This window comes from Podarcis filfolensis (assembly GCF_964270895.1).
Source record: "Podarcis filfolensis genome assembly, chromosome: 13".
Classification (NCBI taxonomy): Eukaryota; Metazoa; Chordata; class Lepidosauria; order Squamata; family Lacertidae; genus Podarcis; species Podarcis filfolensis.
Window position 1 is genome coordinate 1308830 of NC_139615.1, and position 123650 is coordinate 1432479.

The 123650-nt window shown below is 52.3% G+C and overlaps 4 protein-coding genes and 2 long non-coding RNA genes across 13 annotated transcripts; 3 read left to right on the top strand and 3 right to left on the bottom strand.

Annotated features, from left to right (window-relative positions):
• Positions 1-1192: 1192 nt before the first annotated feature.
• Positions 1193-6003, bottom strand: LOC310747049. Its single transcript, XR_014540873.1, has 2 exons — positions 5702-6003; positions 1193-2303 (listed from the first exon to the last, which is right to left on the bottom strand). It is a non-coding gene; the product is annotated as an uncharacterized lncRNA (long non-coding RNA).
• Positions 6004-6155: 152 nt separating this feature from the next.
• LOC310747012 lies at positions 6156-12615 on the top strand. Its single transcript, XR_014540831.1, has 4 exons — positions 6156-6275; positions 8805-8903; positions 11508-11563; positions 12296-12615. It is a non-coding gene; the product is annotated as an uncharacterized lncRNA (long non-coding RNA).
• A 1153-nt stretch (positions 12616-13768) lies between these two features.
• ENO3 (enolase 3) lies at positions 13769-23598 on the top strand. Its single transcript, XM_083581075.1, has 12 exons — positions 13769-13901; positions 15193-15279; positions 15415-15510; positions 16099-16157; positions 17262-17331; positions 17423-17556; positions 19288-19510; positions 20734-20931; positions 22164-22365; positions 22468-22576; positions 22824-22882; positions 23273-23598. Exons 2-12 carry the CDS (start codon positions 15195-15197, stop codon positions 23340-23342), a joined length of 1305 nt encoding a protein of 434 aa, XP_083437201.1. The 5' UTR covers positions 13769-13901; positions 15193-15194; the 3' UTR covers positions 23343-23598.
• Positions 23599-25702: 2104 nt separating this feature from the next.
• SPAG7 (sperm associated antigen 7) lies at positions 25703-38538 on the bottom strand. The gene is made up of 7 exons (XM_083581232.1): positions 38263-38538; positions 34953-35020; positions 34743-34831; positions 32536-32620; positions 32324-32413; positions 28995-29151; positions 25703-26859 (listed from the first exon to the last, which is right to left on the bottom strand). Exons 1-7 carry the CDS (start codon positions 38348-38350, stop codon positions 26735-26737), a joined length of 702 nt encoding a protein of 233 aa, XP_083437358.1. The 5' UTR covers positions 38351-38538; the 3' UTR covers positions 25703-26734.
• A 2529-nt stretch (positions 38539-41067) lies between these two features.
• On the bottom strand, positions 41068-107831 carry LRCH4 (leucine rich repeats and calponin homology domain containing 4). Of its 3 annotated transcripts, none has more exons than XM_083580950.1 (18): positions 104644-104874; positions 58807-58951; positions 57434-57560; positions 56194-56299; positions 55911-56047; positions 55519-55637; positions 55223-55319; positions 54100-54187; positions 53850-53971; positions 53199-53275; positions 51913-52047; positions 50411-50468; positions 48976-49024; positions 48253-48360; positions 46843-46949; positions 45720-45857; positions 44407-44484; positions 41068-41495 (listed from the first exon to the last, which is right to left on the bottom strand). In XM_083580950.1, the coding sequence occupies exons 1-18, from the start codon at positions 104834-104836 to the stop codon at positions 41373-41375; spliced, it is 2007 nt and encodes a 668-aa protein (XP_083437076.1). In that variant the 5' UTR covers positions 104837-104874; the 3' UTR covers positions 41068-41372. The 3 variants fall into 3 exon arrangements, with proteins under 3 accessions (XP_083437076.1, XP_083437077.1, XP_083437078.1); XM_083580951.1 differs by lacking the exons at positions 41068-41495; positions 104644-104874 and adding exons at positions 41978-43729; positions 107653-107831; XM_083580952.1 differs by lacking the exon at positions 41068-41495 and adding an exon at positions 41978-43729 and having other exon boundaries at positions 104644-104885.
• Positions 106918-120189, top strand: FBXO24 (F-box protein 24). 6 transcript variants are annotated; one of them, XM_083580990.1, is made up of 10 exons: positions 106918-107246; positions 109379-109477; positions 110419-110605; positions 110838-111076; positions 112618-112879; positions 115104-115262; positions 116694-116815; positions 117870-118001; positions 118444-118614; positions 119721-120189. In XM_083580990.1, exons 1-10 carry the CDS (start codon positions 107232-107234, stop codon positions 120048-120050), a joined length of 1716 nt encoding a protein of 571 aa, XP_083437116.1. In that variant the 5' UTR covers positions 106918-107231; the 3' UTR covers positions 120051-120189. The 6 variants fall into 6 exon arrangements, with proteins under 6 accessions (XP_083437116.1, XP_083437117.1, XP_083437113.1 ...); XM_083580991.1 differs by having other exon boundaries at positions 109382-109477; XM_083580987.1 differs by lacking the exon at positions 106918-107246 and adding an exon at positions 107965-108211 and having other exon boundaries at positions 109382-109477.
• Positions 120190-123650: the final 3461 nt, after the last annotated feature.

The window sequence follows — 123650 nt, forward strand, 5'->3', positions numbered from 1 at the left end:
GGGATTACCGGGTTTGGACACCTCTGAGGTTAAGTCCCATCCTTGCTAATCAACTTAAACCCCCGGGATAAGACGCCGGACTTGTTTCTTATTTCCTCCGAAAGCTTGTTTTAGCCTTTATTGTACAAATAATTCCATATTAGCAGAAATTGAGTGATGTTTGTAAAGAAAACAATTAGAGGAATACAAAGTAGAAAGAAATGATATACAATACAAATCTGTGTTAAAAAAGAATGTTTCTATTACAGTATAATGAGAAGGATGGAAAGGATTTGTTGTGTAAATAATGCTGTCTTTTCTTTTCCTCTTTTGGTTTTTTTTTTTTACTTCGTATCTTTGTTATTTCTTTATTATTTTTTTCCTTTTCCTCTTTTTGGTTCCTTTAAAAATTTTCTGTTCTCTACATCATTTTCTTTTTCTTCATATGTAAAGAGATAGCATGTAGGACGCGGGTGGCGCTGTGGGTTAAACCACAGAGCCTAGGACTTGCCGATCAGAAGGTTGGCGGTTCGAATCCCCGCGACGGAGTGAGCGCCCGTTGCTCGGTCCCTGCTCCTGCCCACCTAGCATTTCGAAAGCACGTCACAGTGCAAGTAGATAAATAGGTACCACTCCGGCGGGAAGGTAAACGGTGTTTCCGTGCGCTGCTCTGGTTCCCCAGAAGCGGCTCAGTCATGCTGGCCACATGACCCGGAAGCTGTACGCCGGCTCCCTCGGCCAATAAAGCGAGCTGAGCGCTGCAACCCGAGTCGGCCACAACCGGACCAATCGGCCAGGGGTCCCTTTAAAGGTAAAGGTAAAGGTACCCCTGCCCGTACGGGCCAGTCGTGTCCAACTCTAGGGTTGTGCGCCCATCTCACTTAAGAGGCCGGGGGCCAGCGCTGTCCGGAGACACTTCCGGGTCACGTGGCCAGCGTGACGAAGCTGCTCTGGCGAGCCAGCACCAGCGCAGCACACGGAAACGCCGTTTACCTTCCCGCTAGTAAGCGGTCCCTATTTATCTACTTGCACCCGGGGGTGCTTTCAAACTGCTAGGTGGGCAGGTGCTGGGACCGAGTGATGGGAGCGCACCCCGCCGCGGGGATTCGAACCGCCGACCTTTCGATCGGCAAGTCCTAGGCACTGAGGCTTTAACCCACAGCGCCACCCGCGTCCCTTAGGGGTCCCTTTACTTTAAAGAGATAGCATATAATGTTTGTATGGATATGGAAATTTTTAATCAATAAAGAATTAAAAAAGAAAGCTTGTTTTAGCATTTTGTTTTATCGTGCGTAGAAAAGAGACGGAACGATGACAGCGATGGACAAAAAGGAAGAGAGGGAAAAGAAAGCTAGAGAACAGGAGTCCAGTTGCAAATGGGTTGAAATAACCGAGTCCAAGGTCAGAAAACCACCGTGATTTGATGGGAAAGTTCCCTTCCAGATTTGCTAGGATTGTCCTGAAAGAAATGATGGCTCTGTTGTCCCAAAAGAGTGCCAAATCCTAAAAAAAAGGCACGTTTAGGATCCAGTCCGGGGTTGTCTTCGGACTACAGTTCCCATCATCCCTGACCACTGGGCCTGCTAGCTACGGATGATGGGATCTGTTTCCCATTGAGTTGCAACAATTTTATTTTGTTTGTTCCGTGGATGGTAAGGGGAAAAAATCTCAAAGTGGTTTACAGGAAGATAGAACGAGAAAATCTAGAAAGATTCTCAACCATCCTTTAAAATGTACACAAGTTTAAATACAAAAACGGAGGGTGTTGCCTCGACTTCCTATAAGCATCTGGTTAGAAGAGAGGGAAGGCACCTCCTTGATCTCAAGTGGCAGGGAGTTCCACAGGGCAAAGATCCAGTTCCTGCAAATGTGGAACGGGTATCGTGAGGCATTTGTAGGGGTGCCAATTCCCCTGACTGAAGTGCTCAAGCGGACACGTGGGGTCAGGCGACCTTTCAGGTAAACTGGTCCCAAGTTGTTAAGGGCTTTGTATACTAATAGCAACACCTCGAACTCGGCCCCGGAGCAAATTGGCTGCCAGCGCAGGTCTCTGTTAGATGCTAACCAGGCCACCCTCCTGTCAGCAGTCGTAAAAATAGAGCCCCAGACGCCTGCTGGGCGGCTCAGTCGGTGAGAGCCTGGAGCTGAGAACGCCAAGGTTGCAGGTTCGAAGCCCATAAGGGGCAGCTGCCTTGTAGGGGGTTGGACTAGATGACCCTCGGGTCCCTTCCGGCTCTAGGGTTCCATGAGCTTCCCTGGCCTGATCCTGACCGTGTCCTGGACGGCATCCTGATCTCCGAAAAAGGCCGCTCAGTTTCCACCTCCTGCAAGAAGACGGGTTCCTACCCAGACGAGAACGAGATGCACTTGGGAAACAAACAAAGGCCGATTCTTGCTGGGATTATATTCTTTCAACTCCCAATTAAGCAGAATAAACAGGGAACGGAAGAGGCGAACAATGGAACAATGGGATATCTTGGTCTTGTGACGTTTACTCCCCTCTCCGTTGAGATACGTTGGCTCCAAACTGTTCCTGCCCCCCAGATTTGCCATGGTCCCCCAGCCCCAAAACTGGACTCCCTTTTCAGTCCAGGTGGAGAATGGGATGGTTGATTGACGCCCTTTTGACATGTTTTTTGGGGGGCGCAGGTGGGGATCTTGGGTGGTTGCTGCTGTTATTTTGATTCTGCATCTTGTGGTTTTGCGTTCTGGTTTTGTTCCGTGAACAGACCTGAGAACCCTGCAGGTATCGGGCGGTCTAGAAATTCAATAAATAAGAAGTCTGGAAAGACCAGTCTGGAAAGTTAGCCTTGGTGAAGACTTGACGTTTTCATCCCCAAAAAAGTTTTTGATTTGAGTTTCCATTGAAATGAGGCTGTGTTTTAATGTTTTATTTTACTTTTGTTTTTAAGTAGTATTTCAATCCATTTGTTTTTATATTGGGTATTAGCCACCCTGAGCCCAGTCTTGGCTGGGGAGGGCAGGGTATAAATAAAAATTATTATTATTATTATTATTATTATTATTATTATTATTATTATTATTATTAAAAGGCTCCTCGGCTATGTGGCCACGACAGTTCTGCTTGTGAAACATGGACCACTTATAAAAATGCCATCTCCAACTCCTTGAAATATCCCATCAACGGTGTCTCCAAAATTTTTTACACATCACTTGGGAAGACAGGCGAACTAATGCCAGGGGACTGGAAGAAGCACAGATCACCAGTGTCAAAGCAATGATTCTTCAACATCAACTTTGTTGGACTGGTCATGTTGTGCGGATGCCAGATTATCGTATTCCAAAGCAACTACTCTATTCTGAACTTAAAGCGTAACGTTGGTGGTCAACAAAAGAGGTTTAAAGCCTCTCTCAAGGCAAATTGTTAAAAATGTAGTATAAACACTGACAACTGGGAAACACTGGCCTGCGAGGGCTCCAGTTGGAGAGCAGCCTTTACCAAAGGGGTCATGGGCTTTGAAGACACTCGAACTCAGGACGCAAGGGAGAAACGTGCTGAGAGGAAGCCATGCTTGCCAAATCCACACCGTGATCAACTCTCACCCGGAAACCTATGTCCCCACAGTGGAAGGATGTGTGGATCCAGAATTGGCCTCCACAGTCACGGACTCACTGTTAAGGCCAGGGGTATGCAACCTAAGGCCCATGAGCCACTAGCAGCCCACAGGGGTTGTTTAACCGGCCCACGATCTGCCCCCAAACCGAGCCACCCACTCGGCGAGTCCCTGTGCGCTGCACTAAACCCATAAATTGCGTCTGCGCATGCTCAGACGCCGAAAATCGCATCTGTGCAGACACAGACGCCGGAAATTGTTTCTGCGAAGACGCCGGAGTGAACCAGCCCAGGCGATGCAAACCTTGCTGACCCCTGGTTAAGACCGTGTTCCTGGAAGACAATCTTACTCAGCTATGAGGGATCGCCAAAGAAGAAGACGAAGAGCTGCTTCTGAACATTGATTGCCAGAAACTGCAAGAGATCTGCCTTGAGCTGCGATTCCTGCGTCGGGTCAGACTAGATGAGCTGTGGGGTCCCTCCAACTCGACCGTTCCAACCATCTGAACCGGCTGCGGTCGTCCAAGAAAGCTGGGAGGTTTTCTGCCGCAGGAGGCAGAGATGGGCACCAGCGTGGCAGCCTTGAAAAGAGTATTTGATGAAGTCCTGGCAGGAGAGGACGGGGGTCTTTTGAATTTCCACAGCACCCTGTGCCCAGGCTGAAATTTGGCACCCCAAACCGCCCCTCTCCTTCCATTCTTCTCAATTCACGGCGTCATGCAATGCCCTGCGACACCCCCTTGGCTCAGCCCTGCTGCCCAAAATTTGCCTTTGCTCATGGAAGGAGAGAGGATTATGAAGGTATCTGTTCCCCTTCCCCTGTCTCTGAATATCAGTTTCTGGAAATCCCAAGTGAAGAGTGGGGGCATTCTTCCCTTTGTAGCAGGAGACCCCCCCTTCATTAATCGTAATGCACAAGCACCACACACACACCTCCCACCTTCCCGACCCTGGAGATGCCCCTTCTAGAGGGGCATCCCCTAAAAAGCCTTCCGTAAATAAGGAAGCGCTAGCTCGACAGCTCCTCACAAAACCCCTTTATTTTCATATATTTCCCCGTAACGCTCCACATCGCTCTATCTTTATTACGGGGCTCCGGCCAGGTGCCAGGATACTCCGATTACCTGTGCAGCCCCTCCTCGACTCCTCCTATTTTTAATATAGTCCTGATGTAAAAAATGATGTATTTCTAGGGGTGTAGTTTAGGGGATTAGGAGCTAATAAAAGTTGGGGTCTTCCTTTGTTCTGGGCTTCCATCTTGCTTCACCTTGTGGACGGTGGGAGTCCTGTCGCGACAGTCTTTTCTTCAATAAAGACCGGGCCTACAGGCTGCTGATTTGCTTCGAAGTTGCTCTGGTTGGTGTCTTGATTTATCCAAGGGAGCCCTCGGATTTTTCCGGTAACAACTTTGGGGTGCCTGGCTGCCCCTGGGAAAACAGGATGCCCCCCCTTGGGCTGACCCTGCAGACTCTTCTCCTGCTCTGATGGCAGCAAGCTCAGTCTGTGACAGTTGATTTCACAGAGTCATAGACTGGGTTTGGGACCCCGAGGGTCATCCAGCCCAACCCTCCGCAAGGCAGGAATCTTTTGCCCAGTGCGGCACTTGAACCCACAACCCAGAGGTGAAGCCTCTCAGGCTCTGCCGACTGAGCTGCAGAAACGTCTCAATTCGATTTATTTTATTTCCGCGCAGCTTTTCAGTCCAGTGAATCCCGAAGCAGCTGACAAGCGATATGTACAACAGGAGCAGGATAGAACGTCGCCAGTGAAGCATAAAGAACACAGAAAAATTAACCAATTGCCGGAGGAACAATTAGAATCAAGGAAACACTGTGTGGATCTATACAAAGGAAAAAACCCGCTATAAATAAGTCAGAAATCCAATTGCTGGAACAAAAGAGAAAAAACACAATGGAAAATTGCTTAGATTTTTCTTGGCTCTCACCAGCACCATCTGGTGTTGCATGTTTCTAATGCATAACGCAGGTTTTTTTACTAATGAGTCAGATGTCGCAGGAAAACCCATTATTATACGATTAACAAATCGAGGCGGCGTTTATAATCTATAAAACAATATTAACACCGTAAGCTAATAGCAATAAAGAACTCAGCCCTGTTCCTACACAGACTCCACACCCCATGACTCACAATCTTTCCACAGTGTCAAGTTGGTGTATGCCTGCCGTTTAAAGCTCATTTCTCGCCTGGCCCCGAAGATGCCGGCAACTGCAGTTTGCTGTGGGTGCTGGGAGCTGTAGCTCTGTGCAAACTGCCATTTCCGGGATTCTTGGATGGGTGTGTTGGTCGGAGGCCTTAGATTCTAAGCGTATCATCCTTCCTTGCAGAAGACCCCAGATCTGAGTTCAAAGGATCTCCCTGAGCGCCTGGGCGGATTACAAGCCACTCAGCCAATGGGAGATGTGATTCCTGCAGGGGTTGGGCTAGATGACCCCTGGGTCCCATTCTATGCTTCTCTGAATATTTGAGCTTTCATGAATTGCTCCAAGCAGAGTAATATCCCAGAGTCACTTTCCCCCTGCCTCCCTCCTGGCAACCAGGGGACAATGGAGAGGGGACCCCATTATTTGTGTCACAATGCTGAGCCAGGGCAGGGGGGTCCCCAAGACCTGTGCAGGTTGCTCACAGGGCCTTAAAGGAAAGGGGGAAATATGGCGGGACACACCTCTGCAGCCCTCCAGCCACAGATTCCCCAGGACACGAGGTGAGGGGAGGAATCAGGGTGGGTGAAACGTAGCGTCCAAGGGAATGGCAGGGGGTCAGAATGGATGACCGTGGGGGTCCCCTCCAGGTGATTTTTGGCAAGCCACCCTCAGCCTCCAACCCCTCCTCTGCTGATGGGACACAATACAGCTTGCAAGGTTGTATCATCATCATCATCATTTTCATTATTATGTTTGTGGGAGGGCGTAATTGGTCCATTTTTGTTTTCATTGTGGATTTTGTTTTTTTTTATCTTGCCTTTTATTTTTCGTGAACCGGCCTGAGATCTACGCACCAATTTAATAAGTGATAACAACAGCAATAATTTACCATATTTTTCTGTGTATAAGACTAGGATTTTTTTTTACTCTAAAATAATGTTAAAAAACAGAGGTCGTCTTATACACGGATAGTCTCTCCCCCCCCCCCATTTTCTTAAATTTGAGTCCCCCAAAATAGGGGTAGTCCTATACACAGGGGCGTGTTATACACGGAAAAATATGGTATATGCACATTGGACTCGGCCCAGAAGCAGATCTCATCCCTTTGCAGGTTTCTCTCTTAATGAAAACAGGGATGATGATGATGATGATGATGATGGAAACTGCGAATGATAGGAACATAGCAGAGGGTAAATCCTATTGAACTCAATGGGACTTCTTTCTGAGTAGACCTTGTGAGGCTCCCTTGAACATTATATATATATATATATATATATATATATATATATATATATATATATATGGTTTTTACACATATTTCCAGACATAACATCCCATTTTTAAACAACATAACAAACCTTTGGCTATCCTAGCCTAAGACTTCCATCAACCTTGACAGATGGTTTTCTAACCTCCTTTCTAACGTTGCGTTTTGTCTTTATAGTTATTGCTATTAAATCCATATCCTAAATAAACAACTTCTTCATCCTCTTTCCACACTCCATGCTTTTCCTAAAGGACCTCCCTTTTTTTGCACCAGCGACTTTTAATTGTTCTCTGAGGAAAAGGAAAAGCGGGACAATCAGAAATGGAGACGGCTTCTATAATTCCAGGAAAATCGGGACCCTGGGAGGGTCTGCAGATCCCTGAGCCTGGATGTTGTTGTTGTTATTTATTAAATTTGAATCCTGCCCTGACTATTAAATTTGCATCCTGCAGCCCCGACTGGGCTTCTGCCTTGAGCCCAAGGGAAGCCCCACAGGGAGGGTCTGGCAGTAGTCCAGCACACCAAAAAGACGCTCCTTCCGGCCCATTCTGGATTCTATTCCGACAAGGGCATAAATGTATATTTTCCTTTAGGATGCTGGTTGGCTGCCCAGAGTGTCTGGGGAAACCCAGCCAGATGGGCAGGCTCTAAAAAATAAAATTATGGCGCTGATTATTAACTCTCGATGAGGGCGACAGTGCAAAACACGGCTATATACAGTGCTTTTTTTTCTTTTAAAAAATGTTTAGCGGTACTCTCATTTTGACACAAGAAAAATCACCATTTTATAGTTCAAATCGGGGAAAATAAAGACAGCAAACGGACAAAAGATTCACAAAATGTTTAGGGGTACGCGCAGGAAAAAACCACACTGCCAATATGTATAGATAGAGAGATGTAAAACCATAGTGGGCTTTTTTAAAGAAATAAAATTTGGGGTAGGGTTTTTTCTGGGGGGGGGGGGGATGGAGACTATGGAGGGCGGTTGCCACGGCAACGGGGCCTTGCGGCCGAGGCGAAGCCTGCCTCGAGTGAGAGCTGTGGTTCCTTTGCCCCCGGGGGATTGTGGGTAATTGGTTGCAGGCGAGGCAAGGGAGGGGAAGGGGATTAATGCTATGGCTTTTATATATTTTATATATTTCTATATATATATATATATATATAAATTAATATATATATTTATGTATATCCCAGCAGGAGGTTTTAATATGAAAAAAAAAAGCAGATTGGCATTTGAGGCCCAGGGGATTGTGGGTAATCCTGGTAGGGGCAGAGGGATCAGGGTTCGAATTCCCCCATTGAGGGGCCGCTGTGGGGATTCAGGGAGGAGAAATAATAATAATAATAATAATAATAATAATAATAATAATAATAATAATAATAATTTATTTATTTATTTATACCCCGCCAAGGCTGGACTCAGGGCGGCTAACAACCAATAATAAAAACGAGTTGAATGAGTACAACTTAAAAACAAGAAAGGCGGGGGGAACCAGGTACCTGCCACCCGGAGCTCCTCGGAATAAGAGAAAAATTGGGGTGTCAATGCCATCGATCCGTCAGTCCATCATTCACCCCCAAGTGACTGGCGCCCCATTTGAATGGCGGCTGGAGAGGGAGAAATCCAACAGATGCAGTTCTCCCCCCCCCATAATCTCCTCTGCGTGTTAATGATGGGAGAGGGGGACACACCTGCATTTCTTAAAAGAGACCCCCTTTTTCCTCCTCACAAAGTGTAGTAGTCGTAATAACAATAATAATTTTATTATTTATACCCTACCCATAATAACCTCACCTTTCTCTCTCTCTCTCTCTCTGTCAGCTGCACCATAAACCCTGCATCTCTTCAGTGATTACCATATATATATATATAAATACAGATATATATATATTTGTGGAGGAGACCATATTTCAGGAAAAGGTGAGCAGATTTTTCTGTATTGGGTTAAAAACATTTATAGGTTTGCCCTTCCTCAAACTGGACTGCAGTTACTACTGGTCGTTTAAAATGTGTCCACATTTAAAAAGGACCCAAAAAAATTCTGATTTTTTTTTTAAATAGCAAGTCGAACAGTTGCAAGCTAAGCCACACAAAAGGCTGGGGTGAATCTTATTTTTTATATATTTTTGCCTGGAATAGCCACATTGGGACCGCTCTTACAACCAAAAATTCCCACATACATACATTAAAACCCACCCACTTCTAAAAAGCCATAGATAGTTAAAAGTCAAATGCCTGGTTAAAAAGGAATATTTCTATTTATTTAATTTTATTTATTAGATTTCTATATTGCCCTCCATCTAAAGATCTCTGGGCGGTTCACCAGATTTGCCTGGCGCCTAAAGATATGTAATGAATGTGCCACAAAGAGGGAGCCACCACAGAGAAGGCCCCGCTGTCCTCTTGGCCCCACCCCAGACACAAAGAAGAGCCCCAGATGAGGGTCTCTGGGGCCGGGGCGCTTCATATGGGGGGAGGCAGTCCTGGCACCAAGGATTAGCCCCAAACAGCAAATAATTCCGCAGTGGCGTGGAATTCACTTATCAAACCCTGTCTGCTTGTACATCCATATCCACACACAGGTATGCTGGCCCTGTCACAGGGACCACATAATACCCATTCCCACTTTTGTCAAAATTCAATATTTTAGTGTGGCGGCCCCTGCACTCTGGAACTCCCCGCCTCTTGAGACCAGGAATACGCCTTCACGGCTCTAAAAATATTCATTTAGACAAGCCTGTCCTGATATTTTGGAAGCTGATGGGAGTTTCCCTCGCTTTTTATTTTTTCAAAATTTTTTAATTGATTTTACAGATTTTTCAAACAGAAAAAAGAAGAAACAAACATGGCAAAACACACAACAAAGACATTAAACTAAACACATAAGAAAATTATTACTTCAAATACCTAAATCTCTTAACATTGGTAACTGTCTTCCTCGAATCCCCTCTATCTGAATTTCATTATATCACCTGTATAGCAGTTCTCCAATTTCTGTCCCTTTTTAGCCTATTGCTATTTTAACTTTTCAAAAGTCTTCCATAGTTTGTCCCGTCTTCTTATTGATAATTTTATGGCTTTATCCTTTTTTCGTAAACCGCTTCGGGGAGTTTTTATTCCCCAGTGCATAATTTTTAGGAAATAAACAATTCCATAAATACCATAAAGACAGCTAATGATTTAAGAGTAACGGGCATTACGAGAGCAACAGCTTAAAATGAAAGCAGCGCTTGATGCCCTGTCCAGATATTTAAAAACATTAAGCAAGAAGGCTGAAATGGCCGTAATTTATAAAAATGTTATCAGTTATATATATTTCTCTCTTTTAGAAGACATCTGAAGGCAGCCCTGTTTAGGGAAGCTTTTAATGTTTAATAGATTATTGTATTTTAATATTCTGTTGGAAGCTGCCCAGAGTGGCTGGGGAAACCCAGCCAGATGGGCGGCGTATAAATAATAATAATAATAATCATCATCATCATCATCAACTTTCCATCTCTCTCCCACCTTCATGTGCAGAGTAACAAACTCTCCTTCCTTGGAGGCTTTTAAGCAGAGGTCAGATGGCCATCTATCACAGATGCTTTAGTTGGGATTCCTGCATTGCAGCGGGTTGGGCTGGATGACCCCTGGGGGTCCCTTCGAACTCTGCATTTCCCTGACTCCATGCTTCCCTGAAACACCCTGCGTGTCTAAGTCAGGTCCGCTAGATGGCACCGCAGCTGCCCTTCAGCATGCCCACCCACCCACCCTCACTCCATATCTGGGCTCCTTGCAACCCGTGAAACCCCATGCCGGCAGTCCTGAGACACACCAGGAAACCTCACCCTGGTGACCTTTGCCTGACGGAGCTTCCCAGACCCGCTTGGAGGCCGTGCCAAGGTCAGAGAAATCTGCGCGCACACAGAGTCCCGCTTCCCAGCTGCCCGTTGGTCTGGGGTCCCCAGGAAGCTCATCGTCCACCAGGGCAACTCTGGAACACAGACCCACCACCCAGCCAGGCTAGGAAGACTATTCATTCATTTCGGAAAAGGCTTGGTTGCAAAAAAAAAAGGGGGGGGGGAATAAATAACAGCACCCAAACCCTCAAAGCGGTTTACAAAAGAGTTAAATTTACCAGTAGGAGAAACTCGCAGAAATAATGTCTACAGACTTTCAAAAGTGGACCAAAAACAGATTAGAGCTTTTCTTTCTAAACATCTGGGTTAGTCTAAAACAATTTGGTTTTGTTCTGCAAACCGCCCTGGGATCTCGTGATGGAAGGGAGGCATCTAAATTTCATAGCTAAATTAAAAAACGATTTTAGCAGGCGCTGGAAAGAGGACGGGGAAGGCGCCTGCCCCATCTCAAGAGGCGGGGAGTTCCAAAGGGCAGACGGGTTCTTACAAACGTGGACTGGGTGTAGCAGGATGGCGATCTTTTCGACATATTTATTGTCGTTATTCTTGAAATAACCTGCTGTCCTCTTAGAGCAGGGCCCTGGCTCCTGTTTCCTGACCATCCCTTGGTTTTCTTTTCCTTAAGCCGCGCTTCTCGAACCCTCCGCTCTCGTCCATCGGAGCTTCTGTGCCTTTCGCCCGGTGAGTCCCCAGCCCTTCCCAGATCCCCCCTTCTCCCCCTGGATCCGAAGAAGGGATCCCCCCACCCCAAGGCAGGCCTGTGAAAGGTGAGCGGCAGCTAAAGTTTCACCTCGTCCTTTAAGCCGCTGCTTGGAATGGACCCTTTGACCTTTAGCAGCCTCTAAATTTAGGCCAAGACTTTAGAGGGAGCTGGGCTAAGGGAGCGTCTGCAAGTGGCGGGCACAAAACGTGCCCTCAAGCACCCCATGCCGCTGGGGGAGCGGAGCTCTGGAGCCCCCCGCCTCTCGGAGGCAGTGGAGCTCAGGGGTTAGAGCAACCAAGCAGCCTCCAGATTCATAGACTTGGAAGGGACCCTGGCGGCCATCTAGTCCAACCCCTTGCAATGCAGGAATCTCAACCCCCCCATCCATGTTGAAACCAGACTGGGTCCTGCTGGGCTTTGCATGTTGTGAACTACAAGTCCTGGAAGACACGAGATTTGCGAAGGCTGGGCTTTAGCAGCAATCAGGGAAACGCCATTCTCTCCCTGCCTCGGTTCCCCCTCCGTTGAAACGGAAAGGGGTGCAAATGATTTATTCTTCGGTTTAGGCCGTAAGGTCGGCCGACCGTAGGAAGAAAGGCCTCAGAGCGGTTGGCAGAAAAGAGGGAGCAGCCAGTTCAAAACCAGAATAGAGTAAAACAAACCAAAGCGCCCTGCAAATTAATCAAACTGGCTTTTTTGGGGCTGAACAGGAGGGCGGGGGAACTGCAAGCCACTGCGATCCACGTTGCTGCTCAGAGATCCGGCGAAAAGCGAGGGGCAGCTGATTCGGGATGGAGGACAGTGATGTGAACAGCGATTCGGAGGAGTGCACCATCAACACGGTGCAGTTCTCCTCGAGGACGAGCGAGGGGGGCCGCCGCCAGGTCTTCAGCAGGGTGTTCCACCAGTGCAACCAGTGCGACCAGTGCTCAGGAAAGGCGGAAAGGGCGATCATGGGAGGAGAAGGAGCACGAGCAGGACAAGGAGGAAGAGAAGGAGGAGGAGGAGGAGGTGAGCTGGAGAGGTGCAAGGAAGCCCCAGGGTCATCTAGTCCAACCCCCTGAATGGCAGGATTGAAACAAGGGGTGCTTTGAGTCCAGCCTTCCAGATAAGCCCCAAAGTGTGTGTGGAGGGGAGGGTGTTAATATTGTTTGTTGTTCAATTTCCTGCTCAGAACTGGGTCTGTTATTACTCTTCTCCCTTGTCAAATTCATATGCTGCTTCCTCCAAGGATCACAGGGTGGTCTGTAGTATGAAAGCACAAAATATACATCCCATAATAAGGAACGAAGCAGTAGCACCCTTCTCATGTAAAAGGCCATAGATGGGAGAAGAGGAACATTTTTGCCTGGTGCCTCAAGTATGTATATACTCCCCAGGGAGAGCATCCCACAAATGGGGAGCCACTGCAGAGAAGGCCCTGTTCTCATGGGAAGGGCCTCAGCGGATGATCTCAGTGGGTTCATATCGGGAGAGGCGATCCTTGAGGTACTGTGGTCCTGAGCAGGCATGGCCAAACTTGGCCCTCCAGCTGTTTTGGGACTACAGCTCCCATCATCCCTAGCTAACAGGACCAGCGGTCAGGGATGATGGGAGTTGTAGTCCCCAAACAGCTGGAGGGCCAAGTTTGGCCTTGCCTGGTTTAAGGCTTTTAAGGTCGAAACCAGCACTTTGAACGGGGAGCCAGTGCAGGCGGGCCAGTAATCTAACCTGGACATTACCAGAGCATAGGCAGAAGTTAGGCTGCCCCTGTCCAGTTAGGGGCACAGCTGGGCCCCCAGACGAAGCCCGCCAGGCCCCAGCGCCATTCCATCCTGCTGCCTAGAGAAAGCAGCATCCCGGGAGTCTTTCTGGGGACACCTGGCCCCGTCCTTGCTGCCCAGTCTGGACCTGTGAGATTGGTCCCAGCCCCACAGCTGCTGGATGCGCAAAGGGGCCAGGATGAGCCAGGGGGTGCCAGGGGACGGCCAGGAGAGGAGAATCGTTCCCTCTGGCTGTGCATCGCTTGCCGGGCTCATAGCACCACAGAGCTGGAAGGGACCCCGGGGGTCATCCAGTCCAACCCCCTGCAAAGCAGGAACCTGGCCCCCAACGTGGGGCTCACACCTGACCCTGAGATCCAGAGATTTCATCCTCTCCCGACTGAGCCGCAGACTTTCGCTCTGTCCAGCCTGCTTTTGCTGACAGTCCCTAACTGGGCCCTGGGGGGCGGAGCTGCGCAACCTCCGGGTATAAAGTCAGGGGGTCAGCCCCCAGCCTGGGCACTGTCAGCAGCTCCCAGCGACAGCCAAGGACCCCCAAGCCAGCCCTACGCAAGTGAGCGAGTGGGGGCCCCTTCTGGAGCAGGGTGGGGGGAAGGAGCCGCGGGTGGGGGGACCCCCAGGCAAGCAAGCGGGTGTCCTGGTCACCTTGGGTGTCCCACTAGGGGAGGGGGGCACCCAAGCCACCCTCTGTTGCCTCTCACGGTCTCTCTGCGGAGGAATGGGGCCAGCCCTCCTTTGCGCAGAATTTCTGACCCCCCCCCAAAAAAAACCCCTCTCTCCGCGTTTGGGGTTATTAGCAGTGTGGATCAAGGAAATGCTGCCTTCCTGGGGAGGGTGGGTGGGGGGCACCACTTTGGAGGTCCCTGGAGGAGGCTGGAAGGCGAGCGTGTCTCTTGGGTGGCGCAGAAAGGGTCCCCCATCTCCCCAGGCCTCTAGCCCTAAGGCGCCAGCTGCTCTCCTTTTCTGCCTTGAGCCAGAGGCCCGGGTGACATTTCCCTGCGACCAGAAGAGACGGGGGGGGGCACTTCTATTTTTAATCCTGGCAGCTGCTCCGTCTTTCCCTTCCCCCTCTCTGCCAGCGCTGGGTCCCTGGGTGGAGGAAGAGGGTCCCAGGCCGGTGGGCTTGGCGCTCTCCGCTGAAGCATTGCTGGTTTTGCAATTAATGCAGTTATGGCACCGATACGCCTCCTGGTCCTGCAAGGAGCTCATTTAATCCCAACACCCCTGCGAGGTGGAGCGACTTGCCCCAGGACACCCACGGATGAGAATTGGACTTAGTCTCTCCCCGGTCGCAGTCTGGCCCTCTAACCACTGCCCCACGCTGCTTGGGAGAGGCCTCCCTGCACACTCTCCGCCGTCGGAGGCAGAGATGCTTCTGGAAACCCCAGGAGGGGAGAATGTTCCTCTTGCACCCGGATCCTGGTTTTGGGTTTCCCATAATGTGCATCTGGTTGGCCCCTGTGATTCTGGACCGAACTGGGTCCCTTTTGACCCAGGTCCGTCTGCTGTTCTTGTGGAACCTCCAGCTCCAGAGGCAGTCTATCTCGATTCCTTGCTTCTTAGGGGGATTTGGACCCTTTGCGGACAGGGTGCTGGGCCAGATCCTTTGGGCCTGATCCAGCAGGCCCTCCTTCCCCTTCTTAGTGTGAGACAAGTCTCCTGGTTCACAGACTTGTGCAATCGTAGAATTGAAAGGGACCGCAAAGGACATCTAGTCCAATCACAATTAAAGCATCCCTGTGGCAGTTGAGCCCCCCAACCTTTGCCAGGGCGAAGCGGGTGCTGGGAGGCAGGAGGCCTGGCTGACCCTCACTGACCCCCTCCCTCTGACCCCCCCCCTTCAGGCATGTCTATCCAGAAGATCCACGCTCGCGAGATCCTCGACTCCCGGGGGAACCCCACGGTAGAAGTCGACTTGGAGACAGCCAAGGGTGAGTCGTGTGGGCAGGGGAGCCCCTGCGGGCAAGAGCAGGGCATGTTCTCTTGTGGGGAGGGAGCCAAGGAGGGCAGGGAGGGTGCTGGGCATATGGCGCCCGACTGACCCTCCTTTCTGACCTCCTCTCCAGGCCACTTCCGGGCTGCCGTGCCCAGCGGTGCCTCCACCGGCATCTACGAGGCCCTGGAACTCCGCGATGGGGACAAGAGCAGGTACCTGGGCAAAGGTGAGGGGTCACCAGGACGTGGCGGCTCACGGAGCAGGGGGTGTGAGTCGGTGCCCCAGGGGACATCAAGATTAGGAGGAAGGGAAGCGGGGCCAAGTGGGAATGACACCTAAGTTCTTCTCTGCGCGCAAGATGTGCTGTGGATCTGCGGAACTCCCTGCCACTGGCTTGATGACCATGAGGGACTTTGGGAGGCTGCTGCCTGCAAGGGCTGGAAGAACCAGGGTTCAGGGATGGAGTGGGTGCTTTCTGCCTCCAGATAGGGGCAGGCCATCTCTCTGTGCCCCCTTGCTTGGGGTGGCGGCCTTCCTTGAGGCAACTGGCCAGATGTGGAGTTGGAGGGAGTGCTGGCCAGACCCAAGAGCCCAGTTCCCGGCTCCTCTCTTCCATTGCACCCTCTCCAGACGCACCACCGTAGAACTACCCGCCTGCTCCAAGCCCCAGAAGCCTCTTCTCTTCGTATTTCCTTTCCTCCTCTGCCCCATTGGCCCTGATTCTGCCCCATGTTTAGGGTAGTGTGGGTGGGAGTGTGCTTGCTCCCCTGCGGGGTCACCCCTCCATCCCCTCACCCGTCCGTTCTGCCCGCAGGGGTGTTGAAAGCCGTGGATCACATCAACAAGACCATCGCCCCCGCCCTGATTGAGAAGGTGAGAGGGAGAGGGTGGGACCTGGGCAGGGCTTTGTGGGGGGACGGTCACCCTGAGCAGCGCTGGGCTCTGGGGTCACCAAACTGTGCCGTAGGAAGGGACCCCCAAGGGCCATCTAGCCCAACCCCCCACAAGGCAGGCAAAATAGCAGGAATCAGAGACATAAAGAGAAAGAGAGAGAGAAGCTGGGTTCTGGGGTGGGGGGCAGAAGCCCTTTCCTACAGCCCCACAGAAAACCCTCAAAGCCCCGCCCCCGGGACCAGGACCTTGCAGGGTCAAAGAGCCCCCAGGGAGTCCCCAGGCAGCCAGGATACCCGCCCCCCCCCCGTTAACTGAGCAAGGAATCCTTTTAAAATTATTTTTATTATTTTATTTTTAAACTTTTTTTCTTAACATCTTTATTGAAAGTTCAAAAAGCACATAACTATACGTGCACCAAACGTGGTGAGACACAAACGAAAAGGAGAAACAGAACCTGAACCCTTGTCCCAAAGGCATTTTATGGCACGCAGTTCCCCCCCGCACCCCCATTTATTCCCAGTTTCATGGGGTTCTTACTGGTTGGTGGGTGGGAAGGAGAGGCCAGCTGGGCAGAAAGGAACAGGGGAAGGAAAACCCAAGGGAAGGGAGGGGGGTCTCTCAGGGTTGGGCTAGATGGCTGGGGGGGGTGTCACTCCCAACTCTATTATTCTATATGCTCTGAGTTTAAAATTTTGTGCTGCAGCCTCCCCTTTGCAGCCCTGCTTTTTGTTTCTCAGGTGAGGGGAGTGGAGAGTGGAGAGACTCCGTAGGGTGTGAGACTTTTCATCTCAGGGTTGCGGGTTTGAGTTATGCATCAGGCAAAAGATAGATAGATAGATAGATAGATAGATAGATAGATAGATAGATAGATAGCCCTGGGGTAGGGGTCCCCCTCCTTCCAAACCTACGATTCTATCTGGCCTGCTAACCTTTGGCTCCTTTTAACTTTTGGCCCACACGCCTTAAGACTCTCTGAGTTTCCCTATCAGACTTCCAACCTCCGTGCAGGAAAGGTGCCAGGCCGGGATTCGAACCCAGGTTCCCGGGAAACAAACGGATTCCCCTTTCTCTCTCCTCTCTTAGAAGCTGAGTGTTGTGGATCAGGAGAAAATCGACAAGCTGATGCTGGAGATGGACGGGACAGAGAACAAATGTAAGTGGGGGCCTCTTCTACCTCGCCCCCTCCTGCCCCACTGACTTCTCCCGCAGCCCCTCACCCAGCACCCCGTCTTTCCTCCCCACAGCCAAGTTTGGGGCCAACGCCATCCTGGGCGTCTCCCTCGCCGTCTGCAAGGCGGGCGCCGCTGAGAAGGGCATCCCCCTCTACCGACACATCGCAGACCTGGCTGGCAACAAGGACCTCATCCTGCCCGTGCCAGTGAGTGTCCGGGGCGGGGCGGGGCGGGGGGGTCTGGAGCCAAGGCCCCTCTCTTTTGGGGGTGCAGGGCAGGCTCCCCAGAGGACTGGATCGGATTAATATATCAGCAACACCAAAGGGGAAACGTAGCAAAAAGGACCAAAAATATCAGCTGTAAAGCTGTAGACTGCCCTGTGATGCTTGGATGAAGTGTGGCAAATAATAATAATAATAATAATAATAATAATAATAATAATAATAGTGCAAAGATGCATTGCGGCTCCAAATGGATTATCGGCTTTCAGCTGATACAAAGGTTCCCTTTGCAAATCATAAGATATTTATTTATTTTTTAACGAGTCCACACACCCCCTGTTTTTGAGAAGGAAGAGTCTCTCTCAGGGTGGCCCAACTTCTCATACCAAGGGGGTGGCAAGAGATCTTCGACCAGCCAGGAACCTGCCCCCCCGCCTTCTTGTGCGGAGTGGGGGGAGCGAAGCCCAAATTTGACACCCCCAGCACCTGTGCCTTCTCCCCAAAAACGGAGAAGGGAGGTTCTGGGCTTTGGCAAGGAGGCATAAGGCTCTGCCAGGCGGGGGGTGGTTCTACAGCCCCCCACCTCCACCCCCAAAGCCCAGCGCCTCCCTTCTCTGTCTTTGGGGAGGGGGCTGGCAGGGTGGGGGGTGTCAAAAGATGGTTGAGGGCCCTGATCTCAAGAGTCTCTCTAGGGTCAGGGTTCGAGATGAGACAGTTGCGACCCTTTGCTGGAAACAGGAAGGGAGAGTTGCTCTCGCCTTTGAATCTTGCTTGGGGGGCTTCCCAGTGAGAAGAGGGGGCTGGACTAGCCCCCCCCCCCGGCCTGATCCCGCAGGCTCTTCTGATGTTCTTAAAGGAGCTGGACATTTGCATACATGCTAACGGCACTAAGATTTGCAGGAGGACAGACTAATTGCCGCACGCAAGGAGAGAATTTGAACGCTTCACCTGTAGGTGTATAAATCATGTGTGTCAATACGAATGGAATTCGTCAAAACTGCAGTTGTGATATAAGAGGTTGTTATTTTGACTGGAGCGCAATTGGAATTTACAAGATTTTGGAGCGCAGGAATAAAGTAAATCATGAAACCATCAATTATTGCATTGGGGCAGGGACCTAAACTGTATACCTTATTGGCCTGAATATAAGCTGCACCTGCAAATTAAAATTCGGGGGGGGGGGGAGAGAATACCCGAATATAAGCCATTCCCCTAAAATTCCACAGGCACTCAGACCCGTTCCGTTTTACCGTCTGTCTGTTTCAGCAGCGATATTGTAAGGTCGCGAATTTTTGTAAGTTTGCGAATTAAAGCCACACTTTAACTTTCCACGGTCGGAATTTGGGGGGGAAAGTACGGCTTATATTCAGGCCAATACAATAATTTGCCATCTGAATTATTGGTATTGCAAATTGCATTATAATTTGGCATTGTTATAAAGAGGCTATTATTGGCTTGTTGTAATTGAAAACTAATAAAAATGATTGCATAAAAAAATAAGATTTGCAGGAGAAATGAAATTATGCCATATCTATCTTATCTAGATAGATAGATAGATATTGATATATTGATATATATTGATATATATATTGAGAGAGAGTCCTTCAGGCTCTGCCCTTTAGCTTGTGAGATGTCTCTGGGAGGCCACCCGTCCCGATCTGGCAGTCTTTGGGACGCATCCTGACCCCTTCCTCCTGCCCCCCCTGCCCCCGCCAGGCCTTCAACGTGATCAACGGAGGCTCCCACGCCGGGAACAAGCTGGCCATGCAGGAGTTCATGATCCTGCCCGTGGGCGCCAGCAACTTCAAGGAGGCCATGCGGATCGGGGCCGAGGTCTACCACAACCTGAAGGCCGTCATCAAGAGCAAGTACGGGAAGGATGCCACCAACGTGGGCGACGAGGGCGGCTTTGCTCCCAACATCCTGGAGAACAACGAAGGTAGCTCCTTGGGCGAGGAGGCAGGCTACTTTTAGCAGGTGGCAGGCAGCAGGGTTAGGGTTTCACGCCACCCTCGCCCTTTAAACGCCGCTGCCATGGCCGGAATTAGCTCGGCGGCTGTAACCGGAGCTTCGGGGAAAGGGCAGCAGGGAGATGCCGCTGGGCTCACCCTCAAGGGTCAGCATCCTGCGGGAAGGAGCCCGCGGCTGAAGGCCCAGGCAGACGAATTCAGAATACTGTGGGCGGTTCTGGTTGCCTCGCCTCAAAAAGGACATGGAAAAAAAGGCAGCCCGAAAGGTCAAGGAAGGCAGGGCGGAGATTCCCCTGTGAAGGAAGGGGGCAGATTTGGGGGCTTTTCAGTCTAGAGGAAAGGCAAGGAAGAGGCCACAAGATGATTTGATTTATTGTGTTTCTTTATGCTGCTTTTCATTCAAATGAATCCCATTTCCAACAGGAAATAACCATAACATAATAGCGCATCGCGAATGCATCACATAAAATCATTAACAAATTATTGATAAGACAGTTGCAATCTATAAAAAAATTAACGAAACAGCAATGAGTCAAATCTCACAATTGCAGCAAGTTGTGTGGTTGACAAATCAACGCGGCATTTAGAATCTATAAAACAATATTTTAAAAAGATGAACAAAATTGCAACTAAAAATATAAGATGGAATTATGCAGAGAGAATCATTTTACTCCTCCTCTCGTGGGCATCCGAGGAAGGTGAATGTGGGGAGAAAAGAAAGCTCTCCTGTTGCGGAGTAAAACTGCCGGAGGCAGGGATGGATTTCCAAGAGGAGGGAACCAATTCCTGGAGGAGAGGGCGATTGAGGGCTTCCCAGCCACCATGGCTCTGTCTAAAAAGCCAGAGGAAGCCCTGATTTTGAATCCCCGTTTCTGGAAAGCGCAGGAGGGGAGAGGGTGCTCAAAGAGAGAGGCTCTTGTGTTCAAATCCTCCTTGTGGGTTTCCTGTAACGGGCGCCTGTTTGGCCCCTGTGAGAACAGGAGGCTGGACCGGATGGGCCTCCTTCGGCCTGATCCTGCCGGCTCTCCTTATGTTCTCAAGGCTTCTGTATCTCGGTTGCTGGGAGCCCCCCGAAGCGAAGGGCTCTTGGGCTTGGCTTCTGCTCTTGGGCTTTCTCCCCTGGGCAGAGATGCTCTTTGTACTGGGGCGCCCCCAGTTTCTCACTCACTCTCTCCTCCCATTCCCCCGCCAGCCCTGGAGCTCCTCAAGAGCGCCATCGAGAAGGCCGGCTACACCGACAAAGTGGTCATCGGCATGGACGTGGCGGCCTCCGAGTTCTTCCGCAAGGGCAAATACGACCTGGATTTCAAGTCCCCCGACGACCCCAACCGCTACATCTCCGGCGACAAGCTAGGGGAGCTTTACCAGAGTTTCATCAAGAACTACCCTGGTGAGAGAGATGGCCAAGTTGCTTCTGGGTGACACAGAACCCAGGGGGCCTAATTCCGCTGAAATATCTCTCTTTTTTTAAATTTTCAAATAATTTTTATTATTAAAATAATTCAACATTAATACATACATGTTACGAATATACAGACATACATTTCATACAGTCCTTAAGAATATTCAGACATACCCACACTCAATCCCACAGATACTTCCTTTTCCCATCCCTCACCCCTCACCCCACCCTTGTGGTAAACTTCCAATCTACTCAATTGCAATTTCTTTCCACTTCTATTACTTTCTTTCAAACCAATTTTCTGCTTCTTTTCCTGTTTCACATTGTTATCCATCTTATTTAGTATTTCAGTATTTATAACGGAACTTGTTTATTCTAATAGGAGTTCTGATTTTTCAATACAATTTTGCAAGTATCCTTTAAACACCTTCCAGTCTTTGTCCATTTTCTCTTTTGAAATATCTCATTTTGTAACTCTGCGGAACTCCCCGCTTAGGATTGCGCTCCTAGAGGCCGTCCTAGCTCCTTCCCTGGACCGCTTCCCACATCCGTGGCGAGGGACAGGCTCTCTGTGCGTGCCCAGGGGCTCTCTCTTCACTCCTCCAGCCCCACTGGGTTGACTGGGAGCAGCTGCCAAGACCATATAACACTGGGAAAGACCTACACTGGCTCCCAGGACGTTTCTGAGCACAATTCAAAGTGTTGGTGCTGACCTTTAAAGCCCTAAACTGCCTCGGCCCAGTATACCTGAAGGAGTATCTCCACCCCCAACGTTCTGCTCGGACACTGAGGTCCAGCGCCGAGGGACTTCTGGTGGTTCCCTCCATGTGTGAAGTGAAGTTACAGGGAACCAGGCAGAGGACCTTCTCGGTGGTGGCGCCTGCCCTGTGGAACGCCCTCCCACCAGATGTCAAAGAGAAAAATAACTTACCAAACTTTTAGAAGACCTCTAAAGGCAGCCCTGTTTAGGGAAGCTTTTAATGTTTAATAGGTTATCGTATTTTAGTGTTTTGTTGGAAGCTGCCCAGAGTGGCTGGGGAAACCCAGCCCGATGGGCGGGGTATAAATAATAAATTATTATTATTATAATTATTATTGTCTATCCGGGAGGTGAGCCTGAGGGCTCTGGGCAGGAGGTGTGGGGCAGAGCGGGGAGAGAGATGCCTGGGGGCGTGCCGGCCTGTAACGCCATCCCTTCCCTCCCCACCTCGCTGCCCCAGTTGTCTCCATCGAGGACCCCTTTGACCAGGACGACTGGGAGACGTGGTCCAAGTTCCTGACGCAGGTGCAAATCCAGATTGTGGGCGACGACTTGACCGTCACCAACCCCAAGCGAATCCAGCAGGCAGTGGAGAAGAAGGCTTGCAACTGTCTCTTGCTCAAGGTCAACCAAATCGGCTCCGTCACCGAGTCCATCCAGGCGTGAGTGTCCGGGGAGGCAGGGCATCCTGTGGGGAGGGCGGATTGCGGCAGGGGCAGGATCTCCTGGGACACCCCCCAAACCTTCTCCTCTTTACTTCCCAGCTGCAAGCTGGCCCAGAGCAACGGCTGGGGCGTCATGGTGAGCCACCGCTCCGGGGAAACCGAGGACACCTTCATCGCCGACTTGGTCGTGGGTCTCTGCACAGGGCAGGTGAGAGGACCAGGGTGGGGCTCAGCCAATGCAGAGGGGGCGCATGTATCCCCCCCCCAACTCCCCATTTTAGGACGCTTTCCCCTGCTCGGCCTGTTTCCCCTTTCAGGGCTCCTTCATGTATTTGGGGGGGGGGCGGGGACTGTGTGGGTTTTAAACTTCACAAGGCATCCCGAGCGATGCGCCGATAGGGCACAGTGCATGTTTTGCCAATCGATACTTCAGTATCTTTGGTGCTGTTTTGCAGATCAAGACCGGTGCTCCCTGCCGCTCCGAGCGTCTGGCCAAGTACAACCAGCTGATGAGGTGAGGAATTGGAAAGGGTCCCCCAGGGGTCATTCAGCCCAACCCAGAACCACAGCTCCAGAATCCATGACAAGCTCTCCTTAAACACCTCCAAGGGAGGAGAGTCCATCATCTTCCAAGGGGCTCCATTCTACGGTCAAATAGCTTTTACTGTCAGAAAGCTTTTCCTGATGTTTAGTCAGAATCTCCTTTCTCCTAACTTGATGCCATGAGTTCGAGTCCTCCCTTATGGAGCTGCAGAAAACAAGCTTGCTCCACCTCGCAAGCAGCAGCCCTTGAGGTATCTGAGATGGGCCCTGTATCTTCTCCAAGCTAAGCATCCCTGTTCCTCCCAGAGTCTTGCTTTCCAGACCCGGCACTGATCTTGCTTCCCGTCTCCCTTCCTTGCAGGATCGAGGAGCAGCTGGGAGACAAAGCGGTGTTTGCCGGCCGCAAATTCCGCCACCCTCTGGCCAAGTAGAAGCAGCGCCTGGCCTGCAGCCCCACCCCAGGGGGGCAAGGGAACCCCAGGGAGAAAGAGACCCCCCCCACCAGCTCTCCTCTCCTTGGAAGGCGGCTCCACAACACCGCCCCCCACTGGCCAGGGCTGGCTGGATCCCCTCCGCGTTTTCCCCCTCCGGGTCCTGGGCAAAGGCCCTGGTGGCGCAGCTGAGGAGCCTCTGCCCCACCATCCCATCTCGGGGCAGCGAATAAACAAGGCCGTTGTGCCAGAGCAAGCGGCGTCAGGGTCCTTCTTTGCGTCTTCTGGGAAACGGGGCAGGGTGCGTGTGCGTTAGCCAGGCAGAGGTGGATTTAGGGGTGCGCAGCCGGTTCAGCCGCACTGGGAGCCACACTGGGAGGGTGGTGCAACAATAGAATGGAAGGCGGGTGCGCCAGTTTGGTGCCAGTGAATTTGGGAAGCACCAAGTCTGCCCCTGAGCCAAGTTCCCCTTTGTGCTTCAGGCGGGCTCCTCTCGCTTCCCTCCGTCTCTCTGCCAGGGCTGGGCAATGTTGGGATACATCACCTGCTAAACATCAAGGTATATCGAGATATCATGATGTCTGAAATAAGCAGAGGCATTGGCTGGCTTCACGGTTTTCCCCGCATCAAATTCTTGCATAGCACACAAGCACACATTATGATTTGCAATATATTCCCAGGTCAAAAACTATGAAACCAGCATACAATATGGGCTTCAAACTGGTTTGGGACCGTATATTATCTCCCCGTCCTACTCTCTGAATGAAGGCTTTGCAGGAAATGGTTGAAGTTGGGGCTCCAAGTTTCTAGGTCTCAGTAACTTTGCACACACAAATGAAATTACTTGTCGGCTACTTATGGTAGCCGACTCTTGACGCATATGGACTGGGATTAGCAGAGGCTACGGAGGGTCGTTCTTGCATCACAATGGGGCTCACATAAGCCAACGAGGCCCACAGAGATGGGGGCGATTTAATGTCAAGCAGAGTCCTGCGGCAGCATCCATTATGGCAAAGAGCTCTTGGGGAAGGAGGGCTGCTAGAACACCTGCCTGGCATGCAGAAGGCTGCCTGAAACCCTGGGGAGTTGCTGCTTCCAGTCACTGTAAGCCGTACTGAGTGAGACGGACCACAGGCAAGATTCCAGTGTTCCTGTTTAAGGAAGCATCAGGACTAGCACCTTGGCTTCGTTTTAAGGAACCGCAGCTTGGTGGGAGAGCTGCTGCCCTGCATGCAGAAGATCCTGGGTTCAATCCCCCATTGGCATCTCCAGGCAGGGCTGCGAGAGACTTCCTGCTTGAACCCCGGGAGAGCCAGAGCTGCCGTCAGTGTGGACAATATGGAGCTAGGTAGATTCCTCACCCTTGCCAACTCCCTGTGAAGGCCACCTGAGCCAGGGAGGGGGCAATCTCTGACTCTCCCCACAGCCAGCGAGGTGCAATGGTTAGAGTGCCAGATGGTATTCTGGGAGAGACCTGGGTTTGAATCCCCCCTTGGCAATGAACCTCACAGGGTGTGACCTTTGGCACTCCCTGCCTAAACTACCTCGCAGAGCTGTTGTGGGGATTAAATGAGGGTGGGAGAACTGGATATGAATCTCATGCCTTGTGCTCTTTGGGGGAAAGGCGGTCTAGAAAAGGACAAAATGGTGAGGTGCACAGGGCATGGGACTGGTGGGGGTCCCACATTTGGATAAGGGCCACAGATGACATCCCCACCCCACCCCCAATCTCAGCCGGGGGATTTCCTTGCATCTTGCACCAGCAAAGTCCCTAAATTCCCAATTACACTTATCCATTTGTTCTTGTGATCCACCCTGAGGTCTTGTGACGAATATAAATCAGGGGTCAGCAAACTTTTTCAGCAGGGGGCCGGTCCACTGTCCCTTGTGGGGGGCCAGACTATATTTTGGAAAAAAATATTCCTATGCCCCACAAATAACCCAGAGATGCATTTTAAATAAAAGCAAACATTCTACTCATGTAAAAACACCAGGCGGGCCCCACAAATAACCCAGAGATATATTTTAAATAAAAGGACACATTCTACTCATGTAAAAAACTTCTGATTCTTGGACCGTCTGCAGGCCGGATTTAGAAGGCGACTGGGCCGGATCCGGCCCCCGGGCCTTAGGTTGGTACCCATGATATAAATCTAACAAATCATCATCACCATAAATAATACTTCTGCCCTTGCCCGTTGCCCACGAACTTCACTGAACAGCCCTGAGTTCGAGTGGTCGTATACACTTTTAAGTGCTTATTTATCTCCCCTCTAAACTTGCCCCCCCAAATGTCAAAAGCTTCCATGGGGCTGTGAAGAAGTTCTTGCTCTCGACACGGAGAAAAGGCAGAGGCAAGACAGCGTCCAAAACAAGCATTTAATGTTGTCCACACACATATACAGCCCTCTGCCCAAACACCACCGATGGCGTCTCCCCGGCTCCAGCATCCACACGGCCAGGCCCCCTTGGGAGCCTGTGACACATGGGAGCAGGGGTGGGGGTGCAACGGGGGCATCGGCTCCCCATAGCGGGAAGACAGGCAAACAGAATTTCTTAAATATTTACACACTGAATAAAAACTCCAGACCTGGCAGGGACGTTAGGAGAAGATCCAAAGGGAAGACAGTTATGCTTCAGCCTCGACACCCCAAAGACGGAAGGGACCCTCTTGTCAAACGCAGCAAGGACCCCTCCCCGCAATGCGGACACGGTGGCAATCGGGCCCCTTTGCCCTCCCACCCCACGGCGGGGTAAAGGGGGCTCCGCTGTGCTGCACCCCGTTAAAGTCTTCCAGTTGGCCGTGGCACTGCAACTCGGTTGCTCCCCCTGGCGGGATGCAGGGAGTACTGCAGCTCAGAGGGATGCCCTCTCTGGTGGGTGAGAGTGGTACTACAGCGGTAATACAAATTGGGGTGCAGGGGAGTTTTAAGATGGGGGAGAGGTAAGGGTGGGGGGCTTCAGTGCAAGGTGGGGGGAAGCACAATACAGGATTAAAAGGGGCAACTTCAGTTGTGGAGGTCTGAACAGCACACAAAAAGGGAACTGTGGTGGAGGTTTTTTTTGGGGGGGGGGATATATTATTTATTCTCTTAACACCCTCCCACCTTGCTAGAATTGTCTCAGCCCCTTTTCTCACACGCAGAAGATAAAAACTTTTACAAACCCTCCTCCTCCTTGCTCGCTGGCATGCTAGCGCCACCCTAGGCTAGGGGTCAACTACTCAAAAGGGCTGGGGTACACCTAGGGAGGAGGGGGAGGGATGTTTTGTGGGCGTCCCCCTCCTAATCCGCTCCAGGGAGCCCCCAGGTGGGTTCCACAGAAGCAGCAGCTCCGGAGGTGAGTCCCTGAAATCACCCAGCGGGGAGCAAGCCCGGCCGCTGCCCTGATCCCTACGAGCTGCTAGCGGGCGGAGCGGGGCCCTCGTCCTCGGTCTGGCGGAGGCGCTGCTTCTTGGCCCGGATCTCGTTCATGGCCTCCTCGATGGAGCGCGTGTCTCTCTTGTTGGCGACGGGAACTGCGAGGGGAGAGGGATGGGGGAACGTCAAGAATTTGCCAGCCTGGCAAAGATTGACCTCCGAGAGAGGACTCTGCATTTATTCAGGTGGGTCTTTTTTGTATTGAATATGAAAAAGCCTTAATAAAAGGCAGAGAATCGCCCAGCCCAAACACGAAGGCCCAATTCAGCCCACTCTGAAGCACACAGGAGCCTCTCAGAGCAGGCATTGAGAAAGTGGAGAGGCTTGCTGGTGTTCTGGACTACATTTCCCAACACCTGGAAGGCGCACCATGTTCTCAATGCCCCGTGGAGGACCTTAAGGTCCATAAATAGCAACACCCTAGAGGTCCCTAAGGAAGTCAGCTTAGCCTCAACCAGAGCCAGGGCCTTTTCAACACTGGCCCCGGCCTGGTGGAACGCTCTGTCTCATGAGACCAGGGCCCTGCAGGATCTGATTTCTTTCCGCAGGGCCTGTAAGACAGAGTTGTTCCGCCCGGCCTTTGGCTTAGAATCAACTTGATTCCCTCCCCCTCTTTCCTTTCTCCTTTCTCCTCCTGTGATGGAACTCCTATCTGGGGACTTCCCTGGCTTTTTTCTGGCCCACATAGGACCAGTCTGGATAGTTGGCCTTGGTGAAGACTTGACGTTTTCGTCTCCAAAAAGTTTTTGATTTGAGTTTCTACTGAAATGAGGCTGCATTTTAATGTTGTATTTTAACCCTGTTTTCAAGTTGTATTGTAATCAATCGTTTTTATACTTGGTGTTAGCCGCCCTGAGCCCGGTCTTGGCTGGGGAGGGCGGGGTATAAATAAATTTATTATTATTATTATTATTATTATTATTATTATTATTATTATTATCTGCTCTAAAGCTCCGTCTGCAACACTTTCCCTCTTCTTTCCATGCTTTAAGAACAGGCCCAAGGGGGCCCATCGACCCCCAGAATCTTGTTCTCACAGTGGCCAACCTGCTGCCCCAAAGAGAAACCCGCAAGCAGGATTCGAGCACATGAATCTTCCCTCCTGGTTTCCAGCAACTGGTACTGTACATGGAAGCATCCCTGCCTCTGACTATACAGACAGAGCAATAGCTATTGCAGCTAGCAGCCATCAATAGCTCTCTCCTCCTCCATGAATCTGTCTAAGCCTCTTTTAAAGCGCTCCAAGTTGGGGAGTTCCACAGTTCAGCTGTGTGATGTGTAAAGACATTTCTTCTTCTTCTATTAATATTAATAATAATAATAATAATAATAATAATAATAATAATAATAATTCTTAAATACGTATACTGCCCCATATCTGTAGATCTCAGGGCGGTTCTATATCCCCCCCCATTAATCCCCCCTACACTACCCCCTTTGCTGTTTTTTCTATCACAAATCTGTATTCTTATTTTCTGGTTGTTACAAGGGATATAGCTCAGCCGACTAGAAGTCGGTGCCGTTTAATAATAATAATAATAATAATAATAATAATAATAATTCATTATTTATACCCCGCCCATCTGGTTGGGCTTCCCCAGCCACTCTGGGCGGCTTCCAACAAAATATTAAAATACAGTAATGCGTCAAACATTAAAAACTTCCCTGAACAGGGCTGCCCTCAGATGTCTTCTAAAAATCTGGTACTTGTTTATCTCTTTGACATCTGGTGGGAGGAAGTTCCACAGGGCGGGCGCCACCACTGAGAAGGCCCTCTGCCTGGTTCCCTGTAACCTGGCTTCTCGCAGTGAGGGAACCGCCAGAAGGCCCTCGGAGCTGGACCTCAGCGTCCAGGCAGAACGACGGGGGTGGAGACGCTCCTTCAGGTATACTGAAGGATATTGGACCGTGCATCTTGGACCCCCTTACATGACAGCTGCCTTCAAGGGGGCTGGACTTGATGACCCCATGCGGTCCCTTCCAACTCTACGATTCAGAGAAATCCACACTGGAGCAAGAAAGAAGGAACCCGTGCTCTGAAACGCAGGGGGATGCCCAGAGACTGTTTCCCACGGGTGCCGTGGACCCAAGGATTCTTGAGGGATAGCACCCTGTGCACAGCTGGGGGTGCCCTGGAGGGGCGAGGGGCCAGTCCAGGCTGCTCTTGCCGAGGATGTCCCTCTGGGTCTGGGGGAGCCAACCAGGAGAATCAACCCACCCCCGGCCGACTCACCGCAGCCGTAGGCCTTGTTGGCCTCCATGGTGTGCGCGGCGTCCTTGGCAGCCACCTTCCCAATCAGGTGGCTGTACTTGTCCTTGTAGTCGGTGTTGGGATTGACCACCGTGGGGCCTTTCAGGGCTTCCTCTTCCGCCTGCCGCTGAGCCAGTTCCTGCGGGGCAGAAGCCATGAAGGGGCGAGAGACAGAAGGGAAGAATCAATAAAATAAAATTTTATTTATATCCCGACCTCCCTAGCCAAAGCCGGACTCAGAGCGGCTAACAACAATAAAAGTAACACAGCATTCTAAAATCAATTCATTCTAAAATCAATTCAAAATCAAATTAAGTTAATGGAAGCAGCTCCCAGCCCCACACCTGCCCACCCCACAGTGCTTGGAGGGGGCAAGTGATTCGTCCCCATAGCCAAATTTATGGGGCCTGCGTGGTGTGTTTGACACAGCGGCTGCTTCATCCTGGACCCCTCCATCCTTCTTTTCACATGCCGCCTTCCTCCCAAGATCACAGGGAGGAGGGTACTTTTTATCACATGTGGTGGACCTGCCCCAAGGGGAAAGACTTCTGGGAGAAGATTTATAATGAATTGAAAAAATGTTGAAATATACATTTATTAAGAAACCAGAGGCCTTTCTTCTTGGAATAACAGGTTTGGAATTGCCCAAAAAAGATGTTAGATTGTTTCTGTATGCCACAACTGCAGCTAGAATTTTGCTAGCTAAGAATTGGAAATCACAAAAAATCCCAACAGTGGAGGAATGGCAGATGAAGATGATGGACTTTTCGGAGCTAGCCGACCTGACCGGAAGAGTCCGCGACCAGAAGGAGGAGGAGTACCAGGAAGAAGGGATGAAATTCAAAGACTATTTAGTTAAATATGTTAAGATAACTTAACTGGAAAAACTTGCAAATATCAGATAGGCTTAGGATTTAAATATGTGATGTTAGAGAATAATATGTTTAAAGTCAACATGAAAACAAAGAAAGATGTTAAGTGATTAAGTTACTTTTATGAGAAAATTGGTTTTGGAAAAATGTTACAATGATATACACTGAAATTCACCCAGGGGGATTTGAGGAAGTCACTTAACAATGTTACTAAGATTGGATTAAGTACAGTTAAGATGTATGTTTATTTAAAAATTTTTTGAAAACCAATAATTTTTTTTTTAAAACCCCCAAAAGATCACAGGGAGGATTCCACTATAAAAACACAAACACGCATGACGTTTTCATCTGGGGAACTGCCCTGAAATCTTTGGATGGAGGTTAGCCTGGTTAAAGAGGAACATTTTCACCTGGCGCCTCAAGGTGCATAATGAAGCCGCCAGGTGGACCTCCCTGGGGAGAGCATCCCACAAATGGGGAGCCACTGCAGAGAAGGCCCCGTTCTCGTGTTGTCACCCTCCAGACCTCTCATGGAGGCGGCCCACACAGGAGGGCAGAGTCTGGGCCAGTAAATATGGGGAGAGGTGGCCCTTGTGGTGCTGCGGTCCTTTACAGGCTTTAAAGGTCGAAACCAGCACTTAAAGGGGGAGCCAGTGCAGTTGGGCCAAGGTGGGTGTCGTAGGATCAAACCCCCTTGCAACCTGGCTGCAAAATCCTGCAGCAGCTGACGTTTCTGAACCGTCTTCAGAGGCAGCCTCACATATGCAATCTAACCTAGAGGTTACCAGAGCATAGGCAGAAGTTAGGCTGCCCCTGTCCGGTTAGGGGCACCGCTGGGCTACCAGACGAAGCTGAGGGCTTTGGACGTGCTCTAGCCACTGCACTCTGCAGCCCAGCGGCCTTTCCTTCCCCTCAGGGAAATGCTAAAATGCTGCAGACCAGAAGAAGGGGAGGACAGTCCGCCTGCCGCTGCTGCCAGGAGAGGCAGAGAAAGGGCAGGGATGTAGGGGTGCAGATATCCGGAGTGTGGGGGTCAGGTGGGATTGCTATGAGGAATTATGAAATATGGAGCAAGCCACTGTGTCCGCGATGAAAGCGTTGCGTTGATTGGGCTTGATTCAGTGACAATGGTTTCTGATCATATCCCACAGGCCTCTGCACCTCGGCCATTTGCTTTCTCTGTGCCTGACAGGCACGTATCAGCATTCTAGACACAGGCCAGTTGCTTCCTCAGGCATCCTCAGTACATAAGGATAGTAGGTCACTTTGATGTAGTTGTTAATATTTAGGTGGATCTTAAGGGCCAGGAAGAGAGTTCACAAGGAGATGGCAAATACTGCCATCCTGTTTATGACCTCTGGGGTTTTGCTGAATGCATTCCTCCTTTTATTCCTGTTTTATTTACTCTCAACTACATATGCATGCTCAAGTAGGAAATAGTTTCTTTGTAGTTTTAACTTTAACTTTGTCCCACGTGGGGTTTTTGAAATACTCAGAGGAAATCTGATTGGTTCTTACGGACACTGTGTAAAAAGTTCTTTTGTGAATAAAACGACCTGGGCCGAGGGGTGGAGAAGGAATTATTATTATACGCACTCCTCCCAGAGTCTTGCTGGTCAAGCCTCCTGTGTATTCTATTAATCAGGGTCCAATCCTTCCTTGCTTTGGGAACGCTACACAGGGAGTCCCTTGGGAGATGTTCTGGCTGCTGAGCCCGATGGCTGGACATCCCAGGAAAGGACGAGGCAGCAAAGAGAGTGCAGGAGGAATCCTTAAGCAAAGGGCATCTCTTCTCTCTCTCTCCTCACAGGGACCCATGGTGGAAAACCCAAAGCAGGATCAAAGCATTCAGAGCATCCCTCTCCCACCCTAAATAAACTGGTATTTAGAAGCATAACATAAAGGTAAAGGGACCCCTGACCATTAGGTCCAGTCGTGGCCGACTCTGGGGTTGCGGCGCTCATCTCACTTTACTGGCTGAGGGAGCCGGCGTACAGCTTCCGGGTCATGTGGCCAGCAGGACTAAGCCGCTTCTGGCGAACCAGAGCAGCGCACGGGAACACCATTTACCTTCCCGCCAGAGCGGTACCTATTGATCTACTTGCACTTTGAGGTGCTTTCGAACTGCTAGGTTGGCAGGAGCAGGGACCGAGCAACGGGAGCTCACCACGTCATGGGGATTCGAACTGCCGACCTTCTGATCGGCAAGTCCTAGGCTCTGTGGTTTAACCCCCAGCACCACCCGCGTCCCTATTTAGAAGCACAGCTGCCTCCAAATCCAAGTTTCTAATGTTCTTATCTGTTGGGGTGTTGATCTCTGGTTCCGCAGTTTGCAAATCCCTCGAGGAGCACCCTGGGGTGGCGTCTCCTCCGAGGGTGGCACTGCAATCCTGGCCCGACAGCCCCAACCCTGCCCCCCCCCCGAGGAAAGCTGCCCACCTTCAGCCGGCGTTTCTCCTCGGCCTGCTGGGGGTCCCACTCCTCCCCCCGGCGGTAGGCGTCCAGCTCTTCGTCCGAGGGGGCGAATTCCTGAAAGAGAGGCGGACGGGGAGGTCAGAACGGGAACATGGACTCTCCGGGGGGCGGAGAGGAGAAATGGGGAGCGACCCCCAAGAGGGTGAAAGGGGGACAGCGACGGATCTCCCACTTGCCTTCTTGAAAATCATGACGTATCGGGACTCCTCCTCGTCACCAAAGGAGAAGGAGGTGAGGCCTGCGACTTCCACCACGTCGTGCCTAGAATGGGAATCAGAGAATTGCACCGTTGGGAGGGGTGCTGGGGGTCATCTAGTCCAACCCCCTGCAATGCAGGAATCACAGCTAAAGCGTCCCAGACGAAGGGTGAACTGCCCTCTGTTTAAAAGCCTCCAACAACTTCTGAGAAAGCCTCTTCCGCTGTCAAAGGGCTCTTGCACACAGAAAAGTTTTCCCTCATGTTTAGTCAGGATCTCCTTTCTTATTATTATTAATAATAACAATTATTTATTATTTGTACCCCGCCCATCTGGCTGGGTTTCCCCAGCCACTCTGGGCAGCTTCCAACAGAACATTAAAATGCAATAAACTATTAAACATTAAAAGCTTCCCTGAACAGGGCTGCCTTCAGATGTCTTCTAAAAGTCTGGTAGTTGTTCTTCTCTTTGACATCTGCTGGAAGGGCGTTCCACAGGGCGGGCGCCACCACCAAGAAGGCCCTCTGCCTGGTTCCCAGTAGCTTTGCTTCTCACAATGAGGGAACCGCCAGAAGGCCCTTGGCGCTGGACCTCAGCATCACTTGAAGCCACGGGTTCAAGTCATACTCTCCAGAGTAGGAGAAAACAAGCTTGCTCCACCTTCCTTGTGCCAGCCCTTGAGATATTTGAAGATGGCCATCGTATCTCCTGTCCTTCTCGCTAAACATCCCCAACTCCTTCAACTGTTCCTCACAAGGCTTGGTTTCCAGACCCTTGAACCTCTTGCTCCAACCTCCTCTGCAAACATTCCAGCTTCTCAACATCCTTCTTAAATTGTGCTGCTCAGAATTGGACATAGGATTCCAGGTGTGGCCTGACCAAGGCAGCAGAGAGGAGTGATATGATTTCCCTTGATCTGGACACTAGACTTCTAGTTGATGCAGCCCAGAATGGCATTCACCTTTTTTGCTGCTGCATCACACTGTGGGCTCACGTTCAGCTTGTGGTCCACCAAGACTCCCCCCCCCCAAGATCCTTTTCACATGAGCTGCAAGTAAGCCAGGTGTTCCCCCATCCTGTATTTGTGCATCTTGTTCTTCCTGCCTAAGTGCAGAACCTTACATTTGCCCCTATTTAAATTCATTTTGCTACTTGCACCCAGTTCGGGCCGATTCGAGGGTAACCCATATGTGGAACGAGTCTGCCCCCGCGGCTCGACGGAGGTAGAAACTGTCTCTCATGTCTTGTTACACTGCCGTTTCTACGGGGATGCTTGCTTGGTATTTATCACTCCTGTTATACAAAAATCTCCAAACGGGTCCGAACTTCAATGTCTAAAACTCCTGGTAGAGGACAAGGATCCAGAGATCATGCTCAGGGTGGCCAAATTCTGTGCGACCGCCATAAAACTTAGGGAACAAGCTGCACTACCAAAGTGGTTAAGGTTTTAAATGACAATTTTAGGTTATATTTTAGTGATCATTAGTGATATATTTTTTAAACTGCAGCTATATCTGTTTTTTTTTATATAAATATTTATTATATTTTCCAATTTTATACAAACACAAAAAGAAAAAGAAAAAGTAAAATATTAAAAACAAGTCAATTTCAGTAACAATTTTTCAATAACATGTTTCTTTGACTTCCTCATACCTCCCCTTCTTGTTTTCTAGTTCAACTTGTTAATCCAGCAAATCCTAATCTCTTAACATTCCTTTTTAAAATAACACCTTATTTTCCACTCAACTTCTTAAATTTTATGACTTAAATAATTTTAATCCCTATTATCTTTATCATAACAGCTAGAGACCGCAAAAGTTCAATCCAACATCTTTTCAGAGTTCATTAATTTTGTAGTGTTTCTGTAAATAGTCCTTAAATTTCTTCCAATCTTCTTAAAACTGCCGCTATATCTGCATTATCTCTGTTATACCCAATTGCAATTCAATGCATTCCTGTTGTGTTTTATGATTTTCCTGATATTGTAAGTGAGCTGGAACTGGTCTGTGACCATAATAATAAAAATTCGCAATTCACCCAGTTCTCCAATCTGTTCAGGCCGTCCTGAAGTCGGAAACCAAGCCAAGGTCAGGTATGCTTCACCTGGAGGCTGGATTTCACCTGCCCAGCTGCAACGGTACCTTTTCCCTCCCCTCCTCCCCTTGCCCCCCCCCCAGTGGACTCACAGAATACTGCGCTCAATCTTGTTCATGGGCCGGAACTTCTTCTTGGTCTGGCTGCTATCTTGGATGAAATCAGAGACCTCCTTCTCCATCTGTATGGCGGGGGAAGAGAGAGGAAGCTGTGAGCAGACGAAGAGGAAGCCAGCGTGGTCCCTGGTCCCCACTTGCCTGCAAGTTGGGGACTCGTGCCCTGGGGGGGGGCAGAGGACGCACCCGCTTCCTGAACTCGACTTTCTGCCTCTTCTCTTGCTCTTGAAGCTTCTTCAGCTGTGCTGTTTGCTCTGGAGAAGGGAGAGAGAGAAATAAGATACGATAATCTTTATTGTCATTGTCCCATACAAGACAACAAAATTGAAAAATCTACATAAGACATTCAAAAACCAACAAGCCTGCTATCCCAACCTGGTTAGCCCCCTAAAAACTCTGATACCCCCTAATTGAATGCAATATACTCCCATAGAGACTACCTTACACTGCGTTTAAAACCAAAATCGCATTTGGGTAGAAATTGTTTCTCAGGCGGCTAGTCCTAGTCTTAATAACCCTGCACCTTCTTCCAGAAGGCAGAAGCTGAAAGAGATCATTTCCGGGGTGCGCACTGTCCTGCGCTATCTCTGCCGCTTTCTTATGGCACCTGGAAGCGTAGATTTGATCCAAGGTGGGAAGAGTGCACCCAATTATTCTCTCCGCAGTCTTTACAACCCTGGACAGCATTGTTTTTCCCCTGACGGTGCAGCTCCCAAACCACACACACAGACCATAAGTTAATACACTCTCAACAGTGCAATGGTAAAATGCCATCAATAGGTCCTTTGAGAGATTGTTTTTTCCGGAGGATTCTCAGAAAATATAACCTCTGCTGTGCTCTCTTCATCAGGTCTTTGCTGTTTTCTCCCCAGGTTAGGTCATCTCTCAACTCCATTCCCAGAAAGGGGTGCGTGAGTGGTTTGGGGGATCCCAGAAAGGGATCATTTACTCCTGGTTCCAAGATGGCAGCCTCTGGGCCAGATCCCAACTTACTCAGGGGCAGGGACAGCCCTGCGGTTCCCAATGTGGGGCAATTTGATTCGTAAGGGGGGAGGGCAATTCGAGAATGAGTTATTAATGGCCTTTCAGGCTTCATCCACGTGAATACCAGTTCACTTTCTGAATAATATGAATTATATGTGACAGGAGGGGGGATCAGGATTTTAGAGAGGCTTAGGTGGGGCATGGCCAAAAAAAGGTTGAGAAGCACTGGCCCAGCTGCTTGCTAACTGAGAAGCCGTAGACCTTCCAGCTCTCCAGAAGGAGTTCAGTTCTACAGAAGGAAATGGGGAGGAGAGTCCCGCTGGATCAGGCCCACCAGGTCCAATATCCCACTCTCACGGCGGCTGACCAGATGCTCTGACCATAGAAGCCCCAAAGCAGGGCATGGGGGCACCAGTCCATGCTGCCCCCTCCTGCGATTCCCGGCAGGCAATGCTACCCCGTCGTGGAGGAAGGATGGAGCCTTTGTGGCTACTAGGAGCCCTTGAGATTCCTACTGTTTTGGGGGGACAGGGGGTGGGCGGGTGTGGAGGACTCCCTGGTCCTGAATGGGGCAACTGTGCCCCTGAAGGACCAGGTGTGCAGCCTGGGAGTCATTCTGGACTCACAGCTGTCCATGGAGGCGTAGATCAATTCTGTGTCCAGGGCAGCTGTCTACCAGCTCCATCTGGTACGCAGGATGAGACCCTCCCTGCCTGCGGACTGTCTTGCCAGAGTGGTGCATGCTCTAGTTATGTCCTGCATGGACTACCACAATGCGCTCTACATGGAGCTACCTTTGAAGGTGACCCGGAAACTGCAATTAATCCAGAACGCGGCAGCTAGACTGGGGACTGGGAGCAGCCGCCGAGACCACATAACACCGGTTCTGAGAGATCTGCACTGGCTCCCAGTACGTTTCCGAGCACAAATCAAAGTGTTGGTGCTGGCCTTTAAAGCCCTAAACGGCCTCGGTCCAGTATACCTGAAGGAGCGTCTCCACCCCCATCGTTCTACCCAGACACTGAGGTCCAGCGCCGAGGGCCTTCTGGCGGTTCCCTCACTGCAAGAAGCCAAGTTACAGGGACCCAGGCAGAGGGCCTTCTCGGTGGTGGCACCCGCCCCGTGGAACATCCTCCTTTCAGATGTGAAGGAAATAAGCAGCTATCCTATCTTTAAAAGACATCTGAAGGCAGCCCTGTTCAGTGAAGTTTTTAATATTTAACGCTGTATTGTTTTTAACACTTGATTGGGCGCCGCCCAGAGTGGCTGGGGAAACTCAGCCAGATGGGCGGGGTATAAATAAATAAATAAATAAATAAATAATAATAATAATAATAATCTTCTTTGACTCCTGAGGGAGGGAGTTCCACAGTCTCTCTGTGCTGCGTGAAGACAGATTTCCTTTCCTCTGTCTCAAATCTCCCAGCATTATTCAGCTTTCTCGGGTGCCCGCGAGTTCCCATGTTAGCAGAGAGGGAGAAAACCTTCCCCGTGTCCACTTTCTCCAGGCCCCTCAGCAACTTTCTAAACGCCTGTCGTGTGGCCTCTCGCTTGCCTTTTCTCCCAAACCCCAAATGTACCATCCACTCTGCAAAACTCTTCTCCACAAAGCACACTTTATAATCTCAAAATACAGGACAAAAACACTTGCAACACTCAATTCACGTTGTACTTGAATCTTGTTTTTCAAGCTGTGCAGTGGTACCTCGGGTTAAGAACTTAATTCGTCCCGGAGGTCCGTTCTTAACCTGAAACTGTTCTTAACCTGAAGCACCACTTTAGCTAACGGGGCCTCCTGCTGCCGCCAGAGCACGATTTCTGTTCTCCTCCTGAAGCAAAGTTCTTAACCTGAAGCACTATCTCTGGGTTAGCGGAGTCTGTGACCTGAAGCGCATGTAACCCCAGGTACCACTGTATTCTAATCAATCGTTTTTATACTTGGTATTAGCCACCCTGAGCCTGGTCTTGGCTGGGGAGGGCGGGGTATAAATAAAATTTATTATTATTATTATTATTATTATTATTATTATTATTATTATTAATTCGAAACAAAGATATCTAAAATACAAAGCGAAACACGATAAACGCGGCCAGGGAGAAGCCTAAGATCTCCAATGTATCTCCCCCTTTTTCATTTCCATCTTTGGGGTCCCTGCTCGGCCTCTGGGAGGTCAGGGGGCCGGGCTATGGGGAGCCCCTTTGGGCCTCATCCGGCTGCAGGGCTCTCCTCCTTCTGCTGGGCACCCCTCAGCACCCAGCCTTGGGGGGGGGGAGCCAGGGGGCAGCTGGGATCGCGTGCCCCAATGACAGCGGGCCTTGCAGGGACGGAAGGGGCTCCAGGGTCATCCAGCCTGACCCGCGGCGACCTTGACGTCACCCTCCCGGAGCTGCGCCTGCGCGCTTGGGCCTCTTCCAGCGGAGCCTCCAGGGGGCGGCGCAGTCTACCTGCGAGGGGAGGCGGCGCTTGCCTCCCTCCCGGACTCCTGGGTCCCCCCCCTCCCGGCTTCCTCACCCTTGGCCCGCTTGGCCTCCCGGTCGCCCAGCGCCGGCGGCGGCTCCATGGAGCTCAGGATGGAGCCCAGCAGGTCCAGCTCCGCCATCTTGGCCGCCCGCCGGGAAGCCCCGCCCACCCGAGCCAGCGCGGTGACGTCAGGGCGCCGCCGCCGCCGCGCGGGGCTGACGGGAAAGGGGCGGGGCGAAGAGCTCTTAAAGGGGAAGGAAACCCCGCCCGCTCTACCGGTTGAACTTCTGCCTGTTGGGTGGGGGGGGCGGAGGTCTTCGCTAGCCACGCCCCTTCGGAAGGGGCTGTCGGGAAGGGGGCGGGGCGAGGGGCTCTTAAAGGGAAAGGAGACTTCGCCCGCTCTACCGGTTGAAATTCTGCCTGTGGGGGGAGTGGCCTAGGCGCAGGGGCGGGGCATCCCGCTAGCCACGCCCCTTAGGAAGTGCGAGGTCTCTGCCCCGACCGGCCTGCATTGGGGAAAGGGAGAGGCAGCGTGGCGCAGTGGTTAGAGCGCGGAAGGAGGGCGAGATCAGGGCCCAATCCACCCGCTCAGCCCACGGCCCTCCTCGCAGGGGTGGAGCGGGAGAACTCCACCCCCCAGAAATCGCCCCCGTTTCCCGGCAGCGATACCCCCCCCTCTTTGGGGGGCTTCCGTGTAGACGAGTCCTGGGTGGGCGACGAGCCTCGCTCGGAGCGGCAGGGAAACTTCTGAGTCCCAGGTGCTGAGGAGCCACCCACCTGGACGGCTCTGAAAGGGGGCTGGACGAGGCAGGATGGCTCAGTGGGGGGAGCAAGACTCTCGATCTCAGCGCCGTGGGCTCGAGCCATAGCTGTCAACTTTCAGATTTGAAAATAAGGGATCAGCAGCCTCATCACCTTGCCAAGAAAGGTCCATATAGTCAAAGCTCTGGTTTTCCCAGTAGTGATGTATGGAAATGAGAGCTGGACCATAAAGAAGGCTGATCGCCGAAGAATTGATGTTTTTGAATTCTGGTGCTGGAGGAGACTCTGGAGAGTCCCATGGACTGCAAGAAGATCAAACCTCTCCATTCTGAAGGAAATCAGCCCTGAGTGCTCACTGGAAGGACAGATCCTGAAGCTGAGGCTCCAAGACTTTGGCCACCTCATGAGAAGAGAAGACTCCCTGGAAAAGACCCTGATGTTGGGAAAGATGGAGGGCACAAGGAGAAGGGGACGACGGAGGAGGAGATGGTGGGACAGTGTTCTCGAAGCTACCAGCATGAGTTTGACCAAACTGCGGGAGGCAGTGGAAGACAGGAGTGCCTGGCGTGCTCTGGTCCAGGGGGTCACGAAGAGTCGGACACGACTAAAGGACTAAACAACAACAATCCGGGATAGCAGCGGGAAATGGCGCTGGAATAAGGGGATTTCCCGCAAAAAAAGGGAAGGTTGACAGCTATGGTTTGAGCCCCACATTGGGTAAAAAAAAAAATCACCTCTGCCTTGCAGGGGGTTGGACTAGATGACCTTGGGGGGTTCCCTCCAACTCTATGATGCTAGGATACATTCGTGGAAAAGATGGCTATCGGTGGCTCCGAGCCAGTGATGTTCCCGAATCCCAGGTGCTGGAAACCACAGGAGGGGAGAGGGGCTCTGGCCGTGGGGGAGACCAGGAGGCTGGACTCAACAGGCCCCTTTCCCCCTCTTCTTGCACTTAGGGTAGCCTTGTGCGATGGGGGTGGACCACATCCCCTCGTGCCCGCTGCCATGCTCTCCCTGGGGCACCTGGGAGGGCACCAAGCCTGGGAAGGCCGGCTGGTGCATTTCAGGCGCTGCCAGTCTGGGCTGCAGCAAAACCGCTTCCCCCAAAGCTGCACAGAACCCACGACGCCATGGGGGTGCCGAGACCTAGCAGAGGGGACATGTGCCCACGAGGAGGGCAGTATCTGCTAAAGGCTAGCTTGACCAGCCCCCTTGAAGCCCCACCACCCGCAAGAAAACCCCCCTCGCTTGCAGGGCTGTGTACATTTACTCCAGAGTCGACCCCACCGAGCGAGTTCCCCTGTGGAAGGTGGTGGGGGGCTTTCCTTTGGGGTATTTGCTCGACCCACGTTCAGTGCTGGGTCCCAGGCGGGCATTTGGGCTGATCCGGGTGCAGCGGTGGGCTCTTTTCCTGCAGGGCGTGAGCAACCTTTGGCGCCTAGGCTGAACTACAGTTCCCACCCACCCCTACAAACATGGCAGCCACGCTGGGACGGAAGCGCCGGGGGAGAGGGTGGCTATTATGCTCCAGCGGCCCTTGTGAGAACAGGAGGGGGTCTTCATGAGGGGCCCCCTTGGCCTCATCCGGCAGAGCTCTTCTCCTGCTCTGATGCTGAGCTCCTCCAGATGTTAGCGAACCTGCCGTTGTCCTTGGAAGGAAAGCTTCCACCCCACCCCACCCTCCAATCCGACCTGGGTGTTCTCCGGGCTGACATGCAATTGCCCATTCAGACATGCAGCAGCTCAGAGGTTTGGATCTTTGCAGATGGAACAGAAAGAGCCCTGCAGAGAAGCGCTGGAGGTCTCACCACGCAAGGACTCCCTTGGGCGCTGGGGGGCCCTTGGAGGTTGTTAAACAGAGGTTGGGTGGCCACTCCTGTCAAGGATGCTGCAGTTGGGATTCCCACATTGAAGCGGGTTGGTCTGGATGACCTTTGGGGGTCCCTTCCAACTCCACAGGTCTTTTTCTGTGGAAGGAAACAAACCTGGGCTGAAGGAGGGCTGGGCGCTGAGAGTGGCTAGTTTTTAAGAAGAGGTCAGGACTTTCTGCCCCGTATTTCATAATCCCAGACCGATAGAAAAAGGCTTTGCTAATGGACAATACAACTGAGGCAGCAGCTTATTTAAATGCAACCTCACCGACATGTGCGCAAATGCAAAAAAACACACAAATGTTCTTGTTAAATTTGGATGGGAAGAGAGCCATTGACAAAGGGGTCTTGCCCTCTCGCCCCTTTTGAATGTGGAGTCCGTTTCCCGGTGGGGAAAGCTCCCGGCTCCTCTTGCTTGGTCCCAACGAAGATCCCTGAGCGATGACGGCTCTGCACTGCCGCCCTGCAAGATTCGGATTGGCGCAGTCCCTGCTGTCCGGTCCGCCTAGGCCACCCTGTCCGGCCCGCCTAGGTCTTCTGGCGCCCCAGAGGTGGGGCAGCGCAGCGGGTTGCCAGCAGAGTCCGAACCGTCTCGGCCACGCGGGGGAGACCCTCCTCTTCCAGCACGTGGTGGGGGGAGCAGAGAGACTCCTGAGGGGTGGGGGGAACGGGAAGGGGGGGCAGAAGTTAGCAGGGGAGGCAGGCAGGGGGCGCTTCTCTCAGTAGGGCAGGCCAAAGGTGGACGGTCCGGCCAGACACCGCTGACCGAGACGGCCGCCCACATCTGCCCGGCTGGACACAGGAGCCGGTGGAAAAGTGTGCCTGCGCCGCACACATCTCCCTTTGCAGGCGGGAAAAGGTGTGCATGCGCACATTCAAGGTCAGGGTGGGTTCTGCAGAGTGGGTGGAGGGAGGGAGGCTTTGGGACCCCCCCCTGCTGAACTACAACTCCCAGCCGCTGAACTACAACTCCCACCAGCAAGTTCTGACCGTCAGACCGCAACCCGCACCTACCCCATAACACGGATTGCAAAAGCAAACTTGCTCCCACCCCAGGAAGGAAAAAGTACAAAGACAACCCAGAAGACGAAGGAGGCGGAAGGAAGAAACAAAGGCTACTGCTGCTGCCGTCGTTTGGAAAAAAAAAAAGAATTCATTTCTTGGTATTTTACAATGTACAGAAGTCGAGGCGAGGAGGAACAAAACACAAAACGCAGGAGCCGCCTCCCAAGAAGGAACAAAAAAAGCAAGAAGAACACAAATGCAGAATGTACAGCAGTCCTTTTTTTTTTTTTGGTGGGGTGGGGAGACTGTGAAATAAGGGGGGGGGACAACAACCCCAAAGCCCTTGAAAAAGATTTTTGGCCCCCCCCTGCTCAAGAGAGGGGGGCAGGCGATCGATGGAGAGCACCACATATTTACAATTCTGTACATGCTTAAAAAGACCAAAAAATTTTTCCCCCTTTACATTACAGTATTCCATAATCATCTTCTCTTCAAATATATATATATATATTTATATATTTATATAAAATATATATGTATAATTTAATATATTTAAGGCAGCGGAGATGGGGAGTGAGACTAGAAGGGGCTGGAATTTTGACTGCAGCCGTCTCTAGAAAGAGGAGCCGCTTTTGCCCTGAATTAAGGCGATTCCTGTCACCAGTTGAAGGCCTCCCCGCCCCCCCAACAATGCCACCCCGGACTTGGGGGTGCACCGTGCCAGAGAGATTATGGGGTGGGCTGCAACACGGCAATGCCCCCGTCCCTCCCTCCCTCCGTGGACCTTCAGAAATTGCACGTTTGGATTAAAGGAAGGGCAGGAGTGCGAGTCCAGAGTCGGGTGCCCCCGGGAAGCCCCAAAAGCGAAGAGGTCCAGAACGGGGAACCCCAAAAAGCTTTGGGGGGGCAAGGGCATTTGAGGAAGAAGTGCCCTTTAGCCCACAAACCGAGATGCCCCAGGACAAACTTTGGGGTGCGGAACAGCCGAGCCCCTCAAAGGTTTGCCAGCGCAGGGGAGCAGGCAGAAAATCTGGGGTAGGGGGTGACATTTGGTTCAGAGACGCGCTGTGTGTGAGAGGTCAGGGGCAGCGAAGACCCCCCAGTGTCAGAGTGGGTGGGCCAAGGCTTTAGGGCCGCCTAAGGTTTTTTGGGGGGGCCTGCTAGTGCTCCCTTGCCGCACGCCCCCAACTCCCCCCTGCAGGCACTCGTGAATTAGTGCAACGCAGTTTTAAGTGCATGTGAACCGAGGGGTGGAGGAAGTTGGCGGCTTCTCCCCCCGGCCAAAATAACGGCCCCCCAAAACACCTTTCGCTAGGGGAACAAGGCACAGAGGAGACCGAACAGTGGGTGCCAAGGGGGGGCTGCCCTGCACTCCCCCCTGCCCCTTGGGCCTGGCAGAGGGAGCTAATTCTGACTGGGGAGGGGAGAACTATTATTATTATTTAAGGGGGGGGGAATTGCAGGGATCGCTGGCCTCGGGAAAAATGGTTTTTGTCTGTGTCCCGCTTCGACTGCACTGCTGACACCTGGACTTCCACCTCTGTGCAAATGCAGCCTGGCGAGTGTGGGGCACGCGCCCTGACCCACATCTGGAGAACCTGTTCCTGCCCGGTGGGGGTGGCCGGGGACCCCCCCTGCCCGCCCGCTCAGCAGCCGCAGAGGTTGCGATAGGTGAAGTAGAGGAGGAGCATGAGGACGACATAGAAGACGCCAAAGCCAGCGAGGTGTTCGGAGAGGGCGGGCGGGGCGAGGGGCCTGTCCCCCCCGGGGGGCGCGGGCAGCGGCGATGGCAGCGGCAGCAGGGCCTCGAGGAGGCGGAGCAAGCCGCGGACGTTGCCTTGCAGGAGGGCGGCCACGTCGGAGGCGGAGCAGAGAGAGACCTGTGGCAGAGGGGAGAGAACACAGAACACACAAAAAAACACACTGGTAGCACACAGAGGAAGGTCGGCGGCTTGCAGGTGGGGAGGGAGGGGGCTCAAAGTTTGCAGAGAAGGGCAGCCAGACTGGAAACCGGGTCTTGTTTGCCCAATGGCCACCTTGAGATTCCTGCTTTGCAGCGGGTTGGGATGGATAACCCCCCGGTGTCCCTTCCAGCTGTACCATTCTATCATCCTGTGGATGATGGAGCCAGCTGGCTTTCAGAGGGCAGGACCTGAACCCACGGCTTTGAACGGCAAGGGAGGAGATTCCGGCCAAGCGTCAGGAATAATGTTTGGGCGGCAAGAGCTGTTTGAGAGCGGAACGGACCCCCTCGCAGACTGGCGGGCTCTCCTCCCTAGAAGGTGTTTTAAGCAGGGGTTGGGTGGCTGCCCGAGCCGGGGGGTTGGTCTGGATGACCCTTGGGGGTCCCTTGCAACTCTAGGGCTCTGAGTTGTACTGGGGAGGGAGTTGGGGGCAATGTGTGAGCAGGAATGGAAAGAGAGAGAGTGTGTGTGTTGTGCAAAAACAGGGCCATTTCTTAAAGGAGGGTCTTCCTGTGTCCCCCCCCAATCCTCCCTCCCCAGCAGGCACAAGCAAGCAGCAGCACACAAAGACCCCCACAGAAGCCCAACCTCACCTCCGGAAGCCCCAGCTGGCGGCAGGCGGCCAAGAAGCTGTCCACGTTCTTCCGGCTTTTGATGGCGTTCAGCTTTGGCTGTTTTGAGAGAGAGCGAGAGAGGAGGTCAACTCAGCAATGGCCAAGGCTTGGCACACAGAAGGTCCTGGGCTGGGCTGGCGGGGATTCTTCTCTGCCTAAAGTCCTGGGCAGCCGCTGCTGCCAGCCAGTGCAGGCCGTACTAAGCTGGGTGAAGCAATGACCTTAGGCAGCTTCTCGCACCCCTTGGGCCGGGCAGACCTGGTCTAGGTGCCCCTGGGGAGGCAGCATCACCTAGGGGTGAGCTCAGAGGCGAGGCGGGGGTGCCAGGAGGGAACTGGGATCCAGTGCCCATCCATTCTGTTGAACTGATCACACTTAAGTAGCTTAAACCGAATTTTGAATCAGCAGCAATTGCTACCGTTTTGAATTCTATTGTTATTAGCGGGTTGCAGAAACAAAACCGCTGTTCTAAATTATGTTCTTTGTAGGGGAGGGAACCAGGAACAGGGCCTTCTTGGTAGTGGCACCTGCCCTGTGGAATGCCCTCCCAGCAGATGTCAAGGCAATAAACAACTATTTTACTTTTAAAAGACACCTGAAGGCAGCCCTGTTTAAGGAAGTTTTTAATGTCTGACGCTGTATTGTTTTCGATATTTGGTTGGAAGCTGCCCAGAGTGGCGGGGTATAAATAATAAATTTATTATTATTATTATTATTATTATTATTATTATTATTATTATTATTAGTTTATGGGTCCAAGGTCTTCCTGATTTCTGATTCTTCCGGCCATTTTTGCCATCAGGAACACAAAATGTTAATAATGGGGGAAATTTATAACTTATCTTAAAGACCATTGTAAACATCGTTAGTAGGACTGGAATAACCCTTGTAGTTTAATGGTGAATTTTGGATATAAGGGAGATGTGAGAGATTTGTATTATTATGAAAGATGCAGGAGGAAATGTTTAACAATAGGACTCACAAAGGGGGGGAGGGATTAATAATATTAATAATAATAATAATAATAATAATTTATACCCCGCCCATCTGAGCGGTTCCCAACAAAACACTAAAATACAATAACCTAGTAAACATTAAAAGCTTTCCAGAAGAAGTCCAGGAGACGCTTGTTTTTATGTTGCATGCTGGATATGCGATTGGAAAACTCTTAATTTGCAAAACCAAATAAATTTATATAAAAAAAGAGTTTATGGGTCCAAGGGGGCAGCTTGGGAGCCCCTGATTCTTGTGGACTTGGGGGTCTGGCAGGCTCCCCGACCCGAAAGGCTCACCACAGCTGGGGAGGGCACGTGGATGAAGGGCACGGCTCGAGGGCGCAGGTGATTCACCAGCTGGCAGAGGACCACCCCGTTGGCCAGCGCCTCGCCCAGGTCTTCGGCCAGGGTGACGTTCAGCTGGGACTCGATGGCCTGCGGGGAAGAAGGGGAGAGGAGGAGCAGTCAGGCCAGGGATTGAGGGACCCACCTCTCAGCATCCTCTGGAGCTGTGCGCCACTAATGCTGGTCATCTTTTACCGGGAGAGAGAAAGAACTTACAAAGGGCCCTGCTGGGTCAGGCTCAGCGTCCGAAGAGCAGCAGAACGTAAGGAGAGCCGGCCGGATCAGGCCCCTGAGGCGCATCGCTGCCTCTGACTGGGGAGGGCAGAGCAAAGCCGCAACATGCCTCCGTTGCTGCCCCCCCAAGCCATCCCCGCTTACTCCATCTTCAGCCGCCTTCTGCAATGTTTTACAGGCAGCTCCCCACTGACACGGGGGTAACGCCCCAAGGCACCTTGCGTTTCGGTGAAATCACATGTCTTTGAATCACTATAGAGAAAGCCAACACCCTGCGCCGTGCCACGCCTTTCAGCGATGCTTTCTGCTCACTCCTGAGTTGGGCACGATTCGAACGCGCCTCAAACGGTTGCTGCCTGCATTTCTGAATGTTTCGCCTGATGTGTTAACAAAGGCTTTAAACCGCTCCGACATTCTGTTCCTCAAATATATAAAGCGGCATAGGATTTTGCAGTCATACCTCATGTTACGTCCTGTGGCGACCCGGAAGTACCAGACAGGATTACTTCCGGGTTTCGCCGCATGCGCAGAAGCGCCAAATCGCACCGCACACCAGCGCAGATATGGCGCTTCAGGTTGTGCTCTTTTCATGTTGCGAATGGGCCTCCGGAACGGATCCCGTTCGCAACCAGAGGTACCACTGTATTTGCTCTTATTTTTATTCTGCATTTTCCTTTTTCGTTGCGCTTCTGTGTTGTGAGCCGCCCTGGGAGCTATGGGTACGGGGCGGTATACGTGTTGAGCCCATCACACTCCTAATGCGAGGTTTTGTTTACAGTTCAGCCGCCAGGAGATGCGCCCCCTTGGAAGCTGCTTCCTCCTGGCTTTTGGGGGTCTGTACCTTGCGCAGCTGAGCCGCATGCTCCCTTTCGTCCTGGGCCTGCGATCCGGCACGCAGCCTCCGCTGGTTCCTGAGCTCAGAAGGGGAGAGGTCAGGCGAGAAGGAACCTGGGGAGGAAAGAGGGGGGGGGGGAAAGATCAAAGCCATCAGTTCCTCAATTCAGAGGCCTGAGAAGAGCGCCAGGTCTTGCCACGTAGAAGGACCCAAGTTACATCCACATCGTGCCTCTCGCAGCTTCTGCCCTCCTGAAATTAATGGGGAGGGGCTGGAGGGCTGGATGGATGTGGGGGTTACTCCAAAGCAGATAGCAGGGTACCAGAAGCAGTAGAGCCAGTGTGGTGCAGTGATCAGAGGGTTCAATCAGGACCGGGGTTCAAATGCTCCCACTGGGCTGTGACGCTCAGTGGGCATGACCTCGGGGGCCAGTCACTGCCTCTCAGCCTCGCCTCCCTCATAGGGGATAAAGATTGGGGGGACGGACACAAGGTGTGCCACCTTGAACTCCTCAGAGGAAAAGGTGGGGTGGAAATGCAACGCGTAAACTGTAATAAACCTGGGTGCCCTTCACTCCAAATGATAATAATAATAATTTATTATTTATACCCTGCCCATCTGGCTGGGTCCCCCCAGCCACTCTGGGCGGCTTCCAACAAAACACTAAAATACATTAACGTATTAAACATTAAAAGCTTCTCTAAACAGGGCTGCCTTTAGATGTCTTCTAAAAGTCTGGTAGTTATTTTTCTCTTTGACATCTGGTGGGAGGGCGTTCCACAGGGCAGGCGCCACCACCGAGAAGGCCCTCTGCCTGGTTCCCTGTAACTTGGCTTCTCGCAGCAAGGGAATCGCCAGAAGGCCCTCGGCGCTGGACCTCAGTGTCCAGGTAGAACGATGGAGATGCTCCTTCAGATATACTGGACCGAGGCTGTTTAGGGCTTTCAAGGTCAGAACCAACACTTTGAATTGTGCTCGGAAACGTACTGGGAGCCAGTGTAGGTCTTTCAAGACCAGTGTTATGTGGTCTCAGCGGCCACTCCCAGTCCCCAGTCTAGCTGCCGCATTCTGGATTAGTTGTAGTTTCCAGGTCACCTTCAAAGGTAGCCCCACATAGAGCGCATGGCAGTAGTCCAAGCGAGAGATAACCAAAGAAACAAGGGCACCTCACAGTCTCCCACAGCCCCATTTCGCTGGCGAGAATTGATGCTGTGGGGTTCTGAACCTGCCATGGACCATGTTGATGGAGGGTGGCCTCTGGGAGCCTGCACTGGCCCCGATCCCAAGCCCCGTTTGGCTGCGTCAGGAGGCCACACCCTTTGGGGCGAGATGCGTGGCCGCAGAGGGCCCAGCAGCCCCGCTGCCTAACGGAAGGGGCGCTTCCCTGCAGAGGCTTCTCCCCTCTCCCCTACTCACCGGAGCCCCGCTGCATGTTGTTTCGTGAGGAGGAGCGGAAAAGGAAGCTGGAAGGCTTCTGCACGGAGCCGGGCTCCCGGGACGAAGGGTAGGCAGGGTGAACGGGATCTGCAAAGGAGGGAGAGGATGAGAAAAGAGGGCGCTGAGCTGGGGATTTGCACTGGAGGAGAAAGGGGGAGGAGGTGGCAGGGAGCAAATGGACGCCTTGACGCCCCAGAGGAGACCACCGGATTCCTGCCTCCCCAACCTCAATCCTGCACCAGTCCTGCAAACTGCCTGCCAGGGGGACCCCCCCCCCCGCTTTGCAGGCTCTGAGGACCCGAGGAAAGGAGGCCTCAAGGCATCCCTCAATGTGGGGCTTCCCTTGCGCCCGAACCAGAGGCAGCCGTCAGTGCAGAATGCTGCAGCCCGATTGCTGACGGGGGAACAGAAGGCGAGAGGCAGGGTGTCACACGGGGTGACTCTGAAATCCGAAAGCCCCAAATCCACCCCTGGAGTTTAGACAAGCCTTCCCAGATGTTAAGAAAGTAGACGTGAGTTTCAATTTGTTTTTAGTCTATCACTATTTTAACTTGGATTACGGTTGTTGGTTTTCCATTGCAAACCACTTTGAGGCTTTTGCTTCTTACCAGGTTTTATGAAATAATAAATAAAAGCTTCCCCCTCTGCTTGCCAGGAGACTCATCCGTGCCCGCCCCCCTCCAGATATTAGGAGGAACTCACCTGCAGAGTGCAGAGTTTGCCTGGGGGAGCCAGACAGCTGCTCTGGTCCCTAAAAGAGAGATTGGGGGTTGGGGGGGAAAGGGGGCACCGTTACTTGGTTTTATCCAGATAAAACCAAGTCCCTCTTCATGTAGTGCATTGTTAAACTGCGGAACTCCCTGCCACAGGGTTGGCCGCCAACTTGGATGCCTTTAAAAGAGCAGTAGACCAATTCATGGAGGAGGAGAGGGCTACTCATGGCTTCTAGCCTCCATAGCTATGGTTTGCCTCCACAGCTGGAGGTGGCACTGCTTCTGAACGCCAGTTTCTGGAAACCCCAGGAGGGGAAAGGGCTCTTGTGTTCGGATCCTGCTTGCAGGTTTCCAGCAGGCACCAATGTAGGGGTGCAAATATCCAGAGTGTGGGGGTCAGGTGGGATCGCTATGAGGAATGATGAAATATGGAGCAAGCCCTTGTGTCCGCTATGAAAGCATGGCGTTGACTGGGTTTGATTCATTGACAATAATTTCCGATCAAATCCCACAGGCCTCTGCATCTCTGCCATTTGCTTTCTCTACGCCTGACAGGCACGTAGAAGCATTCTGAAACACAGGCCAGTTGCTTCCTCAGGCATCCTCAGGACATAAGGATAGTAGGTTAACCTTTGACGTAGTTTAACCTTTAGATAGATCTTAAGGGCCAGGAAGAGAGTTCACAAGGAGATGGCAAATACTGCCTCTCCTGTTTATGACCTCTGGGGTTTCCCAAAAGCATTCCTCCTTGTTTCCTATTTTATTTACTCTGAACTACTATGCATGCTCAAATCAGCTCTTTGTAGTTTTAATCTTTAACTTTGTCCCACGTGGAGTTTTTTGAAATGCTCAGGGGAAATCTGATTGGTTCTTACGGACACTGTGTAAAAAGTTCTTTTGTGAATAAAACGACCTGGGCCAAGGGGTGGAGAAGGAATTATTATTATACACACTCCTCCCAGAGTCTTGCTGGTCAAGCCTCGTGTGTATTTTATTCATCAGAGTCCAATCCTTCCTTGCTTTGGGAACACCACACACCTGGTTGGCCTCTGTGGGAAGAGGGTGCTGGGCTAGACCTTTGGCCTGATCCAGCAGCACAGCTTTTCTTATGGAACCTCCAGGTCCGGTGGCAGTCTATCTGGAGTCCTAGGTCCTGAGGGGCAATTGGCCACTGTGAGAACAGGATGCTGGACTACTAGGCACACTGCGGGCCTGATCCCAGCAGGCTCTGCTCATGTCATTACACAAAGGGAGGGGAAGACACCTGAGCGATGTGGCTCTAGTTACACAGCAGAAGACAGCCCTCCTGCCTGGCTGGGAGCCTTCATTCTGAAGCCCCGTGAGGAGCACCCGAAATGTTCTGAATGGAAAGGAGACACAGGGGGAGACATGCACGCCCCCGCCCTCCATTCATCCCTCCTTACCTGGTTCCGATGCTTCAGCTGGGAGAGGCTGCTGCTGCTGCTGCTGCTTTCTGCCAGGCTGCCGTGGGGGAGAGAAGAAATCCGGAGTCAAGGAGAGAGAGAGGCTGGACCAGTCTAGCTGGTGTCCTGGGTGGAAGGGCTGCCTCACTCAGGACCCCCTTTCCCAACAGCCAGTTCAAGGCCCGGGTTCAAATCCCCGCAATCGGCCGTGAAGCCAGCCATCCCCGCCTCCCAGTCTAATCTGCCCCGCAGGGTCGTTGTGGGGATTAAAGGAGAAGGAGGAGAATCACACACACCACCTCGAGGAAAAGGCTGGGCTATCAATGCAATAAATGAAATGAAACGAAATATAGTGGAACCTCGGTTGTCGGACGCGGTCCGTTCTGGAAGACCGTTTGACTTCCGAAATGTTCGACAACTGAGGGAGCAAAGGGCGGTTGGCAAAGTCAACGGAGAAAAATGAAAAACACACCTAGGAAGCCGTTTGACTTCCGAGGTGCGTTCAAAATTGGAAGCAATTACTTCCGGGTTTTCCGGTGTTCGGGTTCTGAAATGTTTGGCTTCTGAGATGCTCAAAAACCGAGGTACCACTGTAGAAACAGCCACTGGCTTCTGGGTTTTAAGACCAACAGCATAAAGTGGGCAGAGGATTGGGCTGAGGAGGCCTGGGTTCAAGTCCTCCCTCTGACAGGCACTGGGGGGGGGCGCGGCTTGGGGCTGCAGGCAGGCAGTTAAGGGCAGCTCCTTCCGCAAGGGTAAAGCGATGTCTGCTTCCAACTTCTTGTGGCTTTTATGGCATGGTTTTATTGCTGCATTTTTTATGATAGGGTAGTATGCAAATACTGTTATAAATAATAATAATAATAATAATAATAATAATTATTATTATTATTATTATTATTATTATTATTTTAATACCCCACCCGTCCCAGTTCAAAAACTGGGCTCAGGGCCGCTAAAAACAAATTTAAAACACTTCAAAACACTTAATTATAAAAGCAGCATGAAATACAGTATAAAAACATGAATAACAATAAAATTCAAAAATCAATTAGATAATCCCCAGGGGTAGTTGGCTGAATTGGTCCTACTTGGGCCAGCAAGGAGGCCAGGGGAGAATTAGCTGTGGGGTCTCAGAGCGGGTGATCTTCATAAAAGGGGACGGGGAGGGAAGCAAAGGGAAATAAAAGATCAGGCTGAATTCAAATTAAAGGCCAGGTGGAATAGCTCTGTCTTACAGGCCCGGCGGAAGGAGGTTAAATCCTGCAGGGCCCTGGTCTCCTGGGACAGAGCATTCCACCAGGTCGGAGCCACCACTGAGAAGGCCCTGGCCCTGGCGGAGGATAGTCTGACTTCCTTAGGGCCTGGGACCTCTAAACTGTGATTATTCATGGACCTTAAGGTCCTCTGCGGGGCAGACCAGGAGAGGCAGTCCCGTAAATGCGAGGGCCCTGAGCCACTAAGGGCAGAAATAAGCAGAAGGACCAGCCCCCGACCATTACCTCTCCCTCCTCTCGGCCCCCTGGCTCCACAGGGGCCGCTGCTGAAGCTGCTGGCGCTCCCTCTCCTGCCACAGCTGAAGGATCTCGGGGCGACGGCGCTCCTCCCCAAATGGCTCCGGCCGGGGAAGGCTGGCCCTGGAGGAGAGGGGGAAGCAAGAGGCAGGGGGTCGCAGAGACCGTGGGGGGACAACCGCCACCCCCAGCAGTGCAGGACACAAAAAGCACGGGGGTCGCTACTGTTGCAGGAATTTATGTATATGTTGGGGAGGTGTTTGCCTCTCCAGCAGATATCATGCACATGCAGCCCACTACCAAAACCAGCACAATCACTTTTGTGACTTGTCCCCACAAAACACTTCATTACAGTTTCTTCCTATCTATTCTAAGGGCCTCTGCTGCACGATACCAAATGTAAGAATTCACTGATAGATGTCTCTATGTATTGGCTCACTGGGAAAACTCCAGAAATTCATATAGACCTGTGAGCTCAGCTACTCAGCAGCCCCTCTGCCTGAGGGATAATCCTGGCCTCCTGATACCTGAGTGCCAGACAGGTAGCCATTCCAGAAAGAACAAACCCAGATGAAGACAAAAGGGTGGGATTAACTTGGCTGGGAAACAGGGAAATGTAAATATCTTTATTGTTCCACTTGATGGGTGTTTGGTGGAGGGCAAGGAGAACCATGGGGCAGGGTCCAGGATGCTCAGATTACTGCCACCTGACCTTTCATAATGTAACTGTGATGTATGAGTGATGTAGTTTGGGGGGGGGTGTAACATGGGAATTAGCAGCTAATAAAAGTTTGGGTTCTCTTTTGTTTGGGGCTTCCATCTTGTTCCACCTGGTGGCAGGTGGGAGTCCTGTCGCTTCAATCAAGACCAAGCCTACTGGCTGCTGTTTTGCTCTGGTCTTCCTGGCTGGGGTCCTTGTTTTTTTTGTCCAAGGGGGCCCTCAGATTTCTCCGTTAACACTGCCCATCACTGGCTGCCCGCCTGACCCCCTGCAAAAGGGAAAAGCTTCTCCCCTTTCAGCAGGAGGGAACACCGCCACACAGCAAGTGGGTTCAAAGCCCAGAAGAGCATGTGGGGTTTGGGCCATTCCCAGCAGCCAAGAGGGATTTGAGGACCCCACACCCCAAGCTCAGGATTGAGTAGGGGGCAACGGCACCCTGGGAGGAAGGGGAGCTGGAGGAGACGGCAAGGAGACCCCACAGGGACAAGGCTGCATCCGGCGTGAGATCCCGCTCGCTTGCGCAGGGAGCTGGCCGCAAGGTGGCGCCACACACCTGCCAGTCGGGCCCTGCTCCGCAAGTCCTGTTTTCTGGAGGGAAGTAGAGGAGCTCTTCTTGGGCTTCTGGAAGTCCTAGAAGAGGCGACGAAGAGAGAAAACGTGAGCAAATAAAGGGGGGAAAAGGGAGGAATTAATTTGCTGGTTGAAGTTGCAATGTGACAGCTTAGAAAATTACGCCCGGGGAGGAGAAGGCGGATAGGGAAAAGCTTTCATCCCTCTCTCGTGATGCCAGAACTCCTCCCGTGAAGTGGAGCATTGGGGCATTTGGGACAGAGAAAACAAAGCCCGTTTTTCACAGCTGAACTGTGGAACTCCCTCCGGCAGAACACAAAGACGAGAAGGTGGTCAGGACGTCTTCCTATTGGCAGTCCAAGCCTTTTATCACCCCCTGGTGATCATCTTGTTCAAGCAAAACAAGATGACTCAGAAGCTTTTGCCCCCAGCCCACAAATGCCACACTCTGCCTGCCCAGGACCCCCGAGTCGCTCCTCTGTTTGGGGAGAATGCAAGGGGCCTCGCCATCTTCGGACGCTACCCCTGCCCTCCCTTCCTACTCTCCCAGCAGGACGTGGGAAAATCCTGCCCCGGGAGGACCCAAGAGTAACCGCAAGAGATCTGCCAGTAGGAGGGCAAGCTCCATTCTCACCTCGGTGGGCGCCGTCCCCAGAGAGGCGCTCTCTGGCTTTCCCACGGAGACCTCGTCCTCCTCTTCCTCCCCGTTGACGCTGCTGTCGATGTAGTCAATCTGCTCCAGATCAGCCGCATCCACTGTGGGAACGGAGGAAGGAAGGAAGGTAGGTTAGGGCTCAGGTCTCCCTCTTTTCCCCCTCTCTCTAGGCCCAAAGTCAGGTCTTACTGTTAGCAACACCACCCCCTCCATTTGCCTGGCTGCTCACCTGTCCCGTTGCGCTTCTCTCTCAACTGCTTGGGGTCTCTGGCCAGCTCGGCAATGCGGAAGGAGAGGTCCGAAAACTCATCTGTGGACTGAGAAGCGGGGAGAACGAGGGAGGGTGAAGGAGGAGAAACAGCAAACGGCAGGTGGTAAGGGCCGTCCGACAGCTCCTTTGCTTTTAAGCAGAGGTGGCTTAATTCTTGAGCTGTGATTCCTGCATTGCAGGGGGGCTGGACTATGTAACCTATGGGGGTCCCTTCCAACTTTATGATGCTAGAATTCTATGGCCCTGGAAGGCGGTGGACTCTCCTTCGTATTTTAAGCAAGGTTTGGATAGCCTTCTACGTGGGGCTACCTTGGAAGGTGACCTGGAAAGGCTGCCAAGACCACAGAACTCCGGTCTTGAAAGACCTACACTGGCTCCCAGGACATTTCTGAGCACAATTCAAAGTGTTGGTGCTGACCTTGAAAGTCCTAAACGGCCTCAAAGGCCCAGTAGACCTGAAGGAGCGTCTCCACCCCCATCGCTCAGCCAGAACACTGAGGTCCAGCACTGAGGGCCTGCTGGCGGTTCCCTCCCTGCGAGAAGCGAGGTTACAGGGAACCAAGCAGAGGGCCTTCTCGGTGGTAGCGCCTGCCCTGTGGAACTCCCTCCCTTCAGATGTGAAGGAAATAAGCAGCTATCCTATCTTTAAAAGACATCTGAAGGCAGCCCTGTTTAGGGAAACTTTTAATGTTTAACACTGTATTTTAATACTTTGTTGGAAGCCGCCCAGAGTGGTTGGGGAAACCCAGCCAGATGGGCGGGGTATAAATAATAAATTATTATTATTACTATTCTGCCAGGCATTACTGAGGTGTGATCATTGGCTGCTTCTCAGGCGTTATGGAGTCGTGGCAGGGGGCTGGACTGGAGGAGTCTTGCGGATCCCTTCCAACCCTGCAATCCTCTAACAGCATGACTAGGATGGGACACAACCGGGCTGGGAGGCTCACGTCACGCCCCTCTGGCCGTAAGGTTTTTGAGGGCCGCCTAGGCAGGGATCAGGGCCCCTGCAAAGCCCTCTATCTCCTTCGTAACTGTAAAAAATGTCCCTTGCAAGCAAAGAAGGAAGGCGTTCCCGCACCTCGTTCCCCGACCACCGCTTGCTCCCGCTGTCGACGCTGTTGAAGCCTGAATCAAGGCCGCCGTACTGCCGCACGGGGTAGAAATCGTCCGGGAGGCTGTGGGAACAGACACAGAAACAAGCCTCTTGGAAACAATGCTCTTCATGCCCCTCTCTGGTGGCTAAAGCAGCTCCAGAGCCACCTCCTCCCAGGTACAGCCTTTCTCCTCCCCTTCCTGCTCCCAGGCACCCTGCTCCTTCCCATGGGGCAGCAGATGCTTAGCAGAGCCTCCCAGGCCCCCCTCTGCCCGCCTTACCACGTCCCAAAGCCGGCGGGGCGGGTTCCTTGTGCGAATTCTGCCAGGTCCGGCCGCGCCTTGCTGCAGGCCTCAATGTTGAGGTATTTGAAGATATGGATTTTGCCTTTGGAGCAGATCTGCGGGAGAACGGAGGCGCTGGGTCACAGGGTGGCGGCGGCGGCCCCCGCAAAACGAAGGGCGCCTGCCCTGTTTAGCAAGGAGGAGGTGCGACGAGTTGCCGGATTGTCCCTGCCTTCCCCGCCAGCCTGTGACACATCCTGGCCCCACTGAGAGCCCCCACTAAGGGCAAGATAAATGGAAAGGGTGGGAAGAACCACAGGCCGGCTCCAGCCCCCCACCTTCCAAGCAGTCTCGGCTCTCAGCCGCCCACCCCCCTGCTCCCCTGTTACCTGTGCAGGTGGGAACTGCAAAGGGTTGTTCTCCAGCAGGATGGACTGCAGGTGCCGCAGGTGGCGGTAGCAGGTGGGAATGCGGACCACGCGGTTGCAGGAGAAGTCCAGCCGCACCAAGGGCAGCTCCGCCAGCTCTAAGGTGGGGCAAAGCACAGGCGTCCGTGAGCGAGGGGAAGAAGAGGGGCAGAGAGGGCTGCACCCGTCACCCGTTTAGAAGCACGGGATCTGCCGGTGCCCAGATGGCGCCAGCAAAGGAGGGAGGCTTCGGACAAGCACTGACCTTCAGGCAGGACGGCGATTTGGTTCCTCCGGACGTTGAGGTCCCGAAGAGACTCCAAGCCGCCCACACTCGCCGGCAGGGACTGCAGCTCATTGCTGCTGACGTCCTGAGGCAGAAAAGAAAGGTCGCAGGTGAGCCGAGCCCCATCCCAGTGGGGGGGGGGAGGGAGAGCCCTGGAGGCAGGGAGAGAGCCTCAGGGGTGCCAGCACTAAGACTGCTTTGGAGACATCTCAACTAGGGCCAGGGCCTTTTCAGCACTGGCCCCGACATGGTGGAACACTCTGTCCCAAGAGACTAGGGGCCTGCAGGACTTGACATCTTTCCAAAAGGCCTGCAAGACGGAGCTGTTCCGCCTGGCCTTTGGTTTGGACTCAGTCTGACCCTTACGTTTCCCTCCCCTTATGGTCTTGATCTATGGGCTACTATTAAAATGAGGCTGCATTTTAAATTATATTTTAACCTGTATTTTAAATTGGTTTATTTTTCTATTTTATTTTTTAATTGTAGTTTTACTGGTGTTAGCTGCCCTGAGCCCGGCTCTGGCCAGGGAGGGCGGGGTATAAATAAATAAATAAATATTATTATTATTATTATTATTATTATTATTATTATTATTATTATCACATGGAGCAGGGAGAGAAAGCTTACTTATTTCATAAAACTTACATACTAGCAATTTTATTTTATTTTTTTAAAACCCAACCACCACCTCAAAGCAGTTTACCAAAAAGATAAAACAATAAAATTAAAAGGACATAGACTGCCTAATGGCTGACGGGCTGGGTAACGAGGACGGTTTTTGCCTGGCACCTAAATACATGTAATGGTAGCTCCAGGCGAGCCTCCATTCCACAAATGGGGAGCCACCACAGAAAAGGCCCCGTTCTCGTGTTGTCTTGGTATGTTTGAGAGGCCCCCCCCCCCGCCCACAATTCTACCTTGGCATCCTCGAGGCGATTTGGGGTGAGAGAGGGATACAGGGGATTGTCTGCAGGGGGTTGTCCTAGCGGATCGAAGCATGTGATGGTTGTGCGTGTGTTGGGGTGGTGGTGGTCCTGCTGCCTTTCGGGTTCAGGTCTTGAGGGCCTTAGGGATCCCTCCCACCCCCCACGTGGCTTCAGCCCAGCTGAGCGTGGAGACACCAGTGTGGCCGAACCCTGGGGGAAGGCAAGCAAGAGGAGCCCGTCTCCCGGGGGCTTCTGCCCTGGAGGAATTCCACCCCCCGGCATTGCCGACTCACCAGCTGGCGGAGGGTACCGAGGGTGCCGATATCGTCAGGCAGGGAGACCAGCTTGTTGTTGCTGGCGATGAGGACCTTGAGGGGCAGCCGGCAGAGGCAGGAGGGCAGGGAAGAGAGCTGGTTCCGGCTGCAGGGAAGAAGACAACAGTGGAGGAGGAGGAGGAGAGATCTGGCTTCCCAAATCTCAGGGGAGACTGGAAAAGCAGGATGGGTGGGCTGGGGAATGAGGAAGGGAGCGGGGGCGCTTATTCCATTTTGTCTTCTCTATTTCCCGACTTTCACCCCGAGGTCCCACGGCAGGTTGCAGCGTCAGAAGCAATTTGAAAAGTAAGGAAAAGGAGGGGACATTCTACCCCATGTGGTGGGAATGTAATGAAATTAAAAAGTTTTGGGAAATGATATACAATGAATTGAAGAAAATGTTCCACCTAACATTTGTTAAGGAACCTGAAGCATTTTTGTTAGGGATTGTAGGAAAAGACCAGCCAAGGAAGTTCAAAAATATCTTCATGTCTGCGACAACGGCGGCGAGAGTCTTAATAGCACAAGGATGGAAGAACGAGGAAACGCCGACTAAAGAACTGTGGCAAGAGAAATTGATGGACTATGCAGAACTGGCAAAATTGAGACATAAACTACGGGACAAGGATAACTGCGATTTTAAAGATGAATGGGAACCTTTTACAAAGTATTTAAAGAAACAACAAAGTGAACTGGACTCCTTGGCAGGCTTTGAATAAACACTCACAAACTCTTTATAGACAATAATCAGTCAGATAAATTAAGGATTTATACAGTTTTGTAACATGCAGAGAATAGCATTTGTAGAGAAACCAGAGGTTGGAACTGAGGGAAGTCGGGGGGGGGTTATTTTATGGGGAGGAGGAAAAATGGGGGGGGGGAATCAAAGATGATATGTTTTAAGATAATATGTTTTGTTTAAATTCTTAATAAAAAATATTTTTTTTAAAAAAGGAGCAATTTGAAAAGATGTGAAACGGCATTGTCATCACGGGGCTATTGTTGGAATAACCTTGGGAAACTGAAAAGAAATAAATAAAAGCCAATTCGAAACAGCTCGCAACCAGGGAAACAAGGTGGGTCGTAAAAAAAACACAGCTCAGGTGGCAAAAGCCAGGGGCCGGGAGCACCACAGCTCTCCTGGGGCAGCCCCCAAGCCCCTGAGGGCTGAGGAACTTCCAAGAGGGTCCCCTCTGCTGATCTCAGCACCCGGGGGGGGGTCTATATAGGGGGCCTGAGTCGCGCAGGGCTTTCAACGCCAACGTGAGGGAATCCAGAGAGCCCTCGCCGCACCTCTGGAGAAACACCCCGTTTCCTCCCCCCCCCTCTGGCTTCCCCCTTGTGCGAGTTACCTGACGTTCAGGTAGGTGAGGGCTTGGAGGTTGGCAATGGCAGGGGGGATGCTGCGGAGGCAGTTGTGGTACAGGCTCAGCCGCTCCAGGGACATCAAGTGGCAGGCGTCTTCGGGGACCTCGGCAAAGCGGTTTCGGGAGAGGTCTGGGAAGGAAGAGAACAGGGTCTTTAAGCTGCCAGGAAGCCCCTGCAGAGTCCAAAAGGAGCACCCCCCCAAAAAAAGAAAACACTTGCAAGTGACTCAGGCTGGCTGACAGAGGCTCTTTGCTCCAGCCCAAGAGGGGCACTTTGGGGAGGAGGGGGAGGAGTCAGGCAGCCCCACAGCGAAGCCTCCCCAGGGGCAGGTTGCTGGAGGCTGAGGGGGAAGGAGTGTTCAAAATCCCCCAGATGCCAGAAACACTTTGTGACTGGCGTGGGTCCAGTTGCGACTGTGTGGGTCTCAGGTGGGAGGCCAAGTTGTTAACAGACATCTCCATCTGGCTGGCCTCTCCTGCTCTCTCACACAGGTCAGCAGAAGACCTGATCCACTGCATTCGTACAGCGGAACCTCGGTCGCCGAATGCTTCGGGAGTCGAACGCTTCGGCTTTCAAACGCTGACCACCCGGAAGCGAATGCTTCTGTTTCCGAACGCGCCTTAAAGTTGAACGGCTTCCAAGGTGCGTTTCTCCATTTTTTCCACAACGGATTTCGGCAACTGCGCCTCGGTTGCCAAACGTTTCGGAAGTCGGACGGTCTTGCAGAACGGATTACGTTTGACAACCAAGGTTCCGCTGTGTTCTGCCTTTTCCTCTGAGGAAGACACAGTTCACACACACCCTTCCTCAGTCAATTCTTTACAACGACCCTGCGAGGGAGGTTAGGAGGCTGCGACTGACTCCAAGCTCCCCCGGGAAGCTTCGGGGGTGCGTTGGGGTTTGAGTGGTGTATTCTATTTGAACTACATGCTGCATACTGTTTCGATATTCAGCATGGCCCAGCTTTGGAGTCGCAGAATTGGGACCCCAAGGGCAGCCTAGTCCAGGAATCACAGCTGAAGAATCTCCGAGAGCCTTAAAAAACCTGCAAGGGAGGAGAGTTTGCCCGTTCCCCGTGAATCAGCTCTGACCCTCTGAAAGTTCGTTTGAATCCCTCGCTTTGGGTCCTGCCCTCTGCAGCAGCAGGAAAGAAGGTTGTGTCCAATCTTACAGGGGAAAGCCCATCAGATTTCTGAAGGTGGCTCTCCTATACGATACGATAATCTTTATTGTCATTGTCCCATACAGAACAATGAAATGGGGGGGGGGGAATCTACATAAGACCTTCGAAACCAACAAGCCTCCTATCCCAGCTATCCCAACCTGGTTAGCCCCCTAAAAAATACAATATACTCCTATAGAGACTACCTTAAAGGAAAAGGGACCCCTGACCATTAGGTCCAGTCGCGGACGACTCTGGAGTTACGCACTCATCTCACTTTATTGGCCGAGGGAGCCACCATACAGCTTCCGGGTCATGTGGCCAGCATGACTAAGCCACTTCTGGAGAACCAGAGCAGCGCACGGAAACGCTGTTTACCTTCCTACCAGAGCGGTACCTATTTATCTACTTGCACTTTGACGTGCTTTCGAACTGCTAGGTGGGCAGGAGCAGGGACCGAGCAACAGGAGCTCATCCCGTCGCGGGGGTTCGAACCACCAACCTTCTGATCAGCAAGCCTTAGGCTCTGTGGTTTAACCCACAGCACCACCCGTGTTCAGAGACTACCTTACACAGCGTTTAAAACCAAAATTGCATTTGGATAGAAACTGTTTCTAACCCTGTACCTTCTTCCAGAAGGCAGAAGCTGGAAGAGATCATTTCCGAGGTGCGCACTATCCTGCGCTATCTCTGCCGCTTTCTTATGGCACCTGGAAGCGTAGATTTGATCCAAGGTAGGAAGAGGGCACCCAATTATTCTCTCCGCAGTCTTTACAACCCTGGACAGCATTGTTTTTTCCCTGACCGTGCAGCTCCCAAACCACACACACAGACCATACGTTAATACACTCTCCACAGTGCAATGGTAAAATGCCATCAACAGGTCCTTTGAGAGATTGTGCTCTCTTCATCAGGTCTTTGCTGTTTTCTCTCAAGGTTAGGTCATCTCTCAACTACATTCCCAGAAATCGAAATACTGGGACCTGTTCCACACATTTCCCCTCAATAATAAGCGGCTGAATATTCAATTTACATTTCCTAGAGTCCTATCGGCTATGTTGTCTGTTCTCCAGGCTGAGCCTACCCAACTCCCACAACCATTCCTCATCACGTCAGACCAGACCGCTTCCTCTCCAGCCAGGCAAACCCCTGCAGGCTGCCCCTGCTGACCCTCTGGGAGTCTCTGGCCAGCTATGCCTCCGGACCCCCTCCTCCAGGAGTCTTCCCACCCTCCGCCTGGGGGAATGTTGCAGAAACTTATGTATAGGTTGGGGGGTGTTTGCCCCTCCAGCAGATATCACGCACATGCAGCCCACTACCAAAACCAGCACAATCACTTTTGTGACTTTTGTGATTTGCCCCCACAAAACACCTGGTCACAGATTCTTCCTTTCTATTCAAAAGGCCTCTGCTGCACGATACCAAATGTAAGAATTCACTGATAAATCTATCTATGTACTGGCTCACTGGGAAAACTTCAGAAATTCATATACTATAGCTACTCAGCAGCCCCTCTGCCTGATAATTCCTGGCCTCCTGATACCTGAGTGCCAGACAGGTAGCCATTCCAGAAATAACAAACCCAGATGAAGACAAAAGGGTGGGATTAACTTTACTGGCCAAGGGAGCCGGCGTACAGCTTCCAGGTCATGTGGCCAGCATGACTAAGCCACTTCTGGCGAACCAGAGCAGCGCACGGAAATGCTGTTTACCTTCCCGCCAGAGTGGTACTTATTTATCTACATGCACTGGCATGCTTTCGAACTGCCAGGTTAGCAGGAGCTGGGACTGAGCAACAGGAGCTCACCCCATCGCGGGGATTCGAACCGCCGACCTTCCGATAGGCAAGTCCTAGGCTCTGTGCTTTAACCCACAGCGCCACCCACGTCCCCAACATGCGGATTAGCAGCTAATCAAAGTTTGGGTTCTCTTTTGTTCCACCTGATGGCAGGTGGGAGTCCTGTCCCGACTGTCTTCAATCAAGACCAAGCCTCCTGGCTGCTGTTTTGCTCTGGTATTCCTGGCTGGGGTCCTTGTGTTTTGTCCAAGGGAGCCCTCGGATTTCTCCGTTAACAGGAAGAAGGCGACAGAGACAAGGCCTTCGGTGTGTGTATGAATCTGCAAGCAATCCTCCCTCTCTGAAGTCCACCAAGGGTGGAAAGCCCAGCAGGCAGCTCCAGGAAGGCAGAGAGCTCGCTTTCTGCTTTGTGTCTGCTCAGATGATGTTTTGGAAGGAGGAGGAGCAGCAGCAGCTAAATTTAGAAGCAGCCCTTCCAAGTATCCAGGAAGAGAGGCTCCTCGAGAGCCCAGTGGAGGAGGAAGAGGCGGTGGGGCTGAGGCCAGCCACTTCTCCACTGGGGTGGGCTTCCTCGCAAGGAGGCTACCTTGGCAGCTGCACGAACAACAACAAAACCCGCCCGCCTTCCAAGTTCCTGGCTCAGCTTTTGCTCCTTGAAGCATTTTGCATTAAAAATGGGTCGGTTTGTGGGTGAGGGGAATCACAGGCTTTCTGCAAGGGGGGAAATCTCAAGGGTTAGAAGCTCAGATATGAAAGTGGGGCGCCAAATGGCTCCTTAAACCAGGGTTAGTGTCACCAAAACAGAAGACCCTGGTCGCCATTTGGGGGCCAGACAGCTCTTAAGCTGTATTCTCCAATACGGCTTTTGGGTTCTGGAAATTCATTCTGATTAAATGTGACGGGAGAGAATTCTACAGGATGTGTTGCTGGTGTGTGATTCAAAGATCGCCAGGCAGGCACCTCCAGGTGGTGGAGACGTCAGGCACCATCCGGGCATCTTCACCTGGTCGCAGGTGGCCAATAGCCAGGTGCAAAATGTGCCTGATCTTTCTGAAGAAGAGGCCAATTGGGGAAGGAGAATCTTCTGAAGATCGGCAGAGGCAGGAAGAGACTGAAGGAACTGGGTGAATGTTGCCCAGAGGAATGGGGGTTTTTTTGGGTGGGGAGAAAAAGTACGGGTGGTAACAATGATGAGCTTAAGATGAACCGGCTTGATCTGAGGACAAGAGCAACTCTCGCATCCTGTGGTTTTCCAGCAACCAGGATTCAGAAGCAGAGTAACGCGTCTGGAGGGCGAGGTGGGCAAACGCTCAACCTGGGTGCGAATGGTGCTCAGAGGATGCCGACCAGCTCACCTGTGCTGCTGCCCCCATCTCCCAATGCAGCATTTTTATAGGGTGGGGGGCAGGCAGAGAGAGGAGGGCGCTGCAGCAGCCTGGCAGATGGCGGAACGGAGCCAGCCTCTCCCCCCAAGTTAACAATAGTGACAGAACAGCTGGTGCACATGACCCTGCCCCAGACACAGATGCCCACTGTATGCGCCGGGAGGGCCCAGCTGGGTAAACGTTTTGTCAGCCATACGATCCGGAGAGGGCGGCACGAGCCCGAGAAGAAGGGAGCGTTTTGTTCTCGAGGGAGAGCCTGAGGGAGACTCTGCTGCTGGCGCAAGGGAGCTGGGAGCTGCCAGGAGGATGACAGGGGCCCAGGAGGAGGAGGATATCGTAGGGAGGGGGCTTCTCTTTGGGCAATGCCCCTCAGCCAGTGGCAGCGAAGAAGCCGCAGGAGATGCCAGCCTGGATGGGGACACCAGGCTCCGGACAAACTGGGTCTCCCTTTGGGCACCTGTGGCTGTTGGCATTCGTCTGTCTCGGAAGACAACAAAAGAATGCACCTTTGGGGGTGAGCTCAAGCAATTCGCAAGAGGCAGCGTGGTCTCCAGAGCCACCAGTATCCGAACAACCAAGGAAGAGGATGCAGGACCAGCCCAATGGCCCAACTCGTCCCGCGTCCCAGGGGTTCGACGAGCTGTTGGAAACCTGAAAGTGGGGCCCAAGCACAAGGGCAGCTCTCTCCCCTCCTGTGGTTTCCAGCCATTGGGACCACTGACAGCCTCCTCCTCCTCCTCCTCCTCCTCCATGGATTTGTTCAATCCTCTCATCATTTGAGACCACCTCTCCTGGTATTTCCCACGGAGGACATTATGGTCTTCAAACAAAAACATCCTGGAGATCCCGGGCCACGAGGAGGTTAGGCTGGCCTCAACCACAGCCAGGGCTTTTTCAGCTGTGGCCCCAATCTGGTGGAACGCTCTGTCACAAGAGACTAGGGCCCTGCGGGACTTGACATCTTTCCGCAGGGCCTGCAAGACAGAGCTGTTGCACCAGGCCTTTGGCCAGGGCACAGTCCGACCCCCTCCTTTGGTAATCCTCACAGAACTCTAGCCCAATGGTTGCCATTATTTTGATCTGAATTGATTTTAGAATGAATTGATTTTAGAATGCTATGTTACTTTTATTGTTGTTAGCCACTCTGAGCCTGGCTTCGGCTGGGGAGGGCGGGATATAAATAAAATTTTATTTTTATTATTATTTCTCTGCAGCTGCTTGATGTGAGAAAAGCCTTTCTGGACCAGGCCAAAGGGCCCCAGCCCAGTTTCCTCTCCTCCCGGGGGCCAACCAGATGCCACACAAGGAAGCCTTGAAAGCAGGATGCAAATGCAACAGCCCCACCCACCCGCCTGGGACCCCCAGCAAGAGCAGTGTTCAAACCCCCCCCCAGCCGCATTTTGCTACTGGTTTGGCTCCAACTGCGTCGATGTGGAGATTTCTGGGCACCAGGTTGGCGACCCCAGTTGAAAACGCTCTGCCTTAGTCCAGAGTTAATACCATTTCCATGGTGTCCCTTTCTCCTCCTCGCAAACTGGGACGAATGAATTGTTGTAAGAGTAAGCTACACTCAAGCTATGTAGTTGAGATTGTAGAATTGTAGCGTTGGGAGGGGACCATCTTGTCCAACCCCCTGGCGAATAGACATTCCGTTGTGGCGCCCGTAAAACTAGATTTATAAGGTGCCTCCGACTGTGGAGGGAGAACACGGCTGTCACAGTTGTCGCGCTCCACGCACTTGTCCAAACCAGGGTTTCCCAAACTTGAGTTTCCGGCTGTTTCGGTCTACAACTCCCATCATCCCTAGCTAGCAGGACCAGTGGCTGGAGAAGATGGGGATTGTAGTCTGAAAACAGCTGGAGACCCAAGTCTGGGAAACCCTTATTCTGAAGTCATCCATTTAGCTGGAGCAAATTCCATTGTTTGCTGGGAATAATCAATGTTGCCCCTTTTTCTGCATCCTTGAAGTCCCTTCCTGCCCTGTCTCCTCTGCCCCCCCCCCCAGGTCTGCTCTTCTTCTGCCCCCTCTGCCCTTCCCCATACGGCTTTTTCAACCAGCCCACGTGCTGCTTTGCAACCGTTAAGTAATAAGCAGAAGGGGGCCTGTTTTGTGTCACGCTAGGCAGAAAGGAAGGGGGCGTCCGCGGGAAGGATAAGCGGCAATCTTACACTGGTGACCCCGCTCAGTGTCCGGCGAGTAGGAGTCTGCAATGGGATGCGGCTTCCCCTGGGGACTTGCGTTTTATGAACCTTGGATCAGGTCCAAGGGGGCCCCTCTAGTCCAGCATCACTGTCCTCGCAGTGTCCAACCAGATTCCCATTATGGGAAGGCCGCAAGCAAAGCCTGAGCACGAGAGCCACTCCCCCCCCCGAAGTTTCCGGCAACTGGGATTCAGAAGCATCACTGTCGTAAGAACCTGACCCCAAGTGTGGAGGCAGAGAACAGCCACCCTGGCCAGGAGCCATCTAAAGCCTTCCAGGAATTCGTCAAATCCCCTCTGGCAGCTGTCTAGGTCAATGGCCATCACTGCCTCTGGTGGGAGGGAGTTCCACAGCTTAACTACACACTGCTTGAAGGAGGACACTGTTTTCTCTTTCCTCTATCTTCCAACATTCAGCATCGTCGGATGACCCCAAGCCGTAGCGTCATGCAAGAGGGAGAAAAACTTCTCTCCGTCCATTTTCTCCATGCGTAATTTGAGACACCACTTTCACGTCCTACCCCCTGGCTCCTCACCTGACTCTGCTTTTTTCTAAACATTAAAAAGCCCCCAATGTTAAAACCTGTTGTCACGGTCCGGTTCATGGGCGGTCGAAGTCCTGGCTGGGGATGTCAGGACCAGGGGCAAGATGGCGGGGTGGGAGCAGGACCGGGGGTCCAGAAGCCAGGAAGCCAAAAGTCCGAGGATCAAGAAGCAGGGAGCCACGAAGTCAGGGGTCCGAGGATCAAGAAGCAGGGAGCCACAAAGTCAGGGGTCCGAGGATCAAGAAGCCAGGAGTCACAAAGTCAGGGGTCCGAGGATCAAGAAGCAGGGAGCCACGAAGTCAAGGGTCCGAGGATCAAGAAGCAGGGAGCCACGAAGTCAGGGGTCCGAGGATCAAGAAGCAGGGAGCCACGAAGTCAGGGGTCCGAGGATCAAGAAGCAAGGAGCCACGAAGTCAGGGGTCCGAGGATCAAGAAGCAAGGAGCCACGAAGTCAGGGGTCCGAGGATCAAGAAGCAGGGAGCCACGAAGTCAGGGGTCCGAGGACCAAGAAGCAGGGAGCCACAAAGTCAGGGGTCCGAGGATCAAGAAGCAGGGAGCCACAAAGTCAGGGGTCCGAGGATCAAGAAGCAGGGAGCCACGAAGTCAGGGGTCCGAGGATCAAGAAGCAGGGAGCCACGAAGTCAGGGGTCCGAGGATCAAGAAGCAAGGAGTCACAAAGTCAGACACAGCAGGGCAGGGAATCTGTTGCTGTGGGAAAGAGCTGAAGGAAAAATGCTGACCTTATATCCCTTCCCGGCTCTTGCCACCAGGTGCTGTGAGTTACCAATCGGCCTCACCTGTGTGGCTGCGCCTTGCCTCTTCAGAACCAACTTAGGAAGGCCCCAGTCCTGCAAAGTCCTATTGGTCACAGGGCCTGGCTCCTGCACGCACACCTGACACCTGTCCTCCAGGAGGAGTTCTTTCCCTTTCCCAAGAAGAGCGATGGAGGAGATATATTCAGGCATCAGACCTGCCCTGAGTAGGGGTTTCTTTTTTCCTTTTAGGGTTGGGGGACAAGGAGCGCTGCCAAGATGTGTTGCTGTGGCCAACTTTCTTAGAAAGGTGTGCACAGATTCTGGCTGGTTTTGGGGGGCTGCCCAGGCCTTGCCCCTCCCTCAACCACGGCAGGCGTGAAAGAAGCGGAAAAAATCCCCCTTATCAGTGAATGTGCAACTGCAGCACAGATTAAGCAATACTGGGGAGCTGTTATTTGGGAGGTGGGGGGGTGGAAGGAGGCAGGCACAGCCCTGACTTCTGGAGATAAAGGCTGCTTTCTGCTTACCCGCCTGTACAGTATTACAATAGCGGTTGGCAGTGCCAACAGAGCTGACCTGAGGAGCTGCCTGACATGCCACAGCAAAAATGCAGCGAGATGAGATTTGGAGGAACTCCACCGGTAACTTTGGCACAAATCCGCTAATCGACGGGGAGTCCACCGCCTTCCAAGGGAGTCCGTTCCACTGCTGAATGGCACCTGCCATCAGAAGAAAGTCCTTCCTGATGTTTAGTCAGAATCTCCTCTCTTGCAATCTGAATCTGCTGGGTTCGGTCCGACCCTCTGGAGCAGCAGAAAACAAGTTTGCTCCACCTTCCAAGCCGCGTTCGAAATTAGCCAGGCGCCAGGCGCGTTTTGCACCTGGCTTTCGGCCACTTGCGACCAAGTGAAGATGCCTAGGCGCCAGGATGCTGGTGCCTGATATCTCCACCTTCTGGGGATCCCAGATCTGGACTGTTTCTCCACCCTAAGACCCCACCCTGTAGAATTCCATCCGTTATATTCAATCTGCACAATCGGGTTGAATTTCAGAAATCAAAATGCTTTTTCTGTGCAGCCTGAGCAGGAGCCCTCCCCCTTAAGAAAAAGAGGTCGGAAGAGGCCAATATATGATCAAGAAGGAAAGTTCTCAAAGCTCTTAAATGAGCTCAAGGTTGTCCTCTGAACTAGCCAGACTGAGAATCAATCACAGCCAGTCCAATCGCTTGGAAAATAAGACTTCAGAGCCATCTTGGCCCAAAACGGCAATGGCAATGGCAACCTTGGGTTTAGGCCTGCTTCCGATTCTGGTGCCAGGAGATTACAGGAGAGGGTCTGCCGGCGCAAAAAACTGCAGCTACTGTGGAACCAGGACGCAAGGCCCCACCTGAGTGCTTCCCTTTTGGAAGGCAGGTACAAATTCCCCAGATAAAACCCCTCTCTCCACAGCTGGAAGGGACTGAGCGGGGAAGGCAGGGATCCTGCCACTGTGATAATAATAATTATAATAATTATAATTTATTATTTATACCCCGCCCATCTGGCTGGGTTTCCCCAGCCACTCTGGGCGGCTTCCAACAGAACACTAAAACACAATAACCTATTAAACATTAAAAGTTTCCCTAAACAGGGCTGCCTTCTAAAAGCCTGGTAGTTGTTTTCCTCTTTGACATCTGGTGGGAGGGCATTCCACAGGGCGGGCGCCACCACCGAGAAGGCCCTCTGCCTGGTTCCCTGTAACTTGGCTTCTCGCAGGGAGGGAACCGCCAGAAGGCCCTCGGCGCTGGACCTGAGTGTCCGGCTGAACGATCGGGGTGGAGACGCTCCTTCAGGTATACTGGGCCTTTGAGGCCGTTTAGGGCTTTCAAGGTCAGCACCAACACTTTGAATTGTGCTCGGAAACATACTGGGAACCAATGTAGGTCTTTCAAGACCGGTGTTATGTGGTCCCAGTCCCCAGTCTCGCAGCCGCATTCTGGATTAGTTGCAGTTTCCGAGTCACCTTCAAAGGGAGCACCATGTAGAGCGCATGGCAGTAGTCCAAGCAGGAGATAACTAGAGCATGCGCCACTCTGGCAAGACAGTCTGTGGGCAGGAAGGGTCTCAGCCTGCGGAGCAGATGGTCTGATGTGTTGCAGACGCTGCCTCCTTCCTTGGGGCAGGTCTAAACCACGTGAGAGAGAGAAAGGAGATCTTGAGACAGGTTTCGGTCTGGAGGAGCCAGGAAGGGGGGAAGCCCGTCGTCCCCCCCTCCTGCAAGGGCTGCCCCCCCGCCTCTCCTCGGGAGCTTCCTTCCTTCCTTCCAGCTCTTGCTTCAGATCCAGAGGCAGAGAGAGGAGCTACGTGCCGCAACAACAGCAGCCCCCGTCTCCCTCCGTCCGTGTCCTGCACCTGAACCCCTTGGCGTCCTTCCCTGCACACACGGCTGCTCCAGAAGGGGCTCCTGCCACTATCCTGGCAACAGAGGCAGGCAGGAAGAGAGGGGGCTCTCCCCAAGGAAGAGGCAACACACACAAGCCCCGGATCAAGGCCGCTCCGCTGTCCAGCCCCAAGAGCATGGGAGGAGCATCTGCCGGACCAGGCCCAGCATCCTGTCCTCAGAACTGAGGAATCTCAGATAGACTGCCCCTGGCCCTGGAGGTTCCATCAGGACATCGGAAGAGCCCGGCTGCAGGGTCAGGCCACAGGGGCCCATGGAGCCCAGCAGCTTGTCCTCACGGGGGCCGACCAGACGCCCATTATGGGAAACCAGCAAGCAGGATCCGGGCGCAAGAGGAACTCCTCCATGAATCTGCCTAATCCTCTTGTAGGTTCCCGAAAGGAGGATGTGAAGGGGAACGAGAGAGGGGTTAAGGTGGGGGGCAAGGTGTTTTTCCAGCAGCATTTGCAAGCCTGGTGCTTTCCAGATTTGGCATTTTTTTGGACTACAACTCCCATCAGCCCCCAGCCAGCATGGCCAATAGTCAGGGAGGGCACCGGGTTGGGGAAGGCTGAGTCAAAGGGTTGCAAACAGACTCAGGCCCGGCTTCTCCTTCAGAGGGATGCAAGTTGCGGCACTAAATCACCCCCCCCCCCCGCATCCTAGCTATAACGGAGAAAATTACACATAATTTGAGATTTCAGCTACAACCTCCAGACGCTATTTATACGATCTGGCATTCCTTTCTTACATATACAGCGGAACCATCCTTTTCGAGACAACCTTCGTCACAAAGCTGGCAAATCGGGAACTAGACGTGATCACCTAAGAAGGCTGGCATTCTTTTTACACGGAGACAACATCTATTATTCCCACTTTTTCTTTTCACGCCTATTTCAACCCACATACTTATTCAACGTGCCCCTTTCATAGTTTCGCTTTTCGTCTTTTAATTCCCATCTCCTTTTTTAACGCCTCTCCCTGTTTTAGACACATTATAAAACCAAATTTTAAAATCTTTAGTAGGGCTGGGCGATAGGGCATAACCTAGGTTTGAACTCCGTATCGTGATAACGGTTTCATAAGGTTTTACCTGGCAATATATCGCGAATCGTGATGCGCATGTGTGGGAAAAGCCATGAAGCCAGCCATAGCTTCAACTCTGTTTAAGACACCGTGATATGTTGGTATATCACAATGTTTAGCTGGTGGTATATCACGGTATTGAAAACCAGACATTGTCTAGCCCTAATCTTTACCAAACGCCTACCCCAAACGTATTTTTCAAGGCCTAGTAACTTGATTTGGAGAGATAATCTCCAGTAGGCAGACATCTGCAATGGACAGGGGTGCAACTGCAGGTAGATACGACCCATAGATTGTCACCTGAGGCCCTTCTTTGTGCTGCCTCCTCCACGGAAGGAACATCAAAACGGGGCCTTTTCGTCGGTGGCTCCCCATTTGCAGAATGCTCTCCTTAGGGAAGTCCGCCAGGCGCCATCACTGTATATCTTCAGACGCCAAGCAAAAACATCCCTCTTCAGCCAGGCCTTCAGCTACCTGTGGCCTTTTAGAGCTGAGGATCGTTGGTTGCTTTTAATGCACCCCCCTGCCCTGGTTTTAACACACATATATTTTTGCACGTCATTTTGTAAGCGGCTTTGAGTTGCCATGGCAAAAAAAGAGTGACTAATTAATTTAACTAATAAATAAAGAGCAGCGATCATCACGCCATGCGCATGGGAGGAGTTGCCATGGCAAAAAAGAGAGACACTAATTTAATAAATAAATAAAAGAAATAAGAGAGTGGCGATGGTTGTGCAATGCGCATCCGAGGTTAGGCCTAGATGTTCCACTGGCTCAGTTGCCCCCCTGCCCGGAAACGGCCCCACGGCCCACCCCCCAAAAGGAGGAGGGGGAACCCGCCCCGAAGCCGGTCAGCTCCCCTCCTGGAGGGCAGAGGGAAAGGGACTGCCTTGCAAGATGATCTCTTGCAGAACCGCCAGGCATTTTTGCAGCTGGCCTGCCTCCTGCAAAGGCGGACTGAGGAAGCAGCTGCCCCTTCCTCTCCCTCTCCTTCCCACCCCCCAGCCAGAGAACAGGGGAGGGGGAACGACACCCACCCCGGCTAAAAATAAGAGCTGGGGGGAAAAGAAACCCCCAACCCACCAGATGTTTCCTTTCTGGGATAAAAGGAGGGCTTTTTGAAGAAGTTGCTGCTGCTGCTGGCCGGCTGCACATTCCTCGCAGGTGGAAACGCTGGGTGGGAGCCAGGAGGGAGCCTGGCTTTGAGGGGGGGCCTTCTCCTCTAGCTAAAGGTGCTCTGATGGGGGGAGGACAGGAAGAAGGCCCCAGAAGACAAGGCTGCAAAGCCTGCAGTCCCCTCTTGCTCACGCCCAAGGATGGCTCCACGGGGGACATGGAGGCCACTTCTGCGTATTCTTATATTTCTATCTCACTTAAACCTGGCAGGGTATCTCTGGGAGAAGAAAAGGCAGAGTAAACCCTATGGAAATCCAGAGAGGGGTCCCTAAGACTGTTGGACGATGCCTCCAAGATGTATAAAATCTTGCTAGAATGGTATACAAAAGATGAGGAAGTTAAATCGGTTATGATACGCTGGGCCAGAGATTTGGGTTATAATATACAGTTTAATGATTTCATAAAACTGTGGAATGAAAGTATAAAATTTACGGCATGTACTGCATTAAAGGAAAATGTTATGAAAATGATTTATAGATGGTACATCACACCTGTGAAACTGGCAAAAATGTATAAAACATGTAATAAGTGTTGGAAATGTAAAGAAAAAGAAGGAACATTTTATCATACGTGGTGGGATTGTAAGAAGGTGAAGGGCTTCTGGGAAATGATATACAATGAGATGAAAAAGATGTTGAAATATATGTTTGTTAAGAAACCAGAGGCTTTTCTTTTAGGAATAGTAGGAAATGAAATGAACAGAATGGACTGTAAACTTTTCCAATATGCAGTAACAGCAGCGAGAATATTATTGGCCCAAAGATGGAAACAGGAACAACTGCCGACGCTCGAAGAATGGAGAATGAAATTGATGGAGTATGCTGAACTGGACAAACTAACAGGAAAGATGAGATATATACGAGATCAAAAGTTCATTGAAGACCGGGGAAAATTTTCAGACTATCTGAAATGTGTATGTGATGAGCAAATAATGCTAGTGGGATTTCAAGAAGTTCTGTAAATGATAGAGGACTATTGTATCGATGAAAACTAAGTGTGTGAAGGTTTATAAAATGCAATATAAAATTAGGAAATGCGTATTTAAAAATTTGAATAATGGATGATTGTCAGAGAGGTTGAAGGAAGTCTAAAAGAGAAAATATGTGATAAATTTAGATTGGATACTATAAATGTATATTGGAAAATTTAATAAAAAATTTAAAAAAAGACTGTTGGACGATGCCTTGTACGCTTCCGTCCAGCAACTCCTGCAGCCAAGCTGGTGCCCAATGTCCTGGTCTGGTTTCATTTGGGCCACACCAGCAAAGCCGAGGGGGGGGGTGTCTTCTCATCTGGGCAGCCCAGGACCCCCAGACACACTGCCCAGGCTTGCATACCAGGAGGCCACTTTGATCCCCAGAGGCGCACTCCGTTGTCTCTCGAGACACGACAGATGCCAGCATCATCTATCTCTCAACCTTCTTCCTTCAAATAACACAATGTGGTGTATATATTTCTCCCCCTGCATCGCCACAACAACCCTGTGAGGCGGGTAATAATAATAATAATAATAATAATAATTTTTTATTTATACCCCACCCAGCTGGCTGGGTTTCCCCAACCGCTCTGGGCGGCTTCCAACAGAACAATAAGAACAGAATAAAACTTCAAACATTAAAAATGTCCCTAAACAGGGCTGCCTTCAGATGTCTTCTAAACATCTGATGTTTTCTCTTTGACATCTGGTGGGAGGGCGTTCCACAGGGCGGGCGCCAACACCAAGAAGGCCCTCTGCCTGGTTCCCTGTAACTTGGCTTCTCGCAAGGAGGGAACCGCCAGAAGGCCCTTGGAGCTGGACCTCAGTGTCCAGGCTGAACGATGGGGGTGGAGACGCTCCTTCAGGTATACAGGACCGAGGCCATTTATGGCTTTCAAGGTCAGCACCAACCCTTAGGCGGAGAGCGAGGGACTGGTTCCCAAGGCTGCTTCCTCACGGCCAAGTGGGGTCTCCCCCCACCCCGGGGGCTTAAGCCCACCACCCCAGCCCAGCAGCACGCTGGGTGGGATGGCAAGGAGTCCTTGGAGCAGCAAGAGAACAGGGGGCTGGGGGGGGGCCAAGGAAGATTCTCCAGGACGTCCCTGCCCAAAGATGCCTACAAGGCGGAAGGCAGAGGGCTGGGGAAACGACGGTGGGGGTTTTAGGATAGGAATGTAAGAAACTGCCTTGCACCATAGCAAGTCAGACTCCTGGTGCGTCTGGCTCAATACTGTCTACACTGGCTGGCAGCAGCCACTCCCCAGGGGTTTCTGGCAGGCCTACCATAGCCCTAAACCATAGTTTAGAGGTCCCGGGCCCTAAGGAAGTCAGACTGTCCTCCACCAGGGCCAGGGCCTTCTCAGTGGTGGCTCTGACCTGATGGAATGCTCTGTCCCACGAGACCAGGCCCTGCAGGATTTAACCTCCTTCCTCAGGGCCTGTAAGACAGAGCTATTCGGCCTGGCCTTTATTTTGAATTCAGCCTGATCTTTTATTCCCCTTCCCTTCCCTATCCCTCCCCTTTTATGAAGATTACCTGCTCTGAGACCCCACAGCCAATTCTCCCCTGGTCTTCTCACTGGCCCAAATTCAGCCAGCTAGCCCTGGGGATTATCTAATGCTTATTGGATGGATTTCCCCCAAATTGATTTCTGAACTTTGAATTTTATTGTTATTCATGTTTTTATACTGTATTTTAATGCTGCTTTTACAATTAAGCGTTTTAAATTTGTTGCTAGTCACCCTGAGCCCGGTTTTTGAACCAGGAAGGGCGGGGTATAAATAAAAATTTGTTATTTATTTATTTGCCTGGAGATGCCGTTGGGGGCTGGGCCTGGGACCGCCTGCATGCAACGCCAACGCTCTCCCGCTGAGTTAAGAAGGCCCTTCGCCAAAGCAGAGATTCGCAGAACTGCGGCGTTGGAATGGGTCCCAGGGGTCATCTAGTCCAACCCCCTGGAATTGCGGCTGAAAGATCCCTGACAAATGGCCACCCAACCTCTGCTATAAAAACTCCACCACCTTCCATCTGTTCTTGTTGAACGGCTCTCACTGTCCGAAAGACCCTCCCGATGTTTAGTCGGAATGTCCTTTGTTGTGGTTTGGAGCCCTGGGTTCAGGTCCTCCCTTCTGGAGCATCAAGAAACCAGCTTGCCCCACCTCCCATGTGACAGCCCTTCAGGTATTTGAAGAGCTCCTCTTCTCCAGGCCAAACACCCCCAACTCCCTCAAGCGCTCCCCCCCATAGAGAGCTTAGTTCCCAGATCCCAAAAGGCTTGGACTTTGCTGGGTCAGCTGCTGCGAAAACCTGAGAGCATTTCAACATGGACCCCCCAAAAAACTTCTGGACTGCACCCCCTGCCAGCTCCAGCCGGAGGAGCTGTGCCCCCATGAGCCCCCCCAGTAGTCATGTGGCCCTGCAGGGGCTGGTGGGAGTTGTAGTCTGAGAGATCTGGAGGGCGCCAGGACTGGGGAAGCCTGTCTTCAAGCGAATGTTCACGCAAACCTCCCAGGGCTGAGATCTGCAAATTGTCAGCAGACAGCTGAGAGGCCTGGCGTGAGTGGGGGGGGGGCGGTGGTCTATGGGGACTGTAGGGACCCCGTCCCCCTCTGACAGCCGCCTCTCTCTCCGCGCCCCCCCCCCGAAACAAGAGTCCCATTTCACAGCTGCCGTTGGCATTAACATTCCTCAGTCCAGGCCGCCAGGCCGGCCGGTTCCCCAAGACACCCTCCGGGGAAGCTGTGGGGCTGGACCCGTCCTGCTCCCCACACACCCGCTCGCTCTGCAAGCCCACTTCAGGCTCAAATCGCAGATTTTGTCCCACCGGGGTGCTTGAGTCCATGGCCCCCTCCACCAATGGGAATATCCCAAGCCAGGGGGGCATCCCTTCTGCAAGCCACACGGAGGAAACGGAATAGCTCTGCCTCCACAGTTTACTTATTCATTTATTTCCATAGGGTCACAGAATTGTAGAGCTGGAGGGGAACCCAGGGGTCATCTAGTCCAACCCCAAAAATGGATATTTTTTATATCTATTTTTATTATATCTATTTTATATCCCGCTTTTTTCTATAAGGAGCTCAAGGTCCCGTCCCCCCTGGGCTCATTTAACACCCACAACAACCTTGTGAGGTACGACAGACAGATAGAAGGCAGTGACTAGCTCAGTAGGAGATGATATTAACAGGCAGAATTGTAAGTTGTTTTTATATGTAACGACAGCAGCAAGAATATTATTGGCACAAAAATGGAAACGAGAAGAACTACCGACGAAAGAAGAACGGAGGACGAAGTTGATGGACTATGCAGAATTAGATAAATTAACAGGAAGGATTCGAAACCTGCGAGATCAGAGATTCTTAGAGGACTGGAGTAAATATATGAATTATTTGAAAAGTAACTGTGATCCTTAGTAGGATTGCAAGAAGTTTTGTAAGGTGGATTATCTGAAATATTACAAGAAAGACTATGAAAAGAATTATTAGTTAAGGACAATTAAATGCAATATAGAAGTTAAGAAATGCAAAACAAGTGATAAAGAACAGAAAATCACCAGAGGTGTTGACGGAAGTCTAAAATAGTGCATGATGAGAAGATATGTTGTATGACTGTCGGAACTGATATATAAAAAAAATCAATAAAAATGTGTGTGTGTGTGTTTGTATGTGTGTATGTATGTATGTGTGTGTGTGTGTATATATATATATATATATATATATATATATATATATATATATAAATATATAAATATATATATATATATATAGGCAGCGACTAGCTCTAGGTCAGCCAGCAACCTCCATGGCCCCAAACGGCGATTTGAACCCTGGATCGGTGCCCCCGCCCCCTCCAGCTTCACTTCCTGCAACTTCCCCACCCCCAGAAACTGGGCCAGACCTCTGTACCTTGCTGAAGGCAGGTGGATAGCACCTTCCCTTCTCCCCCGCCCAAGGCCTGGCCCCTCTTGCGGTCGAATTCCATAATCATAGAATTGCGAGGGGCACCCCAAAGGTCATCTAGCCCAACCCCCCTGCAATGCGCGAGTCATAGCTAAGTCGTCCCTGACCGATGGTCACCCCCTCTGTTTTGAAATCCCCAACCCAGGCCCACCACCTTCCCAGGAAGTCCGCTCCACTGTCAAACAGCTCTTATCTTACCCTCCGAAAGTTTCCCCCACCCCAGAGATGCTGATCTGGCAGCTTCTCTTGCCTGGACCCTTTATTTTGGGGGGTGGGAATCCGGATTCGAATCAGAGGAAGCGTTTGTCCCTCTGCTTTGCTGGGCAGCCCCTCTCTCTCTCCCCCCCACAGATCCCCATCTTTTCTCACGTCCCAAACGCCTTCTCCTCTCTGTGGGGTCCCTGCTTTATCTCCCGAGTTTGCTGCACTGCGGGACAAGGAAGGCGGCCTTTCAGCCTCTGTGCTCTTTCTCACAGCCCTCCTCTCCGAGATAAGCAGCGGAGGCAGCTCAAAGTGTGGGAAACCTTCCTAATCGCCCCTGCTGAGGCCGCCAGCACCCAAGAGGCAAGGCGCCTCTTCCTTTCCCCAGCCACTGTCCCTTCGTCTCCCGCAGAACACATGCCGAGGCAAGAACCACGCTGGCCCACGAGGAGACCTGGAGTCATAGATTCACAGATTCACAGAGTTGGAAGGGAACCCTGAGGGTCATCTGGCCGGACCCGCTGCAATGCAGGAATAGGCAGCTGTCCCGTACGGTACGCAGGGTGAGACCCTCCCTGCCCTCGGACTGTCTTGCCAGAGTGGTGCATGCTCTGGTTATCTCCCGCTTGGACTACTGCAATGCACTCTACGTGGGGCTACCTTTGAAGGTGACCCGGAAACTACAACTAATCCAGAATGTGGCAGCTAGACTGGGGACTGGGACCACATAACACCGGTCTTGAAAGACCTACATTGGTTCCCAGTATGTTTCCGAGCACAATTCAAAGTGTTGGTGCTGACCTTGAAAGCCCTAAACGGCCTCAAAGGCCCAGTAGACCTGAAGGAGCGTCTCCACCCCCATCGTTCTGCCCGGACACTGAGGTCCAGCGCCGAGGGCCTTCTGGCGGTTCCCTCAATTGCGAGAAGCCAAGTTACAGGGAACCAGGCAGAGGGCCTTCTCGGTGGTGGCACCCGCCCTGTGGAACGCCCTCCCACCAGATGTCAAAGAGAACAACAACTACCAGACTTTTAGAAGACATCTGAAGGCAGCCATCTTTAGGGAAGCTTTTAATGTTTAACAGACCACTGTATTTTAATACTTTGTTTATTTAATAATTTTTTATTTATACCCCACCCATCTGGCTGGGTCTCTCCAGCCACTCTGGGCAGCTTCCAACAAAATATTAAAATACAATAGTCCTTCAGATATTGATACGGAAATTACGGGGGAGGGGGCACATCTTTAAAGTTGTTAAATGTTACAAATATTATGCATAAAGGTATCCTTTCGACTTGACAGCTCAGGGAAGTTACTTAGCTTTAAAAATCATATAAAATCAACTCCTTTGCCAGTTTCCTTCATTCCACTGACGATTGGATTCATTGGCCAAGGACTTGGAAACCACGTAGTCCCCACCATCTCCTCACGTGGGAGATGATGTACTCATAGCTGTCAATCGCTGGGCAAAAGCTCTCCTCCGGACTTGCCCAGGTGACAGACTATGCAAACCAAAGTTCTATTGTCCCTTTGTAGTAGTTGCAGATGGTGACAGCAGTCACAAAATTAAAAGACGCCTGCTTCTTGGGAGAAAAGCAATGACAAACCTAGACAGCATCTTAAAAAGCAGAGACACCACCTTGTCGACAAAGGTTCGTATAGTTAAAGCTATGGTTTTCCCAGTAGTGATGTATGGAAGTGAGGGCTGGACCCCAAAGAAGGCTGATCGCCGAAGAATGGATGCTTTTGAATTCTGGTGCTGGAGGAGACTCTGGAGAGTCCCATGGACTGCAAGAAGATCCAACCTATCCATTCTGAAGGAAATCAGCCCTGAGTGCTCACTGGAAGGACAGATCCTGAAGCTGAGGCTCCAAGACTTTGGCCACCTTATGAGAAGAGAAGACTCCCTGGAAAAAACCCTGATGCTGGAGAAGATGGAGGGCACAAGGAGAAGGGGATGGCAGAGGACGAGATGGTGGGACAGTATTCTTGAAGCTACCAGCATGAGTTTGACCAAACTGCGGGAGGCAGTGGAAGACAGGAGTGCTTGGCGTGCTCTAGTTCAGGGGGTCACGAAGAGTCGGACACAACCTCCTATGTTAATCATGTATAAACCTCCCCTTTCCTGATGTACCAATGATGTAGTGATGATGCTTAATGAACTGGGATAAGATAGAAACTTTGAAAAGTCCTTGTCATCCCATCCTCGTGGTTCGAAATTCCTCTCTGAACCTGTTGCACAATAAACTTTGGTCTACAGCTATTTGCTCCGGTTGGCTGGACTCCTTCCTCTATTCCGCAGGAGCTCGTGGGATCTGCCCGACCAGCTGGGTGACTGAGCAGCCTTGCACCTAGATTTTCCCCTAATAGATATTAAAAGCTCTTCTGTCTTTTCCTGAGCTCACCCAAACTTGACTTGGGTTTCTTTTCCTCCTCGCAAACGTGGGCTAAGCTTCATTCCGCCCCTTTAATTCTTCCGCAGCTTCCCTTGGAAACGCCAGAGGAGCTGCTGGCGAAGCTGCAGAGATCCAAGGAGTTTGAAGGGGAGGCGTGGGGAGAGAATCGCTTGTTCTTGAGTCAGACCACTGTTCCTTTGAGCGCAGCTCTGCGGGGTGGGAGTCTCTCCTGGAAATGCCAGCAGGAATTGAAACTGGCACCTTATACTGGGCAAAGGATTTGGAGCATAACATTCAGATTGCAGATTGGAAAAAGTTGTGGGAAACGGGATTTGAAATTCGCGGCACGTCGTACGCTGAAAGAAAATTATATGGAAATGGTGGTATCTGACTCCTAGCAAGCTAGCAAAAATGTACAGAACAAGTATGAATACCTGCTGGAATTGTAAAGAGGAAAAAGGAAACTTTTATCATATGTGGTGGTCGCGTAAGGTAATAAAAGCTTTCTGGGAAATGATATATAGCAAGCTGGAAAAAAATGTTTTAAAATAACTTTTAACTTTTAACCATAAGCCTTTTTATTAGGAATTGTAGGTACCAATATACCAATGGAGCAGAAAGGACTTTTTATGTATGTGACAACAGCCACATGGGTGGAAAGAAGCCCAAAAGAGTCCCTGTCGTGGAGGAATGGCAAATTAAGATGTTGGACTACGCCAAAACGGCAAAACTAAGTGGAAAGCTAACTGGAACCAAGAGGACAGAAACTTCAAGAAAAAATTATAATTTATCTAGAAGTCCACTCTAAGCAGATGAAAACATTAGGAGGATTTCAATCCCACTTGTAATCTAATAAATACTATGGATAATATGGACAGATATAAAATATAGGTAAAGGTAAAGGTACTCCTGCCCGTACGGGCCAGTCATGTCCGACTCTGGGGTTGCGCGCCCATCTCGCTTAAGAGGCCGGGGGCCAGCGCTATCTGGAGACACTTCTGGGTCACGTGGCCAGCGTGACAAAGCTGCATCTGGCGAGCCAGCGCAGCACACGGAAACGCCGTTTACCTTCCTGCCAATAAGCGGTCCCTACTTATCTACTTGCACCCGGGGGTGCTTTCGAACTGCTAGGTTGGCAGGCGCTGGGACCGAGCAACGGGAGCGCACCCCGCCGCGGGGATTCGAACCGCTGACCTGACGATCGGCAAGTCCTAGGTGCTGAGGTTTTACCCACAGCGCCACCCGCGTCCCTATAAAATATAGATTAAGTTATAATATGCAGTTGGAAACGTTAAACTTAGGACCCACGGAGGGGATGGGGAGGAAGGTCTCGAGATTCAGAGAAATCTCTGTATATGGAAATGTGTTTGGTTTTATTATAAATGTATATTTGAAATATCAAATAAAAACTATTTAAAAAAAAAAGAACTTTGCACAGCAGCAGAGAACAGGCCTGGAGTGCAGGAGGGTCCCAAATTTGCCAGCCAGCAGCAGACAAGCAAGTGGTGGAGGGCCAACCTCGAGGGCCATGGGGAGGGGTCCTCTGAACCCCCTCCACCACCACCGAGAGCAGCCGCTAGCTAGTCCGAGGACAGAGAAAACGTCTCCAATGACCAAGGGATCCACCATCAGATCAGGTAGCATGTCCATGGCTACAGCCTGCACCAAAAAAACACACGCATCCACTGTTTCGTGGGGCCGCAATGGTGCAAAAACGTGGTTACAAAGCACGGATCCACATGGATCCTCAGGGTTTTTACATTGGGTCACCCCAAATTCACCATCAGATCACATAGCATGTCCATGGCTGCAGCCTGCACCAAAAAAATCGCACACACACTGTTTCATGGGGCTGCAATGGCACAAAAACGTGGTTACAAAGCACGGGACCACATGGATCCTCAGGATTTTTGCATTGGGCTACCCCAAACTCACCGTCAAATCACACGTCTGTGAGAGCTGGACCATAAAGAAGGCTGATCGCCGAAGAATTGATGCTTTTGAATTATGGTGTTGGAGGAGACTCTTGAGAGTCCCATGGACTACAAGAAGATCAAACCTCTCCATTCTGAAGGAAATCAGCCCTGAGTGCTCACGGGAAGGACAGATCCTGAAGCTGAGGCTCCAAGACTTTGGCCTCCTCATGAGAAGAGAAGACTCCCTGGAAAAGACCCTGATGTTGGGAAAGATGGAGGGCACGAGGAGAAGGGGACGACAGAGGATGAGATGGTGGGACAGTGTTCTCGAAGCGACCAGCATGAGTTTGACCAAACTGCGGGAGGCAGTGGAAGACAGGAGTGCCTGGTGTGCTCTGGTCCAGGGGGTCACGAAGAGGCGGACACCACTAAACGACTCAACAACAACCCCAAACTCACTGTCAAATCACACGTCTGTGGCCACAGCATGAACCACAAAAATCATACATCCACTTTTTCGTTCAGAATTTTTTTTTCCTCCTCTAAAAACTAGGTGCGTCTTATGGCCAGGTGCGTCTTATGGAGCGAAAAGCACAGGTACCTCTTGGGCGATTGAAAGCCTGAAAGACTTCAGGTCACCTCCAAGAACAAAAAACACCTCCTCATAATGGAAAGCGCACCCCCCCCACACCCCAAACCAAGCAGGGACCAGCTCCAAGGGGATCAAAGAGGCTTCCCCAGTTCAAAAGCAGCACACAAAACTTTCCTTTGTCCACACCGAGGTGTCTAGAATCCCCTGCGGAAGGGGGAGGGAAGAAAACGTGCCAGATGTCTTCCACTCCCTGAAACCAGATCCAGACCTCTCTTGCGGCGCACACGCTTTTGTCTCAGCCGTTTTTCTTTCTCCAAACGCACTACGACCCAAACTTCCAGCCCTCGATTGTGGAGAAGTGTTTGGAAACGAGACTGACAAGTGTTTCCTGGAGGCCAAGAAGCCTAACGGGGGGTGTTCCAGGATTTGGAAGGAGGGGAGCAGGAGGCCTGTGCCTGGCACACTGCAGCCGCTTGGTCTCGCTGAACCCCCCCCCCTTCCACTCGAAACCAGACCTTTGCCACCCTGATCCTTGCCCACACGCTAAGCTGCCAACCAAATCCAGGCACTGTGTTGAGAGCTGGGGGCTTCCATATCCCCAAATAATAATAATAATAAATTTTATTTATAACCCGCCCTCCCCAGCCAAGACCTGGCTCAGGGCGGCCAACACCAGATATAAAACAATTGATTGAAATACAACTTAAAAAACAATATTAAAATACAACATTGAAATGCAGCCTCAAAAACTTTTTAGGGGATGAAAACGTCAAGTCTTCACCAAGGCCAACTATCCAGACTGGTCCTACGTGGGCCAGAAAAAAGCCAGGGAAGTCCCCAAACAGGAGTTCCAACACAGAAGGAGAAAGGAAAAAAGGAAAGAGGGGGAGGGGATCAAGCTGATTCCGAGCCAAAGGCCAGGCGGAACAACTCTGTCTTACAGGCCCTGCGGAAATAAATGAGATCCCGCAGGGCCCTGGTCTCATGAGACAGAGCGTTCCACCAGGCCGGGGCCAGTGTTGAGAAGGCCCTGGCTCTGGTGGAGGCCAATCTGACTTCCTTAGGGCCCGGGACCACTAGGGTGTTGCTATTTGTGAACCTTGAGGCTCTCCGTGGGGCATACTGGGAGAGGCGGTCCCGTAGGTACGAGGGTCCTAGGACGTGAAGGGCTTTAAAGGTCAAAGCCCGCATCTTAAATAATGTACAGTCCCAGGCCCTATGCCGGACCTGGACCCCCACCAGCAAGCCAGGGCCCCTCCCCTGCCCACAAACCTCCAGCAGACCCCACCTTTGCACCACACCCTTCGACAACCTGGCGCCAGGTGTTTTGGACTACAATTCCCAGCACGGCCGGGCTCCCCCAGCGCCAGCATCGTATGGCCGTGTCGGCTGGGGCTGATGGGAGTTGCAGTCTCAAACCCCTGGTTGGGGGAGGTTGCTCTACCCCCCGTTTCAAGGAAGGAACCCCCTGGGGGGGGGTTATGTTCTTCTCGAGGCAACTTGCCAGATCTCCGACACAGGAGCCCACATGTTTGGGAGGGACGTAGCGCTACCTCCTTGCGGTGCCCCGGCCAGTTACTAGGGTCCCTCGCCAAGGCAAATATTAGCTCACAGCTTCTTCCCAATAGTAAGGGGAGGGGGGGACTGCTGGCACTCAGGAGTCCCTCCTCAGCACCAAGGAGACCCAAACAAATCAGGGTGAATTCTTTCTCTCTCTCTCTCTCTCTCTCTCACACACACACACACACACTAGCATGTACTAATAAGAAATATCTCGAAAACTGAAATGGGGTGTGTTCAGTTTACAATATGATAATCTTGATTGTCACCGTCCCATACAGAACAACGAAATTGAAAAATCTACATAAAACATTCAAAACCCAACAAGCCTGCTATCCCAGCTATCCCAGCCTGTTTAGCCCCCTAAAAACTCTGATACCCCATTTTAAAAATACAAAATACTGCCATACAGACTCCTTACGCTGCGTTTAAAACCAAAATCCCATTTGGATAGAAACTGTTTCTCAGGCGGCTAGTCCTAGTCTTTATAACCCTGTACCTTCTTCCAGAAGGCAGAAGCTGAAAGAGATCGTTTCCGGGGTGTGCACTGTCCTGCGCTATCTCTGCTGCTTTCTTATGGCACCTGGAAGCGTAGATTTGATCCAAGGTGGGAAGAGGGCACCCAATGATTCTCTCCACAGTCTTTACAACCCTGGACAGCATTGTTTTTTCCCTGACCGTGCAGCTCTCAAACCACACACACAGACCATAAGTTAATACACTCTCCACAGTACAGTGGTAAAATGCCATCAACAGGTTCATCAACAGGTTTAAATTAAGTGCTGCTTTTAAAACCCAAGTCAGGTGGGATGGGTGCTGCTTTCAAGGTGGTGGGGCAGAGGAATGGGGGAGGGGGCCTTACTGTGCTGCTGCCTGGCAGGGCTCAGTGGGGTTTTACTGGCCATGTGCAAACTACTCAGGCATGTCAGACCTCACCTGGAGTACTGTGTCCAGTTTTGGGCACCACAGTTCAAGAAGGACACTGACAAACTGGAACGTGCCCAGAGGAGGGCAACCAAAATGGTCAAAGGCCTGGAAACGATGCCTTATGAGGAACGGCTAAGGGAGCTGGGCATGTTTAGCCTGGAGAAGAGGAGGTTAAGGGGTGATATGATAGCCATGTTCAAATATATAAAAGGATGTCACATAGAGGAGGGAGAAAGGTTGTTTTCTGCTGCTCCAGAGAAGCGGACACGGAGCAATGGATCCAAACTACAAGAAAGAAGATTCCGCCTAAACATTAGGAAGAACTTCCTGACAGTAAGAGCTGTTCGACAGTGGAATTTGCTGCCAAGGAGTGTGGTGGAGTCTCCTTCTTTGGAGGTCTTTAAGCAGAGGCTTGACAACCATATGTCAGGAGTGCTCTGATGGTGTTTCCTGCTTGGCAGGGGGTTGGACTCAATGGCCCTTGTGGTCTCTTCCAACTCTATGATTCTATGTGCCACAGGGAGACTTTCTCCAGGGCTGGCTTGACCTGTGGCTTGAATCGGGGGTACAGCTGCAACGAAAAACATCTCTCTTGCGCTGTAACTATCCAGCTTTGATTTCACCCCCGAAACACACTCTTCCACCGTCTCCCGAGACAGGCGGATGCCAGCCAGCCAACTTAAGGCGTGCAAAACGTAGAGCGAGGCTCCTCCTGCATGCCCTGGGCTCCAGGTGCCTGTGAATGAGTGGGGAAGGCCCCACGGAGCCTTAGACTGTGGCTGGCTGTTGTGTGGATGCCGTTAGGGAGTGCTTTTGCTGGGGGCTCGAGTCCCGGGACTCCCTCTCCTTTGCCCCCAACACGACTGGGGTGTTTTCTTTGCATGCAGAAGCTGAAAGGGGTGGTGGATGCTCCCCTCCGACGTGTCCGTGGCAGGGCGCGATCCCTCTCTCCTCCTCCGCAACCCCATGCCCTATGGAGCGAGGGCACTGCAATGCGGCTGTGGGGTGTTCTGTGCCATCCTGACAGCTGTGGTGTCGCCGGCTGCCTTCTCCTCATGGGGGCATCGCGGCTGGCAATATCCGTAACTGGCAAAATGGGCCGCAGATTCCCTTTACGCTTGGTGGCGGAGAACCTGACTTTCTTTAGCCTTTCTGCCCTCCACTTCCAGGTATTTGGCGGGCAGGCTCCATGTTGGCTTACCTGCAAAATGTGTCTGGACCTGGCCACCCACCTGTTAAATCCCATGTGTGTGAGAACATTTCAGAACGTTGCCGGAAGAGATGAAAATGAGGTTCGCTCCCTCTGCCGCCTTCTGAAAGGTCCATTTCCCTGGTTGTTGTTTGGTGGTGGTGTTGTTTTTGGAAACAGACAGGGAAGTGCCTGGGAAACAGCCAAAGACTCGTCGCTTTCCTATGCCTCCAGCAGACTCATGCCAGAACCAGATGCTTAAATAGGTCAGGACAGTTCCTGGGGGCAGATTCGCCCTACAATTCCCCCTTTCTTCTGCTCGCTCTGACACTCCAAACATGGACACAGAGGGCCTTGCTTCCGTTTCCAAAACACAAGCCGAGAAATTCGGCGAGACTCCTTGAAGCCAAGGAACTTGTTAAGGAAACATAAATTCCTGGAGAAAACTACATCACATCACAGGGTACAAGAAGGGTCACCTACGGCTGGTGTGAGATCGCCCATTTATCCAAACAGCAGTCACTCCCCCCACCCAAAAAATCTTTCCAGCTAGCTTAAATTTTCACCCTGGCAGGGTTGCCGTGTGTCCTCTTTTTCCAGGACGCGCCCTCTTTTTCACGGGTATTTAAAAGGAGAGTTGCCATAGCAATATATGGTTAAAAGTAGAAGTCGGCAAATGTGTCCTCTTTTTTGCTCTTCAGAAAGTGGCAGCCCTAGCAGGCCCCTAAAAATATTGGAAAGCAGCCTGTGAGTTGGTTGAAGGGACTATATAGAAAAGGGCAGAGGGGGCGAGGCATGCTTACTCCAGAGGAGAAGACACCGGGAGGAAAGGTAGATGCACAAGAGCAGGAAGGGAAAATACGATAAGGGGCTTCAAGTATGTAGAAGTGGGCGACTCACTGGTTCTTCCCAGCAGCCAAGAGGAGGAGGTGGGTGGGAGAAAGAAAGAGGAGAATCAGAGGAGCTTGTCTGGATCCTTGGCCGGCTGCAGAAACACTCCCAATTATAATCCAATCGACATTCCATGAAAGAACAGCTTCATTTCCGCAGGATGTTGCAATGGGCCACACGACTCTCATTCGTGAAAAAGCACATGGAAGGAGGCATGTGAGAGGAGAGTCCCCCCCACTGCAAATCAGAGAAGCAACTGGCCCCACCCCTCTACAAACAACTCCCTGGAAGGGCAGGCAGGCACACACAGGGCAGGTCTCTCTGCCCGCTGTGCATCTGATGTAGGGTGAGATGGCACAACCCAACTGGGCTTGTCGAGACAGACGTCTTGGAATGTGGCGCCCAGGGCAACCTGCCCGGGCTTAGCTGTTGGCACCCGGGGAGAATACCTGAAGCCGCAGGTGGCGAGAAGGGAAGACCGAACCTCTCGGAAGACGGACGGCTCAGCCTGAGAGGACCACCTCCCAGCGACACGGCCCTTTCACAGCCACCAGTAACACAGATCTCCCCACGCCCTGGAAAGCTGCAAAGAGGGCAAGCCGCTACGATGTCCATGCACACCTCAGGGCTTTGGCGCCGATAGCTACAATGCAATTTGGGGAAGGGGATTGATCCCACCAGCGGGTCGAGAGAGAAATAAATATGGAAAACAGCCCCAAATCCCACACTGGACGCTTGTTGCCACTCCCTCTGGAAAACAGCTAGATTGGAGAAAATTGCACCTGGTCTGAGATTTCGACAAGGGCTGCAACCGCCAGGTGCTTTTTATAGGAGCTGGCATTCCTTCGTTACACACACAGCAGAACCGTCCTTTTCAAGACGGGCCTCGTTGCAAGCCTGGCAAATCTGGAACTGTATTTAACAATCTGATTAACGCTGACAGTTTCTACCTGGACTCATATGCAACTACTCGTCCCACGTACATGTATTGTAGTTTTGTTTTCCATCTGTTTTTAGAGCTGCTTTATATACATTATAAAATGAAATGATAGCAACAAAAAACCCTTTGCCAAAAGAAAGAGAGAGATATGAATGACACAGAATCATTTATTCAGGTCTGAATCCTCATCCCCCAAAAGGTCTGAGCAGTCAGCAATCCATTTTATTATTATTTTGAAAGCCTCATGCAGCACCTCACACAAGCTTGCTCCAGACCCCTTTCAGGATTCAGCAGATCACTGGAATGATAACGTAACTAAAAAAAGTTAGATTTAATTTCCATTGCCAGAAGAAGAAGAAAAAAGAGGTTTCGGTCTCCACCTTCGACGGCTGCTCAGCTGAAAATGAAAGGGTGGCAAACCCGCCTAAGTACCACCTTGGCAGGAGCGTCCTCTCGCTTCCACCAGGGCAGCTGACGAAGGCAGACGCCTAAAGGTTTTGCAACAGAAACTGAGCGACTGCTTTGTTAATCATAGTATCTCTATGCATATACGTGTGTGAGAGAGCAAAGTCTTTAATGCCTGATGTCTCATTGCATTCGAAGCTGCCCATAGTGGCTGGGGCAACCCAGCCAGATGGGTGGGGTACAAATAATAAAATTATTGTTATTATTAGACTCTCTCTCTGTGTGTGTATAAATATATAAACACTCCCTGATCATCAAGAGCTCCACCACGACTTACGTCCATCTTCCCTGACCTGGTGCCCTCCACCTGCATCGAACTACAACTCCCTGCAGCTGCACTGGCTGGGGCAGATGGGAATTGCGGTCCAAGTCAGGGGCAGCCGGCTGAGGCTCCCAGCTGCCCGGACTTGGCCTTCAGTGCCAAGGCAGCACACGGCACAACAGAATCGCAAGAGGAAATCCCTCGCCCCTGAAGCCTGGGCGAAGGGGTGGGGAGGGAGAGGCTGGCATGTTGCTGCGAGGACATTTCACCCCACAGCTGCCCCTCAATGTTTCCCGTGAAGGTGGCAGTGCTGGAGCACCTCTGTGCGTGCACCAAGGAGCTCTGGCTGGCAAGGGGCAGGCTGCAATGCCAGCTCAGCCGCAGAGCACACCGGGGCAGCTGCAGGCAAGACGCTAACCCCCTGGCAGGGCTGCCGCGAGGATGCTTGCACGCACACATGCCCCCCCTAATCCTCAGACACAAAGCAGGAAGCCCATGTGCCTTGATAGAGACACACCCTTGACGCAGGGACTTCCGCCACCCGAGTCTGAGATTGCGCCACACAACTCTCCCTCCGCGACGACGGGCTGTTGTGTAAGCTGGCCTACTACTTCCCCTTCCAATCCAGAGGTCCCTTCACCCTCAAAAGCCACACAGAACAGCTGCATGCACACACAGAGAGAGAAAGAGGGCATGCTTTGGAAACGAGAGTCCGGGGTGGTGCATTTCGCCTGCGGAAAGAGAGAGACGGAAGCCTCGTAATTGAATTTGGGCCAGAAACTGCTCAGCTGCTGCCCGTCCCTCCCCAAATCCAAAGGCTTGGTCCCGGGCAAGGCTCCTCCCCAGGTCACAAGGAGGTTGAGGAGAGAAAACAGCCGCTTTTGCTTAGGCAACACAGAGCTGCAAGGTGTGCCAGCCCTGGGCTTGGAGGCGAGAGCGAGGTCACCGCTGCAGCCAAAAGGCAGCCTGGCACAGCTGAAGAGGGGGTGCTGCTTCCACAACAGGGCTGAAAAGAAGCAGGCCGTGCTTAGAAAGGGAGGGCCAAGATCCGCTGCGCAGGATGGGTGCTGAAGGGGGGCCGGGGGCTTCTCCAAATGGAGGCAGGGGCACTTTCCTTCTCTGAACGCAGGGCTGGCTCAGCTGTTTTGGGAATGTGCCCCAGGGGGACATTTCGGTTCCCAACCCCAAGGGACAACAGCCCCCCAGCCCCCCAAAGGCCCAGACAGCTGGGTCCAGGTCAAGGGAAGCGACAGTCCCACTCGATCCTGCCTTGGTCAGATCCTGCCTAGAGTCCTGTGTCCAGGGTTCAAAATTCGCCAGGCACATTTTGCACCTGGCTATCGGCCACCTGCAACCAGGTGAAGATGCCCGGATGGTGCCTGACGTCTCCACCACCTGGAGGTGCCTGCCTGACAATCCTTGGATCTTTTTTTTTTTTATAAGATTTTTATTAAGATTTTTACATTACAAAAAATAAAGACAAACAGGAAAAAAAATCTTTCCATCACATTATTTTTCATTTACTTGTTTCTTGGACCTCCTCATACCTCTCTTTTTTGTATTCCAATTCAATTTATTAGCTCAGCAATTTGTTTCCCTCTTTATTCTACCCAAATCTTTATTCTTAAATTGTTGTGATCTTGAAATTTTACTTTTATAAACCCATTTTTTTATATTCTTTTAACCCATTACAGCTAGAAACCTCTTAATTTTAATCCAACATTATTCTAAAGTTCATTAATTTTACAATACAACAATCCTTGGATCTTGACCGTTTCACACTCTAGCAACCCAACCTGTCGAATTCTATCTGCGATATTTTACCTGCACAATCAGAATGAGTTTCAGGAACCAAAAAGTCATACTGAAAAATAAGACTTCTGAGTCGCCTGGCACAAAAATGGCAACTGTTTTGGCGACTGTAACCCTGGTTCAAGGAGCCATTTGGCGCCTGGCTTATTTACCAGAGCTCCTAATACCGCCTGAGTCCAGTTCTGCGCACCCCAGTTTAAGGTTACTGACAAGTTGGGACATGTGCAGAGGAGGGGGACAAAGATGATGGAGGATCTGGAATCCAAGCCTTGTGGGGAAAGACTGAAGGAGTTGGGGATGTTTAGCCTGGAAAAGAGGAGGCTGAGAGGATACATGACAGCCATCTTCAAATATCTCAAGGAAGATGGTGCAAGCTTGTTTTCTCCTGCTCCGGAGGGTAGGACTCGAACCCGTGGCTTCACGTGACAAGAAAGGAGATTCTGACTAAACATCGGGAAGAACTTCCTGGTGGCAAGAGCTGGTTGAGAGAGAAACAGACTCTTCTTCATTGCAGGTTTTTAAAGCGGAGCTTGGAAGGCCGTCTGTCAGGGATTATTGAGCTGTGATTTCCTGTGCTGAAGGGGGTCAGGCTAGATGACCCTCAGGGGTCCCTTCCAATGCCACAATTCTGATTTGACGAACTAACCACGACGGGGCTGGTCTCGCTCCCACACCACAGCAGCAGCCACCACCCCGATCCTCAGGGGCTGCACACAAGCGTTCCAGACCCGAACAATAAAGGATATCCTATTGCCGTTTCCACCCCTTCCCAGCAGGCCGAGGTGCGAGGCTGACCTCTGGAAGGGTAGCTTCCGATGGGCCGGGATCTGCTCACCCTCCAGCAATCCGCTCCTGGGCTCAGGGCAACACCCTGGGGTCAAAGGCCCCCCTCCAGACCAGCCACTTCCTGCTGCCGGCCACCGATGTGAGAGCCAGAAGCGGGTTTTTCAGGCACAGAGTGTTGCCAAACTAGGGAGCTGTGATTCCACACACTGCCCTGGTTATGCGCCTCAGTTATTCCCTCTGCAAACTGGGAGCAGCAGGGGAATGACCTCTCACAGGTGATATAAAGAGGGAAAGGCGTTTGGGACTTGAATATGGGCTTCCCAGATCAGAGGCCAACTCTCTTTTCGGAGGACCACACCCTCGACGGCTCCTCCAGACTCAGGGCCTGCGGAACTCCCTGCCACAGGAGTGACGGCCACCAACGTGGATGGCGTTAAAAGAGGATGGGACAAATGCATGATGGAGGAGGAGGCTGTCCATGGTTGCTAGCCCCAATGGCTCTGCTGTGCCTCTACTGCAGGAGGAAGTTATGTTTCTGAATACCAGCTGCTGAAAACCACTCAGAAGGGGAGAGTTGCTCTTGTGTTCAAATCCTGATTGCAAGCAATTCTTTGGCCACTGTGAGAACGGGACGCAGGACTACATGGGCCTGTGGCCTGACCCAACAAGGCTCTTCTTAGGTTCCGACATGCACACCCTCCACAGCTACCCCGTTCTTATGTCGCCAGACGAGCAAATTCTGATATCCCCATTTCCTGGTTGGCAACGGAGATCTCCATATGGCTGGCCCCTCCAGCTTTCTGAAGCAGGTCAGCAGAAGAGCTTATTAATTGCCTTGACCCTCCCCCACGGAGGACACGGTTCACACCCTCCCCCCCACAGTGGTGAAGTGGCCATGACTGGCTCCAGGGTCACCGGGGGAGCTTCAGTGAGGATTCGAACCCAGATCTCCCAGGTGCTCATCCGACACTCCAACCCAGGCTTCCTCAGCCCTCCAGATGTTTTGAGACTACAATTCCCATCATCCCTGACCACCGGTCCTGCTAGCTAGGGATCATGGGAGTTGCAGGCCAAAAACATCCGGAGGGCCGAGGCTGAGGAAGTCTGCTCCAACCATTGCACCCTAGAGCTCCTCTGCTATGGGCCTGCTCTCTGAATTAAGTCAGCGAAGCAATATGGGGGAAGCAAAACGTCACCTAGAGAAGGATCTGAAATATTTTCATTGAAGCTTAAACTTGTTTGTTTTGTAAACTGCTTTGAGATTCTTTCTTAAAAATATAAAGTAGTATAGAAATGAATCATCATCATCACCTCACTGCAAAAGAAAGGCACGTAGACATTCCATGGGGGCAACCGTAACATAGGTTTAAGGTGCCATTTGGCGATTAGATTGGGGCTGGGAGGGGAGAAGGGGGTCACGAGGGGGGTCTCTGCAGGGAAAACCCTTCCCAAAACCACGGCTGCTGGCATTAAGGCTGCCTTCCCCTGGTGATCAAGGGCCCAAGGCCGGCCTAGAAGGAAGCGCGCTTCCGAAAGCAACAAAACGGGTTTGCAACCTGGCCCTGCTGCGCACCCCAGGCCGCCGAGAGCACAGCAAAGGCCTCCTTTGTGCAAGGACTGGTTTGAACAGGTCCGCTGGCAGAAGCGGCCGGCGCCTCCCCAACCCCAGCAGGGCCACCGTCCTTCCTGCTCAGGAGCAAAACAGGAGTTGTGCTTTTCCCCACAAAGAGTCAGCAGCAAAGTGCATGCTTGTGGCAAAAAGGAGGTCTAGGAGACACCAGCCTGGGGGGTTTGGGTGGAAAGGCCACCCCAAGGTTCAGATCCCCTGTTGCAGTGCAATATTTGGGCTATCCTGGTGGGAAAAGGGCAGGCTGGTTAAAGGAGAGTGTTTCAGAACATGGTCAGCTGGGGTTCCTGCATTGCAGAGAGTTAAGAGTAGATACCCCTGGGGAGGGGGTGATCTCTCCCATTTCTCCAAATCAATAAAGGCCAGCAGGTGAAGGGAAAGAGGCTTCTGTGCCCATGATCCAGGAAGGAGACAATCCTGGGCTTTGATGGGTCTGGCTGGGTAGCAGAAAACACCTTCCTAGGTTTGCAACCAGAGAACCCCAGAACTTTAGGGGGTTTGCAGTGTGGGGCTAGTTCTGAATCCTTCAGGACACCAGAATTGGCCTCAGTTATGCCCCACTCACATTGGCAGCCCCAGAGGAGCCTGCGGGATCAGGCCCAAAGGCAGCATCCTGTGGCCATATGAAGAGCTCTTTGTGTTGAAAGAAAGCCCTTAAACCATGAGGGGGGCTGGACTGTTCTGGCCATTCCAGGTGGCCACTGGCTGCTCGGCTTCCCTCACCACTGAGCACCGGGCTACGGATTAGGCAACCCTGCCCTAAAGTGTCGGGATGGGAACCAGGTTGCCTTAAGAACCAACTCTTTCAACGGAAATCCTGCCTGAACCTCAAGGCCAACAGCAGAGATGCAGAAGCATGGAATTGTAGAGGGACCCCAGGGATCATCCAATCCAACCCTCTGCAAAGAATGCAGGGATCTGGGAGCGGCTACCAAGACCACATACCACCAGTCCTGAAAGACCTACACTGGCTCCCAGTACGTTTACAAGCACAATTCAAAGTGTTGGTGCTTTAAAGCCCTAAATTCACCCGGTGCTATACCAGCTGCACTGGCTCCTGGTGGAGTACAGGATCAGGTTTAAGGTGCTGGTTTTAACCTTTAAAGCCCTATACGGCCTAGGACCCTCATACCTACGGGACCGCCTCTCCTGGTATGCCCCACAGAGAAACTTACGGTCTTCAAATAAAAACATCTTGAAGGTCCCAGGCCACAGAGAAGTTAGGCTGGCCTCAACCAGAGCCAGGGCTTTTTCGGCTGTGGCTCCGACCTGGTGGAACGCTCTGCCACAAGAGACCAGGGCCCTGCGGGACTTGACATCTTTCCGCAGGGCCTGCAAGACAGAGCTGTTCCGCCAGGCCTTTGGCCAGGGCACAGCCTGACTCCCTCCCTCGGCAATCTTCGCAGAGCTCTGGCCCAATGGTGGCCAGTGGCTGGAATTTATTTAATTTTATAATGAATGATTTTAGAGTGTTGTTTGTGCTGTACTTTTGTACTGCTTTATTGTTGTTAGCCGCCCTGAGCCTGGCTTCGGCTGGGGAGGGCAGGATATAAATAAAATTTATTATTATTATTATTTATTAAATGGCCTCAGCCCAGTATCCCTGAAGGAGCGTCTCCGACCCCATCGTCCAGCCCGGACACTGAGGTCCAGCTCCGAGGGCCTTCTGGTGGTTCTTCCTGCGAGAAGCGAGGTTACAGGGAACCAGGCAGAGGGCCTTCTCGGTGGTGGCGCCCTGTGGAACGCCCTCCCATCAGATGTCAAAGAGAAAAACAACTACCAGACTTTTAGAAGACATCTGAAGGCAGCCCTGTTTAGGGAAGTTTTGTAATGTCTGATGCTGTTGCTTTTTTATTATTGTTCTTGGTGTTCTGTTGGAAGCCGCCCAGAGTGACCGGGAAAACCCAGCCAGATGTGTGGGGTATAAATAACAAATTTTATGTTGATGATGATGATGATGATGACAGGTTACCCAGCAAACTCTGCTCAAAAACCTCCAAGGAAGACGCGTCCTCAACCTCCCGTTTCATTACAGAGTAGCTCTTACTGCCAGGAAGTTCTTCTGGGTGCTTGGTGGGAATCTACTTCCTTAAGGAGACTTAGATCAGCCTTCCAGATGTTTTGGACCCTGGTTGCCATCGCCCAGCCCACGGAAATACTTGGCCAATGGTTGTGCTGGTCCCAGGCTACATTTGGATGACAGAAACCACCTTTTACTGGGACGGACTATTGCAGTCCATTCAGCTCAACCTCGGGTCCCCAGGTGTTCTTGGACTACAATTCCCAGCACTCATGGCCAGCGGTTGGGGGTGTGTGGAAGTTGTAGCTCAAGGGCACCTTGGAGACCCAAGGCTGGTGCGCACTGATGGGCAACGGTTGTTGTTGTTGTTGTTGTTGTTGTTGTTGTTGTTCCTGTTTAGTCATTTAGTGGTGTCTGCCTCTTCATGACCCCTGGACCAGAGCACGCCAGGCCCTCCTGTCTTCCACTGCCTCCCGCAGTTTGGTCAAACTCATGCTGGTCGCTTCAAGAACACCGTCCCACCATCTCGTCCTCCGTCCTCCCCTTCTCCTTGTGCCCTCCGTCTTTCCCAACATCAGGGTCTTTTCCAGGGAGTCTTCTCTTCTCATGAGGTGGCCAAAGTCTTGGAGGAGGGGCAACGCTACTCCAGGTTTTTGAGCAGGTGTGTCTCCTGGCCCTTCCCAGGACCTGGACCTGGGACCTTCCACCTGCAAGGCATGGTCGCTCCCCGAATTCACACCCCTTCTGAGAAAGACGACTCCAGAAAGCGGACTTGGGCCTTGGCTCTATCAGAGACGACCCCTCTCGCACATCACACTCCCCCCAAACTCTAGCATGGGACAGGGCTCAAAAGGGGCAGGAGGACCAATTATCCCAAGGTCGGCAGAAAAGGGACAGCTCTCTTTCTCTCATGGGGTGCTGGCACAGTGGGGGAGAGCGTGCGCCACAAAGGGTCCTGCTGTCAGGGTGGGTGGGGGCAGCTTCCCGACACAAAGCCCCCCTCCCTGGCCTCCGCGTCAACTTAACCGGAGATGACAAGCCGCACCAAACCCAGAGGCCGTCGCTCCGGCCTGCCCCTGCGGCGCAAGTGGGGATGATGCGGAGTTTCTCGGCCGACCGTGCGCCTGCCGGAATGAGGAGGGCAGCTGTTCGCTCTGGCCGACAAAAGCAGAAAAGCTCCCCGTGCGCTGCCTCCATTGTCTTGCCTGGCAGCTGGACTGATGGGGGGAGGAGAAGAGACGGGCTCAAGTGCATTCAGCGAAAGGGAGAGCGGGAGGGACAGGGTGGGAGAAGACCCCAGAGAGCCGCCACTCCCAGGATCAGGCAGGGGACTCGCCAGGGCAGCCTTCCCCAACCTTCCCCACCCCTGAGAAGTTTCAGACTGCAGCCCCCGTCAACCCCGGCTAGTTGCTGTGGATTCCCCACAGTCCCTGGGCGTCACGGGAGTCACTTGGTGGCGTCTCTCTTAGATGGGTACCGGCAAGAGAGACTGGGAAGTGGGAGTCCTGGTTTGTAGGCAGCCCTGCTTCTGCACACAAGTAGCTAGAAACCACAGAAGAAGAGAGGTCTGCTTCTCGCGGGTTTCCCAGTAGAGGCACCTGCTTGGTCACTGGGCTAGAAACTCATAGTCTACTTGCCAAACGGCACCTTAAACCGAGGTTATGGTTGCTGCAATGGGATGTCTAAACACCCACACTTCTAAACCACTTTATATTGTAAAGAACGAATCTCAAAGCAGTTTACACCACGTTATCAAACAAAACGATCCACATTCAAGCTTCCAGGGAAATATTTCGGATCCTGCTCTAAGTGGCATTTTGCTTCCCCCTTATTGATTCGCTGACTTAATTCAGAGAGCTGCCCCGTCGCAGAAGGACTCTAGGAAGCCAGGGTGGTGCCGTGGTGGGAGTGCTGGACCGAGACTTGGGAGATCTGGGTTCGAATCCCCACTCAGCCCTAAAGCTCCCCGGGGGACCTTGGAGCCAGTCGCAGCCTCTTCACCTCCCTCGCAGGGTTGCTGTAGGGATTAAATGGGGGGGGGGTGAACCATGGACTCCTTGGAGGAAAAGGGGGGATATAAATGCAGTGAATGAACCAGGCTTCCTCAGCCTCGGCCCTCCAGATGTTTTTGGCCTACAACTCCCATGATCCCTAGCTAGCAGGACCAGTGGTCAGGGATGCTGGGAGTTGTAGTTTCAAAACATCTGGAGGGTCGAGGTTTAGGAAGCCTGGAATAAGCTCTTCTGCCGACCTGCGTGAGGAAGCTGGAGGGGTCAGCCAGATGGAGATGTCCATCACCAACCAACCTGGTGTCCAGAGATCTCCAGCTGGTTGCAACTGGACCTGCGCCAGTCGCAAAACGCGCCTGGCTTACTTCTAACACTGACTGCAAGAGCAGGATGCTCTCCTGGGTGGGCCATTTGCCCGATCCACCGGGCCCTTCAGATTCTCTTAGGGACGGGGATGCTGCGCCTTGCTAGTTGTGTTTCCAGGTCCCATCACTGCCCTGACCACTAGCCTGGGTCAAAAGGGAGATTCCAACTTCCGCTTTCCTATCCCTCCCCCTTGTTCCAGGCCCCCCCTCCCCGTTCCAGCTCTCCCAGAGGGAAACACACAGCTGCAAAAGGCCCCGAGAGCCCAATATTTCCTAACTTTTTCTCACGGTAGGCGTGGATTCCCGGAAGCCAAGCCGAGGGGGAAGCTCAGCAAAATTCTTGGCTCCCTTCTGGCCTCGGAGACTCAGGCCCCAAGCTCCCACTCGCTCCTGGAATCAGAAGAGACAGCCTCCCATTTGGGATACAGGCTGGGAATGGCTCCGCGTGGAGCCTCAGGTGAGGCGAGACAGGGGCATCTGCCTGGCACAGAAGCCTTGCAGAGACGGCGAGATTTAGCCAGTTGGGCAGAATCTATCAGAAGGGGAAAGGAGCCCTCCACATTTGTGTTCCAACTGCCCGTGAGCAGCTTTGGAAAGCTGCTCTGGAGTGCAGATGGCTTCCTGGAATAGTCTCTCGCTGCCTGGTTTTGGAGCAAGCAGGCTCCCATAGCCACGCAGGCAATCTGGACGGAGCATAAGGCACTGCCAAGTCCCAGGGAATGGCGGGGAGGGGGGCAAGGTGGCATGGACATAAAGAGGGGGACGGAAGCCCCTGAGCCAGTTTTAACAACCTGTCTGGGAGACCCAGCCAGAAGGACGGGGGATGAATTTAATAATAATAATACAGAATTACACAGGAAGGCAGATTTTTCAGCACGAAAGATAATTCAGCATGAACTACCCTAACAGCCCACTCGTATTTCCAGGATTTGGGGGTTTTCTTTTTTAATTTTTTTAAAAAAATAATTTCTCCCGAGGCCTCAGGGCACCAGAACTCGAAGGCGGCTTGCTGACAGTTGCTTGCCAGCGGCAAGTTAAGAATCATCTCCAAGCAAGCAAGGCTGGACCTTGAAAACTGGACCTGGCTGGTAGGGCTGGGTGATACCTGGTTTTCAACACTGTGATATATCACCAGCTAAACATTGTGATGGGATGTGGGTGGTGCTGTGGGTTAAGCCTAGGACTTGCCAATCAGAAGGTCAGCGGTTCGAATCCCCGCAACAGGGTGAGCTCCCATTGCTCGGTCCCTGCTCCTGCCAACCTAGCAGTTCGAAAGCACGTCAAAGTGCAAGTAGATAAATAGGTACTGCTCCGGCGGGAAGGTAAACGGTGCTTCCGTGCGCTGCTCCGGTTTTGCCAGAAGCGGCTTAGTCATGCTGGCCACATGACCCGGAAGCTGTACGGCGGCTCCCTCAGCCAGTAAAGTGAGATGAGTGCCGCAACCCCAGAGTCGTCCGCGACTGGACCTAACGGTCAGGGGTCCCTTTACCTTTAAACATTGTGATATATCAGTACATCACAGTGTCTGAAATAAGGGTGGAGCTAAGCAGAGGCATTGGATGGCTTCACGGTTTCCCCCGCATTGTGATTTTTGCATAGCACCCACCCACACATCATGATTCGTGATTATATCACCAGCTTAGAAATTATGAAAGCAAGATTACGATATGGACTTCAAACTGGCTTCGGACAATATATCGCTATATCACCCAGGACTACTGGTTGGTAGGTCTGCTATCCACCCACCCACACAAGGGGCTGCTGATGTGGCCGACACAACTAACACTGGTGAGCAGACCAGCAGAGGTCTCTTTGGGGGAAGGTAACTTTCGTGAACTTATTTGCAAGGCTGCATTGAAACAGTCCTGCAAGATGCAGAGCGGTCGGGTCCAACGGATTCAAGGGTCACTTTAAAATAGTTGGATTATCTGCAAGCACATCCCACCAACCCAGGCAATCCACATTTTGCTGCATGTAGGGCGGCCAGGCGCCCCTGCTGCTCTCCGCTTTTGTCACAGAAACATCTAAGGGAATGTTTTTAAAAAAGCATAATCTCAGGGAGGCCTGGATATCAGGAGGGGGGAAAACCAAGACTTCCCCAAACAGAACTGGAACTGGGAGTGTCCACAGCCTCCTGCCACACAACCCGTCTGCTGAGAAACTTGCCTCTGGAGATCACCGGGGCCTCATCTATGCAAACTCAGTGCTTCGCTTCAGAAGTCGGTCACAGGAGCAGCTTACAGCATGCTAGAAAAATGCAGGAACTCTCTCACTTTCTGCCCAGGGCATGCCAAGCTTCTCCTCCTCCTCGGAACTGGCAGCCCAGGCAGCCAGCTGGGCAACTGGCAGGCCAGCCCCTGACCCACCTCTCCCTAAACAAATAAGGCTTTTAAGGAAGCTGGCTCCAGGACGAAGCAGCTCATGGACATGGAAAGAGTGCCCAGATCAGAGCCACTGCAGGCTCAGAGCATAAAGAGGCAGTCTTCCGCCACCGGCACCTGCAAATACAGGTAAAAGGTAAAGGACCCCTGATAGTTAAGTCCAGTCGGGGACGACTCTGGGGTTGTGGCGCTCATCTTGCTTTACTGGCAGAGGGAGCCGGCGTTTGTCCGCAGACAGTTTTTCCGGGTCATGTGGCCAGCATGACTAAGCCGCTTCTGGCGAAACCAGAGCAGTGCACAGAAATGCCGTTTACCTTCCCACCGGAGCGGTACCTATTGATCTACTTGTACTTTGAAGTGCTTTCGAACTGCTAGGTTGGCAGGAGCAGGGACCAAGGAACGGGGGCTAACACCGTTGCGGGGATTTGAACCACCGACCTTCCGATCGTCAAGCCCAAGGCTCAGTGGTTTAGACCACAGCGCCTCCCGCATCCCGCAAATACAGGTAACCATGTTTAAAAATTGGGCTTACTCTTCTTTCTAACAGGCTAACAACACTCACGAACCAGGAAAGGGCCCAAGAGGAATGCAAACACAGGCCCAGGCGTTTGCAAAACTGCCTTTGATTTTGCCATGGGCCATCACAAAACAGCCCTGATCTGCAAACTTCCAGCTTTGCTGAAGGGACCGAGCCGAGCAGGCCTCATGCACCACAGCGGGTTAATCTGCCGCAAGGCAAGGTGGAAGGGAGAGGAGTCTGCAACTCTCCCACTCAGTTTTTCCATGCTAGAGTCACCTCCAGCAAGATCTGTCTGCTTGTGCCAGCTGGGCCTGGCCTTGAAGCCGCCTCTGCCAACCTGGTGCCCTCTGGGTGCTTTGGGATGGAAGCGCCCAACAACCCTGGCATCATCTTGCTGCCATGCTGCCTGGGGCTGAGGGCAGCTGTAGTCCAGAACCTCCGGAGGCCAGAGGTGAGAGGCAAAGGCTGCCTTTCAAGGATGCCATCAGTGCCAAGCCCAACATGAGCCCTGGCAGTTCTGGCGGGGATAAAACGGCACCTTTTAGTGGACTCCCCCAGGCCAAGCTGAGCAAGGCTAAAGATGAGACAGCACTCCAAGGCCCTGAGCCGTTTCATCCAGGAAGGACATCTTACATCTAGTTGCGAATCTCACCCCCTTGCAAATCCAGCCTTTCAATAATTATGTTCCCAATTCACATCACTTATACGAATTCTCTCTCCCACACACAAGTCTGTTCTGTTACACAGCGTGTCACAATTCAAATTATCACACCAAACCAAGGTTAAGAAAGCTAACATTCTTCCATGTATAGTGCGATGTCCGTGTTGACAAACCAAGGTTTCCAGCTGACCAGCAAACCAGAAGCGGAAACTGCGGCTGGAAGAGAATTTGCAAGCCACGGTTGCTCTATGTTTGGGGGGTGAATTGACAAACCGCCCCTAGCAGCTGCTGTTCCTGCATTGGAGCACAACGCGCCTTAGAGACTGAGCAGGCAAAGCAAAAGCGGGGGGGGGGGCTCCTCTTCCAACAAACCTTTTGAGATCTTTCCTAGTCTACATCTGTATTGGAACTGCTTTAAATATGTTTCTGAAACGTACATCACTTGCTGCCCTGGGCGCCTTTGGAAGAAGGACAGCATATAAATTTAACAACAAATAAGTAATAAACTGTGACAGCCCCTGTGTATTTGAGAGCTCAAACTCTGGTTTGGCATGATGTATATAAACTGACTGGGACGCGGGTGGCGCTGGAGGTTAAACCACAAAGCCTAGGGCTTGCCGATCAGAAGGTCGGCGGTTCGAACCCCCTTGACGGGGTGAGCTCCCGTTGCTCGGTCCCTGCTCCTGCCCACCTAGCAGTTCGAAAGCACGTCAAAGTGCAAGTAGATGAATAGGTACCGCTCAGGTGGGAAGGTAAACGGCGTTTCCAGGCGCTGCTCTGGTTCACCAGAAGCGGCTTTGTCATGCTGGCCACATGACCCGGAAGCTGTACACCAGCTCCCTCAGCCAATGAGCGCCGCAACCCCAGAGTCGGTCACGACTGGACCTAATGGTCAGGGGTCCCTTTACCTTTACCTATATAAACTGAGTCAGTAAGTGTCAAGATGGGTGTGATCTTTTGCTGGAATCCAATAAAAAGATTATATCTATACATATCTGAGATGGTCACAGGATCTCTCTGGGTTCTCTGTCCCACCTCTCACTGGTCCCAAGCACAGCGAGGTCCAAGTTTTCACACAACCAACAAACCTGGGAGGACCCCCACAGCTCCTACCTCTCACAATCTTGCAAACAAAGACACAAGGCTAGAATCCTGAACGCAATTGCCTTTTTTATTCGTATGACTAGAGTTCTACTCCACCTTTTCTCCAAGCAATTCAAGGAGGTATAAACATTTTTCCATTTTTATCTTCACAACCGCCCTGTGAGGTGGGTCAGGCTGAGAGTGGGACTGGTCCACGGTTGCCCAGTGGGCTTTATGGCCCTGTGGGGATTTGAACCCTGATCTCCCCCAAGTTCTGGATTAATGTTTGCCCACTGCATCAGGCTGGCTGGACTCCGTGTGCAGGCATTGCAGAGGGTTGGACTGGATGACCCTCGGTGTCCCTTCCAACTCTGCAATTCTGTGACTCTATGACATGGATAGGATTTTGCTATAAACTAGGAGAGGAAAGCAAGATTAGGATGGCTGCAAAAGCGGCATTCACACCCCCAAAAAACCTCAGAGGCAACTTGCTCCGGTTCTGCATCGCCACTTCCCCATGACCTAATTCAGGAGGGTTGGAAGAGGGCAGGCAGCTCAACTGTTTCTTCCCACCACAGGGACAGAAGTCATTACCTCACGCCATCTGTGCTGAACAAAAGAGGAAGCGCCCCCTGACACAGCGGCGCCACCCTTGCCCACTGGAACTCCCTGCCACAAGACCCAGAGATGGGAAGCAGCTTGGCTGGAGCCCAAAGAGGGCTAAACAAATTCGTAAGAAGAGACCGCTAGATCTGGCCAGTGGGGGGCCCTCTTAGTCCAGCATCCTGTATACCTGTGGGATACCCGCAAGCTGCAACTCTCCCCTCCTGCAGTTTCCAGAAACTGGAATTTGAAAGCAACTTCAGGAAGGGGAGAAATCTGTCCGTGGGTCACTCAGCACACAGAAGAGGCTTCTGCCTACACATCTCTGGCTTGTGGGCTTCTGGGAACCATTTGGCCGGCTGCTGTGGGAAACAGATCTTTCACCTTGGAGGGGTTGGGGAATGAAAGCAGGGATACTTCCCAGCAGCTAACTGGCGTTGTGGGTTAAACCACAGAGCCTAGGACTTGCCGATTGGAAGGTCGGCGGTTCGAATCCCCGCGACGGGGTGAGCCCCCGCTGCTCGGTCCCTGTTCCTGCCAACCTAGCAGTTCGAAAGCATGCCAGTGCAAGCAGATAAATAGGTACCGCTCTGGCGGGAAGGTAAACGGCGTTTCCGTGCGCTGCTCTGGTTCGCCAGAAGCGGCTTCGTCATGCTGGCCACATGAGCTGTACGCCGGCTCCCTCGGCCAGTAAAGCGCGAGATGAGCGCCGCAACCCCAGAGTCGGTCACGACTGGACTTAACGGTCAGGGGTCCCTTTACCTTTTTAACTTCACACCGGACAACAACGCTAGCCCTGGAAGTCATTTCAGCAGCCAGCCAGCCAGCTTGGGAGGCTGCGAGAGCAAAACACGCTGCACAGCCTCTGCTGACTCACCTCTTCCAAGGGGGAGGGAGCTATTTTTCACTCCCCCACAGCCCACCCCCAGCCCTCCTGCCCACCAAGCAGCCCTTGCACCAAGCGAGGGTGCGGGTGGCAGGGATTTGCGGGTGACAGGAGGCCTCCCGCACTCCAAATGGCAGAAGCGTTGCTGGGGGGGGGGGAGGAAGAGTGGGAGAGAAGTAGTCAGCCATCGACAGCACATTTGCAGAACGGCTGCGTGAGGAAGCTATGCAAAGCGGCACAGGAAGAGAGAGCGAGGCTGGCGCATGCAAAGGAAGGCTCCCCGTCTTGACCCCCCCTCGCAGGCTGTCACTGCCACAAGTGTCACACGCTGGAAACCAGAAGACACCCCCCCCAACTTGGCTGAAGCAGTTGCTGCTGCCACCGCCACCTTCCCAGCTTCATCCCCAAAGAACAGGAGACCGGGGTGGTTCTAGTGTCAGAAAAACATTATTAACTCATGGTGTGTTCCTTGTAAAAAAAGGAGGGATTTGGCTGAAGACACCCTGCTGTCGAGGGCAAGGCAGATGCCAAGGCTACCCGCTTAGGAATGGCAGCAAAGGGCACGAAGGGTCTTTTTTCTCTCCCACCCCCCATATCGCAAAGATCTGCCAAGCAAGGGCTGGGCTTCCGCAAGAACCAGAGATTCTCCGGAGATGCCGTCAGATACGCCCATTTCCTTCACCAGAAAGAGACAGAAAAACCTCGCCCTCAAGGTGAAGGAAGTCGCCTGCCTTGGCAGGCACACTCAAACGCACTCGCTAAAAAGTCTTTCTGCTAACTCCACTGGGGTGCTAAGGCAGGAACAGGGGGCTGTGGCCCTCAGATGATGGCGCACTACAACTTTCGGCATCACCTGTAACTCACGCTGCCGGAGGCGGATGGGAGCCGGGGTCCTACGTGTGGAGGGCCACAATTTCCTCCATCCCCGGGGTAGAATCATGGAGTTGAAAGGGACACTCAAAGGTCCTCTAGCCCAACCCGCTGCAAGGCAGGAATCTCAACTCAGGCATCCAGCCCAACCCCACACTATTGCAAATCCTGGCGGCTACGGTTCCCAGAAGCTGCCACTTGACTTTGGGCATCCTGGTGCCCCTGTTGTTTCAGCTGTAGTGACCCTCTTGTTTTATGGGGTGGGAATTTTTCATGGGCAGAGTTCAGGTCTGGCTCCTGGGCAAATGTGATAGATGGCACAGCGACACCGGAAGGCAGGTTCCCGGCTCCCCTCGGCTTGGAGGCCCCATTCCAGCCCTTGCACGGCCTCTTCACTCACACGCAGGCCCGCGGGAGAGACGGGGTCTCCTGCAGGAGCTGGGCAAGATTCTGCCACATCGCTCAACAACCACCCCAAAAACCACTTGGCGGTCCAAAACGCAGCTACAACCAAAATAGAGGACAAGGGAAAGCCTTTGGAACTCCCCAACACAAGAGTGATGTTGGGGATCACCAGAAGAAAGGCGAGGAAATCCTGGTACTGAAAGAGCAGCGGAGTTGATGCAAGGACAAGATCCAAAAGCGGCCCAGGGTGCAGCTGGCCTCATAAAGTGACTGGGCCGGGGCAGTAGGGCCCAAATCCGACTCCCTGCCTAGCCCATTCTCACCTTGGCCTACCTTGCAGGGAAGTTGTGTAAATAAAGAGGAGACGATGGGGAATCTGGATCTGAAAGCCACCTTGGGGGGCAGTCAACCCCTCTCAACCTCGCCTCCCTCCTGTTGTGGGGATTAAATGAGGGCAAACCCAGGGTTCAAATCCTCCACTCAGCACATATGAAGCTCCTTGGGTGACCCTGGGTGCCAGTGCCTGCCTCTCAGCCTAACGGTCCAGCAGTTCTGAACCTGTGGGTCCCCAGATGTCATTGGACTACAACTCCCATCATCCCTTGCTAGATAGGGGTGATGGGAGTTGTAGTCCAACCCCATCTGGGGACCCACAGGTTGAGAAAGGCTGGAACCTACCTCGCAGGGTTGTTGTGGGGGGGGGACTAAATTACCATGGGGAGGAACCATGCACAGAACTTGGAGGGGGGGGGAAAGATGCAATACCAGCACAATGCAATCAATCGATAATTTCGAAAGAGGGTGGCTTGGGAGGGCGTGGCCAAAAGAGGGGCGTGGCCAGAAAGATGAAGACCCCCAAAGGAGGGGGGAGCTTCTCCACCTGTGGGCGTGGTCAAGGGTTGGTTGCTGGGAAACGAGGTGGGAAAGGGAGGGAGCGGGAAGGGGAGGAGCCAGGGGCGGGGCCAGGGGAGGTGGGCGTGGCCGGTCTGCTCACCCGCCTGCGTGGTGTCGCTGAGGTCCCAGCGCCGGGCTGCTCCACCGGGGAAGTGTCTCAGGCGCCGCCCGGCCAGGCTGAGGCTGCCCGAAGCCGCCGCTTCCTCCAAGGCCCGCTCGGGCCCAGGGAGCGGGCCGGGCCAGGAGGGGGAGGGCGGGGGCAGCGCGTCGGCCCCGCCCTCGCCCGCCGCCATCCCGCAGGCTCCGCTGTGCTCGCTGAGGCAGCCGCTGGCCGACTGAGAGCTCGCGGGCAGGAGCGGCGAGACCCCAGCCAAAGGGGGCGGGTCCTGAGGAGCCGCCTCGGCCTATGAGGAGCCGGCCACGCGGGGAGCCGCCAATCGCGGCGCGTCGGGCGGGGAGCAGCCGAAGCAGGCAACCAATGGCGTGGAAACGGGCCGTCGGGTTCTTCCTCCTTTCGCTCCAATCAAGGGCGCGGGCGGAGGGAGAAGTGAGGGGGCGGCTGTTAGCCAATGAGAGATCCGCGAAGGGCGCTGACTACCGCTTCGGCCAATCCCTTACCAAGGAGGCGGTTCCTAAGGCCACCACCCCCAGACTGAAAGCGCTCCGTGATTTTGCCTCGCGCCTGCCTCAGCCAATGGAATTCATAGAGGCAGGGCGTGAAACTATTGACCAATCACTGAGCAAGCAATGTGAGTCCGGGCTTATCACAGCGCTCGGAGGGAGAGAGAGAGAAGGGTGACCAATCAGCAAAGTGGCCACGCCCACCCGTACTTTTGGCGCCAACAGTTGAAAGACTGAGGCGGCGTGAGGTGACTGAGGCGGGTCAGGTCCTTTGACGGCCTTGGGGGTAACAAGAGGGCGAAGAGTGGCAACGAGGCGGACCAATCAGCAATTTCCCTCTGGGAGGGTGGGTGCTGGGAGTCTGAGGGAATAAGACGGAGGCCAATCAGATTCAGTCTCACCTCAGCAGAGGCGGGCACTAAAAGTTTGAATGGCAACGCAACTAACCAATCTGCACTAGGAAAAGGCGGGACGCGTTCTGACTGGCAGACCGTTCTCCCAACGGGATGCCGGGCTGGTGGGGGGGGGGGGAGAGCGGGAAGCCCTTAGTGATTGACGACCTGTCTCCCATCTCTGTGCATGTGCAGAGTGCCTCGCGTCCAAACCCGCGCTTGAATGATGTGAAGAAAGGGAGGCGCATCTAACAGCTCAATTCCTTTGAAGCCTAGAAGGAAACGCCTCTGGGCATGTGCAGAGTGCTGATGAACCTCAATGCAGCTGGGGGGCATTTTCAGAGTTATTTTTATGCATTTCAGCGAGCTAAAGGTATATATATATATATATATATATATATATATATATATATATATATATACACGCTGCTTCATTATGAATCTGGGGCCTTGAGGCAGTTTGCAGAACCGTGTGCCCTGGCTTGAGGCCAGCCCTGGCCAAGGTGGTGCCCGCCAGGCGCTTGGGACTACAACTCCCACCAGCCCGGGCCGTGCCAGCTGGGGGTGGCTGGGAGTTGTAGTCCCAAAGAGCAGAGCGTCCCTTGTGCCCAGGAGAGGGGCTCCCCGGCAGCCCAGCAAGGAGACAGACCCACCTTCCTCTTTCCTGTACCAGATGCCCAGCAGGGAAGAAGGAAGGAGGGATGCCTGGGTTGGGTGAAGACAGTGGCGTAGCGTGGGTTGTCAGCACCCGGGGCAAGGCAAGTAATTTGCGCCCCCTAACCCGTGGATTTGCGCCCCCTAACCCATGGATTTGCCCTAACCCCAGATGTTGCGCCCGGTGCGGCCGGCCCCCCCTGCACCCCCCACGCTACGCCACTGGGTGAAGATGCAGGCAGCCAGCCAGATATGGGGACGGAGGCCAGAGGAAGGGGCTGCCAAGATCCAGCCCCTGGTTTCCCAACCCTGGAAAGCTGAGGTTTGCAACAGGGAGCCCTTTCCTCAGCCAGTGTTTTTCTCTGCATTAAAAGCGACTTTAATAGCCCCTTCTATCTTATTGTTTCATGCTTTTTCTTGCTTGCAGGCAGGCTGGGACGGCGGCCGTCGCAAACGCAGGATCAGGCCCAAGTGGGGGCAGATATGGCCAGCATCCTGTTCAACCAGATGCCTCAATGGGGAAGTCCCCCAAGCAGGATTCGAACGCAAGGCCAGCCCTCTCCTGCAGTTCTCGGCAGCTGGTGTTCAGAAGTGCCTGGCCATCCTGGCTAGTAGCCGTTGAGAGGCCTCTCCTCCCATGGGATGAAGGAAGCTCAGACCATGCTGGACCTCGGCAGGTAGAAAGAGAGAGGCGAAGAAACCTTCCCTAACCTGGTGCCCTCCCGATATTTTGCAGGAAAACTCACACACCGGCTGAGTTGCTGAAGGCTGCAGTTGTGACACCTGCCGGTGAAAGGAGGCGTTGGGGAACTGGAGGACAGAGTGGGCTCTAGTGGGCCAAGGGCCTGGATGCCTGCCTTCTCTGGAACTGAGAGTGGAGACTTGTGGGTTATTAGAACTAGGGGGCAAGATCTAGAATTCCCGAGTCCTCTGGAAGGGCAGGCTAGAAGCTCTTGATGCCAAGGTGCGCTCGGAGGGTGGAACATCCAGCTGGCAGCATCAAACTTTGCATTCAGCCGCAATGTGTGTTTCCATGGTACGTTTAATCACTTTGGGCAGCTGTAAAAAATGGGCATTCTTAAGGCAGCCTTCCCCCAACCTAGTGCCCTCCAGACATTTTTGGACTACAATCCCCAACGGCCTCAGATGGCTCAATCGTACGGTGCTGGAGCTCTTGGGAGTTGTAGTTTGAAACACCCAGAATGCACCAGGCGTTGGGGGAAGGCTGGCCCAACCCTCCCAGTACCTCTGCCTAGTCCCTCTACTCTCAGAATAAGTGGAATCAGAAGCAACTACGAGAGTAAAGCCAAACATTTTCCCTATATGCATTCAGAAGCCAGTGACAACCCCTCTCTTGGGTATCAGCTGGTTCTGGATGTTGCAAATGGAAAGTAGGAGAAAGGACATAACTGATACTGACCAATCCACCCTTTGTCACTCACCCCTTTCTGGGTGCATCGACGAGGCATCTCATTTAACATATATTAATAACGAGAGATGTCGCTGTGACTCCAAGGAGAGACAATACCGGCCTTAACCCCCATAACTCACTGCCCCTTAGCGGAGGAGCAGAACAGACTGTGGAGTGCTGGTACAAATCAGAGCTGTTAGCACGATCCCGGCCCTTCGGTGCACGCCTTGCCTGGTCTTTAATCCCAGGACCCGGTGGTACCTAGTGCACAGGTCATAAAGACAGTCCCAGATAGGTGCTGATGTCACAGTGCCCCAGTTACCAGGGGAACCCCTGTCTCTGTGAAGCCATCAGGACGGCCATTATCACATAGTGCCATGTCCCCCGGGGTGATTCACCTTGTGGGCAGAGGCATTCATAAGCCTTGGCCATGCTGGGCCCAGCAACAAGGGTGGGTCTGAGAGCTCACACCCACCGCGCAAGCGATGGCTGGGCGGGCAGACATGAGCGACAGGCGCATCGTCCGAAAATTCAGAAGGAGAAAGCTCCAGCGCTTCTCCCACATCTCTAGCATTGAGGAACCGCTTGGAGTGAGCATGCTATATTTTGGCTGCAGGGCAGGGCAAGACACCTGTGTGGGGATTTTTCCAAGAGTGGGAGGAGGAGGAAATGGTTCAGCAGAGCGGGGAGCTTTTCCCTTTCAGTTGACTGAATTGGGGATGCTGCTTCTTCCATTGCTTGATTGCATGTGCAAATTAATTTAAAATAAACTGTCTAGCCAAATCGGTAACAAAGCTACACAATATTTTCTTCAAACTTGGAGAAATCCGCACAAGCTGACTAGTTTGACAAGTCAGCACTGTGACTCACCACGTTCTGAAAAATCTTTGAAAAGTGGGTTGGAAAGGATTTGTCACATAAAAAAACCAAAAAAACCCCTTCAACCCAGAAGAGTATTGTGGCAATTAATTATGGCATAAGCTTTCATGGACTACTACAGAGTGCAAGTCACACTCTGGTCATGCCTGTGTCCCCAAGTCCAGGTCCAACGCATTAAAGCAACTGCACGAAAACTTTGTGTTGCCTTTGCTATGTGAAAGAAGTGTCACATAAGCTGTTTCTAATGGGACAAAATAGCTTTTCAGCATCAAATGTGTAATTATCTTCAAGAGAGGGAGAAAAATCCCAGCTAGATGTTTATTTCTAACACAGGGTCCTGATGCCTCCTGGTGTGCATCCAGGGAAATGCACTTGCAAGGCTGCCCGCTATCTCTCGAGGCACTGCTGCTAACGTTCTTATTCCATCCGCAAGGCAGATATAAATTATTATGAAACTGGTTTCACCTTGGTTGAATGAATCACGGTTTCCCTTAAAGTGCCCTGGGCAATCATGGTTTTGGGCCAGGGCTGAAAATGCTTTGCGAGAGATTGTGAGTCAGACAGCTCTCGGAACGCAAGACATGATATGACAGAGGAAGCCCTGGACCGGACAGAAGCTTGTCACTGTTCTGTGGGTGTGACAGGCAGAAATTCAACTGGGGGAGACATTTTTCTGACACTATGTCCATGTAGTGATGGGGAAGCTACACCTTGTGAAATTCTGCTGTGCAGTTTTTAAAGGCAAGGGATTCTAGGGATAGCAAAACTTGAGGCCCAGCACTTTTCTGCTTTGAAACTAAGCCCTGAAAGAGAAAAAAGTTTCCTCCTGGCTGCTCACACCATTGCCCTACTCTCCATCCTTCTTCCCCTCCCCTCAGCAGCCCAAGAAGAAGCGGCGCAGCTCATCCACTGAGACCACAGAAGACAAGAAGGGCAGAGGAGATTCCATCTCTATCCAGGTCTTCCCCCCAGAACTGGTGAGTGAGGCTGCCTGGCTGTGGTTTAGGAGGTCGGGACAGCAAGATCATAAAAAGAGCCTGCTGGATCAGGCCAATGGCCCACCTGGTCCAGCATCCTGTTCTCACAGTGGCCGACCAGATGGCCTTTATGAGAAACCCGCTAGCCAGACCTAAGCACAAGAGCAACTCTTCCCCTCCTGCGACCCTCCCTGCCCGCAGACTGCCTTGCCAGAGTGGTGCATGCTCTGGTTATCTCCCACTTGGACTACTACAATGCACTCTATGTGCGGCTTTGAAGGTGAGCCGGAAACTGCAATTCATCCAGAATGCGGCAGCTAGACTGGTGACTGGGAGCGGCTGCCGAGACCACATAACACCGGTCCTGAAATACCTCCATTGGCTCCCAGTCCATTTCCGAGCACAATTCAAAGTGTTGGTGCTGAACTTGAAAGCCCTAAACAGCCTCGGTCCAGTATATCTGAAGGAGCGTCTCCACCCCCATTGTTCTACCCAGACACTGAGGTCCAGCGCCGAAGGCCTTCTGGCGGTTCCCTCCCTGCGAGAAGCCAAGTTACAGGGAACCAGGCAGAGGGCCTTCTCGGTGGTGGCACCCGCCCTGTGGAAGGCCCTCCCACCAGATGTCAAAGAGAACAACAACTACCAGACTTTTAAAGGCAGCCCTGTTTAGGGAAGCTTTTAATGTTTGATGGACTACTGTATTTTAATATTTTGTTGGAAGCCGCCCAGAGTGGCTGGGGAAACCCAGCCAGGTGGGCGGGGTATAAATAATAAACTATTATTATTACAAGTTATGATTTCCAGCAACTGGAATTTGGAAGCATCGCTGTCTCCGACTGTGGAGACAGGGCGGAGCGAACAGCACACTAGTTCAGCGAAGTGTTTGTGTGTGAGAGACGCTCCCTGCGCTCACCTTGACTTGAGTCCCTCCTTCTCTCCAGCTGTACTACATTATCTCCTTCCTGCCTGTCAAGGATGTGGTGGCTCTGGGCCAGACCTGCCGGTACTTCTATGAGGTGTGCGACAGTGAGGGGGTCTGGCAGAGGATCTGCCGCCGCCTTTCTCCTCGCCTGCGGGACGAGAACTCTGGTGGCAGCCGGCCGTGGAAGAGATCGGCCATACTCAACTGTCAGTATACCTCAGTGGTGAAGCAGAGGGGGCGGGAGGAAGGGGGTGTGTTTTTTTTGCTGTGTGAGAAAAAGCTCTACATCTGCCTGGGCTGGGGGGAGCTGAAGAGGGTTGGCCGATCCCACAAAAGGGGATCCCACCCTGCCCCCATTCCCCAGGGAAGGGAGCGGTGTAGCAGCTCCTTCAGACAGACCCACTCCCTCTGCCCCTGGGGGGTCTCTCTGTCCCGCAGACACCAAGGGCTTGTACTTCCAGATGTTCAGCGGCCGCCGGCACTTTGTCAGCAAGACGGTTGCCCCGCTGCTCTCGCACGGCTACCGGAAGTTCTTGCCCACCAAGGACCACGTCTTCATCCTGGACTACAACGGCACCCTCTTCTTCCTCAAGAACGCCCTGGTCTCCTCCACCATGGGCCACATCCAGTGGCGACGCGCCTGCCGCTACATGGTGCTCTGCCGCAGTGCCAAGGACGTAGGTGCCTGGGAGAGGAGAGATACCCTGAGGTGTGGGGGCGGGCTGCCTGTTCCCATTGCTTCCCAGAGGCGGGAGCAGGGCAGGACAGGCCAGAGCCATGGCCTAGCATCGGAACTGTGGGCAGAATGCAGTCCCAGTTGAGAGGGAGGGAGAGAAAGGACACGGGCTCCCAGTACATTTCCGAGCACAATTCAAAGTGTTGGTGCTGACCTTTAAAGCCCTAAACAGCCTCAAAGGCCCAGTAGACCTGAAGGAGCATCTCCACCCCCATCATTCTGCCCAGACACTGAGATCCAGCGCTTAGGGCCTTCTGGCGGTTCCCTCATTGCGAGAAGTGAGGTTACAGGGAACCAGGCAGAGGGCCTTTTCGGTGGTGGTGCCTGCCCTGTGGAACACCCTCCCTTCAGATGTGAAGGAAATAAGCAGCTATCTTCTCTTTAAAAGACATCTGAAGGCAGCCCTGTTTAGGGAAGTTTTTAATATTTGATGCTGTATTGTTTTTAACACTTGATTGGAAGCCGCCCAGAGTGGCTGGGGAAACTCAGCCAGATGGGCGGGGTATAAATAATAAATTATTATTGTTGTTGTTGTTGTTGTTGTTGTTGTTGTTGTTGTTGTTGTTGTTATTATTATTATTATTATTATTATTATTATTATTACCTAGGTCAGCTTCAGTTATTGCTGCCTGGGCACCTGCCTTGAACAGCTGCTTGAAGAAGTGCAGCTGACCCTCTGGCCCCTTGGGACCTACCCATCTTAGAGGGAGCTGCAGAGGGTGGGGGTTCAGAGAATGATTAATGCTGCACTGGAGGAAGAGAAAGGTGCCATCTTCCTTGAAGGAGACAGTGGTGGGCCAAATGCGGGCCAATAAAATTAAATCATGAAAAGGTGGAGGTGTTATGTTTTCAAGTCCAGGAGGTCCATAGCATGGGGTGCTCCTGGACCCAAGTCTGTCACTGAAGGCTCAGGTGGTTAGGAGAGCCAGTGTGGTGTAGTGGTTAGGAGCAGTAGACTTGTAATCTGCTGAACCAGGTTTGCTTCCCCGCTCCTCCACATGCAGCTGCTGGGTGACCTTGGGCCAGTCACACTTCTCTGAAGTCTCTCAGCCCCACTCACCTCACAGAGTGTTTGTTGTGGGGGAAGAAGGGAAAGGAGAATGTGAGCCGCTTTGAGACTCCTGAAGGGGAGTGATAAAGTGGGGTATCAAATCCAAACTCCTCCTCCTCCTCCTCCTCCTCCTCCTCCTCCTCCTCCTCCTCCTCTTCTTCTTCGATGTGAGTTCCACACTCTGGACACTTCCAGAACCTTTAGTACCTCCCTTTAGGGAAAGGCGTCAGACAGTCCTGTGGCACCCTAGTTTCTTTCACCAGAAGCTGGTTGCCCCAAGGCTCTTTGCGAGAGGGGTCTTCTCTCCCACCCCTGAGTGCACAGCCCAGACTTCTTCCCCCTCTAGATCCCTGATCAGTTCCTGCAGCATCCCGGGATCTCTGGCTTCCTGACCCTGAGTGCCTCCTCCCTCCTCCTCCTTCTGCCTGCAGTTTGCCACGGACCCCCGGAGCGACACTGTGTACCGCAAGTACCTGTACGTGCTGGCCACCCGCGAACAGCCTGTTACGGCAGCTGTGGGGCGCAGCGAGGGCTCCAGCCCAGCCGGCAGCGGGCGCCTCTGCGACTGTGTGGAGGTCTACCTGCAATCCAGCGGGCAGCGGGTGTTCAAGATGACCTTCCACTTCTCCATGAAGTTCAAGCAGATTGTGCTGGTGGGGCAGGAGACGGAGAGGTCCCTCTTGCTCCTGACAGGTGAGCCTCTGCGGGGAGAGAGAGAGAGAGTATAAACACAGCAAAATAGAATAATAGATGCCAAATAAAACAATACAGAAGTAGAGGAAAAGGGGATATCTGGAGCCAAATGTATAGCGACAGAAATCCATAATCAAACATAATAAATTAATATCGCAAAGTTCCAAGTAACACAAATGGGTTTACATTCTTTGGTACCTTATTACTCCAGTACATTAGATTCCATTTCTCAATGAATATATCATATTGTTGTCTATCCTCTCTGGTTCTTATCATGTACAGTCGTACCTTGCTTTTCGAACACCTTGGAACTCAAACGTTTTGGCTCCCGAACGCCACAAACTTGTAAATGAGTGTTCCAGTTTGCGAATGTTTTTTGGAAGCCAAACATCTTCTGCAGCCAACTGGAAGCTGCGCCTTGGTTTTCAAACATTTTTGGAAGTCGAACGGACTTCCAGAATGGATTCCGTTCTAGAACCAAGATACGACTGTATCTAAGCTTAACTATACATACCACATCCCAGATTTTAGGTACCCATTCTCTCATGGACTGTATTCTCATTTTAATTCCAGCTTTGAGAAATAATAATTCTGGCAGCAGTTAACTGCTAACAGTGGCTGCAGTTCAACAAATGCTTCACACGCTGAGCCTCATTCTCACAGAGAGATTTGCTAAAGCAGCAGTTCCCAAACTATTTAGTTTAATTAATTCAGCAAAACAAATGAACTTGATACGGTGATGGTACCACTCTGTTCTGCCTTGGTCATAATAGACCACACCTGGAATATTGCGTTCAGTTTAAGAAGGATGTTGACAAGCTGGAAGGTGCGCAGAGGAGGGTGACCAAGATGATCAAGGGTCTGGAAACCCAGCCTGATGAGGAATGGTTGAGGGAGTTGGGGATGTTTAGCCTGGAAAAGAGGAGACTGAGAGGAGACATGATAGTCATCTTCAGATATCTGAAGGGCTGTCACATGGAAGAGGGAGCAAGCTTGTTTTCCTCCTGCTCTGGAGGGGAGGACTCGAACCCATGGCTTCAAGTTGCAAGAAAGGAGATTGCAACTCAACATCCGGAAGCACTTTCTGACAGTAAAAGCCGTTCAACAGTGCAACAGATTCCCTCAGAAGGTGGCAGGCTCTCCTTCCTTGGAGGTTTTTAAGCAGAGGTTGGATGGCCATCTGTCTTGGGTGCTTTACTTGAGAATTCTGCATTGCAGGGGGTTGGGCTAGATGACCCTCAGGGTCACCTATGGATGGGCTTGATGAAGGGATGCCGTTTTCCCAGTGCCTGGTTTAAAGTCGCTTAGCAGGAGTCTTAAATCTGGAGTCCTGGAGAGAAGTTGGAGGACCACATTAAAGCCACGTTCCACCAAATACGCTGCTGGAAATGCAACAAGGACCTTCTTAACCCCTGTCCCTAGTGCAGGAGAGCAATCAGAAATAGCTTTGGAAGCCATAAGGGCAGTGAAACGTTAAATACAAAACAAGGAAGGTGTTTTGCTCTAGGCTCTGGCCTAGTCAGTCATAAATAAACGATCAATGCACTTCTGTACTGGAGACCCTGAGATTCCCTCCATCGAATTACCAAACCTGGCCCTCCCCTTATGGGGAAAGGGGTGGATACAGAGTATATGCACAGGGCATGTGCAACAAGGCATGGCCTACAGTCGCCCTGACCTGGTCCCTTGCGCCGTGCTCCTTTAATAAATAATAATAATAATATAAATTATTTATATCCTGCCTCCCCAGCTGAAGCTGGGCTCAGAGCGGCTAACAACAATAAAAGTAACACAGCATTCTAAAATCAATTCTAAAATCGATTCAGAATCAAATTAATGGCAACCATTGGGCTAGAGTTCTATGAGGAGTACAGAAGGAGAGATGGGGTCAGTCTGTGCCTTGGCCAAAGGCCTGGTGGAACAGCTCTGTCTTGCAGGCCCTGCGGAAAGATGTCAAGTCCCGCAGGGCCCTAGTCTCTTGTGACAGAGTGTTCCACCAGATTGGGGCCACAGCCGAAAAGGCCCTGGCTCTGGTTGAGGCCAGCCTAACCTCCCTGTGGCCTCCAAGATGTTTTTGTTTGAAAACAGTAAGGTCCTCCGTGGGACATACCATGAGAGGTGGTCCCATAGGAACGAGGGTCCTAGGCCGTATAGGGCTTTGCGCATGTGGAGGCAAGCGAATTCCGCAGTCACTTTTTGTGGGGTGTTTTGTTTCCCCCCACAGAGGAAGGGAAGATCTACAGTTTGGTGGTGAACGAGACCCAGCTGGACCAGCCGCGCTCCTACACTGTGCAGCTGGCTCTGCGCAAAGTCTCCAAGTGCCTCCCTCACATCTCTGTCCGCAACATGCACTCCAACCAGAGCAGCGCCGTCTACCTCACAGGTCAGCAGAAGGCGCCCTCCAGCCAGGCCAGTCTCTGCCCAGAGGCCGCCACAACCAATAGGGTCCAGAAACCAAGCCTTCTTCTTATTATTATTTATTACTTATGACGAACGGTTGAGGGACCTGGGCATGTTTCACCTGGAGAGGACAAGAACCGAGAGGGGACAGGAGAGCTGCCTTCAGGTATCTGAAGCGTTGTCACACAGAAGACGGAGCAAGCTTGTTTTCTGCTGCTCCGGAGGGAAGAACCTAGGCCAACAATATGACAAGAAAGGAAATTCCAACTATTGAAGCTATTTGACAGTGGGGCAGATTGCCTTGGAGCCGGGTGGACTCTCCTTCCCTGGAGTTTTTTAAGCAGAGTTTGGGTGGCTTCCTGTCAGGGATTCTTGAGCTACAGTTCCCGCATTGCAGGGGGGTTGGACTAGGCGACCCTACAGTGGGCTGTTCATGCTCCTCAACCTTGTGCCACTGCTGTCACTATTGGCCATTCCTCTGTCCTCGTGAAGAGGCCAGGGATCACACATGGCAATGTGGTCCGCCCCCAAGAGGGTGTACAGGTGATATCAGGAAGCCCAAACTGAGCTGAGAGAAGGCTGAGAAGTGGGGGTTGGGGGTGATGTTATTGGTATAGGGACGCGGGTGGCGCTGTGGGTTAAACCACAGAGCCTAGGACTTGCTGATCAGGAGGTCAGCGGTTCGAAGCCCCGCGAGGGTGTGAGCTCCTGTTGGTCGGTCCCTGCTCCTGCCAACCCAGCAGTTCGAAAGCACATCAAAGTGCAAGTAGATAGATAGGTACCGCTCCGGCAGGAAGGTAAACGGCATTTCGTGCGCTGCTCTGGTTCGCCAGAAGCGGCTTAGTCATGCTGGCCACATGACCTGGAAGCTGTACGCCGGCTCCCTCGGCCAATAAAGCGAGATGAGCGCCGCAACCCCAGAGTCGGCCACAACTGGACCTAACGGTCAGGGGTCCCTTTACCTTTACCTTAGGTGGAACCACCTGAGGTGCAAGCGGAAGTAACCAGTGGTGGGGAGGCTTTCGTTGGAGAAGGAGGGAGGCCTTACCAGCTATTTCCAGTAGCCCCTATTTCAGCACTGAGAAGGGGAAGCTGCATCCGAGGCAGCTTAGGAGAAGGACCACAGATGAGAGTGGGAGAAGGCGGCAGTGGGGTGGTGAGGGGATAAGAACCAAGTCTGCCTGAGCAAATGGGGCTTCAGAAGAGAGTAGCCGGAGGGCACTGTCCTGAAAGCCAGGAGCAGGAGTCTGAACCCAGCGCAAAATGCCACGGGCAGCCACTGCAGTGGGGAGCCGTCCACCCACACAACCCCAACCTCCTTGCCTGGGATAGATGGATTCTGTTCTGGGGGAGCCCTTCTGCCTCTGTGCAGGGCCAGGGTTTGGCCAGCAACCATCTTGCATCTCCTCCACAGACGAGGGCACCGTCTACTTTGAGGTCCACTCGCCTGGTGTTTACCGCGACCTCTTTGGCACCCTCCATGCGTTCGACCCGCTGGATCAGCAGATGCCCCTGGCCCTCTCCCTCCCGGCTAAGGTAACCCAGAGGTGGGGCTCTGTCCTGTTCCCCGTCCTCCCCTCTCCCACCAGGGGAGGACTTCTTCTTCTTCTTCTTAATGACTTAACAACCATCCAAACAGACAGACAGGAAAAAAAGCCCACCTAGATTCAGTTGCATGCCACCCTAATCTCTGAGCGGTGTGAGATTCCAGGGGTTCCCAGTGCTTACCCAGGGTCTGTGTTTCCTTTTGGAAATGAGGCACAGTGGAGACTGCGGTGTCTTTAGGATATACGGTTTATTTAGAAATATATACATGAGCCTACGATGGAGGGGTTCACAGCAAGAGGGTCTTGTAGCCAATGACATTGGATTCAAGCAGGCATCAGAAGCTGTTCTGACTCGCCTGCTTGCTGCTTTGTCTCTCTGCCACATGACTCTTGCCCCTTCTCTACGCTTCCCACATTGCTTCTCGCCTCTCTCCACTAAGCTCTGGTTTCATCTGCTGAGGGAGAGGGGCCTCACCCCTTTGCCATCTCAAACCGACTCCTTTCAGTCCTTTTGTTCTCTTAATGGCCCATCGCCCAGGCAGTCCCTCAACACAGGAGGAGAGCCTGGCTTAATTAGCTGTTAGCACATGCTGGATCAAATAATTAGAAGGGTCTGGCATGCGGCTTAACACCCCAAGTCTTAAAGGAGTCTGACACTTGCTGGGTCCAGAGATGAAAGTGGTCTGACACCAACAAACAAATCTTCCCCTGCTGCCAAAACGTTGTTGGAAACCACAGAAGGAGAAAGTGTTACTGTGCTCAGGTCCTGACTGCAGGATTCCCATTGAAGCACCTGGTTGGCCACTGTGAGAATAGGAGGCTGGACTAGGCAGGCCAGTGGTGTGATGCAACGGGCCCTTCTTAGGGAGAGGGAAATGCTCTCTGCATGTGCTCAGGAGCACCGATTGATGAATACCATGTGTTTCAAGGAGCACTGGTGACAAGATTCAGGCTGAATATGATGGGAGTCCTACTTGAGATTAAGGCTCAGGCCTTAGGTGTGGGTCAGACTCTCTCCCTTCCTCTCTCCCACTTTGTGGCAGGTCCTCAGCTGTGCCCTTGGCTACAACCACCTGGGGCTAGTGGACGAGTTTGGGCGGATCTTCATGCAAGGAAATAACCGCTATGGCCAGCTAGGCACAGGCGACAAGATAGACCGCGGGGAGCCTGCCCAGGTGAGAGGAGAGCAGACCATCCTTCCTGGGGTGGGTGTGGGACCCTCAGAGCTCCAGGAAGCATCTGAGCCCTTGCAATGTCCTCATGGCCATTACTAATTTGGGTCACCTGGCATTTTGGTCTGGGCAGAACCATCTTCATGGGCCGTGTTAAGCTCAAATCAGGCACTGTGACACAGTAGGAAGGTTGTCCCTTTTCAGCCTTGAGTCCCCTTCATGGGAGGTTTTTGGTGACCACCTGCCTGGGATTGTCTAGCTGGGATTCCTGCATTGCAAGGAGTCAGGCTAGATAGCTCTCGGGGGTCTCTTCCAACTCTACAATTCTGTGGTTCTACGCCCATTTCACCTGAGCCTCTGCCAGCAACAGGAAACCTTCCTCCAGCAATCATGATGGTTGCGAATCCTCAGCCACGCTCTGATGCCGCTGTGCTCCCTGTTGCAGGTGCACTACCTCAAGTGCCCCATCGACCTCTGCTGCGGCCTCAACCACACGCTGGTGCTGAGTCAGAGCGGGGACTTCAGCAAGGACCTGATGGGCTGTGGCTGCGGAGCTGGAGGGCGCCTGCCCGGGTGGCCCAAAGGCAGCGCCTCTTTCGTCCGGCTGCACACCAAGGTGAGGGGGAGAGAGGTGGGATGAGGCCAAAACGTGGGCAGTCAGGACCTGGGAAGTGGGCTGGGTGGGCTGCATAGCCCGTGGGTGTCGGCCGTGAAGTCTAGTCATTCCCGGCCATCTCTCCTGCCCCCTTCCTGTGTTATGCTCCGATCTTTTCTGTGCACATGGATATTTTAGTGCGGCAGCACCTACACTCTGGAACTCCCTGCCTCTTGACATCACTGTGCCAAAAACATTTTTGTTTAGACAAGCCCACCCAGGCATGTAGAATGCCAATTTATGGTATGCCCCATGGAGGACCTTAAGGTCTATATATAGCAACACCCTAGAGGTCCCGAGCCCTAAGGAAGTTAGATTAGCCTCAACCAGAGCCAGGGCCTTTTCAGCACTGCCTCCGGCCTGGTGGAACGCTCTGTCTCATGAGACCAGGGCCCTGCAGGATCTGATTTCTTTCCGCAGGGCCTGTAAGACAGAGTTGTTCCACCTGGCCTTTGGCTTAGAATCAGTTTGATTCCCTCCCCCTCTTTCTTTTTCCTTTCTCCTCCTGTGAAGAAGCTGCATCCTAATGTTTTAATGTTGTATTTTAATCTTTTTTAAATTGTATTTTAATCAACTTGTTTTTATTATTGGTTAGCCGCCCTGAGCCCGGTCTTGGCTGGGAAGGGCAGGGTGTAAATAATTTTATTATTATTATTATTATTATTATTATTATTATTATTATTATTAGGATCCACAAAACTGCTTCAAAACCCTGAGTGTGGTTTTATCTCCTAATCCTCAGCGTCAGGGCTGGAGGGAGGGTCCCAACATCCCCATGGCAGCCTCCTGAGTGCAGAGGGTTGTGTGCTGCCTCCTGGACACTGTCTCCAACCCCGAGGTGGCTTTAAAAGGCAAAAACATGGTGGAGTAGGAGAAGGCTCCTAGCCAGGAGGGCTATTTGCTCTGCCTCCACAGTCAGAGGCAGCCATGCTTCTGAATCCCAGTCGCTGGGAACCCTGGGAGGGGAGAGGGCCTCTAGTTGGCTGCAGTGAGAACAGGCCACGGGCCTAGATGGGCCATTGGCCTGATCCGGCGAGGCTCTCCTGAGATCCGTCTCCCCCTCTCAGGTGCCGCCCTGTGCCCGCCGCATCTGCTCCACCCGCGAGTGCCTCTACATGCTGTCCAGCCACGACATTGAGGAGGTCCCCGCCTACCGCGAGCTGCCGGCCAGCAAGGCAGGGGTGGCGCCGAGCGACACGGAGGCCATGGCGGCCCGGGCGTGCGAGGAGTACCTGAGCCAGCTGCACAAGTGCCCGACGCTGGAGGGGCGCATGGCCAAGATGAAGGAAGCTGTCGGCAGCATGCCCCTCATGACCTTCCAGAAGGACTTCTTCTGGGAGGCGCTGGACATGATCCAGCGGGCGGCGGAAATCCAGGAAGCCCCTGCGCCCAGCTAGCTGTCGCCGGCCGCGGCTCCCTCTCACCCCGCCCCTCCTGTCACCCCACCCCACCCGTTAGACGCATCATGGATCATGATTAACCGATAGAGAAGACTTCAGACTGAACAATTGGGCGTAAATAAAGCACAAGACCTAATGCAGCCTCCCCTGGACCGTGCTGGGGTAAGTGACGAAACGGCGGGGCTGGGGCGTCCTTGGAGGAGCCTGGACCGCACACAATGCGTGGATGCAGAGGTGCGCATTGCCAACATCGTGTGGTTCTTCAAATCTGTGGTGCTCGCCTCGTAAAGGGTAGGGCTGGGAAAGCTTCGGGAAAGGGCAACTCGCCTAGGAGGAAAGGTTGCGGCGTTTGGGATCTTTGAGTTTGGAGGAAGAGGCGACATGATAGAAGTTTTGAGTGTTGTGGAGAAAGCAGATGGGCAGAGTTGGAGGCGCTGATGCTTCTGAGAACCAGTTTCTTGCTGGAACCACAGGAGGGGAGAGCCTTGCTCTGGTGCTCAAATCCTGCTTCCCATAAGGGGCATCTGTTTGGCCACCGTGAGAACAGGAGGCTGGACTAGATGGGCCCACTTAGGCCTGATCCAGCAGGCTCTTCTTACGTCCGTTTCTTTGGGAGAAAAAAAGGCTCAGGAGTAAACCCCACACAAATCCAGAGTGGAGTCCCTAAGGCAGTTGGATGGTGCCTGGTACACCTCCTTCCGGCAACTCCTGTAGCCAGACTGGTGCCCAATGTCTTGTTCTGCTTTCCTTTGGACCAGACCAGCGAGGCTGAAAGGGGTCTAGTCATCAGGGCAGCCCAGGACCTCCAGAACTGCTTCTAACGCAGCAGTTTGACTTCACACGCACACACACACGCCCCAAGGCAAACTCCACCATCTCTCAAGATAGACAGGTGCCAACAACAATGCAGGTGGTGTTGAAATCTTGCCAAACTCTAGGGGTGGGTTTCACAACTGGCCTCAGGCATTCTGGCTGATGGCGTCCCGCATCATCCCTGCCCCAGATTCTCCAGCACCAGTTCCTCAGTCGAATAAGAACAAAGATAACTGAGCAAAATTTCACCAGATTGCAGAGCAGCCACTCGGTGGCTTCAGGGCATCGCCAGGCAATGGGGGCACAGTTTCATGTGCTCTATCGACCTACAGGGGCTGTTGTGCCACGTCTCTCACCCGGGGAACAAAGGTCACCTCAGCCCCCCCCCCCCCGCAGAACTGCCCTCTGCTCTCTGGACAAAGTCTGCTGGCAGACCGGTGCCCAGGGACACACGCAGACGCAGGCATTGATGGAGAGCGACCAATCTTTCCAGGTCAAAGTTCCCAGCGTGCACTGGGGGAGGGGAGGGTGCAGAGGTGCCTGGGTTGAAGCTGCTGTCACAGCAGCTGCTGTGGGGCCTTCTCCTGTCTGAGAAGTGCCCTTTGAGGCTGCTGGATGTAGGGGGCCAAGAGTGGGAGTCCCAGGAGTCCCGTTGTCCACTGTCTGCAGTGCACATTCCCCTGCTAGGCAGCCCCTCTGCCTCCTTTGTGCTGCTTTTCAGGAGAGAGATGTGGTGCAGCTGAGCAAGGGAAGCTATTGATCAGTCCCGGTGGCTGTATTTCAGTCACACACTGCTGTTTCCAGAGCCTCCTGGCCTAGATTGGGGTCTGATGTTCCCTAAGTGGGAGAACATTTCGATTTCTGGAAGCAGGAGAGAGACTTCAGAAGTTTAGCTTGGGGAAGCAGGGGCTCCTGACTAGGACATCCCAGAGGCCGCAGGACTCCCAAGGTTAACCCTCTTTCTCTCTAACTAACCGGGGCAGCAGCCTGACAAGTGTGCAGACCAGGATTTGCCAAAGTGGACCCTCAGCCCCAGGAAAGGTGGCTAGATTGGGTTTGGGAGGTGCTGCACACAGAACGTCCCCAGCTGAACCTCTGGCAGCGTTTCCAGGCAAGACTGAGAGAGGTGCCCGCCTGAGACCCTGGACTGGAGAGTCACTGATGACCAGTGCAGAGGATACTGAGCTGCAGACGGACCCAGCGTTCTGACTCATTATGCGTCAGCTTCTAATACTGCATCTTCATTCAGACATGAACCCAGAGCCTGGGAAAGGAGACATGTATTTGTCCCCTGCAGCTAAATTGGGGGTTTAGTGCTGGTGGTGCTAGAGAAATCACCAGATCCCAAGCATGCGCTGCAGATTCTTATCTGCTCTGCTGTAAATTTCAGGCCTTGCTGGGGCTCAAAACCACTTGGCCCCAGGCCAGGACACTTGTGCAACGGCTGCAACAAAAGGGAGGGAAAAAGCTTCCCCTGTCCGATAGATTTGGAGTGGGTTTCGGAAACGGTGCTTCGGTGAGCCCTGCCTAGCCCTGAACTGCATCGGGCAGCCTTGCGTCCCAGAGGCCCCTCTGTGATTCCACTTTCACCTTGATGCACCCTGGCCAGGGATTTCCTCCTTTTGTCCTTCGTCCCACCAGGTCCCTGTTCTATATTTAAACCCCCCGGAGCTCCTGCCAGCTTCCCACATGCTGTGATTCAGAGCAGCCTCTCACAGTGGAGGCTTGGTGGGATGTGGGGAGTGTTTGTTCCTCTCTCTCTCTCTTTCCCCGAAACACTTCAGGAGCTTCCGGCAAAGGGCTTGAATGCTGGTCTCAGCTGTCCTGGGCCAATTTTCCACGCATCAGCCACTTAGCTCTGGTGGCCTCACAGAAACTCCGCTCTGATAGTACCATAGAGTTGGAAGGGAACCCAACGGTCATCTAGCCCAACCCCCTGCAATGCAGGAACCTTTTACCCACGACCCTGAGATTAAGAGTCTCACGCTCTAATTGACTGAGCTACCCCAACTCCAGGGAGCAGGCCTGGCCTGGGCAAAAAATGGCTGCCAGCTGCTGCCTTCCCAAGTCTTCTTATCTCCCCAGCATCTGGGAAAAGGGGAATCCCTGCACTGCAGGGGGTTGGAATATATGATTCCAGCTCTGTGATTCTATGAGGGGCAACCTGGAAGGTCTGCTGGAGATGTGAGGGGCGAGAGCCTCAGAACAGCCCTGGCAGGTTTGGCTCATGGCCTGGGTTGGCTGCCTTCGTTCTACCAGAGGCCTGAGCTGGGAGTGGGGAGGGAGAGTGATGGCAGAGGGACAGCGAAAGCTGCCTTGTATCCAGCCCAGCCAGGGGCGCCTCTGCTTCCTCATTCTTCAGGCTCTGCATTTCCCAATCCCAAGGTGCAATGCAGCGATCTGCTTTTGCTCTAGATTCACGCAGGTGCGACTCTTGACTTCACCGCCTCTCTCCTGTCCTCTTCTCCCCTACCTCTCAAGCAAAGCATGCCCAGCAGTCACTTTCCCTTTCTTCTTCTCCTCATGCAAATGGTGCTGCTCAGCCAGCTTGCCCCAGGACTACTCGGGAGGAGCCACCAATGAGGCTTGCAGCAGAGGTCAAGGCCTGCTGGGCAGTGTGTGCCACGCAGTGTTTTGCCGCTGCCTTGGAGTCCCCCAGAGGGGAACACAGTTCAGCTCATGAAGGCAGGGGAAAATATAATAATAATAATAATAATAATAATAATAATAATAATTTATTATTTGTACCCCGCCCTGGCTGGCTGGCTGCCATAAGAACACATA

Bases quoted from the DNA above. Each gene is read 5' to 3' on its own strand.
- ENO3 (XM_083581075.1), top strand. From the start codon at position 15,195: ATGTCTATCCAGAAGATCCACGCTCGCGAGATCCTCGACTCCCGGGGG. The intron at 16,158-17,261 runs GTGAGAGGGAGA...CTCCTCTCTTAG, and splicing joins CCCCCGCCCTGATTGAGAAG to AAGCTGAGTGTTGTGGATCA. The intron at 22,883-23,272 runs GTGAGGAATTGG...CCTTCCTTGCAG, and splicing joins AAGTACAACCAGCTGATGAG to GATCGAGGAGCAGCTGGGAG.
- LRCH4 (XM_083580952.1), bottom strand. From the start codon at position 104,836: ATGGCGGCGGGCGAGGGCGGGGCCGACGCGCTGCCCCCGCCCTCCCCC. The intron at 56,048-56,193 runs GTCAGTGCTTGT...GCCCCACCTTAG, and splicing joins AATCGCCGTCCTGCCTGAAG to AGCTGGCGGAGCTGCCCTTG. The intron at 49,025-50,410 runs GTAAGGAGGGAT...TCTCTCTTTTAG, and splicing joins AGCTGAAGCATCGGAACCAG to GGACCAGAGCAGCTGTCTGG.
- SPAG7 (XM_083581232.1), bottom strand. From the start codon at position 38,350: ATGGCGGAGCTGGACCTGCTGGGCTCCATCCTGAGCTCCATGGAGCCG. The intron at 32,621-34,742 runs GTGAGTCCACTG...TTCCCATTCTAG, and splicing joins AAGATTGAGCGCAGTATTCT to GCACGACGTGGTGGAAGTCG. The intron at 32,414-32,535 runs GCAAGTGGGAGA...CCTCTCTTTCAG, and splicing joins ACGTCATGATTTTCAAGAAG to GAATTCGCCCCCTCGGACGA.
- FBXO24 (XM_083580986.1), top strand. From the start codon at position 108,107: ATGGCTGGGCGGGCAGACATGAGCGACAGGCGCATCGTCCGAAAATTC. The intron at 110,606-110,837 runs GTCAGTATACCT...TCTGTCCCGCAG, and splicing joins GAGATCGGCCATACTCAACT to ACACCAAGGGCTTGTACTTC. The intron at 111,077-112,617 runs GTAGGTGCCTGG...TTCTGCCTGCAG, and splicing joins TCTGCCGCAGTGCCAAGGAC to TTTGCCACGGACCCCCGGAG.